Genomic DNA, 144179 nt, shown 5'->3' on the forward strand with positions numbered 1-144179 from the left:
CTTTCAACGGCTAGTTTTTTAAATCTCAACGGTCTCAAACGGCTAATTTCCTCTTCAATCTTTTTGGATGCCTATATATACAACTCAAGGATGATTAAAGAGAGGCTAATGGACGGGAACGAGTTGATATAAAGATTACAAATTTTTTTATTTGAGCTTATAGTGTTTGTGCTTTCATTGTTATATTTTTCTCTCCAAAGTTTCGTTCTATTATTGTTAATATATTCTTAAGTCTTGTTTTCATTGTAAGAGAACTTGTAACCAAGAGTGTTAACTCTTAGCTTCTCTCTTTCATTTGTATTGTTTTTAATTTCCTAACTTGTTGTGCTAGAGGACTTGCTCTTTGAAGCAAGGGGTTGTAATTCCTAACTAGATGCTAGAATGCTTGTTTGTATAAGTAAGAGATTTGTAATTTTTTAGTTTTGGACTAGAGGGCCTATTTGGTTAAGTAAGAGGTTTTAGTCGATTGTTTGCAAAATCTTTAGTGATGAGCTAAAGTAGTGAATTAGGCTTAGCTTAAGCCGAACTACTATAAATCCTTGTGTTTTCTTGTGCTTGTGTTCTTTGATCTATTTATCTTTCCAAGCATTTCATTATTCTTCACTTGGCTCACATTTATCTTTGTTCATTTGTTATTTTATATGTTTTACGTTTTAAATCACTAAAACCTTAATTTGCATAAAAAAAATTTCAAGTTCAATCAAGTTTTTAAATTACCCAATTCACCCCCTCTTGGTGTGTGTCATAGCACTTCAACTCTAACAATAAGATTTTCTCTTAAGAATATACAGCGCTCGGATGTAGATCTTCTATCAATCACTAACCCAACATAATCTACATCGGTATAGGCTTTAAGTGTCAATTCTTGCCTTTTTTTTAATAGGATTCCTTCAGCTGATGTGCTCTTTTAAGTATTGTAGAATTTTGTGTATTGCTCTAAGGTGTACTTTTTTAGGATTGTGCATAAATTGGCTTATAATACTAACAACATATGTTATGTCTAGCTTGATATGTGACAAATAAATAAGTCTTCCAACTAACATTTGATAGGAACTTTTATCTATTGTCCTATCTTCTAGAGCATAACCAAGTCAATGATTAAGTTCAATATGTGTGTTGGCAACCCTGCACCCTAGTTTGCCTGTATATGTCAACAGATTTAGAATGTATTTTTATTGAGATATAAAAATATCTTATTGAGAATGTGTAACCTCAATACCCATAAAGTACTTCAGTTTATTTAGTTCTTAGTTTCAAATTCTTTTACCAAGCACTTCTTCAAATTTTCCATTCCCTCCAAGTCATTCCTTGTTACTATGATGTCATTCACATAGACTAACAAACAATTATTTTTCTTAACATTAAGTGCTTTATAAATAGAGTATGGTTTTCTTGGCTTTGTTTGTATTCCATAAATAGCATTACTTTGACAAACCTTCCAAACCACGCTCTAAAAGATTACTTTAGGCCTTATAATGTTTTTTTTAGTCTGTACACTATATCTCCATTTGAACTTGGACTAAATCTAGGTGGCACCTCCATATAAATCTCCTTTTCAAGAACACCATGCAAGAAGACACTTTTCATATCAAACTACAGTAATTTCCCATCAAGGTTAGTAGCCAATGATAGTAGAACCTTTACAATATTTATTTTTGCAATTGGAGCAAATATCTCTATATCATATGTTTGAGTATAACTCTTAGTTATTAATCTTGCTTTATATCTTTCTAATGACCCATTTGATTTATACTTCACTGTGAATACCCATCTACAACCCATTGGTTTTTTTGCTTTAGGCAATCTCATCAAATCCCAGGTTTTATTTTTCTCAAGAGCCTTCATTTTTATTTTCATAGAATTTATTCAATTCTAATCACCTAATGCCTCAGATACAGTTTTAGGCATGGGAGTTGCATTTTTATTAGTAAGTAGGGCTTGGTGGTTATTGGACAAGTTTTTGTAGGAAAAGAATAAGTATAGAGGATTCTTAATACATGCTTTAGTTCCTTTTTTTAATAGCAATAGGAATATCATAGTCACTTCAGTTAGGAATTTCAGAGACATTTTCATTCTAAGGGAATGAAGAATTAGTTTCCCCAATAATTTTAGGATCAGATCTAGGATCAGGACTAGGGACAAAACTCGGTGGTTAAACTGACATAGATTGAGTGACTACATTTTTCCTTGAGTAGACTTGCAGGGATCAAGTAAAGGATTAATCTTGTTTTCCTTTCATTATTTTGACTAGTTGATTCGGGCTAAGAAGTTGAGATTGAACTATTTGTCTTAGGTTGAGGATTTGGATTTAAGGTGTAATATTCCAAAAATTTGGAAATAAGTAGTAATAATTAATTTTAGTATTTGAGGATATTTTGAGATATTTGAAAATTTTGAAGAAATGATTTATTGAGGATTCATGGTTTAAGGAATATATTTAAGGGTATTAAAGTAATCATATTTACGAATAAAAAGAAATTAAAAAATTTGGATTCAATATTATATTAAAAATAAATAAAAATAAAAAATTAGTAATATGGAAATGAAGAAGCTGCTCACACGTGAATGCATGGATATAGGCATATAATTAATATATATATATACATATAAGTTATGGTAGTAAAAAAATATATTATATAATAGGAAAAAAATAATTTTATTTAATATTATATCAATATGTTTTAAAAATTGGGAGCATCAACGTGGGACGCAAGGTGGACTTCAACTTTCATTTAATTTTCTTTAAATTTTATTTACTTTGCAATTAAGTCAATAGGTTATGATTAGCCTTGGGAATGAAATCAACAATCTGTGGATGAGATTAATTATGGGTTATAAGAATTAAATAAAAAAAAAATTTAAAAAGAATTTACCTATAAAAGGGTGGTGGCTTCGTTGGGCGTGAAATCTGGGAGCAGATGATGAAGAAGAAATGGGAGGGAGCAAGGGCCACGAGCAGTGAAGGAAGGAGAAGAGAAAAATGGGGGAAATGGAAGAAAAATGAGGTGATTTTAGGATTATTTGATGCTAAAGGTAGTCAGGTGACTGGGTAAAATTACATAGAGATATCGATTATATAAATTATGAATTTTTCATGGTTAAATTATATTGTTAGATTTAATTAATTTAGATTATGGTTTTATTAATCGCAGCAAATGTTTTACTTTGTAACGAGAGCACAAGAGAGGTCAAAAGCATCTAGTTTCAGGCAAGCTCCTAACCCTCTCTTCGCGTTATTTATTTCCCTTGAAAGTCCTTGAGGTTTCTTGTACTCTAAACCCTCGATCCCTCACCATGACTCGGTTCTACGCACAAATAATAATAATCTGCGTAGTAACCATTTTACGACTTTTATTTTATTAATGAGTTTATTGTTAATGGGATAAGTTTAGTAAGGATGTCATGGCGTCTTTTATTTCAACCGTCACGGAGCTTCGTATCGCTCCGCTTTCCTTAGGAATGATGCCGAACCCATTGGAGTTAAGTTCTTAGAGAAATTGGTTATGGTTAGAATTAGGAAAATGTGTTAAAGAAAATGTGTTAAAGAGTTTATTATGTATGTTGAGATGACTTTATGTGAATGAAAAGTAATAAGAATGGTATTACGATGTTATGTGGTTATGTACATGAAGAGTTATGAGTTATGGAGAAATGTTATGTAAAGTTAAGCTGGGAATATATAAAGTTAATAATGTCAGTAAGTGTGTTTAAGGGTATGGGTACAAAGCCACTGACTGTTGACCGTGGGTCGTGGCAGTTGATGGCTGGATGTATGGGCGCCAGTCATCGGTTGTTACGATAAGCGCTAGACGGCCAGAAAAGCTGGTACTCCAGATTCCCGCATTGGTTTGTGCATTTCATGATGTGTGTGCTACAAAGGGCTGAGTTGCATTCACGTGGGGACATATTTTGTGTGTGACGGGATGTGTGAACATTTGCATGACCCGGTTGGTCTAAGAGCCAATTTGGGTACCCTAGATGAGCATATGCATTTAGAGCATGTCGTATGTGTGAATTCTTATGTGTGGGCGTAGCAGGGCCTGATGCTTGGTTTATGGGGGCCTTGTCATCACGTTTATGCTACAGAAGCCCTTGCATTTCTTATGTGTTGCATTACATGGTTCTAATGTTACTGTTATTCTGGACGGGAGTACCGTGCCAGGTGTCGAGAGTACCGACTCATGTGAGCTTCGGCTCGGCTTAGATATTAGCTCGGGGTTGGCCTGAGGGAAGACCAAGATCGCGGAAGTATATGATTATGTGATGTATGACATGATGAACACATGAGAATATGATGGGAATCAGGAAAAGTATGTAACAAGTATCAGGAAAAGACAAAAGTTGAATGTCAGGAAAAGCCGACCATGTCAGGAAAATGCTGGTCTAAGAGAATGATGATATGGTAGCCTATGTTAGGCTACAACAGGTTTGTATGTGGGACCTGGGTGCCAATGTTTGACTTATGTGGGCCCCTGGTTCCTTATGTGCAGTTTATTTTATGTTATGCATGTAGAAGTAAGGTACGTATAGCTCATGACATGGCGTGATTTCATTGACATGAATTGCATGGGGTGTCATGGGAAGAGTTCTATCCTAAACCCGTAACCTTTCTTTCTAGAGCTTGCTGAGTCTCGCGACTCATGTTGTTTTACATCATTCCAGGTCAGCGTATCCTGAGATCGCAGGTGTGTTCATCGGGGTTTGGGTCCAGACCGTCAAGTCATGGTAGCCAGTGCAGAGCTCTCCCAAAACTAGATCCTGGGTGTCATCGTGTCTTAATAAGGTTAATGTTTATGTTTTCAGAGTTTGTCGCATGTTATGTAAGCCCAGGTGGGCCCAAGTGATGAATGGTTTGTAAAGATTATGATGAGATCTTATAATAAAGAAGAGATTATGATTTAAATAAGGGTTATGTTATTGTGGGTGTGTTGTAGTTGTGTCATTGTTCGATATCATTTTAATAATGACCCTCTCACGGATCCTCTATCTAAAGTAGGGGCTCCGGGAGGCGGGCCGTTACATAAGGAGATTGGAAAATCAAGAAAAAAAACATTCTTGTATCTTGATCCTTATCCTTTAAGAATGATGTCTCCCTTTAAAGATAAGGATGATTAAAGTATGGATTTTTTTTTTTCCAATAAATGTATCATTAGTCGACACAAAAAAAAAAAATTGTATTAGGAGGATATATAGTAACATTTATGACGCTTTTTGAGTTGATGAATGCCCACAAAGACACATTTACAATGTGTTTTAGTTGTTTATTAAATTAAATTTAGTGATATCATACATAGTGATTTATTAGTTGTTTATAGAATTAACTATAAAAATATAATTATTGATTACAAAAATTTTGGTAAAGAAAATCAATTTACAATGAAAATTAATATGATTAGCAATGATTTGATGTAATGAAAAATAAGGTTGCGTTCTATTTGCATTTTAATTTTTAATTTTGAGTTTTGAATTTATTTTCAATTTTCTATTTTGGGAGTTTGTTTTCAAAAAATTGAAAATGCGTTCTCTTTATTATTTTGAAAAACTGATTCTCAAAATAAAAAGTTAGAAAATGTATTCTCTTCGAAATTTTGAGAATAATTTTTTAATGATATTTTATTTAATAAATTTAATTATTTAATAAATTATAAATATTTAATATTAATATAATATTAAAAATATATACATTTTAAAGTTAGTGAATTTTGTAATATTTTTTTCATTACAATAATAAAATACGAATAAATATTGAAAATGAAACTTGTTTTATGTGTTTTGAGTTTGGAGTTTGTTTTAAATGAAAACACTCAAAACAACTTTTTATTGTTTTGAATTTTTTTTACAATTTTTTTTTATTTTTGAAAATGCGTTTTTAAAAATAGTAATTCATTATTTTAGAAAATTGAAAACTAAAAATAGCTTAAAAATCAAAGAGAATACAACCTAAGTGTTTTATCTACAATTTCGTAGAGAAAAAATCAAACTTTTTGCAGTGAATACAAATTTTGATTAATTATTTTTTTGTATTACAAGAATTGTTGTGACTAGATAAATAAAATTACTCAAAATATCCAGTTATTTGAATGAAAAAGTGACTAATTATCTAGAGTTAAAAAAATATGTAAATTTACAATTTAATTTGTCTTAAGACATTAGTATATCTATATTTTTTCTTAATTCAAAAACTACACTATCGCTATTTAAGTGGATTCATTTTATTAGTTTAAAATTACATAATTAAGTGTATTAAAACTAAATCATGTTAAATTTATATATTTTATTTTTTTTAACTTGCAACTCTTTTTCATGATTCTTTTTTAATCTTTAAAATTATACATTTAATGATAATTACCATATATCACATTAGTCGTCACTATTAACCTCTATTTGTGACTGACGTTGGCCAACCCTTAATGAAGGTGGCACATTTAGTGACGACCGCGTGTGGCCGTCACTATTGTTCCTCCATCTGTGACCGAGGTTACTCGACCCTAACTAAAGGTGGTACATTCAGTGACGACCATGTTTGGTCATCACTATTGTGTCTCTATTTGTGACCGACGTTTCCCGACCCTCGCTAAAGGTGGCACATTCAGTGACGACCGCGTGTGGCCGTCACTATTGTGCCTCCATTTGTGACCGACATTGCCTGACCCTCACTGAAGGTGACACATTTAGTGACGACCGCGTGTGGCCGTCACTATTATGTCTCCATCTATGACCAACGTTCCCCGATCCTCACTGAAGGTGGCACATTCAGTGACGATCGCGTGTGGCCGTCACTATTGTTCCTCCATCTGTAACCGAGGTTACCAGACGCTCACTAAAGGTGGTATATTCAGTGACGACCACATGTGGCCGTCTCTATTATGCCTCAATTTGTAATCGACATTGCCTGACCTTCACTGAAGGTGGCACATTTAGTGATTACCGCGTGTGGCCGTCACTATTATGCCTCCATCTATGATCGACGTTGCCCGATCCTCACTAAAGGTGGCACATTCAGTGACAACCGCGTGTGACTGTCACTATTGTTCCTCCATCTGTGACCGAGGTTACCGGACCCTCACTAAAGGTGACACATTCAGTGAAGACCGCGTGTGGCCGTCATTATTGGGCACCATCTGTGACGGATTCTATCTGACCATCACTAAAGATTGGAATTAGTGATAACTTTTAACTGGCCGTCACTAAAAGTGGTTACTAAAAATCAGATTTCTTGTAGTGATAGTAACATTTATGACGCTTTTTGAGTTGATGAATGCCCAACAAAGACACATTTAATAGCTCATGGATCAAGTTTCCCCCTAAGATGAGAGTGCATATGGACAAAGGCTACCTAGCTAAACACCCTTGGAATAAGACCATTAAAAATGTTAAAATAGGGAAAAAAACTTTTTGAAAAGTTGCATGGGACTTTGAGAATTAAGACTTTTAGAGAGTAACCTATATAGGAGATGAGTAGTAGTCAACACTACTTCTTCCTAATATTATTTTGGGACTTTAGCTTGAAATAAGAGTGATTTGGTGATGGCAAAAAGGTGACCATTCTTGCATTCAACTATACCATTTTGTTGAGGTGTGTAAACGCAAGATGATTCATGAATTATACCATTCTCTTGAAAATAGGAAGAAAGAAACTGATTAAAGTAGTTTCTTGCATTGTTAGAACAAAATCTCTTAATGGTAACTCCAAATTAAATCTTAACCATATTATAAAAACTAAAAAAATGACACTCACTTCAACTTTATTTTTCATGAGAAAAATTCAAATTACACCATTACAGTCATCGATAAAAGAAACAAAGGATCTAGCCTTAGTAATATTGGGAATATGTGAAAGACCCCATATGTCACTATGCATGAGAGTTAATAGGAAATAAGTTCTTTTATTGGTGACTGAAAAAGAAGCTCACTTATGTTTTATGAGTTCACAGACATCACAATGAAAAGTATCAATAACTAATCCTTTGAATAAAAAGGGAAATATTATTTTAAGAACATAAAATGATGGATGACCAAAATAGAAGTGGTAAAGCCAAATTTTTTTGTACTGGACTTGGAAGAGTCTGACAAAAATGATAATGGTGAGGGTTTTTAACTATCTTAACCTGCCCCTGAGATATCTCAAGATAGTAAAGACCAACTCTCTCTCTAGCATGCCCAATCATCTTCTTCTTACCCTGTTCCTAGAACTCACAGTGAGAAGAGTAAAAAATCGCACTACAGTTAGAATCTATGGTGAATTTTTGGATTAATATAAGGTTAGCAAACAATCTAGGTACATGAAGCACATTTTTTAGTATGAGAAAATCATTGATAAACATATCTCCTTGGCCGGCTACTGTTGTTACTATGCCCTCGGCCATGTTTATCTTTTTTATTACTTAGACAAGGTGTATGGGAGAGAAATTTTTCAAAGAAATAGGTCATATTGTCAGTAGCTCCTGAATCAATGATCTAAACATTGAGAAAGGATATATCTAAGGCATTCAGAGTATGAGAAGATGAAGAAATACCTAAAAAGCCAAGGTACATGTACCTGTTCCAGTTTGTTTTTCTAATGACTCTAGTAGGTTTTTTAACTTTGTTATTTCCTCATTGTTAAACTCAACTGGTGGTTGTGGTTCTTGGGAACTCTTTTCCCCAATTTGGTGTGCATTTACCAAGTATGCCTGACCCTATCCCTTTATTTGTCCATTTTTGCCTTATGGTCCTTTGCTTTTTGTCTAAAACTTTCTATGAAGCTTCCAGCATTATCTATGATATGTCGGGGTTTCTTACAATAAGTACACCACAATGAGTCTTTATTGTTTGATTTGGATCCATCCAATGACTTTCTTTCTTCATGCAATTGATGTTCCAAACTAGCATTCTTCTTAGTTCTAGTCATTAGGGCTGATCCATTAACTGCAGGAGTCTCAAGCATAATTTTTCTCATTCCGTCCTCAGCACAAACAATGGAAATTGTTTCACCTAGAGACGGGACATCTTCTTTTCCTAGTATTTGAATTCTAATTGCATTAAATGCAATATTTAGTCTACGAAGAAAGTCATAGATTTTGTCCATTTCAACAAACCTCTTAAGTAGGGTTGCATCCTCACTGTATTTCATTTAAATACATTGATAATGATCCATCTCTTGCCAGAATGTTTGCAAAAGATTGACATATTTAGTGATGGACCGATTCCCTTGCTTTGTGGCTGATTCCTTAGTTTTAATCTCATAAATCTAGGCAACATCCTGAACCTTAGAATATATTTGCTTGACAACATCCCAAATTTCTTTAGCTGTATTTGAAAACATTAATGTGTCACTTATTTCTAGCAGTATAACATTTCACAACCAAGACATCACCATTGAGTCTTTTGCATCCCACGCATCAAATGTAGGATTCCTTTCTTTAGGCCTAGTACCAAGTAAATGATTCAGTTTGCCTCTTCTCTTTAAGAATGTACGAATTAATTGGGATCATTTCAAATAATTCTTATTGTTCAACCTATAGGCCGTTGTACATTCTATAACTCTCCAGTAGGTGTAATGACTTTATCACTGCTAAAAGGCGCATTTGGGACATTGCTAAAAGGTGTCTTTGGAACATTACTTGTTTTGGTTGTTTCTAACATGGGATCCTTGGTAAAGGATTCAAGATCTTGTGAGTGTTTACAGGGAAGAAAAAACATCCTTACAAACTTTCAGGACATAGAAGTGAAGAGCAGAGTTGAAAAAAAATGTTTGATTCCCCCCCCCCCCCCCCAAAAAAAAAAAGGCCTAGAGCTCTGATATCATGACACAAATTAGGTAGAAAATGAAAAACTTGTGTCTTTTTATCCGAGAAATCAAGAGTATATATACATATCTTAGAGATGGTCGTAGAATGAAAAATATGTTTTCCTAAAAATAGGAAATTGACTTCTCCAATAACTACTTCTAAAATAAGAACTAACTTTTAACTCCCGAAAATAAGGGGATAAAAAAATAAGGGATGAAAAGGTATATAGAATTAATATAACTAAACCACTATATTAGGAACATAAATATCCAAAATTTGGAACACTAAGGCTTAAAATCTTTGGAATCGTCTCTCTTGACAAAACATCTATAAATGAAGCTTTTAGTGACATTGGTATAAATTTTGATCCAAAAAATAGAGGGCAAATGAGAGAAACCTTACAACTTGGGAGTCTATTATTTTTAGTTGAATTTTTGGCTTCGTCACATTTGATGCTTGCATTTATCCGTTTAAATTATTGATTTCATGTATTGGATAATAATAATACGTTTGTATTGTTTGTTTCTCTTACATAATTTATGGGAAATATACACCAATTAGTCAAGACTACGGTGAGCATAAATTGGATTGGACGTTTCATTTTGTTTTTACTCATTTGTAGTTTTTTTAATTTTTTTTTAAGTTAATTGTATACCTCGTTAGAATTAAGTTAGAACATGCAATACACGCATATTAAAATATTCAAATTATTTCTCCATCTTTAACCAAACCCATATTTTTGTGTCTATATTTTTATCTTTTTTTTACATGGCCAATCAAAATTTTCTTTGTTTCGAGTCAAATCTTAAACTATGTGTTTTTGAGTTAATTACACACTTAAAATAAAAATCTAAATGAAAGTTGCACTAACTTGTAATCAATTTAGTAGAAGATAAAATTTGTAAAAAAATATTTTATATTCAAATAAAAATTAACTAGAGGAAGAAATTGAGTTATTATTAAAATTGACCTTAATGCCATGCCAACCACTTACTTTAAAGCAATTCTCAATTTCTTTTAAGTTGTTTGTGGATGGATCAAATGATTCATCATTTAAGATTACGAATTATTTAAATTTAAATTCAAATTTTATTATGAATTTATATTTTCGAATGACTACACACACATTTAATTATCCATTAAATATAAAATAATTTATTCTTATTTTAAAAAAATATGTACGTAAATATATATATATATATACAAAAGCATATATATCCATTTTACATGTGTACTAGAATAGATTATGTATATTTTATAAATAGACTATATATATTTTGTAAAGTGTATACATCTATTTTAGAACACATATATAGAAAAGTGTATCTATTTTAATATATATATATAGAATAGACTGTATATATTTTATATATACTGTAAAGTATATATATCTATTCTTTCCATATTTTAGTTATATATATTTTTATTTAGGTTTTAAATTCTATCAAGTTAAAAGATTGACTCGAAAATGCATAGTTTATGAGTAATCGAAATAATAAAAAATTTGAGTGACTAAACAAAAAAAATATAAAAATATTGAGGCAAAAATATAAGTTTAACCGTATATTATAAAGATAATTTAGACATTTCAATACATATTTATTGCACATTCTAATTCAATTCTAATGAGATATCCAGTTGACTTAAAAATGTATAGTCTAATAGCATAATCAAAATAATAAAAAAATTAAATAAAAATAATTTTTGACAAGATTTGAAATATATTAAAATTTAGATATGCATAGCTTTTTAGTTAGACATTAAGGCTCTTTTTAATTGTTTGGCTATAAAAAATTTTTTCTCCTTTTTGGTATTTAATTGATAAAAAAAATGAAAAAATAATTTACCTCAAAAGAAAATTCTTAAGCTTATTTACATCAAAGTTGTAAATTATTTTATCTTCCATAAACATCTTTATATATGTACATTGTATATGTGTATAGATATACACATCCATACATAATATATGCATATAAAACAGACCAAATTTATATTTTTATTTATATACTATTATAATTTTTTCGTATAACTATTCAAATTTTTTATTATTTCAATTACATCTCTATACTTACACTTTCAAATTAATTTAATTCATAGTTTGACACTTTTTTCATGTGACAATCTAAATTTTTATTATTTTAATTACATTTATAAACTTACATTTTCGACTCAATTTAAGCATTATACTTTGACGTGAATAAAATATAATATGTGCTTTGTTATTTTTTTTATATAAAAATATATAAATTAAATTAATTTAAAAATATAAATTTAAGTAATCGAAATAATAAAAAATTTAAATTATTAGATACAAAAAATGTCAAAGTTTAAGCATTAAATTGGCTTAAAAATTAAATTAAAAATATAATCAAAATAAAGAAAAAATTAAATGATAAACACAAAAAAACCGTAAAAGTACATAAACCAACGTATGGATTTGGCCTACAAACACATAAGGCACACAAATGCACATAGATACATGGACACACGACACATACACATACATACACACGTATATGTTCGTGAGTCATACATAAATAAATATGTTTATAAATATATATATATATGCATCTAATTTTGAAAAATATTTTATTATGCAAACCAAAGAATAAAGAGGCTTAGGGACTATTCGAAACGCTGTTAAAAAAAATTATTTTATTTTAATATGTCATTTTCATTCAAGTTTCTTAATTTGAGAAAAATAAAAACTTAAAAACATTGTTTGATTCTGCTGCAAACTGTTAAGAAAACTAAAGTTACAATTAAAAATAATATTTAATTTTTCTAAATTTGTGTTCAACAATAAATTCAGGTTATAGTTGTAAAAGAAATTATTAGTAGGCTTACAATAATTTAAATATTATAAATATTAGTTACCTAAAACTTGCCGATAGATAGCTGAAATTGAGGGAAGGAGGGAGGGTTGTTAGATTTGGTCGACGTGTCGCCAGAAATGTCATCGCCTAAAAGGTCACGGACAGTTACGAAAATGGCCGAATTTGGGCGTGTATCACAAGTGATCTGGCCCTGGCCCCTCCCGTCATCGAAAATGTTGCGGGCTAGACGCAATTGTCGGACACTTAACGTTAACTGCAAGGTCACCGGATATGTCATCATCCCGAGCCCCAAACTTGTCGAATTTGGTAGTTTTGTTGCAAAAATGGATTGAATCTGATCGACGAGTCGCAAGAGCTGCTTAACTTTGGAACTGTCGCTGAGGGCCAAAATTGTTGTTAGGTGTCAACTCTAGTAGTCGTAGGTTGAGGAGGACGGTCAGGTTGGGTGAGGAAGATGAAGAGAGAGTTTGTACTAATGTAGGGACTTTAGGAGCAAAAAATTTTAAAATAAAAACACAATAAATTTTAAACTATTCCGTTCCATTTCTAAAATTGTCGAAACAAATATAAATACCACTTTCACTGTTTTCAGAATTGGAATAGAATGAGAAATCTGAAAATGACTGCTTTCTTAACAATGTAAGGGTTTATGGGATTCTCTTTTTTTTTTTTTTTGGTTCATGTCTTAAGATTTTTTTTTTCTTATGATTTGTATTTATTTTTATCGTTTTTATTGGGATTTTACCGCATGCACATCACATATGCGTATGCGGTCGCTGGCGTTTAAGTTGGTTGATAACCAAGTGCCAATATAGAACAACCATAACCATGGACTGTCTGTCCTCTCCTAGAATTTCAGCTCTCTTGACCACTTTCTAGCAGAATTTCTGCTTTCTCCCAGCATTTCCTCACTCTTAATCCCTTTCTTTTGGAGAGCCGAGAACACCCTGTGCTTTGAAATGAAGTAGAGAATCCCATTTATAAGGCAAGGGAAGCAGCCTACCTAACAGCTGAAGGCTGAAGCAGTTGGACAGACGGATATCATCGTCTTTTTTAAGTGTCTAGAACCTTTTACAAGCTTCTCCAAAGACTCTACACGGCTTCTTTATCTGGTCCGTGGATTCTAAAAGTAAAGCAAGATCACTACAGGACAAATAACGTATTTCAAAAATTTTGAACCTTACACTGATCCTGACGATTGGATCAACATTGAAATTAAATCATTCACATACAAATAAAATAAATTTAACCTTTAGATTTTCAAGTCGTTCGCGGATTCGAGCCGTCCAAGCGTCCGACCTCTAACTCGTGATACACGGCATACGTCCGTTGATAAGGAGAGCGAAATAACAGTGCTAGCTCCTTCTCCTTTTTGCGGCTTGTGTATGGATGGAAAAGAACGCACACGTTTCAAATAGATGCGAAAAAGAAATGGGGAAGAGTGAACGGCAATTATTTTTCAACTCTTAAAAAATCATACCAAAAATTAATCCATCAATTTGGACAACCCATCAAAGGGTATTTATAGAGAAGCCTTCTAGGGTTTCTTAGAGAAACCCTAATGGATTGGGCTAACCCATTAATCCTAGTCTAACTAAAATCTTAAAGTGGATTTATTCTAGTCCAACTAGAAATATAATTAAGTGGCCCAAATCCATTTATAAAATATTTAGTCCGAATCTAATTCAAGCTCAAATATTTATTATTTAATATTTGATCCAAATCTAATTTAGCCCCAATATAATATTTAATATTTGGCCCAAATCTAATTTAACCCAAATATAATATTTAATTTAATATTTGACCTAAATACTTTATTTAGTCCAAATATTAATTTAAACCCAAATATATTTAATTTCCTATTTGCCACTCTAACAAATAAAAAATTATTAAATTAAAAACTCATTCCTAATTTAGTCCATTGTTATTTTAAGAAACTCTTTCCATTATGATGGCTCCTCGTAATATCGACGTCATTACGTCTATTTGTTCTTTTTCTTTGAGAACCTACGACGGCACTACTTCTTGCTGAAGTGTCCCACTTAACCATACATCCGCTCTCATAGTTTAAACCAAGGACTGTGCCTATTGCGTATGACTCATTGGGCTTCCGAATATGTTAGCAATGTGTCGGTATGAACACATAAGACAATATTGGCCTCTAGCAAGACGTAATACCTACCCAATTATTCAGAAGAATTCATAATTCGCAAATAACCTTTCACAAGCATGATTCCCGTGTAATACGATCTTCTCGTCAATGTATCTTATGTGATCTCAAGTCTGGCAATGTGTTGCTTGATTATGATTACATAAATTTTTCTTCGGATATCTTCACTTAATAGAAAGTGAATCAATAACTCCTTATTGATCTCTTTCACCATGGTCATGGATTTAAAGTGAATATCCACCAAAGGCGCCTTAGATACATCATCCTCTATCAAGGGATAGACGAGTCTCATCTTGGTTATACACCCATCTCCATAAGCTTCACGATATGCCCAACGATCGCCCACATGCAGCCTTTATCTAGACCCATCGAAACGATGTCAAAGTATATCGGTCTTCTTATGAGATGACCATGACAACCTCAGGTCCAAGGATTAGTTACACCCATCTCGTATGAGAATTCCATTAACATATAACCAAAATGGATTCTCATGGCGAGTTATGTCCAGTGACACGTTCTCCAACATTGATCGCCTATGTACTTGTCTAGACATCCCCATGCCTATGGGTGTGAGACTACCATTGCTATCACATTGCAAAACATATCACATACAAGTCTTACCGCAATTGTCAATGTCCATTCTTAACATTACTACGACTTGGGATGTTTAATGATGTCTAGAAACTGTTATACATCATCTCACATCTTTATAGATTAATCACAGTATACATCATATGAGCTTCTATCTAGTTTCACTCGATTATTACAATAATAACAAGAAACTAATAGAACGACTTCTTTGTGAGATTAAATAACTCCTTATTCAATAATAAACATAATTACAATTGTAAGTGTACAACATACTCAATCTAATTGGATCTAGAACACCTACACTAACAGGTTTATCCTTGGGCGGCTTGAAATGTTAGCCAGTCAGATTTGAAATCTCAAGTAAGAAATAAGTAGCTGTGATAAAAGGCCCTAGCCCTGGCCCTCTCACCTCTCCAAAGCCCCAACACCTTTTCACATTCGAACACCTTTTCACATTCGAACTTGAGTAAAACAGCGGAGTAATTACCTTGTTATCTGTTGTCTTCCTTTTGCTGACAGGTTTCTATCTATCCATGATCCTGCAAGGTATATCAGTTAATTACCATAAATAAAATAGCAAGACACACTATTATGTTGTACAGGAATCTCAAGAATAAAGAAGAGAAATTTCAGCAGAGCTAGCTGGTCATATTGCTGCTGGCCCTGGTACATGCCATTATGGTTATTCACCCACCTCCAATTCGAGGGATGTTTACTAGCTGTCTATCAATCCATTCCACCCATCCATAAAAACGTAAAAAACGATATCAAACTATGTATTATCTCATGATGAAATATGATTTCAGCTTCATGACGGACAAGGCCCCAACTGCAGCAAATACCAAATAACTTCCAATAGATCACTAAGAAGAAGAAGATGAAAATGCAACCAGATAAAGACAGAGTTAGCAGAATTTGATTCCAATGCTCATCAAAAAGTTCAAAAAACAGATCACACTAGAGCCACAATAAAATTTCAAATTACTATGTGCAACAGTACAAATTGACGAAAGCCAACCGTCAACAAAGCTATGACGGTAATATATGTTGTTGCAGTTGTGTACAATGAATACTGTTGTCATGAATCCTTTCCAACACTCTTTGGCCAAACTCTTAACTCTATCCATAGTTACATTAACAACTCAAGAAAGCACCTTATGATTGGATAATGTTGAAGGTGAACTTCGAAAGCAATTGTGGAACTCCAGATATGATCGGCCCATATGTCTACAAATTACAACTTTCCTGAGTTAGACTAATTCTACAAAAAAAGGTACATAGACATATCTCGTAAAATGAATATCCTCTCTTTTTTAGTTGTCTTGAATGTGAAAGAAGGTTGGCAGCGCACATATAGGGATTCCATATAGAAACGAATGCATTTATGTTGTTCTGCCTATAGGCTGAAAAACGACTGACATAATACACCACTCAATCTCCAGGAATGGAAAACTTTTTTTCCTATTAACTTCACTCTTAAATGAACTTCACGTACCTTGTAGTTTTCATGAATCTGGCACAATGGAACAGCAAGCAGTTTAAAGTTTTTAGGTACAGTGAATTTCCGACTTTCTGGTAACTTGACGAGAAAGAGCTTTGTGCACTCCTTCAAAATGAACCAAACACAGAACTTAGGGAGTTGTGCCATCATATTGGGCTCAAAAGAAGCATTTGTTTTAACCAAATACCTTGGGCATTTTCACATTTGGTGGCAGGCAAGGGTACATCAAGGCCTCAAAATGGGGCCTCCACCACATTCCTAGGCACTCTCCCACCTAGATATTGAGATTTAGTACACTCAAAAAAATAGTAGTAGTAATCTAGGCTAGCATAGAAGCACACAAATTCACAGAAAAAAGCGCATTTCATGCATACCTCCCAGTCCGGCCCACTGCCTTCTTCAACAGATAACTTGCTTGAGAGCTTACGTTTCAAACATTCAACTTCTGTAGATAAGAAGTTATTATCAGACCATTAGTAGACTTAAATACTCTGTCCTAGTTACATATTTTATAAGACGAATAGTTTCTTACCTGATTCACCTGGTCTCATGCGGCCGCCAGGGAGCTTAAATACAGAATTTCGTACTTGCAAGAGTAACAGATTGGGATGTTTGAACAACTCAACCTGTTTTAACCATTTTTTGCAATCATTTCAGTAACATGTCATATGCTGTTAACCTTTTTACTGAAAGGAAAGAATCCCCTCACACGAGGAATACCCATCCTTCTTTTCCATTAAAAAATTGTGTTGCAAGCAGCAAATATTGTAAATTCACGTATTTGTTCTAATAACTAATAGACAATGTAATCATTTGACCAAGACTCGATGGCTGGCATAATCTGACTGATTCTTTGATACAAATAACATAATCCCATTCTATAGCTTCATCGCATACTGATGCAATGAACCCCAATTTTTTTCTTTTTGAATAGCTAAAGTCTCATGTGGGGCCAAGCCAAAGCAGATGTAATTCGGCCAAGACCTAATATGTGCGAGTATGTTTATGAGCTTTGTTTGCAACAGTATGCCAATATAGAAACCATGTGAAATGGCTCTGCATCAGAAAGGAACAGATTATTCCACACCAAAAGTGGTAAGACCACTAGCACGCCTTATATTAAATTATTGATTTCCCTGGATCAACCATCATGTTAAGCTGATTTTGGTTGTCTAGACTTCACTTTTTCCAGGTTCCTAGTCCTGATCCAGGGTTTATTAGGTATTTGGGAAGAGATTGAGAGAGAGGAAAGAGAGAACAGAAAGAACAGAGTGAAAAAGAGAAGAGAGAAAAATTTTGGAGGGGAAGAATTCTGTTATTTCACACAATAATCTCCCATCCTCCCAATAGTAGCCTATTTATAGGCCTTCTAGCTTTCAGTTGTAACGGTTAATTGAAAGATACAAGTTACTTTCAGTCAGTTGTAACTGTAACTGAAAGGTACAAATTGTATCAGCAGCAAACAAGGTACAATACAGTAATTGCAACAAGCTGTAATTACTGTTATAACCCTAGGACCATGCCAACTTTATATTGACCTGTATAATGCATATTACACTCTCCCCCTCCAGAATGCCATTAAAAATGGCACGAAGAAGTCAAGAGAACTACTACTATGATTTTGGAACACTAAACATTCCGAGTCGGGAATCCAATCCCCAGTTCACAAAACTTCAAGTGTGTACTGCATAAATTAATACTCGGCAACTCTACAATTTGAACTAGGGTCCACCACGTCTTCTATACATGTAGATTCCTCTAGATGCCCCCTTTCCTGTAGCATGATAAAACGTCACTCGGATAAATGACAACCAGTTCCCTCTTTGAATCCCTTTCATGCAGCTAACATATAGTCATCATTTCTCCTTTCCTTGCTTGCAAGGTCTCTAAGCATTCTCTTTACCGTAACTTCCTAAGGTGCATACCACCAAAAAAAAAATGAATTTCTGACAAATATATTCAGTATCCTCTCATTTCTAACCCAACCAAGAAAATAAGTACCTTCAATCCCTCCTCTTTTCCAAACTTGTTTCATTCATTTATTTTCCATCCACAAGACCACGCTTCAATCATAGCCTAAAAACAGATGGCATTTCATTTCTTAAATATATGCATGGCAAAATCAGGCAGGATTTGTCATTTTCTTGTTATTAGGATATCATCCTCAAACTGGAAAACGAATATAAACAAAGTGCAGTTATGCGTTTGAACCTCAATTATCTCAACTCTCAAAAGCATATTTACCTGCATCAAATCAAACAGGAAAGTATATCCCTCGATTTTAATCAATTTACACGATCAGATTAGATTGCCAATTGGCAGGCAACACATTAAAATATTCACAAAATGAACTCTTGACCAGATCATCTCCGGTTTTTCTTTTCTTTTTTGCGAGGGAGGAGTAATAAGTCGCACTTGTGTACAGAATGAGCAGGTCTACCCCCCTTCCCCCCAAAAAAAAGAAAAAAAAAACAAATTAGGTTAGGCTCAATAGGATTAATTCCATGCTAACCTTTTCCCACTATACCATTAAACACTGGATAGCCTCCTGCTAGACTCCAGTGACAGCATCATTAGTTTCATCACCCTTAAAACACTAAATAATCTCATGGCAAGTAACCAACCAAGCCTCAAAAGACTGATTTTTTTCTTACACGCTTCAACCCTCATATCACTTGGACACCGCCGCGGTTGGCTGCGGTTTCATTTCACATTAATTATTTCTATTTTTCTTTGTTATTCATTTATCTTTCTTTTTTCTTTTATTTGAGGAGCAACAAGTTCATCGAAAAGAAAGTTCCACAAGGGAAGGATATAACATTATTTCTCCCATGAATGAAATAAACTTAATTCCTAAGTCAACACATCTTCAACAAAGGAAAGAAACTTCATAATCATCTATTATTGCAGTGACAGACCACTTGAATCAAAGAAGAAGAGAGAGAGAGATAACCAGAATGACGGCCTCCACGCAAGTCCTCATCCCGCGAGCAGCATAACTGAAAACGCACCGCTAGTAAGCAACTCCGAATCAAAACAATCGCCACAACAGTAATAATCAATCGAACAAGAAAACAGAGAGAGATGAGAGAAACTTGGATTTGAGGCGGTGGAGGCGATCGGCCAAGGTCTCGTCCCTGACAGGAACGGCCGGCTTCGAGCCAAAGTAGTAACAGCTCAGCGGATAAATCTCCAGTGTGTCACCGCGATAATCCCCGCTGTTATCGTGACCGTTTTCGAGCGACGAAGCCATTTCATCCACTGAGATTCAGGTGAATTTCAATCTATATTGTAGCGTATATATAAACACACGCACATATATGCATCTTGAGAGAGAGGGGGAGGGGAAAGGGGTAGAAGGTTCCGTTCCTCTGCCGATACAGAAAGAAAGGAATTGTATACAACGACTGTAGAAGGTGTGACACGCGGCGGCTAGAGAGGGAACTGAGCTCTGGCAAGCTGCGCTTGAGGCCATGTGTCTAGAAATCGGTCGCCCGGAGTTACTTAATTTGGATAATTAGATAGACGAGAATGCTGAAAAAGTTACTTAATTTGGTATAATATTCATTTCTTATTAAATTTATTTTATCATATTATTATTATAAAAGCTTAGTATTTGTTATGTGTGCATGATGGTAGAGAATTTTAGGTTGGCTTTGAATAAAAGAGATGGGCTTAGTATTTAATATTAATTAATATATATTATATACTTAGATAAGTCTTTGTGATTATTTTATGTTTAATTATAAATTAGTATTTTTTCTGGTTAATGCATCGTAATAACTAATACATGAGTTAATATTATTTCTATAGATTCTTTTTTTTTTTTTTTCATTACTCATTACACAATTTATTTTATTCTCTTGATAATATGTTTTATATTTTTTTTTGTGAAAAATTAATCATTTTTATTCACTTAATTAAGGGCTAACAACACTTGGGAAGGCCTGGTAGAAGGGCATATTTTGGAACCTTTGTCAAAACTGTACTTGTACCGTACGCAATTACCAGCCGACCTAATCTTCTAAGTCAAATCAACACATGCAATGTAGATTTCATTCAAAAGGAAGTTAAACTTAAATCAAATTCGGACCGCACACGTTAACTTTTTTTTTTTTTCTTTTGTAAGACTGTGTTTGGTTGCAAGAATGAAATTTGAGTCGAAAAAAAATGAATTTTAAGAAATTGAATTATAGGAAAAATGAATTCTTGAAAATTGAAAGTTAAAATTATTTGATTAGTATAATTTTTTACTTAAAAAATGATGTTATTTTCATAGAATTTGATCATTTTTCTTGTATTTTGTATTTGATAGGCATTATTTTTTTATGAAAAATGACACATTTTCTATGAAATTTAATGATAAAAATATATTAAAAAACATTGAATCGTATTAAAAAAATCAAAATAATAACCTATTTAGATTAATTAAATCATTTTCCCAATCAAATCAAATCACAAACTTAAAAAATTTTTGTTTTCCAAATTTACTAATTTTTACATCTTTTTTTACACAATCACACATACACAAACACAGTCATACATACACACATACACAATCACACACACACACATTTACACAATCACACACATATAAACATACACAATCACACAGACACACATACAGATATGTACACATCCCCGCATACAGATATATATATACATAAATATATATATTTACACAAATACACACATATATATATATATGCACACATACATACATATTTTTGGAAAGCAACCTCCCCGCTCACACACCCGTCGTCGACCCACTCGCTCGCTCGTTCGCTCTCTGTCCCTTTCTCACTTTCAATTAAAGGAGATGAAGATGAGAGCATACTGGGCATTATTTTTCAATTACTTGGAAAATCAACTCCTGCCCTCAAGGAAAATGGTTTCCGTGATTTGAAGAAAAAAGCGATCACGTGATCATAAATTGAAAAATGAGTTGTCTGAAAAATTTTGCAAGTGAAAATTTAGATGAAAAAAAATGTCTTTTCCCAGTGAATAAATGGCTATCAAACGGATCCTAAGTTCAATTGCTTACACTTGAAAGGTGAAGCCGATTGCCAGATGCAGTCCAAAGTTGACCTTCTATTTCATCAGGCCCTAGGACTAGGAGGGCCTGCTTTAAAAAATAATTATACCCCTCGGAAGAAGTATAATAATAATAAAGGTAAAAAAAAAAAAAATTCAGTGTAAAACTAAGATCGAGTACTGGTAATGTAAAAGAAATCACTAATAAATTTGTAACGCGTGACTCAATGGCAGGGGTTTTTTTTTAGGTGAGTTAGTCAGACTCTCTTTATTAGAGATTATTAGATCGTTAAAATTATTGAAGTGATCTTAGAAAAGTTTGTGTGGAATATTTAGGTATATGAAGTCAAAAGAGAAAATATCGTCGATGGCGGCAAACGACAATATATCTCAACTAAAAGAAAAAGAATAAAATACTATAATTGTAAAGTTCCCCCCCCCCCCCCCCCCCCCAAGCGGAGGGCATCATATTTATAGATATTTGTGTTTTTAATAATTAACACATCATCTTATCATAAATTATATTATAGTCATAATATTATTTTATTTCTCAAATGAGACCGCAGAGGCTAAGAATCAAACATTTATGTATTTTTTTTTTATGACCCAAACATTCAGGTTTTGCTCGCCTAATTTTAGATCAGATCAGTCTTCCCTCCTAATTTGATCTTCGAGTAAATCAGATAAAATTACAAATTTATATACTTTCAAACAGACACATAATCAATTTTTATTAAATAAGACATTTTTACCTTCATCATAAGTCAAACCCCACCACTCCCAAAGAAACTTGAAAGTTTTACCATTTACACCATGCTCTAGAGACAACATTCATGTATTTTTATTTAGTCATTAGGTAATATTTGTTAAAATGAGTAAGATATGATTGTCTTAAGATAAAATTAAAATACTTTCTAAATCAAAATATAGAATGATCAAGTAAGGTTATGAAGTATTTTAAAATTATTTATTAAATTTTTTAAAATATAATAGAGGATATATGTTTTTTTTTTCTCATATATATATATATATATATAAAGTCAATATATGCTTATTTGGGAGAAGAAGAAATAAACATATCTAAAACATAATAGATAAGAAGTTGTGTGACTTATTTTTTAAAGATCGTGAGATAAATTTAACAAATACAATAAAAAAATATTTTTTTCTTAAATAAAATAACTTATTGAAATCATCATATATATAACTTAACAATAAATATAGTAAGTATTAAACCTAACAATAAACCTATGATCTTAAAACAACTTATTGAAATCATCACAAATAACTTAACAATAAATAATAAGCATTAATGAAGCTATAATAATCTCAAAATTCAAGTTTAGCGAATCTTAGATTTCTCCTCTTAAATCCCAAATGACCCCAACGCACGAATAGCCAATATTGAATTTATCCATTTTCAGTACTCTCACAAAACATATATCTGAGTCTGGATCTCAGATGACCCTCAAATGGGCCTTCAAATTGTTGTTAGAATTCCTTGATATTAAAGTATAAACCTTATCTACATTACATACATATATACATATAAAGAGATAAAGAAGAAGCGGACGACTAGGAAAAAATAAGTAAACGAAAAGGAAAACAGTCAAGGGGGGGCTCGCTCATCTTCTGTCCTGGAATTCCAAGGGAAGCGTTGGCTGTCACGTAATTTAGAGGGCTCTCTCTCTCTCTCTCTCTCTCTCTCAGACCCCCCGCCCTTGGCTCTTTCTCTCTCCGGAATTTCTCGCCTGAAGTTCACCTTATCAAGGCCATTTCCCCTTCTATCTCTCTCTCTCTCTCTCTCTCTTCCGGGATGATTTCCTCTGCCTGATGAGGTTCTGCTGTATACTCGTGCGGTATGTTTGTGCCCATCTGTAGTCTGCGTTCTATTTGAATTTCTTTGGGTTTTTGATTTGAGGTCGAAAGAGGTTCAATTGGGAATTTTCTGTCGCGATTTATGCAGGATTTTTGCCCTGAATTAGTTGATTTTACAAGAAATTGATGTCGAGTTGAATTATCCCTCTTTGATGTCTCTGTTGATTGTTTATTGGGTGAGTTTCAATACAAATCTTGCTATACTTTGTGCCTAGATAATAGGTTCTAGACTTCTAGTTTAATTTATCTTTCCTGCATTTCCACCTAATTCTGCGGTGAAATTTGACAAATCAAATTATGGCATTGACTGAAGAGACAACACAGTTAGGCAGCTCACGGCAAAAATATTGTATCTTTGTAGCAATCATGTCACTGATCTACTATCGATGAATTTATCTTGTTTTTAAAATTGTGTAGCCCACGGGTAAAGTTGCAATATTTTAGTTGATAGACAAAAGATTAGTACTATTTTATTTTAATTTTTTTCATGGTGAGGAAGTGTAGCATTCGAATTCTGATCTGAAAAATAGCCCGGGTGATAAAGCTAAAAACCACTCGCTTGATTGTGTGAAGCAGGTACTTTGGCAGGTGAATGCTTACTGAAGGCCTCAATCTACTGCACGTATTGGCAATGGTGCTCATGGAACCAAGTAATCAGCTTGATTTTCATTTGCTTAACTAGGTTCATGTTATGACTAGACTAGATGCAGAAAGTTAGAGTCTCGTGATGTTTTTATGTGACTGATATCTAATACAGGATGTGTTGAGTTTGTTTTGAATTTGTATACCGACCCCAATTATTAACCCAATCCAATTATTAGGTGATTTGGAATTTCTGTATAATCTCTGCTTATACATGTAATATATATATAGGTATACATATTATACTCTCTGGTTTGCACTGGGTGCATAATGGGATCATCAGGGTGTTGTGTGTGGTTGGGTATATCGGGCCTTTGGGGTTGAGAAATTTTTTCATTGTAAACCTTTTTTTCACGTGGTGAATTTTATCTTTGTTCGCCTGTGAAGAAGGCATCTTATGGAACCATGTTGAATCTTTTTGTCCCCGATTCTGTGGTCCTTCTTTATGTTTGTCCAGAATTTTCTATGATAATTGATACAAAATTTTATATCTGTTTAACGCTAACACAGTGGAAATGAATAAGCAAAAACTATAAAGAAGCTGGAGCATGTAAATTTTTAGTTGGAAATTGAGTTATCATATTTTTATCCCACTAGGTTCAATGGTCATTCCAATTTATAGATTGCAAGATGGATCAAATAGCCTTTTGCTGCAAATATAAAAGGAAAAGCATTCCATAAGCAAAAATGTGAAGGATCATATTGCTTGGTCGCCAAACTACATTTGACCATGCTTGCTTGTGTGAACAAGTTACCTTTTAAGTTGTAACTTTACTTCTGTATTTTGATTATGTCCTGTGTGTACTGTTACTTTAGGCAACTTTGCAGTCCATTTTCTGATAATAGTGTGTTGCACTTGGTAGTTTGATAGTGCAACAACATGGAACATCAGTTAAACAGCCAACTGAGAAAACTTAACAAGGTTGCTAAATGTTTTTGACTGCTTTTATCTTTTGAGCAAACAACAACATAGCAAACCATAATCCCATTAGTGGGGTTAGCTATATGAATTCTAGCTTGCCAATTGTTTCTTTTTATGGCCTCTTTTGTAAGGCCTCCATACCTCATACCATACCTAAGGGTCTCTCACTAAGGTTCCCTTGGTCTTTCTCTACCTCTTTTGTTAAAAACTAGTTTCATTTCATCCACTCTTCTCATAGGAGTCTATATTGGTCTTTCTCTTGCATAATCAAACCATCTTCATCATGTTTTACACATTTTATTTCCGTAGGAGCCACTCCAACCTTATTACAAATAGCGTACATCCATGTTAACATCCCCATCTCCATTATGCTAATATTTTGCACATGTTAACATTCTAGGTCATGTAACAAAGTTGGTCTTAGAGCCATTTTATAAAAAATTTCTTTTAACTTTAACAAAATCTTATAATCACATAAAACATCAGAATCACTTTTCCATTTTACCTAGCTTGCTTTAATTCTATGGGTAACATCCTCATTAATCTCTTCATCTAGATGATTGATCTAAATTTCTAAACTGATATTTTTTTTGGATAGCTTCATCTTCAATTTTCACCATAATATCATCCACACTTATATTTTTATTAAACTTATGTTTCATATATTTTCCTCCATATTTTGAGCTTAATGTTCACTCTGTTTCTCTCGTACACCAACACAATATTATCCGCAAATAGAATACACACTGCTTGGCTATGTTTAGTGAGTTCATCCATACTAGGGCAAAAAGATAAAAGGCTTAATGGTGATCCTTGATGTGATCCAATTGAAATTGGAAAAGCTTTAGTATGTCCTCCACATATTCTGATGCGTATTTCTGCTCTAAGATACTTGTCTTTGATAACCTGTACATTTGTTTTACACCACATGATGTTTTTTTCTCAACTGTATTATTAAACTCCTGTGATATATATGCTGAAATGAGGGATGTTGTTGATTTTATCAGAATGACCAAACTCCCAACTTTTGTTATGGTTGAGTCCTATGTCACCACCACATTTTGTCCCTCTACATCCACTAGTTACCTCCTGAGATTGGCAGGTTATATGGATCATGTTACTAGGTTGAATGATTTCTCATTAGTACTTGTGTGTACCTATGTAGTGCAGGTGGTTTATGCCTTACCCATAAGAGCCTATATTATAGAGACTAGGGTATAGGTGTGGGGTGCAGGCATGTATGCATGCATGACGGTTGTCTAATTCTCATGTTGAAGGAGCTGAGGATAAAATTCAGATTTCAAATGTTTAAATACTTTTATAGCACAAATCTTTTTATATATAGAACAGGTGTTTTGAGCATAACTTCATATAACTCTTTTTACTGTCATCATTTATACTGCGCCCTACCATCTCAGATATGCCATATCCTATTCCTAGTGTCAAGGGTCCAACACTGGTACTTACAATTTAGCATGTAATGTAGATAGGGGGACATAGTGACATTTCACTCCTTTGGAAGTTCTATTACCTAATGAATCTTTCTATTTGGTTCCTTTTGTAAGTTGAATAGTTCATTCAGAATTATGGAAGGATGAATCATTCCTAATGAGCATAAATTGGGATTTCTTGGTGCCACAAGGTGCTACTATTGAGGAGGGAGAGAGTTTAAGGAATACTGTTGAATTGGTGAGATCAGTTCCTGATAAGCAATTTGATCTTCTGAGGCCTTCAGCTCGATCCCACTCACTATTTAAAGGTAGTGATTCTTTTTGTGTGTAATAATACTTCATCAGTCATTTTCCATGCTAACACTGTAAATTAAATTTGTTTTGGTGTTATAAATACTTGATCAGTTATTTTCTATGCCTCTGCTGCAAATTCAGTGTACTTTTCTCTTGTTCAGTGGCAAAACTAACATACCTTATGCATCCTCCTTTCATTTTCTTATGTATTTCCTCATCTACTGCTTTAATGTTAATCCATCCATTTTCTGTTCCTGGGTCACTGATTGAGGAAAACCAGTTGCTCTCACCAATGGATGGCAGCACTTTGTCTGCTATATATATCATATGACAATATGTGATGCTGAAGCATCGTGGCATTGTTTAATTATTTTCAATGTTCACTGGATTTATTTTGAGAAAGCACTTGGTTTAAACACTTCACCGTACTTGTAAAACATTCCAACACTGATGAGTTATTCAAATTTCAAATGCTATTGCCTTGTAACTGCTATTTGGCTTTCACTTCCTGCCAAACCAGTGGCTTCCTCATACAAAATTATACTCACGTTTGTCAGTTTCTAGAAACAAAATCATTGTTGCTGTATCCTTATGCTAATCAAGCTTCACTTATGTCTACCCAAATTCTTATGGGCTTTGGTGTAGAGAGGTGTATGATTCATGTGATGTTATTCTCTGGTATACAAAAAAAATGTTATAAGAACTGATTATTTTGTCAAATAAAATGTCTGGCCACGCAGGGCAAGCAACAGACACTTCTGACCATGATAAAGGCAAGTATACCCTCATCAAAGATGTAGAGGACTTCCAATCGGGCACTTACGACAAGCCCCTACCTTGCTTTGGTTGTGGAATAGGATGGTTTTCGTGAGTATTCATCATTTTCTTGTACCATTTTCCTCGTTTCCTTTATCTGACAGATATTTGTTTCATTTTCAGATTTCTATCCGGCTTTGTTTTCCCGGTTATGTGGTATTACGCCACAATTCTCTACTTTGGGAATCACTACCGGAAGGATCCTAGAGAGCGAGCTGGTCTTGCTGCTTCCGCTATTGCTGTAAGAATTTCCTCACTCTCGTTCCTTCTTCCAATTGAGACGCCTTAAGAGCTAGCTACTACTAGATTCAAATAATATCTTCTTGGTTCTCGGTTTGTGTTTATTGCAGGCAATGGCATGTTCAGTTGTATTGTTGATCATAGTAGTTGTTATTCTTCTATTCTAGCTGGTCTGTGAAATTCCCTCCCCTCTTTACCCTGCTGCCCATCTGCAACTACTGATAGAAGACAATTGAATTGAAGAAAAGCTATAATTCATGTTCAGATGAAAATCTTCGGTACAAGAAAGTTAAAGCAAGAGGCCCTGCAATGGGTTTCAGATAGGAAAATTTTCATGCTACAGAAACTGCTTCCGATTTGAAGAGAAACAAAACAAGAGGGAAGACAACACCCTGAAATTGGCTCATCGCCCATGTATGCACTGCAGAGGGATGAACATTAAGAGTGTGTACTCTTTTATTTGACATTGGATTGTAGCATCGTCTACACAAAATTGAGGTTTCAATCATAAATAGATAAACATAATAAGTTCATATTATATAACAAAAAAGATTCATATTGAGTTATTGACCCTTTGTCTATTAACCATGGTTTCCAGAGAATTTCCTTTAACCAGAAATTTGCATTTTCTCAATGTTTCCAATAGGTTTCCAGAGAATTTCCTTTAACCAGAAATTTGCATTTTCTCAATGTTTCCAATAGGTTTTTGAACTCTGATCTCTAACAAAGATGGGTTCTCCTATGCACTTCATGAAATCTAAATGATTTTATCCCAAAATGAAGTTATTTTCTACATTTTGATGTAAAGTATTTTTACTAAAAAACTGCTTTTGAGCAATCTAAATATATATATATATATATATATAAGAGTAATATCATACATTATATATATAGACTAGACATGCATAGACCCTAAACCCAGCCTAGCCCGACGTGAATCTTGATTAGCCACACAAAAACATATATTAAAACCCACATTCAAATCATTCGGCCGAACACTAACTAAACCCTATGAAAGCTCATTTCAGTCTTTTTATTCCTAGACTTAGAAATGAATTTTATAACAAATTTATCAAAAACAACCACATATTACCTAAAATACATATGACTTTATTATTAAATTATAATATTATATCAGTACCACAAGTTAATATCACTATTTATTAAATATTTTCTCGTGTAATCAGCTCGAGATATACGGAGACTTCAACGGAGGATGAAATGAACCAGAGCTAATAAAAAAGATTGATGGTAAAGAATAGTAATATTGCCTTTTGGTTGCTTTGGTTTGTAGCCAATCGATGCACATTCGCTCCCCTAAACAACTAAAATTATTAACAATTCAAATATCCAAAGACAAAATAGCTTTTTCAACAAGAAATCTTGTTTGTCCTTTGAGATGATATTAATCTGCAATGATTCGAGGAATCTGAGAAATATCCTATGGGATATGTTTGCCAAGTGCAAGTAGAGCCACAAGTTTAACCCTTAATTGAGTTGATTATTAGTTATATTTATCTTATTTAACTTTATTTTTATCTTATTTAAGATTGTCTATAAATACTATTCTACTTTAACTAAATTATTATTCACATAATTTAATATAATATTTCTTTCCCATTTCTTTATGACAAAGACTTATGATTGGCAAAAACAAAATAAAGTAATAAGGTACTAAAAAGTTTAAATTTGAAGAATAAGTACTAAAATTTAATTCTCAAATTTTAATATGAGAGAACTTAATCTCTATTAGCACAACTTGAGAAAATAAGATATAAAAAACTTAAAGACAATTTTAATCTTATGAATTCAATGTCAGGCTCATGTAACTAAGTCCATCAAATACCAATTTAATATAAAGTATGAGAATATGGGATATAACTCTGAACATCTTAACTCACTTTGTTAGAATTTGAGCCCAATGCCATTTGTATCTATTCAACGGATTCGCCTCCAGCTAAAAGTATGTAACTAAGCTTGAAAATCTCAAAAATAACTCGAAATATCTCGACTCACTTTGTCTATACAGAGGCAAGGAACCTCCACATACACCCAAAGATTCTTTACTCCTCAATACATATTAATTGTTCATTTACTCTACTAACTTATCGTTAGAGATTATTCTGGGGGAATAAGCTCCTCCATTTTCTTACAACTCCTCGCAGTCGAAACAGAATTATAGTGATGAGTTCCAAATACCATCATTAAGATCCTAGAATTTGTGCCTAAGGCATGTGTCATGATGTTTCTTAAGTTGTTAGACCTCTGGCTGTGGTAGCTGATATGGTTTTTGTTTGGCTACTGATTGCACATTTCAGATTGAAAGAGAGATCGAAGCCCACCTCGCGAAGTCGGCTTGTTTTTTGTTTATGGTTTTAGCTGTTGCTTGTTGCTTAGCAATCAGGGAGTTGATTTTTCTTTCCCTCACTTTGTCATTTTGTAAATGAGTCCACCTCACCAAGATTTTGAATGGTACGGCAAACCGGGCAGATTTTGACATTGTCCAACCCAAAAATATAGAATTAATGCTCATTTTCTGGCACGAAAGTTACTTGTTTACGCTTCTAATCTTACCAGTGAATGAAGGGAAATAGAAAAGAAATCAAGCTATCGATCACGTTTTTCTTGATGAAGTCCGAAGCATCGTGCTTCGTCATTATCAGCTTCAATGACCATTTATCCATTAATTTTTCCAAACCAATCAAATGGTAATTACCATATAAGTTCGACAAATTAATTATGGCATCTTATAATTTATTGGTGGAATAAGAATCGGGCCTAAGACCCCCAGCTGGCTGTCATCAGTCAGCCAAGGAAAGGCCCCTAAGTCATGGTGAATGGCTCATTGCTGGTAATGGTAGGCCATATAGGTTTTTCTTTGCGGATACAGCGGCTCTTAGATAAAATGGACAGAACAAGCAATGGAAGACAAGTCTGCCTTTATTTCTTCATACTCATAATGGGATACCTAAAACTAACATGGCATTGGACATCGAGCAAGTTAGTGCTGTCACAGATTGATCTGTACTTTCCAAAAGAAAGCCCTTGAATTTTCAGACAGAGAAACAGATGGGCACCATGAAGCCAGAGCTGAAAAAGTCCTTAAAAGTTATTCTTCCCCTTCTTTTTTCTTGTTTTCTACCTGGTCCAAGTAAGAAGATGGTGTGAATAAAAAATAAGATTGATATGTGCTATATCTTTTGTTGAGTAAACATTAGTTCCTTCACTTTTAAATTAGACAAAAAGAGATTGAAGACTCAAACTTAAGACCTTTCTTCAAGTATTTCAACCCTCATACCCCTCAAACTATCACCCTAGCTAGATATATGATATATGTTTCTATTATTTAAGACTCGTAGAATGACAAGAAGAGAAGAGAATCCCTTAAAAGAGTTTTTTTTAACATGAAGGATAACTAATGTGAGGACTGTGGATTTCCACCTCCACCATTCAAATCCTAGGATATGCTTGCCATCCTGGTTTAATCTCTTTCTCTTTTTTTATTGAAGAAAGAAATATACAATACAGACATTCTTGATAATGCACATCTCCTAACAGCTCTGCCACAACAAAGATAATAATACTTTAATGCAATGAAGTAAAGAAGTAAATTAAGTAATGTGCATGATTGAACTGAGGAATTGAGTTCTTACCGGAGGCGGCTGGTGGTGGGCACTAGCAGTTGGAGAAACTTAGGGGACACTTCCCCACAATGAGGTTGTCATCTTCCCCTCTCTCTGTAAGACGAAGGAAGGGGACCCTACGTGAAATCATCCGTGCAAATAAAACCCAATAAGAACACCAACCGCTTCCACGGCGTGGCCAATCAAAGCTTGCCAAGCTGTTTCCTTCTCTAATTCTTTAAAGGTTAATGGTGAGTTGTATGGTGTGTTGAGAGGGTCATTGTTTTTCTTTGTCGTTTCTCAATATAGGCTAGCAGTAGCAGCTTTACAAAATTGGGGCCTTCAATAATAATTGAAGCGTAACGACAAGCATGCGTGGAACATGAAAAGAAAATTGAACACTAAGGGCGGACACTGATCGTATCATTTTACGGTCTACCAGAAAGAAAATGCTGGTGCTCTTGCCATGATTTTAAACGGCCAAACACTTTTTTGATCACAATAAAGATTTAATAAAGTTTGGTTTTCTTAGAATGCAGGAGAATTGTGTGGAGGAAAATATATGTTAATGTTTCTATTAAGGGTTGAAGAAATAATAAATGGGCCCTAATTATGGGCACTGACTCAAAAAGGGCAGCTTTCCCCCATTTTAGGGCATCAAGAGTCATAGATCACAAGAAGGAAAATCTCTGCTTTTTCAGCCCTCCAGCACTGTAAACTGAGCCAAACAAATGGTTCTAACTTCTAAGTAGGCTATGCATTCGCAACATCTCTAAAGATAAATGCAGTATTGTAAACTATTACTAGCTGAAAGTCTCAAACTTGTCTATATCGGGTGAGTCTGCATATGCAGAGAGAAGGTAGTTTTGTGCCATATTCACCTGTGGGGGGCAACTCATGAACAGTGAAAGGGGTGGTTGTCTTTTCCTTTCTTCTTTTGACAAAGTGATGATTTAAAGATGGGATCTGCGGGGTTTTGGTGTAAATGGTTGGCTTTTCAATCATTACTACCACGCTCCAATTATCCCGAGAGAGTAAAATTCCTCTCCTCGGTGCTTGACCTGAAAGACTTTTGCCAAGTTTGAGAGAAGAACCCTAGGTGGACCTTAATTATGAACAATTGTCCAAATAAAACTTTAAACAACTAATTGGTGTGCATTAATATGTCTACTTAAATTGCAAAAACAACTACTCTCAGTAAACAATATTTGTAGAATTGCAGGTATAAGTAATTAATTGGATCAGATGCCAAAAACATCAAAAGCCAGATGATCCAAAACTTAAGAACATAGACAGGTTAAAAAGCATGCAAAAAGAAGAGTTGGATGATTAAAAAATTCACTAAATTATTATGAGTAAAACAGTACCTCCGTACCATATTTTCCTTTGTCAAACCACTCTCAACTTTCCCAAAAGGCCTTTTATTTAAATCTCTCTGGCCGGCCTCAGAAAGAAATCTGCAGCCTAACCGGAGCTCATGGAAGGGGACGCCCCACCCATTTGGCCAGAGTCCACCTCCAACCTTCGCCGCCGATCGTCCCCGCCGATTCTCAATCCGGTGGTGCTAATCTTACTGTTGCCAATCCTTACATTGCTTGTCATTTTTTTCTTGATACCCCCATTAATTTCTCACACCTCTCATGTCCTCCGTCCCAACTCGGTGAAGAAGAGCTGGGACTCACTCAACATTCTACTTGTATTGTTTGCTATTCTCTGTGGAGTTATTGCCAGGAGAAACGACGACGTGCCGGCCAGCAATGAGGGCGACGGTAGCGTTGCTTCAAATGCTTCTTTCGCTACTAAATCTCAGGCTTCAAGTTCGAGTCAATGGTTCGAGGATTCTGATCGCAGAGCGTATGGTTCTCCGGTGATGGAGGCAGAGCCAACCGCTGGTGGCCGCTTGAGGAGGAGAAGCTCGTATCCGGATCTGAGGCAAGTCCAGTGGTGGGAGACCGGAGATAATCAGTTCCGGTTTTTTGATGATTCCGAACTGTACATGGACCGATCGTCGCCCGCTCCGCAGCCCCTTCGCCGCCGTGAGCGGCGGAGTGAGGTGGAGAGGGATGATTCTGATATTAAAGTCATTCCGGTGGACAGATTTGAAGTTCGTGATTCAACTAGCGCTCCTCCACCGCCGAAGTCGCCGCCGCCGCCGCCTCCTCCTCCCCGGCCTCGTCCGCCGCCGGAGAGCTTGAAACCTAGGCGATCACTTCGAAGTGCTCCACGAGAAAAACGAAGCGACAGTGAGTTTCATTTTGTCCAAAACCGATCTCCGCCTACTACGCCGCCGCCGGCACAGCCAGAGTTGCACCGAGCGGAAGAAAAGAAGATGAGCAGAAGTGACCGGAAAAAGAGTGGCTCCGCGAAGGAACTCGCAAGTGCTATAGCTAGTTCCATATACAGTCAGAGAAAGCGAAAGAGGAAGCAGAAGACTAGGAACATTTATGACAATTCACATCAGTCTCCACCATCTTCTCTGCATTCAGTGCCGCCACCGCCTCCTCCTCCTCCGCCTCCTCCACCGTCGGTCTTCCATAACCTGTTCAGAAAAGGAAACAAAAATAAGCGAGTTCATTCCGTTTCCCCTCATCATCCGCCGCCGCCGCCCCCGCCCCCTCCTCCACCGCCGCGTTCAATGTTCAATAATATCTTCAAAACTGGAAGCAAAAATAAGCGAGTCCAATCTCCCTTCTCGTCTACTCCGCCACCGCCTCCTCCTCCACCGCCTCCTTCATCGATCTTCAACAGCATATTCAAAACCGGTATCCGAAGTAAGCGCTTTCACTCAGTCTCCACTACTCCACCGCCACCGCCACCGCCAGAACCTCCAATATCAACACCCACATTCAGACGAACAACTCAAATGCCGCCACCTCCCCCGCCACGCACTCCTCCACCGGCGCCGGAGACACCACGGGGGGGAACCGCCGGCCGGCCGCCGTTGCCCACGAAAGTGAGTGGCTACTACGAAGTAGACGGGAATGTGAACGATGGCGGGCAGTCCCCGGCGATCCCAGTTCCTCCGGCACCGCCTCCGCCGCCGTTCGGAATGCCGGAGATGAAGTTTGTGGCGCGGGGTGATTTTGTTAGTGTACGGAGCTCCCATAGCTCTCGCTGCAGTTCTCCTGGTTTAGATGACGTCGACGCTTCATCAGAGGGGATGGACGGTAGAGATGCGACCTGTCCAAGCCCAGATGTTAACATAAAGGCCGATTCCTTTATTGCTATGCTGAAGGGTGAATGGAGATTGGAGAAGATGAACTCAATGCGAGAGAAGTGGAACATGGGCCAGGGCCCAGGCCCAAGAACCCACCAGGTTTGAATTTCGCACGTGCAAATTTCATGATTTTGAGAAAGAAATGAATAGTGCGCGTGTGTATATATATATATATATGATAACTAGTCACCGGACACACTAAGCGATGTGTGCAATTGATCAGTATGTGTATTGTATGTGTAAAGGTAGAGAGATATAAAGAGGGGGAAATCCATTGGGCTCTAATTGTGTGTTTTTTGATATCTATTAGAGCCCTTTTTCACCCTCTAAGAGGATTTGAGATTTGAGTTGTTTGGTCTTTGGTGCCAATGCATGTGTAGTAGTAGCACTAGGCACAAGGAAAGTGCTTAATGGGCTAAGAGTTCAGACTCCTATTAATTATTTTTAAAAAAGAATGGAGTCTTACTGACCGTTTGATCTTGGATAAGCTGTTTGATGGAAGATTGAATTTGAAGGTGAAGGAAAAACCCAAAAAAAAAAAAAAAAAAATCAGTTGTGTGATGATATGCTTTCTTAGTTGTCTCTGTTCTTTCTGAAACTCTTTGATAACTATTATTATCATCTTGTCATAATTTTAAATAAATAATCTCATAAATTATTGTCTACTTATTCTTGGAATTACCATTCTTACGCGATCTCTCGTACCCTTGATTTCAGCAAATGAGATAAATTGCAGGCGAGTCTTTGAGTTTTGCCCAAATCGAGTATCAAATTCGTAATTTATTGATATTAATCTCAACTTATCATTTGTTCATCACTTAACCTATACCCTAGAAATCGTATATTCTTTTCATGCTTACATTTGCAAGCATAAAATATAACATTAGAAACCCAAAAATAGTCGTTAATGTAGGCTAACTCATTACTTGCAAATTCAAAGTTATGGTTCCCACTCATGTTGGAACTCATTACTTGGATAATTTTTCATGTCAAGTAGCTAACATTTACTAGGGCCAACAAAGTATTAGAAAATAGTCAAAGTGTGAGCATTTTTTAAGTTTTATTTATTATTTATTTATATTTTAAAATATTAGTAAAAATTAAAAAATAATATGTTGATCTTAATTAGTGTCATTTTTTTGTGGAAAGCCATTAGCACAACCAAAACGTTGTTGTTTGAGTCAATTACTCACATTTTGTAACTAAATTTATGTCGTTATCACACAATTGTTAGCATTTGTTCTAATTTTTACCAACATATAAAAAAGTAGACAAGAACCGACCCTAAAAAGATAAACTACTTTTTGAGGTTTTGGAATTGGTCGGTATGATAAGCTCATTTTAAAAATTTTGGTCTTGATCGATGTCTAATCTCTTCTTATCATCAACACCAAAAATTTCCTAACATTCTTGTAGCATGGAAAGCTAAGCTTGAGTCACTTATGAGGCAACTTTATGTCTACTCTTGCTCTATAATTTTATGGATTTAATTCTTTTCTTTTAGAATAAAAATAAAATTATTATTTTTTTAATTTAAGTTGACTCCTTAAACTTAAAAATATTATAATATAATATAATATACGACCATGTAAGCAAATTAAGTGAAATACCAAATTGATTGGAGAGTGATTCCAAGACCAGGAAGAGCCTTGCAGTCAAAGTAATAATGATGGAAATAAGAAAAAAGAAAGCACAAGCAATTCAAATGTCTCACCTAATCCCCAAATAACAAATTAAAAAATGATATTAAATGTAGGAAAGCTTGACATTTTGCCACGACATATATAAAAGTCACTTATTTTTGTAGCTCCCCTCCGCTCCCCGCCCATGATCAAGATGGATGGACAGAGAAGCAACAGCTAACTCAAATCAGAAGAAAAGCAGGTGAGGAGGGCCGGGGGGACCAGAACAGGGCAACCACCACCCAAGCTTTAGACATGCTTTAATCCTCTCAACGAAAAGAAAACATGATATTAATACGTAACCCCCCCCCCCCCCCCCCCCCCCCCTTTGCTTTCATCAATGGGCTCCCACCAAAACATGCATGCCATCAATATGCTTCTTGTACTTTCCCATATATATCATTGTTTTAGCTCTGTATCTAAGGGTGTCTTCATGGTTGCCCAAATTTGATAAATGTTTCACACTTTAACCCTAATTGTCCTGAAATTTGGAGAACTAAATTGTAGCAACCTACTAATAAAATACTCCTTACACCTCAACGTCTCGCATCACATCACCGGCTTGAGTGAAGAGTATTTTAGTTATCTGCCTCACGTCACTTCACTGTCTTAGATAAGAGGTATTTTTATCATTTTAACTGTATTGTGTAGCTCAAAGTGTAGGTCAAAGAGCGTAAATAATATTTTCTAATAAAGTTTTAACTGAGCGGTAAAGTAGAGGTTATGTAATTGCATGGTAATATTTATTAAATTTTATTTATTTATTTATTTATTTGAGATCTGCATTATAATATTTATTAAATTATTTGTAAATGAATCCATCCATTGCTATATGTTAACCTGGATATTTCAAGGGGCAAGAAATTTTCTGTACAGGACCCCTATCCTTATATTTTGAATTTAAATGAATTGTTTCTAATTGGCGATTGATTCTGTGCAATGGGCCAAATGGATTTGGAATTCAAATGAATGTTCATACAAGTTTTTTATTATTTAAGCTTTGCCTCCACTTTTAAGCCAGTCTTAAAGTTTGGTTCATCCTTGATTATTTTGGGGTGTGACGTTGAAGCACTTGGTAAAAGTGTAATATTATTATAAAATTATTCACTAATTATATGATCGACCACCTTTTTATTTCAATATGTAACAACTTTTTGTTTGAATCATGGGTACTTCGCATTGCACCCAAAAAAAAAAAGTGTTTTTACACGAAATTATAAGAATACTCAAAGTTATGTATTTTCTAAAGGTTAAAAGCATATTTTTGTTTATGAACTTTTACATTTTTTTTGGTAGAATTCTAAATTTTTCATAATATTAGATGTATTTCTGAATCGTACAAAATCATTCATTTAAACATCTAATTAGAGCAAATTATAGGCATACACCCTGATGTGACAATTTTATGGCATCTCTTATATTTCATCATTCTTTCTCCATCATCTCTTTAGCTCTTTCTCTTTTAAAAGCCAGCATCTCCACAATTCTCTTTTGCTCTCCAACTTTTCTTCTTTTTTTGGCGTCTTACATATCCCCTTTGGCTGCGTCTTTTCTAGGATCTCATTTTTTTATCTTGCATCTTCTCTCTCTCTCTCCAACTACATTACCTCAAATCTAACAGCGTCTAAACTCCTTTCTCTTTGTTATTGCTTGATTCTGAGAATTTGACAAGGATGAAGATGATTCTTCGCAATTAACCATGTGTGAAGTTTGAGTAACTCTAGCTTTAGCCTTATCCTTTATTTTCTTTTTCAAATTCTCCCCATTTGCTCTTAGTTGTTCCAATTGCCTTATACTCAAAGTTATGTATTTTCTAGAGGCCAAAAACATATTTTTATCCATGAATTTTTATGTTTTTTCTTGTGAAACTCTAAATTTTTCATGATTCCAAATGTGTCTCTGAACCATGCAAAGTCACTTATTTAAACACCTAGTTAACAAGTGATAATGCATATGCACTAACATGACAGTTTTTCGACATCTCCTCAACTCCCTCTTTCTCTCTTTCTTGTGTCCCCTTGGGTTTTTATCTCCCTCAGGCCAACATCTCCTCAATAATCTCTCTTTCTTTCTCTCTCTCCAGCTATATCTTCTCCAACTTGTCTTCTATCTCTAATGTCTTTTGCATCTCCTTTGGTTGCATCTTTTCCAACATCTTCTTTCTCTCTCTGGCTCTATTACCTTGGATCTGAAAACTTTTCCTCAACTCATTTTCTCTCTTCATCGTTGCTTGATTCTAAGGGTGAGGAAAATGATGATTCTTCATAATCAGCAATGTGTGAAGTTCGAACAATTCTGACTTTGCCCTTCTCCTTATTCCTTTTATTTTTCAAATCCTTTGCCTATACTCTTAGTTGTTCTAGTTGCCTGGGTAAGAGCCTTGTAGCTTTGTCAAATAAAGAGAATGAGTTGAGAAGACGTCGTCGAAGAGAGAAAGGGAGTTTAGGAGATGCCAAAGAGAGAAAAGATAAGCCAAATGTGACACCACCTAAGATAGAGTTGGAGCTAAGGGGATGCTGGAGGGATAGAGGAGAAGTCGAAAAGAGAAAGAAGAAGTTAAGAAGACGTCGAAGAGAAAGAGAGTTGAGGAGATCTTGCCATATATATATATATACATATATATATATAGAAAGAGAGAGAAAGAGTTGAGAAGACGCCGAAAAATTCTCACCTTATAACGCGTGTGTGTCACTTGCTAATTAAATGTTTAAATAAATAATTTTATATAATTTATGAGCACATTTAGAATTATGAAAATTTTAATATTTCAAAAATAAACGTAAAAGTTTAAAAGCAAATATATGTTTTTGGCTATTTCCTAAATGAAGTTGTGTATTATTATTGATTTAGGCTATTTCCTAAATGAATGTTCATACAAGTTTTTTTTATTTAAGTTTTGCCTCGACTTTTAGGCCTATCTCAAAGTTCGATTCATCCTTAATTATTCTGGGTTGACATTGAATCACTTAGTAAAAGTGTAATGTTATTATAAATTATTCACTAATTACATGATTAATCACCTTTTTATTTCAATCTGTAACAACTTTTTGCTTGAATCATGGGTACTCACATTGCACCCCCAAAAAATGTGTTTTCACACGAAATTATAAGAATACTCAAAAGTTATATTTTTTCTGAAGGTCAAAAGCATATTTTTGCCAATAAACTTTTCCGTTTTTTTGTGTGTGTGGAATTATAATTTTTTCATAATTTTAAATATGTCAATGAACCATGTAAAATCATTCATTTAAACACTTAATTCAGCAAGTGAAACGCATATGCTCTGACGTGGAAGTTTTTCGACATCTTCTCAACTCCATATTTGTCTCTTTCCGACATCTTCTCAGCGCTCTCTCTCTCTCTCTCTCTCTCTCTCTCTCTCTCTCTCTCTCGCCATCATCTCTCTAATTCCCCCCTCTTTATCTCCAACTTCTTTTCTCTCTCTAGTGTCTTCTCAATCTCCCTCGACTGCGTCTTTTCTAGCATCTCATTTCTCTACTTGGTATTTCCTCTTTCTTTTTCTCCAGTTGCATTACCTCAAATCTGACGACGTCTCCTCAACTCCCTCTTTCTTTTCATTGTCACTTGATTTTAAGGATCCAATGAAGAAAAAGATGATTCTTCATAATCAGCCATGTGTGAAGTTTCAACAACTCTGTCTTCGGTCTTTTCCTCCTTCATTTTCTTTTTCAAATCATCCTCGTTTGCTTTTAGCTTTTCCAATTGCCTAAGTAAAAGCCTTGTAGCTTTGCCAAATAAAGAAAATAAGCTAATTAAGGAAACATCATTGGAGAAAAAAAAATAGTTGAGGAAACGTTACTGGAGAAAAAGAATGAGCTAAGGAGATGTCCAAAAGAGAAAGGAGAAGCTAGATATGACACCGTCTGAGAGAGAAATGGAGCTAAGGAGATGCTAAAGAGAGAGGAAAAGTCGAAGACGACGCAGCAAGAGAGAATAATAGGGAATTGAGAAAATGTCAAAGAGATAGAGAAGAAACTAAGAAGATGTTGCCATAGAGAAAAAGGGGAGACAAAGAATAAGTTGATTAGATGTCAAAAAATTGTCACATCAGAATGCGTGCGTATTATTGTTGTCTGGTGAGATGTGTTAAATGAGTGATTTTGTATTGTTTATGAGCATATTTAGAAACATCAATAATTTAAGATTTCACAAAAAAAAGAATTGTAAAAATTTAAAGATAAAAATGTGTTTCGAGTATTTTCTAAATGAAGTTATGTATTATCATTAACCATCATCTCGATGGCAACTACAGCCCTCCTTACTGTAGTTAGAGTTTCTTCCTTAGTGTAGGTTAAACAAACAAATAAGTTTAATATTAAAAAATTCATTAATAAAGATCATTTAAGAGATTTAGCAAATCCCTTTTAAACTTCAAAGTTCATTAGAGTAGATGCTTTCTTAAAGGAACATGGCTAGTGCTACTGAAAGGTTTAGCTACAAGCCTTGGGATCATTACTCCATTATTGTTTGTCACATTAGTGGGTCACGTCGATCCAGATATTTGAAAAGGAAATGGAAATTTTCTCAATTTGGGTTTCTGTGCTTATGTTTTAATTGAAATTAATTGTTTTTGGATTGGCCATTTTAATGTAGCAATGGCTTATCCCAGCTATAATGGGCCTTAATGATTTGAGATTCAAATTATTGTTGATTCAAGTTTATAATTTAATGCTCGCTCAACATATAAATTGTTATGTTGCCCACTTTGAACAATATAATATTTGTCTGACGTAGAGAAAAATAAAAGAAGAGTATGGATCGTGTTGATTTAAGTTTATAATTTAATATTTGTTTAACATCGAAATTGTTATATTATATGTATTAGACAACATAACAGTTGCCTGATGTGAATAAAATTAAAGAGAATGTGTGACCCCCTAGTATGTCCGACAAAGGAAAACATTTATGTGCTTAACACACGTAGGTCATATTCCAATCATGATTCCTATTTTGCATTATGACAACAAAGTAATGAGCAAAAGAAGTTAGCTTTATCATGCATTATTATTAAGGTTAATAGTAATAAAAAGTCAAATATTCTATCTTTTTAACAATAATGTCCTAAATCTGTGTATAGGCACAAGCCTCTCCAATCGAATTCGGGTCTAAGATAAAATTGTATCGATCAAATCGAAACATTATTGTCAAATTTAAAATATTTAAATTAGATTATAAAAATACGAAAATATTTAACTTTCTACTATTATTACCCATAATTATTATTATCATTATTATTATTATTATATGGCTCTTCCCTTTCACCCCGTAGCAACTTTTTGGTGGAATTAATTTCCTAGTTGACCATGCCGGAATTTTATTTTTTAATTTTAAAATCATTCATTATATATGCTTTAAAAATTAGGTCATGTGGTGGCATATTCTTCAAGCCCATAGAATCTTGCATGGCCCAATAGTCTTGTTATCCAACATTTAGCCTGGCCCAAGTTTAAGGCCCATTATTCTTTCCCAAGCTTGGTCATTTGATAATCCAAAAGCTCAGGCCTGTGCCCATTTAGCCCATTTCCTTTGTCAGGTCACAAATAAACAATTGATTTCACATTTAAAAATTCATAATATTTCTTAACAACTCAAGCCTTTAAAAGTTTATCAATCTATGCATAAACATATAGAAAATAAGCCTATTTAATGCTAATTGGGGATTTATGCAATGGCATGCCTTCTAAGTTGTAATTATGTTCTTTTTATTTATGACATTAAGGGTGCGTCTGATTGCAATGGTGGAATTTGGATGGAAAGAAAATAAATTTCAGATAATTGAATTACAGGGAAAATGAATTCCTGAAAATTATAAATTTAAGCTGTTTGATTGGTATAATTTTCTATCTAGAAAATGATATTATTTTCTATCTTTTGCTGTTTGATTGGTAATATTTTCTATATAGTTTGATAATTTTTATTTTTCATTTCTATACATTTATATTTATCACAAAAAAATAAAAATAATAATAAGCACTCTTTATTTATTAATTTGTGATGAAATATAGCAATAAAAAAAATCAAAAAATTACAAAACCCACTATCTCACCCCCAAACCCATTTTCTCACCCTCTCTGTCTCCCTCATGCGTCTTCCTCCCGCCACCGTCGTTGCTAGGCATTTCTGAAGATGCAGAAGATCGAGCCGACAACCCCATCGTCAATCTTCTGGGTCAGTGTTGATCTCCCGTGACCATGGCCAACAACTAGATCCTCGCTATTGTCGATCCTCGCCATCGACTCCTCCAACCCGATCGTCAATCTTCTGCACCATCGACTCCTCCAACCCCATTGTCGCCATTTGAGTTAGTCGTAATGTTATCGTCATCACTGTGAGTCTCTCTATCTCTCTTATGTGGAGTTGGCGAGAAGCCCAATACGAAGGTCGTCTTCGGCGATGGATGGCGACTCACGAGAAGTCGAAGATGGCGACAAAGTCTGAGTCGGGGCTCGACTTCAGTGATAGATGGTGATGAAGAGGAAGAGGATGAAGCCGACTTGAATAGAAGAGAAACTAGAGAAATCGAGGTGGATAGAAACGAATGTGTTGTCCGCGCGGTGATTGAATTGCCTGGAAATAGAAAACAAGGCCCCCTAGGAAAATCATTTCCCGCAAAAGTGATAAAATAGCATCACATGATCGAAAATGGAAACTTAATTTCCCTAAAAAATAAGTACAATCAAACACTGTAAAAGTTAGGACTTGGATGGAAAATATTCATTTTTCATAAAAAATAAGTGCAATCAAAGAGGCCCTAATTTAAAAAAATATGTTAAAATAGTTTTTCAATGGGAAGAATTTAAAAACTAAATTATATACAGTTTTATTATATTTAAAATCAAATTGAATAATCTTTAAAAGTCAAGAAGCCTGTTATATTACTCACACGAGCTTGCAGGGGTGGGTGTATGGGTCCCACCCCTTAGGATCTACACCCCCTCTTAATTTGTTTATGATAGACCAATTTTATATCGTCTAATGTAAATATCATAATTTTTTTTAAAAGTCAAATGATTTTAATTATAAATTTGGATATCATATAAGTTGAAAGTAACAATACAGATTTTACGTATTTGATAAGTTACATAATGACCAATACAATATAGCACTCTTTGACTAATCGATTATATATAAATTATTAAAGAGATTGGATAAATTTTATATTTTATCTATTTACAATGGAATTTTATTTTTTTTTAATGGGTTGCAAATTTAAATATTGCAGCCCATAAAAAAACAAACAGAAACTAAATGTGTGTTTGATTGCATTATCTAGAATTTAATTATAGGTAATATTACCTAAAAAATAAAAATCATCTCACCCCCTTGAAAAATGAATTTCGTGGAAAGAAGGTTTAAATGGTTGTACTATACATATTTTTTCATGAAAAAATTAAGAGTGTTTGATTATTTTTCATAAAAAATGTGTAATAATTACATATTTTTCATAAAAAATATGTGCAATCAAACACACTCTAAGATCAATCATCTAGGATTTGAAATTTTTTTATGTTGGACAAATTTTATATTGTCTAATGCTAATAATAGAAATTTTTTTAAAAAGTCAAATGATTTTAATTATAAGTTTGGATAACCTATAAATTGAAAGTAACAATACAAATTTACGTAATTGGAAAGTTACATAATGACCAATACAATATAACACTTTGACTAGTCCACTATTTATAAATCATTAAAGAGATTGGATAAATTTTATGTTTTATCTATCTACAATGGAATTTTATATTTTATCTATTGATATTTTTTGATGGGTTGCAAATTTAAATATTGTAACCCATAAAAAAAAAACAGAAACTAAGATCAATCATCTGTGCACACGTTGGATGACAATCAAATGATGACACATACGTGGGGCTCTCTCCGACCGGAGGCAAAATCGTCATTTTAGCTCCCCGTGCTTTCAGAAATTTGAAACTGCAGGAATTCATGGGGGGCTAGCCTCGCTGCGATTAATTCAGGAAAAATTATAGAAAGGCGACGAATTTACTAATCAGATTATTGAAAGGGGTAAAAAGACGATTTTGCCTCCACACACCTTGCTCTTTTCTTCCTCTCCCTGTCCTATGAATTTGTCTCGCCCCTGCTGCTCTCGTCTCCACTGCCATAGTCGTTATCATCGACAGTCGCGGAGATGGCAGAGAGGCGAGGAGACGGTAACGGCCATGGCAGGGGAGATGAGAGCTGTAAAGACGGGGGCAGTGGCCCACTTTGTAAATTTGCAAAGCAGACGGGGCAAAATCGTACTTTTGCCCTCTTTTTGTGAGTCACTTGATAGGCCCGAAGATCTCTTCTTTTCCTTCGGGATCGAACATCAATTGCAATGATTCGATAGACGGCTCATTGAGATAGATATAGATGATTAATACCCCTTAGAAACGTATAAGAAGTTTTCTCCTAGTATGGCTTGAGAAAAAATGATCCGAAATTCTATTTATGTATAGAATTACAACGGCAAATAGGTCTACAAAATGATGAAATCAATTAGATTATGATTTTAGTCCTTTTTTTTTTCATTTCTAAAAAAAAATCAAATCATTCGTACTCATAACTCAAGTCGGATAACTCTCAAATAGATAAAAGAAAAATAGTTAGGCATTTCATTTATTGAGTGGTATTTAAACCCCTTTCCTTTTTGTGTGCCTCGTCGGGCCTGTATAATGACTCTTAGTTCATACCAAATTTTTTGATGCCTCAATTGCTTTGCTTATGTGTCATCTTATGACTTGTTGCTAATGGACCCACGTTGGGCAGCCGTTGCTACTAGTTTGGTCCCATTTTTATTTTTTATTTATGCTATGGTTTTTATTTTTTTTTCAGTAAATTCCACCTCTAATTTTTAGGTTGAATTTAAACTATAAAAGATAAAGATAATTTATAAGGATTTAAAATACTAAAAATAAACTCATAAGAGACTCAATAATTGCTCTTGTTATAAAAAAATAATTTTTTATTAAAATTAAAGAAATACTATATCTTCAAGAGCATTGTTATGTTATCTACCGTCGGGCAACATAGCAGTTGACCAATTGAGAGAGGGGGCGTGGGCTGTCACGTCCCCTCTCTCAATTGGTCAACTGTTATGTTGCCTGACGGTGGACAACATAACAGCTACCATATCTTCAAATAAATGTGATAAATATTTTTTACAAACTCACCATAATATGCACAAATTCATAATAGTTATATTTAAATTTATAATAATTTTATTCAAATTTAACAATAATTTATTGTAACAAGTAAATTTATTGCTAATTTTTATCTACGATTATTATGAAATTAAGTAAAACTGTTACGAATTTGTGTAAAATTATTAACAATTTGTATGTGTTATGTTAATTTGCGATAATTGTTTATTAAATTTATTTATAGATATAACATTTTTTAAAACAAAAATGCGATTTGGACACTTAATGTGTTATATTTGATAATAATAAATTAATACAAATATATAATATATAAATATATATACAACTATCGTCATAAAATATATTGTTTATCAAAATTAAACGCAAAGAAATATAGAATTTGACAATGTGTATATGTTATTCATGGATTTAGAGCCTGTTTGGTTGTGCTGTGGTGGAAAGAAAAAAATTTATGATAAAATTGCTTCTGTCTATTTTTTATATTGTTTAACTAAAACTTAAAAGTGTTTTAATAATAACAAAAATAAATTTTCTACTATACAGTAAAAGTAAAAAAATTGAAGCTTTTGTTCTATAACAAAAGTAGAAGTAAAAAAATTAAATTATTAATAAACAAAAATTAACCTTAATGAATATATAAACCACAACTATTGTCCTTCTCATATATATAAATATAAGTATTTACATAGATAAAAAAAAAAAAAAAAAACCAACCAACACGTCGGTTCATTGTAATGGAACCAAAGCACCCAGTAATGGGGTTTCTTCAGCCGCATCGCTGGGGATTAATTGAATCGTTCCCATTAAACCACCGTCTTGTGGATTTTGTTTTGTCTTTTTATCTCTCTACCATTTGAATTAAAAAATAAATTAAAGGGTGTAAACAGCCAGCGAAATTTAGGCAGACGTCCGATTGTAATGACGCCAATTATTTGCCTGTTTCCGCTTCAACTTCATTTCAATTTTTAGAAATTTTATTTACAGCAACTCTTTTTGTTTACTGTAATAATTTTATTGTAAAATCAAATATGATCAAAATAAATTTAAAAAAAAAATTCAGTTTTACTTTCTATTATTCTAAATGTGCAACCACCTTATTTCATAAACTTAATTGTTTCCCTAACTTTAGGATTCAGGAAATCAGCTTTCTTCCTAAGTCTAGCGTATGGGTAATGTTTAACCGAACCTTAGAACGAGGAGGTTCTATATTTTTGCATATTTATGAATTTAGTTGTTTTATTTGTGTATTTTTATCTTTTGTGTTTCATTACCTATTTCTTTTGATAATTATTTTTATAATATGTGAATGATCAAAAAATTTAGAGAATATCTACATTTCTAAAACAACGTAGTAGCTTTAAGCTTGTGTTCTTGTTCTCAACTTTGAAGCACGTATTCGTCGTCCTCGTAAAGTACCAATGGAAGGACAAGATGAGTAGCTTAATAACAATGTTTGACAATTGGAATGGCGAGACTGAATAAAGAAGTTATAATCGTAAACAAATAGAGAGATGACAAAGATAAGATCATTTGTAATCAATGATTAATAAAAAAAAAAGAAGAGAATATGACTTATTTATCTAAAGAGACGACTAGCGAGTCCGACAACGACGATAAAATAGATTAGACGGGTGGACGATTTAATTGAGATAACTTAGTAATAGTAATATATTGGGAGATGACTATGTGCTATGGTAATATGCTAATAGAATATTTTGAAAAAATAATAACTACAGAAAATAATTGAATATTACTGTATAGAACAAGTGTAAAGTTACCGTAGAAAACAAAAATAGTTGCTTCAAATAGAATTTTCTTTCAATTTTGTACTGAACTAGCCCCTACCCCTCCTCGCTTGTATATTCAAATCTTTTGGCCTTATGCCCTTCAAGTTCATTACTTTTACTGAACTGCCACTCCCCCTCCCCCACTCTCTCCCTTCGTCAATTTTAAAAATTTTCAAGCCCGCAAATAGCTTAATACATTTGCATAAATAATTTTAAGATCTCAATTAATTATTATCAAAATTCACAAATTAAACATTCCAACCGTTTCTTTCCCTTCAAGTTCAAACTTTTAAGGCGTGTTTGGGAAAAAAAAAAAATACTACTATTATGTACCCATACAAAATATATAATATAGAATTAATTATTTATGTCATTTTTCGTCCCCAAACCCAAAAGAAAAAAAAAATAAAAGGTAATCTGAACGGCCGAAAATCTAAGTAGATTTGTAATTATAAGTAACCATAGGCCCGAATAAATAAATTAAAATCACCACTAAAAATGAAATAATTAATGACAGTAATCAGCTTGTTTAGCGTTGAGAGCTTTGTTCCAGCAGGGACAGCGTGGCATTTGTGGAACCCCATGACCGGTGTCCAATACGACCATCTGACCAAAATATATACATATAGAGAGAGAAAAAGTGAATATATATATATATACACACGCAAAATACAGTAGAGAGAGAGAGAGGCCTTAAGCTTGCTTCTGTACATAAACTCATTTCTAATGAAGAGAAACCAAAAAGGCACTCTTTATAAGACGGAAAAAAAACAAAAAATCTACCAAAAATTGCCTTTGGTTTTCCGTCGGCTTACCAATCGTCTTCTCTGAAGTTCCGACGCTGCGAATCCGTGTCCTCTCCGATCTGACTCGCCGAGTCCGAGTCCTTGTCTCGTCCTCTCGTTCTCTGTCTTCGATGAGTTGAGGACGAGGAGGAGGTGGAGATCGAAATCCGGAACCCGTCAAAATGGTAATTTCGAGTTGTGTTCTTATTGATTGTTTAGTTTCGTTGACTGGTCGGTTTGCTATGGTCAAATCTGTTCAACTCGGAGTCCGTATGCTCTTGCGGTAGCTGGATAGCGATTATTGTGCTTGGTTTTAATCAAGTATTGAAGTTATTTGGTATTTTTTTGAAATTTACTAGGTGGATGGGGCTTTGATTTGGATTCACTTTTTGGTGAGGTTTGTTTGTCCAATATATGGATATATGGTAAATAGAAATTAGTCTAAGATTTGTCTATTTGAATGATTACGGATTGCGGCCTGGAGGAAGTAGATTGCTTTCCTCAGAAGCTATGTAGCTGTTGATGTCGCGGTGCGTCTGTTGTTAGGGTTTTCGGCTTGGAGGAGTACTACTATTCTTTGTTCAGTCGTCAATTTAGCATATTTAATTTGTTTTTGCAATAGACTTATGCTTGAATAAAAATCCTGCTGAAACTAGTGGTTTTGTTCTTGAGTTTATACTGTGTTGTAGAGAAAGTTTTGGAGATGTTGAACATTTAGATAAATGAGGGTTTTGTTGGCTGGCTTGCAGTCAAAATTCATTTTGTTAGATCTTTTGAACATGAAGCTTGATAATTTTTTAATCATTTTAAATTACGAAGAACAAATGTTTGTTATTGCTGGTGCATTTCTCACCGCCACCATGTGCCTGTCTCACAGCGAGTACATGCCATGCTTGGGAAGGCCTTTCCCAAATGTGGCAGTGAATTATCCACGTAGGTCTTTTATTGTTTTACATAGGTATCTTGGGTGAGCCTGTAAGGTGATTCATGACATACTATCCTTTCCTCCTCAAATATCTCTCCAGGTAGGATTGTTTTGGCTAGGGACAGCAGTTACAGTGCCGTAATATGAGCTAAAACTGTTGTGTTCTCTGGAGCTTATCTCCTGTTTAGCTTTATGGAAGCAGTCTCTTTTGCATGTTGCCTTGGATACCTCCTCAGTACAGTTCTCCTCGATATCTCCTTAGTGGTTGTGGCACCCCCCCGTCTCCATGACGAGGTATGCCTCTTATTTGACTTACCTTCGAGTGTATCAGCATGGTTGTGACATACCATGTCACATAGATCAACCTGGGTCACAAAGCCAAGGCACATCCTTGGCTTGTGATGACATGAAAAGTCTTTACTTCATGAAGTAGGATTTGCTCAATCTCTTCCTTAGAAGTGACCCTTTTTATTCTATTGGTTTCTAATTTCAGTTTCTAGCCCAACTTACTCATATGAGATAGAGTAGTATAATTCCAAGCATGATTCCAAAACATGGCAATGCATATCACATATTCAACCAAGTACAATGGTGTTTAAGTTGTACAAATCATTCTACCAAAAGTACTTACATAATATCTTGCATATTTCCTCTCATCCTCCCCTAGTCGGTCGATCTCCCCATCCCTTGGATGGTTTGGAATGTTAAAATGCACTGCATGAGAATAGAATTCTTAGCATGGCATGTCATGGCAATTGCAATCACACAGTCATAATATCACCCACACATTTCATGAAGGGAGCCCCTTATCATAACATTCTGCCATTCACCGGCTGCTCCCTCTCCTAGGTTCAAGCCCTCCCATTATCCTTTGACACCATTCACACGACCTAAGGGTCTCCACCCTTGGCCAAACATTAGCAACAACCATTACAACACATTTATGGCTTGAACCTTCATTAACAACACATGTTTGACTCATACTTCCATGCAACATGCCCCCATTGTGCACACATATCATGAATACATGTCATTTTATGCATTAGGCTGCCATAAAATCATTTCATGCATAATACCAACATAGAATAACCGTGACCATGCTCTTACCTCAAGTTGAACCTTAGTTTCTTCAAACTTCTTTTAGCTTTCTAGCAGGACTTTCTTATTTCTCAGATCCCTTCTCACTTTCCAGAAGAAATTCCTTCAACTTTCTCACTCTAGCATTCCTTATGGAGATATTTTCACTTTGATGAAGGTATTTATAGGCCATGGAAGCAGCCTACTTTGCTGCTGATGTAGCTGAGTGCATGGCAGCTGCAGTGGCTACCAGATGGCTCTTGTTTGGTGGCATTTTCCTGCAGAGACAGCCAGCAACTGCCACCCTCTTGTCTTTCTTGTTTCGACCTAGCCCTAGATGCAAGCCTTTCTTGTAGGAAGACACCTCACCTGTATGCTTTAGCAATTCAGCCGCCTCATATGTTTCTAAAGCCTTCTACAGATTCCCTATAGCTGGAACTTCACTAATCCTTGCTTAATTAACCATAATCTCCTTAATTAAGTTCTTAATCCAACTTCCTCAATTCTTAACCAAAATTACTAATTTCCATATCGTTGGAATCCTCTTTTTATGCCTAATAACATATTAAAAATGCAGATACTTATCTCTTAATTTAGTCCCCCAAAACTGATTTTAAATTCAGCTGCTTACCTGACGTTTTTCACCTACTTGGCCGCTACCTTACAGACTTTGTTTCAGCAAATGTCTGTCAGGACCCTAGTCCTAACTACAGATTTTCTTGAAGATAGAATTGAAAGAGTAGGAGCAATAGAGAGATTTTTTATTTTTTTTTGGGGGGGGGGGGGGGGGGGGGATCAGACAGAATAAGAGGGAAAATTGAGAGGAATTAAGGAGAAATAGATAGAAAGTAAGGAGAAACAGAGAGAATCCGAGAGAAAGGGAGAATTGTTGAGAAAAGGAAGATCTTTAATTCATAACAACATAATGATACTTGGCCATGTGGTTATAGCTTTATATATAGCTATCCACAATTTCTACAAGGCAGTTACCACTCATCCGCTACAAGTAACTGCTCCTAAATCACTCCATAACCTCCTAAATCATTCCATAATCGAGAATTACAATAATAACCAACTCTTTCTGCAAAATAAGATAATATGCTGCAAAAATAAAAAAAATAAAATAACTAGCTGGTGGTGACATTCTCACCCCCTTATAAGATTTCTTGTCCTCAAGAAATCTCAACATCTGGCCTCCTTCTTCATTCAATTTCTGAAACATCTTTCCCTTCTCCTCCTATCCCTTCATCCAATCCTTCCATATACAGTAATTGTCTTTTGCAGTGGTGGCTTGGACTGAATTTTTCACCACATTTGTAGCACAACCCTAGCTATTGTCTCTGATCCATAAAAAGGGATTTGACTGAAGTATTAACTCTAGGATTCAATCCTGTTGTTGTAGTACTTGAATTTCCTTCCGATTGTTGGCCTGTTGAAGGTTGAATTTCCACTAGGATCTGCTGTCTTTTGAGAAGTGCTTCCAAAGCCATTTCTTGTAATCTTGCCTTCTCGGCAGCCTGCTTGACCGTTGTAAGCTGCATCATCTTAACAATTGGCCTTAATTCATCATTTAATCCGCTGATAACGCTAGAAACAAAATAATGCTCAGTCAAGGCAAGATGTGCATTCATCATTAAAGACCTTAATTCTTCAAAACGAACTTGGTATTCTATCATTGATCCTTCCTGCTTCAACTTATTAAACTTCTCAATTATATTTGTCATAGATTTCTTGCCAAATCTAATACAAAAGTCGTCCAGAAATTCTGCCCAATTAGTCTCAACCCTCACTTTATCCCAAACTTGAAACCATGCATTAGCCATGTCATTGAAGTAGATTGTGGCAAGGTTTATTTTCTGATTTTCCGCCATGATGTAATATTGTAAAAATCTTTCACACCTCCTAACCCACCACCTTGGTTTAACACCTTCAAACATAGGGATTTCCAGCCTAGGCATAGGTGTGTGTTGGTGATTTTGATAAAATTTTCTTACCTGGACTGCCTGATCTAGTTCAGGTCTTTCTTCAACTTCCTGCGATGTTGAAGCGAATGCCTGCTCTTGTCAAGATCGGCTTTGAAGTGGCTCTTGGAGGAAAGCCCTTTAGCAGGTTGGCCTGAGGCATCTTAGAAAACATCTTCAGAAGTCCATCCAACCTCTGGCTGACGTTAGCAACTTTTTTTTCCAATGATACACAACATCTCTTGTGGCAGTCTTATCTTCTTGGCGATGTCCCTTTTGTTCTTGTGTTTGCCACAAACCCAACTCCATGGCATCCAACCTAGCCTCCACCTGCTTCGTGCTCTGAACAACGACAGTAACTGCTTCTAGTAACTCAGTAACTGTTTCCAGTAACTCAGTAACTGCCTTTGAACTACTTCTAAAAATCGATAACCGCCTCTGATCTTCTTCCAGAAATCAGCTTGTCTTGCTTGCTTTCAAAAGTTTGGTCGGAAACATGTAAATCTAGCCAAGCATCGTACTGCTTTGATACCAATTTGTTAGGACCCTAGTCCTAACTACAGATTTTCTTGAAGATAGAATTGAAAGAGTAGGAGAAATAGAGAGAAATGGGGGAGGATCAGACAAAATAAGAGGGAAATCAAGAGAGATAAATGAGAAATAGATAGAAAGTAGGCAGAAACAGAGAGAATTCGAGAGAGAGAAAGGGAGAATTGCAGAGAAAAGGAAGATCTTTACTTCACAGTTTCTACAACGGAGTTACCACTCCTCCACTACAAGTAGCTGCTCCTAAATCACTCCATAACCTCCTAAATCATTTCACAATCGAGAATTATAGTAATAACCAACTTCTTCTGCAAAATAAGATAATATGCTGCAAAAATAAAAAAATAAAAATAACTAGCTAGTCGTGACAATGTCTAAGAATAATTCCTCACTTTTTAAAGTGTCATGTTGGTACCCTTTTCCTATGTTTATTAAACTTTGGGGTGCCATAGTAGTTTTGCACATATAGCAACTCTCCAACTTATCCATTCTTAAGGCTTTTCTTGTAGCAAATTTCTTTCCATTTTGTAGCTTGAGATCCTTGGGGGCTTGTGAATTGCAGGCTAAAATTGGGAGTTTTCACTTGCATTCACGTTGAGTGGGTATTTGTTGACGTGAGAAGATTCAAGAGAACGGAAAACATGCTTCTAGAATGCTAAAGCTTCTAGAAAGTTTCTCAATCTTGTTTGGATAGTTTCCTAATCTCAAATTAGGATACTTTCCGAATGTGTTTATTGTAATCTTTCCAAAAGCTGTAAATATCCAACCCTATAACGAGGGCTACATGTGAATAAACTTTTAACGCGTTCCGTTCAATTTCACATGTTATTAGAGCCCTGCTTCTGAGATCATTCTGGCCTTCATTGCTTTTCATCATTTTTTTGTTCGTCTCTTTCTGGCGACCATGGGTGCCCTCAGGTCCTTCCTATTGTTTTGCCTTAATTGCGCTATATTACTCCATCTACTTCTCCAATCATGTTTGAAATCTCTGAGATTACTCTAGCTATGACTTAAGGAGAGGCTAACACGGTTGATACTCCAATTGGGGGGGGGGGGGGGGGGGGGGTTGCCTACTGGTGATCTACCTGGGATGCATCAATCTTACCGATTAGATGGATGGAATTACCTACAATGGGCTTAAGGACTTTCCTAAAAGGGAGAGGAAAACTACATCACTTAATAGCTCCAGGCCCCAAGGCATTAGATCTCGAGTTCCCAACTTGGGATATAGAAGACTCCATGATCATGTCATGGTTGTGGAATGATATGCAGCCTGAGGTTAGTAAAAATTACATGTTTTTGTCTACTGTTAGAGCAATATAGGAGACAATTAGGTGTACGTACTCTAAAGTCTAGGATGCTTAAGTTATTTTTGAGATTAAGATGAAATTGAGTAGCACTAAACCCTTAACAGTCACTGAGTATTATATTAAGATGAATGGGTATTGGCTGGAAATTCACCACTACCAAGACATTAAAATGGTATGTGCTAGAGATGCAACCACCCTCAATTCTATTATTAAGAGAGATAGAATTGTGGAGTTCTTGGCTAGACTCAACATCAAATATGACCAAGTTAGAGTTCAAGTCCATGGAAGAGAGAAGCTTCCATCTCTCAATGAGGTTTTTTCTGTTGTCCAAACTGAGGAGAATAGGAGAATAGCAATGCTAGGGGAAACTAAGTCTGTAGGATCAATCATGTTGACTAATAGAGGAGAAGGATCAAGGTTCAATCCACAACAAGCAAGGACTGATGGGCAATTTAAGTCCCAAGGGAAGGAAGGTTTATGGTGCTCCTACTATAAAAAGCCTAAACATACTCGAGAAAACTGCTTTAAGTTGTATGGGAAGGAGGCTGTGTTACAGAAATTGAGGGGGATTGAGAAACACACCCTCTAAGAATCAGGCCTATCTTACCAACAAGCAAGAAGAGATTGTGGAAAGGATAGACTCAGTGACTAAACCAGAGCTTAACCAACTGAATGCTGATGAAATCAGCAAACTCAAGGTGTTCCTGAAAACCATTGAGGATGGATTATGCTCAATTGTCTAACAAGGTAACTAGCTAGGTAATAACTTTAATTCTAATTCTTTAACAGTCTCAAAAACCAATAAGGGTGACATATGGATTCTAGACTCAGGAGCTACATACCACATGTCCTATAATCCCACTATTTTTGACATCGATAAGCCTTTTGAAACCCCTAAACAGATTATCATTGCCAATGGGACATCTATTCCTATAAAAGGTCAGGGTAGGGTTACTCTTAGCCCTAATCGTCCCGTCAAACAAGTTTTACATGTCCTTAACTTGTCAACCAACTTGATTTTTGGCCATTAACTTACTAGGGATCTCAATTGTCGTAGTATTTTTCCCCCTCACACTTGTGAATTTTAGAAAATGGACCCAGGGAGGATGATTGGTGTTGTTGAGGAGAGGAATGGGGTGTATGTTCTAAAGAAGAAGACCTTGTTGCCTAATAGAACTCATCCCAAGCTTGCCTGCACATCTCAGTCTCATTCAACCCATATTGACATCTAGCTTCATCACTATCGTCTAAGGCATCCTAATACCTTGCATTGTAATGTATGTGAAATTTCAAAACGTCATCGAGTTTCCTATCCTATCAGTAATAAAAGGTCTTCTCACCCTTTTGCATTAATTCACTCTGATGTTTGGGGGCCATCTAGGATTCCTAATTGTTCTGGGGTTAGATGATTCATCTTTTTTTATAGATGATTGTACTAGAATGACTTGGGTATTCCTTCTAAAGAATAAGGTTGCTGTTAGTACTGTTTTGCCTCACTTTTATTCAATGATCTTAACTTAATTTAACACTCCCATTCAAAAATTTAGGACTAATAATGCAAATGATTATTTTAATTAGCACTTGCATCAATTTTTCCAGCAAAAGGGGGTTGTCCACGAGTCATCTTGCATCAACAGTCGACAACAAAATGGAGTAGCTGAGCAGAAGATGAGACACCTCCTAAATGTCACTAGAACTCTCCTTCATCATCATAATGTTCCTAAAAATTTCTAGGGAGAGGCAGCCCTCATTGCAGCCTGCCTAATCAATAGGGCGCCATCTAAAATTCTCGATTATCAAAGTCATTGTCATGACCCAAGGAACAATAGAAGGTCATCATTGTAATAGGGTTGCAATAGTTTGTTAGGATATTTTTCTCTTTTTGTCTTTTTCCTTTTGTCTTGTAGCTTAGGTGGTTGGAGAGTTTTGTGTGGTAGCTAAATGAGGCTATATATATATTGCCTAAGCTATAGGAAGTAGGCATGATGAAAATGAATTGAAAACTCTATTTCTCTCTCTTTCTCTTTTTCTCGATGATCTCCTCCCTTATCTCTTGCTTTTCTCTCCCTCCCAACTGATTTCTCCCCCAAGTTCTTCTCTTAATATTCTCGATCTTCCTCTCATACCCTAGCTCATCCCCAAGATTCATGACAAATTGGTATCAGAGCCGTACCATCCTCGGCTGTGATTTTGTTGCGGCTTCGATTTGAGGGCGAATCCGATTGGGGCTCAGCGGTGTGCTGCTTATCTAGATCGAAAGGTGATTCCGACCAGAGCCAACTGTTCCTCGGTTGTAAATTCAATCGTTCTTGTAAGTGAGTTGGCCAATTTTTGTCGGCCGTAATTTTCGTCGCCGATTCATAGCGGAGCTAGCGACCTCTGTTAATCGCAACAGAACTGACGGTCTGGGCAGCTGAACAGAGGTGGGTTGACCGGCGGGCACACCGGAGGCGACGCGAATGGACGGTCATTCATGAGAGGTGATAGTCTGTCGAAGGTGACGCGGGCCAACAGGCGCTCGTGACTGTAGCGGATGAAGAGTGCGGACGTCTTGAGGCGATTTCGAGTCCATCAGAGGTTGACGCAGACAACCAGGAGGTCGTGACTGGGAAGGGGTGAGGCGGTTTGGTTGGGCGACTGGAGGTTGATACGGACGGCCAAGAGATCGTGATTGTTTCAGGAGTTCCGAGCGATCGTGATTGTGCAGTGGGTTTCTGGTGAGTTTGGGCGAGGAAGTGGGTGTCGCGTCCATTGTCAAATTACAATCGGTGATTGGGCAGAGCCAGGGGAAGGAAGCTTTGATGCATCACGGGCTGGGCTGTCATTGGCAAGAAGTTTGTGATTGGTAGCAATCGTGACTTGAGCGAATAGACAGTGAAGCTTCCGACCGGTGCATTGCTGGTGCTGCGACTAACTTGCCATAAGCTAAAGCGGATTCAAGTCCAGGCGATTGTGAACTGGACTGCGTCACAGAGAGGGATGACTTGTAGGAGGCTGATTAAATCTTCGGCCATTGAATTGGATCTGGACAAATCTAGGTAGAATCGCTTAAATTTCGAAGCAACTTGAAGCAGTGCAGGAGACGGGTGATTTTTGGAAAATTGATTCTGATGCCTGGGATGATAGATGGCTGTCGTAGCACTGAGGTTTGGAGTTCGAGAGGTAGACTTCATCAGCAAGTTAACCAGGTGAATTCTGATCCGTTTAGACTATTATCGGCCGACATGGTTAATTTCCAAGCGATAGAACAACCCTCGGTTTGGACGTGTGAATTTGGGAGGCGAAGCAAGGTGGACAGAGTTCTAGTTTCTTGGCATGTGGCTAGTTTCACCTGTGAAAGTTCTGCCAAGATAGATTATATACACGTGAGGCTGTGGGAGACTCAATTGCAATAGAAGAATGTTGCATCTTCAGTGGGGTGTCCTGTTCGGGAAGCTAGGGGAGGCAGTTCACACATGAGGCAATTAGAGCCTCGATGGCAGCAGGAGAAGGCTGCATTTTGAGTTGGCAACAACAAGAATCATGATCATTTTATCCAGAAGAATCAAGCAAAGGAAAGGTAGAATAAGGAGCCTAGCCGAATTGACAAAAAACCCAATAGCGGGATACATGAAGCGTGCAAGGAATTCGGACGTATGTTATACGAACAATTCCAGGAGTTGAATTCTTCGAGGATTATCATGGGAGTCTTAACAAAGGGGACTTTCTTAAAATGGAGTAGTTGAAAATGAGTACATTGATGTAGGCTTAGGAATTGACAAGGAAGATGGCTGTAACAACAATGCTGGCAGCAACATCAGGGGCTTGGTCCTGGGTGTTTGGACAAAAGAAGCATTAAAGGAACACACCGATCCCCTTGGAAAAGAAGTTCTTAATAAGGATGTTCCAAATGATAATCATGGAAGTCCTAAACTAGAGCTGAATGGTGCAGCCAGTTGGATGATAGGGATAACAGGAGGCAACAAGGAGTTTTTGGAATTGGAGAGGAATTCTCCTGTTGATTATCAAAGGCAAGTCGGCAATTTGCCAGTGCTGCATTTCCAGGATGTTGTTGGAAGTTTTGCAGTAAAATATGGCAGTGGGTTGGATGGAAATGAAATCACGACAGCTAGGAATACGTGCTTACCTATGGAATTTCTAGGGCAACTTAGGCTTGGTATTGATCTTGGGCACTTAAGAACAAAGAAGAAGAAGAGGCCTAGAAGGAGAAAGAAAGGAAGGAAGATAAATCAGCCAGAAAAGGTGGGAATTGGATGAAGCAATGGCTACTTGCTGCAAGTTCTTGAGAACAAGAACTCTCTCAGGAAGGGGGGAATTGTCATGACCCAAGGAACAATAGAAGGGTATCATTGTAATAGGGTTGCAATAGTTTATTAGGATATTTTTCTCTTTTTGTCTTTTCCCTTTTGTCTTGTAGCTTAGGTGGCTGGAGAGCTTTGTTTGGTAGCTAAATGAGGCTATATATATATTGCCTTAGCTATAGGAAGTAGGCATGATGAAAATGAATTGAAAACTCTATTTCTCTCTCTTTTTCTCTCTTTCTCGATGATCTCCTCCCTTATCTCTTGCTGTTCTCTCCCTCCCAACTGATTTCTCCCCCAAGTTCTTCTCTTAATATTCTCGATCTTCCTCTCATACCCTAGCTCATCCCCAAGGTTCATGACAGTCCTTTCCATTGTCATTGTCTTTCTTCTCATTTTCCTAACATCAGCATGCATAATCCCCTTCGTCTTAGAGTTTTTGGCTGTGTAGCCTTTGTTCACATCCCAAAATGCGATCGAGACAAGCTGGACCCTAGGGCTTTTACATGCATCTTCCTTCACTGCTCTTCTACCCATAAAAGCTACAAATGCCATCATCCTTCTACTAGGGAATTTTTGGTTTCAATGGATGTGACCTTTGTTGAGTCTCAATCCTTTTTTGGTCCTCCTAACCTTGGTCTCTGGGGGAGAATCACTTGATTGGTGACCAAGGCTAAGCTCTTCCTAGCCTGGACTTAATCCCTCTCAAGACATTAGAACCAACTACATCTACAGACCCTGTTGCATCTACTGGTTAAAACCTTCTCTCTGATAATGATCATCACTTAGCTGTTCCAAGTGATCACCACAGCCCTAATCAAGTGGCTAAACAGAGGCTTCATCCTAGTAAGGTTCAAAGGCTCCCCTTTTGTGTACCACAAAAAACAACAGCCTATTTCTAACCCTCAGCAAGGATCAACATCTGATCCCCAGCCAGGCACTAAAATGGTTTGTTCCCCTAATCCTGTTCATTCTTTCTCTACTGATTTGGATGTCCCTATTACCATTAGAAGAGGAGTTAGAAGATGCATTCAGCATCCCCTAGCCAACTATCTTTCTTATCACAGGTTGTCCAAAAGGCATAAAAGCTTCCTGACTTCCCTAAACACCATTGTCATTCCTAAATTGGTGGATGAGGCCTTAAAGGATCAGAAATGGAAGCTAGCCATGCAGGAGGGAAAGAGAGCGTTAAAGAAGAATAACACATGGGATCTGATGCCTAAGCCAAAGGGAGTGGTTCCAGTGGGCTGCAGATAGATTTTCAACTTAAAATACAATGCAGATGGATCTTTGGAAAGGTACAAGGCCCGATTGGTGGCCAAGGGCTACACCCAAACATATGAGATTGACTACTTCGAGACTTCTGCTCCGGTAGCCAAGATGACTACTGTAAGGATTCTCTTATCCCTAGTAGCTCACTATGGATGACAATTATAACAACTAGATATGAAGAATGCATTTCTTCATGGTGATTTAGAAGAAGAGGTATTCATGGAGCAACCACTAGGATTCAAGGAAGGAAAAGCATATGAAATGTGTAGACTAAAAAAGGTCCTGTATGGTCTCAAGCAATCACTAAGAGCCTAGTTTGATAGGTTCTCCAAAGCCATGAAGCTTATGGAATACCAGCATAGTAGGGGGGATCACACTCTCTTTTTTAAGCACTCAATGAAGGGAAAGATACCTTCTTTGGAGTAAGCCACTTCAAAGAAGGTATCTTTCTATCCCAACACAAGTATATATTGGACCTCTTAAAGGAAATAGGTTTGTTGGGAGGAAAAGGAGTGTGCACTCTAGTGGAACCTAATGCTAAATTAGAGGAAGACACCAGTAGTCCACTAGTGGACAAAGGGAGGTATTAGAGGCTAGTAGGATGGTTGATTTACTTGTCGCATACTAGGCCGGATATTGCCTATACAGTGAGCTTAGTAAGTCAATTTATGCATTGTCCTATTGAGAATTATATGCAAGCTGTAAGAAGAATATTGTGTTACTTGGAAACATCCCCATGCAAAGGAATTATGTTCAAAGCAAGTGGTACTTGAGATATATAAGGCTATACAGATGCAGATTATGTCAGGTCACTAGTGGATAGGAGGTTTACTATTGTGTATTGCATGTTTTTAGGTGGGAATTTGGTCTCTTGGCGAAGTAAGAAGCAAAGTATAGTGGCAAGATCAATTGCTGAAGCCGAATTTAGGGCTATGGCACTCGGCCTATGTGAATTGCTATGGCTAAGGATTTTGCTAGTAGATTTGAAGATAACTGTTAATGAGCCAATTAGGTTATTCTGTGATAACCAATCAGCCTTAAGCATTGCCCATAATCTTGTACAACATGATAGGACTAAGCACATTGAGATTGACCAGAATTTTATAAAGGAAAAGCTTGAGAAAGGTATAATTCAAATACCCTATGTTCCATCCGAGAAACAGGTGGCTGACCTTCTAACAAAAGGATTGGCAACTAGAAGATTTGAGCAAGCTAAGAATGATGGATATTCATTCACTAGCTTGAGGGGGTGAGAAAATTCAGGAGAAAGGAAAGCAGCCAGCTGTGACTGCTTCTAGAATGCTAAAGCTTTTAGAAAGTTTCTAAATCTTGTTTGGATAGTTTCCTAATCTCAAATTAGGATACTTTCCTAATGTGTTTTAGGATATTTTCCAAATGTGTTTATTGTAATCTTTCCAAAAGCTGTAAATATCCACCCCTATAACTAGGGCTGCATGTGAATAAACTTTTAACACTTTCCGTTCAATTTCACAGTATCAATGCTTTAACTAGCCATTTAGAGAGAGCCACTAAAAGACAATAAGATTTTATTTTTTGTTTTTTTCACATAGGCATCTCCATGGGAGCCAACTCTCCTGCCTAGTGGCAGTTACATCTTCATAGAAAGCAAGCCTGCCAAAGGCTATGCCAACTTGGCAGGGATTGTGGCCAATTCACTTTCTTTTTTCTTGACTGTCAAGAAAGATGTGGTAATTGTCACTCGATACTGTCATGTTAGTCAAGCACATTGCTTGAAAACACCAAGGTTGGCATGCTAAACACCCTGCCTCTAAGCCTATAAAGAGAATCTTTCACCTTATTGAAAATAGATCTTATGCTTATGCAATAGATATATCAATTCCCATTCTTTTCATCTTGGCTCTCATCTTTGTGATGGTCAATCGCCCTTACCTCTAGCCTTTCATCATTCCTAAGACCTTCGAGCACAAAAATCCCCTGACACAGCAGTTTGAATATTCTACCCTCTCTTGTGTGGCTGTCTTGGTCTCTCCTGTCCCTCCCTGAGAGGATCATACTCTATGAACTGTTTTAACTTCCTACATTTGCTCACCAGCTCAAGTCTCTGACATAAGTGTCCTCGCAGTAGACACCTGCAGCTGTATTAGCACAATACAAGAAAATTAAAATTGGTGCTTAAGTTATTTTAAGCATATTTGAATGAAAATTATATAGGAGACTTAGTTTTAGGAAATAATAACTGGGGACAGGGGGAACGGAACTGAATTGACCTTTGAAAGAAGAAAATGAGCATATTGGGAGGGTGAATAGATGATGTGTGATAGGCCACCGGTGTACCGGACCTACCAAAGACCAGCATGCATGAAGGTTAGAATAGAGAATTAACATATGCAGGTTGTTACAACCAGCATGTGTATGGGGGGGTAGTTTTGTAATCCGTATGCGGAGGGAATAATCTTGCATGTGCAAGGGAATTCGGTTAGAGAGGGGCAGATGAGAGGTATAAATAGCTGAGAAGAAGAGGGAGAGGGGGGCTGGTTTTTGATAGAAGAATTGGGAGAGTTAAGGGCCTCTCGAATGCCCTGGATTGTGCTTGTTCTTGACCGAAAGCTTGGATAGCCATTGTTAATTGATTACAGTTTGGATTTTCTAGCTGGGTTCTTATCAATGTGCTCACAATAAGTTTGGATATAGGGAAACATGTTTGTATGAAGTAGTGTTTGAACTGCACTTCGTATGGATGAAGAAAATGAGTATAGTGAAAGGTTCAAGAGTAGATGGCTTGCCATTGAAGTTTGGATACAGGGAAAGATGCTTTCATAAATTAGTGTTTGCAACTGAACTTTGTATGGAAGAAAGAGCATACAGAGAGGTTTGATTAGATTATATACCTTTTTAAGTTTGGAACTAGGAGATACAGGTATGTTGTCGTTTAGACCTTAATAAAAATTAAACTAACGTTGCATTTAATAGAGGGATTTTAAATTTTGTCATTTCAAATCCTTCTATTTATTGAGTTTTGGACTCAAATTCAGGGTGGATTTGGACTTAAATCAAATGCTTCCAACAATTATGAAACTAAACATTGGATTTGGAATTTCAATTTCCAAATGACAAATGGCAGCGTCAAATGACCCTATCCAAATGCAATCTAAGAATATTTTACAGATGGAATAAAAGTTTCTTTGCTCTTAATATTGGAATTGCAGAGATATTAAAGCTTTTCAATCTTTTTTGGTCTTATTATAAATGTGAATTGTTTCACCTGAACCAAATTGAGTTGTCATGTTTGCTGAATTGAACCTGACAATCGGTTTAATCTGGTTTTGTTTAACTAGTAGCCAACTGATGGTTTTGTTCATCTCTCTCTCTCTCTCTCCCCCCCCCCCCCCCCCTCTCTCTCTCTCTCTCATGCACGTGTGCATGCGCACACACACACACCCCCCCCATTTATGAAACAAATTATTATCATTTATTGTTTTCTTCACATGTCTATTGCATTTATTGTTTTCAGGCAGCACCAGTTAATATAATTGTTGGTTCACATGTATGGGTGGAGGATTCAGTCTTGGCATGGATTGATGGTGAAGTTATTAAAATAAACAGTCAAGGGGTCCATGTTCATCTTACAAATGGTAAAACGGTGAGTGCAACTGGTTCGGTTTATGGCTTTTTGTTCATAGCCCACTATGGGCTTTACAATGTTTAGATTCTGCCTATTTATGCTTTTATTTCCACCAGTATTTTACTACTTGAAATGAAATTGTAACTATTTAAATACTTAAGCTGCTATGAGCATTTTATTAAAGCAGAAACAAGTGCATTTTATGTTGTTCTCAAGTAGTTATAGAATATCATAATGTTACCATTTTCTGCTAATTTCATACTTTGAAAGTTGTATTCATAGTTCGTCTTACTTCACAGCCAATCAGCTTATCCATTATAAAAGAAAATTCTAGAAATACACTCACAATAACTGCAATTGTAAGAAGTTGCTCCTTGTATGATGAAAATTTTTGTAACAATTTGGTAATATAAGTTTTTACTCAAGGTTGCTGTTATCTTCTGTGTGGACACAACTTTCTATCCATCTGTGTTATTTTGTTCTTTTTTTATACCAATGACTTGGCAATCTATAGGATTAGAGTTAAAATGATCATTTAGCTCCTCCTTAGATAGATAGTTAATTTTATCTTTTATATTATCATTTTTACTCTCAACACATTCTCTCACATGTGGTTAGACTTTACTGCATAACTGGTCTAAACACGTGTAACAATTTAATTATTGAGTCAACAGTTAGGACCTTTGCCTTTTGTTATACCATGTTAAATTGTTAATCACAATTTTATCTAAAAGTTTAAACTATTAAATAGAGGGTTAATCTTATCTTTTGTATTATCATTTTTTATTCTCAACAGAATCAAAGGTCTATAGCAGCTCAATAAGAGTCATCATATATCCACAACGGGGACTTGAAGAGGAATAAGGATTTTAAACTTTAATGTTTGACAGCATATTTAGTATTTTGATTTATAATATTTTGCTTAGGTTTTTGAGTTATATTTGGTTTACTTTTAGATTGTTACCTTTTAGTTAGGTTTATTGTTTATTATAGTTAAGTTAATAATGTTAGGATTGGATTTCAGCCTATAATTAGGCGTATGATGTATTCGGAAAATTAACGCCATACTGAATTCAAGTGATTATGTGCTTATCCCTGATTACTCTCTCCCTCCCTCTCTCTCTTTGCTTTCTTAAGTTTCTTCTTCTATTTCTTTGTTTTCTGTCTGTTCCTCACCAAATTTGGTATCAGACCAAACCTTGACCCTAAGCTGCAATTAGTTTCGACATTACGTTCATCAGTTTTCAGAGCACTGAGGATTTCCAGCAGAAGACACAAGCTATTTTGGAAGTCTTTGCTGCTCTGAACCCAACTTCAGTTAGTCAAAAACAATCACATTCAACCAGTGCAGCAGAAATCAACCATCTTCTTTGTCAACCCAATCGCAGCAATCGTCAACATATAGAAATAAAAAAGCACAACGAACATCATCATTAACCACCACCATCAACAGAGCATACAAAAATCAGTAGGACGATGACAAATGGTCCTCTTTGCCATCTCTGTGAAATCAACTGCTTGACTTTTCAAAGGTGTTTAAGGTAGAGTCTGATGCATCTAGTATAGGCACAAGAATAGAGGTACTCTGCCTTTAAGAAGGAATTTTATGCCATATTGCAAGTTTTGCACCATTGGTGGCACTATTTTTGTTACGCTAAGTATTTGTTCCCTTAATTCCCCAAAAAAGTTGACAATGAGGCTTTTTGTTACCTTGATTCCCCAAAAAAAGTTGACAATGAGGCTTTTTGTTACCTTACTTCCCAAAAAAAGTTGAACCATAGATATGCTTGTTTGATTGCCATATTCTTACAAGCCTATTCTTTTATCTTGAAACATAAGTTAACTGTTGAGAACAAATAATTGATGCCCTTTGTAGACACATATCTTATTGTCTACTTTGAGTGTTATGTTACATGTTTTGAGAGGCTCAATGAAGATCAAGTTCTGCCTTAATTTTGCAGAGATTTTTTAATCTTGTAGGGAGGGCAATTTAACACATTTAATGGTTTTAACCTTCTAGATGGATATCTTTTTAGGATTAATAGACTTTGCATGGAATAAATCTCGCTAAAAGATTTTAAGTTTAGGAGATTTATGGGAGTGGCTTGATGAAGATCATGGAAACAAATATTTTAGGAAATAATATTTTAGACATAAAAATAGAAATTAATATTGTTTTATTAGTTTATTTATTTTTTAATTTATTTCCTAGTTTCTTTTGATTTCTTTTATTTCCTAGAATCCTAATTAGATTGAGATTTTCTTTATAATCTTAATCAGATTGGATCAAGGAATCTTAGTTAGAATAGAATTTTATCTATTAGTTGTCTATAAATAATCCTTTAGTGAAGTATTGTTGGTGAGACTTTGATAAATAATATTGATTAATGATATTTGATTTGAGTAATCGAGATTACTCTTGTTTTTTTGAGTCAAGTTCTGCATCAATTGGTATGGTAGAACAGGTTAACATTGTGAAGTGTGTACTAATTGAGAGTGTCCATGATGATAAATGGGAACACATAAGTATTTTTTTAGACATGCATTAGGAGTAGTGAGAGAACTTGCATACTAGTTATTGATGGGGGTAGTATCATGAATGTGGTTTCTAAGTCTACAATTACTCGACTCATTCCGAAGGTAGAACCAAATCCTAAACCATTTAAAGTTGTATGGGTAAATGACACAACTTTGCCAGTCACCAAGAGATGCCTTATTCCTATTCAACTGGGTGATTACAAGATGAAATTTTCTGTGATGTTTTTCCTATGGATGTTGCCCATATCCTTTTAAGTTGCCCTTGGCTTTATGACATGAGTGTAGTTCATTATGGGTGAGAAAATATTTGTCTTTAACTATAAGGGTAAGAAAATCGCATTGATCCTCGTTAAACCTTTTTGTAGAGACACTAGGACCAAGCCCAAGCAAGCACAACCAGTTCCCTAGTGAAAAGCAAATCCATTTTATAGGTCCTAAGGCATTTGAAAAAGATTGTCAAGAAAGTGGATACGGGTTAGCCATCATAGCTAAAGAGTCCATTTTGAGTTCCTTTGAGAGTTTGGAGTTTCCATCTAGTATGATGAAATTGTTGGAAGAATTTTTTGATATCATGCCCAATGAGCTCCCTAGTGACCTACCACCTGAGGGATATCCAACATGCCATTGATCTAGTTCTTATGTCTCAATTACCTAAATTGCCCCATTATAGAATGAACCCAAATTAGTGAGCTGAATTGAATAGACAAGTGGAAGACCTTTAGATGAAAAGATTTGTTCAACATAGCCTTAACCCTTGTACCATACTTGCCCTTTTAACCCCAAAGAAAGATGAATCTTGGAGAGAGTATGGATAGTAGAACCATTAATAAAATCACCGATTCACCATCAAGTACAAAGTTTCCATCTCGAGATTGGAAGATATGTTGGATATGTTGGTTGGTTCTAGTTGGTTTTTCAAGATAGACTTGCATAGTGGGTATCATCAGATTCATATCTAGCCTGGAGATGAATGGAAAATTGCCTTGAAGACCCAGGATGGACTTTATGAATGATTTGTTTGTCACGTGCCTGCAGTTATAAGGGCAGGGGGAATAATGGTATGATGTTCAAAAAGTAGGGACCTTGTTGTAATAACCTAATAGTAGGCAGTTACATTACTTTTGAATTTGGGGCTGCCATTGGCGCCCTTTTTCAGCGATGTATCAGTATATAGCTCTAATCTCGCTCCAAGTGAGGCATCGATCAATATAAAACAAAATTCAATTTTTCTGCCTCATCTTCTTCTCTCCCAAATCCCTCTCTCTCTCTCCCCCCTCTCAATTCTCTAATTTCTCCACCCCAAGCTTCCTTAATTCTCCCAATCCCAGAGGAGAATTCCATTGTCAAAACCAAAGTTTAACAAACTGATATTAGAGCACGATTTAGGGCAACAATTACGAACACGATCTTATTCTCCATGGCTGATGGAATGAGAATGAAGCAGATGGAATCGTAGCTGCAATAAGTTACAGCAACGGTGGTGGATATGCAAATTCGGATGGGAACGCTGGAGTTATTGGTGGAATCAGTGGTGGAAAGGAGGATAGAGGAAGTGATGGAAAGATGGTGCGAGGAGAGTCACGATCAACACAATCGGTTGCAAGACCAAATGCGCGAGCAAAACCAACAGCTGCGAGATCAGATGCAATGGTTCATGGTGATGTTAACCAACCAGATCCTGGTAAGGCTTTCTCTCGAATTCCCTCCTAGAGAGTGATTTGAGCTAATCCTCCTCTGGCATGGGACGACCCATCGATCCAAGGGATTGTTGGAGTTTGAGATAGATCCACCACTGGTAGGAAAAAATAATGTGGAAAGAAGGCAGGGAGCTTTGGCTGTTCTTAATCAGCTCGGATTCCCAATGCCAAAAATGGAGATCTTGGTATTTGATGGCCAAAACCCAATGTGGTGGGTGAGGCGTTGTGGGCGTATGTTTAGCTTATATAATGTGGACGAATAGCAGAAGGTCACCTTGGCCGCTGCTTACCTGAATGATGCCAGGATGCCTAGTTTCAAGGGTGGAGTCGGGTGAAGGAGAGTTGCCTATGGGCCGAATTTGTAGAGGATTTATGTGAATGTTTCAGAGATTGGATGTTGTAGAGGAATTCAACAAGCTTAAGCAGGAGGGGACAGTGCAGTCTTATTAGTTAAAATTTGAAGAGCTCAAATTGCATAAGCAGGAGGGGATAGTGCATATGTTACTAATATACCATCTGACTTGGGTTTAGCCCAACATTTATATTGAGGACCTTATTTTATTCAAAGGCTAAGCTACTACCCGAAATGATCCTTTCGTTAACCCATATACAAACTCAATCCAGAGACCATTGCTCAATTGCCTTTGCCCTTTAGAGGGATAAAATTGATGTTATTGTAGATAAACATATTGTATTGCCCAGAATGAAGAGGTTCAATGGTTCCTTAATTATTTGGTGGATCACCCCCGAATTTGTATGGCATGTGGATTACTAGAGAGGAATTATAGTAGATTGATTGAAATTTATTTTCTACAAAGTTATCAGGATCTTTAGCTAGTAGACACCAGATTCAGGCCACCACTTACGTGGGTATACAGTAGGTGATTGATTGATTAAAAACTGATAGAATTTGATGATGAGTATTTTTCAATAAGGGGAGAATTGATATGAATAAAGGAAGGGGAGACTATTCATCGAGCAATGGACCCTCTTTCAGTTTCTCTTCTTCCGCATCTCTCTGTTATCATTGGACCCTCAGTACAGCATCACTTCCTCCCTCTGCAGGACTATTCTTCTAAGGTTTGAGGCCCTAGAAAGATGTGGTTTGCATTTTCTTATGAAATAATTCTGAGGACTTGTTTGCTCTTAGTATATGTATATTGCTGTATGAGGGCAGTTTGTTTCACCTTTGCCCATAAATTCGTTTGCCTGTGTGGATATGAAACGGGTTTGTGGTAGTCTCTCGTGTAAAAACTGGAAATGCAGATAGTGCAGATGCAAAATGGATAACGGACTGACTGGTAACTTCATCCTTTGCAGTTTTGGTTTACGTTGTTCCTTCCTCATGATTTCATTGTTTTTTTTTAATTATTTTGGGAAATGGTTGGTTGTGCGGGTGGTAGGCAGCATATGCAGCTCCATTTGGAAATTGCTGATGGCACTCTAGCCATGCCAAAAGCAGGATGCTGAGGAATGTAATGTCATGTTGAACAGAACGTGATTTGCCAGAGATAGATCCACTAGATTTCTCGCTTAGTCGTTGGGGAATTCCCTACTGCTCCTATCCCTTCTCCATATAGAAGTAATTGGCATTCCTGATAAATGATCTTGCCTTAATATATCTATCCATTTTTGGTTATAACTACTTCAGATGGAATGAAAAAAATTTGTAGTTAGTGAGGTAGAGGAAGACTTAGAAAAACATGGTGGAAAACTCTTAGGCATGACTTGAGTTGTAATAACTAATAGAAGGTATGATCATAGATAAGCCCCGAGCCATTTCTTTCCATGAATTTTATTTCATAGTTATTAAATGAATCTCACTGAATGGATAATTTATTGCAGGTTGTCACAGACATCACAAAGGTGTTTCCAAAGGATACAGAAGCTCCTCCTGGAGGTGTTGATGACATGACAAAGCTTTCATATTTGCATGAACCTGGAGTTCTGCAAAATTTAGCTACCAGATATGAACTTAATGAGATTTATGTGAGATTTTCACTTTAACTTTGATAATGTTTTGCAAGTAGATAGCAAGGATTAAACTAAAAGATCAGCTCATATTATTATTTCTCCTATCTTTCTCACAGACATATACTGGCAATATTTTGATTGCAATAAACCCATTTCAAAGATTGCCTCATCTGTATGATACTCACATGATGGAGCAATATAAAGGAGCAGCTTTTGGGGAACTTAGTCCGCATGTTTTTGCAGTTGCAGATGTTGCGTACAGGTAACCTTAATCCTTTTTATTACCAGTGCTTTGGGTAGTGACTAGAGAGCTAGATTTCATAGTGGAATTAAGGTTTGATAATTTGTTGACTGGGAGGTATAATGTTCCATTTGTTAAATAGGGCAATGATTAATGAGGCAAAGAGCAACTCTATTTTGGTGAGTGGAGAAAGTGGTGCTGGAAAAACAGAGACGACAAAGATGCTTATGAGATACCTTGCACATCTGGGTGGTAGGTCTGGAGTTGAAGGGCGGACAGTTGAACAACAAGTTCTGGAAGTAAGATTGAAGCTTCCTTCTTGTGACTTACACTTAAATATTGTAAATTTGTCTTTATATCTTCTCACAAGATCCAAATGGGTTGGAATTGGTGCCTGATTTGGTGTTGGTAATAAATGTTACAGTCCAACCCAGTTCTTGAAGCATTTGGCAATGCTAAGACAGTTAGGAACAACAACTCAAGGTGGGTACTTGTCATTGAACTTTTATAATATAATTCCAATATATGAATTAGTTAAATCGTGCTTGTGTTTATGATCTTCTTCGAAGGCACTTCTAATTTACATTGATCATGGCCGTGCAATGTAGTCGTTTTGGTAAATTTGTTGAGATACAATTTGACAAGAATGGGAGGATATCTGGGGCTGCTATTCGAACTTATCTGCTAGAGAGGTCCCGTGTTTGCCAGATTTCGGATCCTGAAAGGAACTACCATTGCTTTTATCTTCTTTGTGCAGCACCTTCTGAGGTATATTTGTTCTTTTTTGTTTTAGTTGTGCCTTATTGGTGTCAAAACTTTTGCCTCAAGATATTAAACACAGAAGATGCAGGCATATAAAAGGAAACATCTGATATTTGCCTTACAATTTCTCAGGTCCGAGAGAAGTACAAGTTGGGAAATCCTCTATCTTTTCATTACTTAAATCAGTCCAACTGTTATGAACTTGATGGAGTAAATGATGCCCATGAATATCTTGCAACCAGAAGGGCTATGGATATAGTTGGAATTAGTGAGGAAGAGCAGGTTAGTCTTTAAGTTATTGGGATATCTTGTTTTCTTATGTTTCTAACAACAAATAGAATCTTGCAGGAGGCAATTTTTAGAGTGGTGGCAGCAATTCTTCATCTTGGTAACATTGAATTTGCGAAGGGGAAGGAGATAGACTCTTCAGTCATTAAGGATGAGAAATCTAGGTTTCATCTTAATATGACTGCTGAACTGCTGAAGTAACTCTTCCTTCTCATTTGAATTTGAAATGCATTTTAACATCTAAAGGCTGTTTTTTAACTTGAGCATCAATTAACCAATGTCATGTTACAGGTGTGATGCCAAGAGTTTAGAAGATGCACTGATTAAGCGTGTCATGGTGACGCCTGAGGAAGTTATTACGAGAACTCTTGATCCTGTTGCTGCTCTGGGTAGCAGGGATGCTTTAGCCAAAACCATATATTCTCGCTTATTTGACTGGTAAGGAGATTCAATACTGAAGCCTGTGTGCTAACTACATGTCAAGAACACAAATGTATAATCTGTAACATTTCTGATTTGTTATTTAGGTTCTTACAAGTTATTCTCTTTCACTCATAGGATTGTGGAGAAAATAAATCGTTCAATTGGGCAGGACCCAAACTCGAAATCAATAATTGGTGTTCTTGACATATATGGGTTTGAAAGTTTTAAGCACAATAGGTAAGATTTTCTACACAGATTCTTTTCTGAAGCCATGTATACCTTGTATGCATGATACTGACATACTCCCATGCACGATAGCTTTGAACAGTTCTGCATCAATTTTACAAATGAAAAGCTGCAACAACACTTCAACCAGGTTAGCTTTTTGGTTGCATGAGTTTCTACCCAGTGTTTTGGCTACCTTATCTGGGCTTGCTTAAGTAAAATAATGGTATTGCATGTTGCAGCATGTGTTCAAGATGGAACAAGAAGAGTATACAAAAGAAGAAATTAATTGGAGCTATATTGAGTTTGTTGATAACCAAGATGTGCTTGATCTGATTGAGAAGGTTTTCCTAGATGCTTGTTGAGTTCTTTTTCATTTATATGAGGAATCTGTGTGACTAAAATTTTGCCTTGTCATACTTCTTGTACTAGCATGACAAATTTGATCATTTTGATGCATATCTTTTATTCACATGTATCTCATTTTGGATTATGGACCTGACAAATTTAATCTTGTGCAGAAACCTGGTGGAATAATAGCACTACTAGATGAAGCCTGGTATGCAGTTGATTTCTGACATTTCTTGACCCATAATTTATTCTAGATCTTATGAATTTCATGTTACTTTGTTTTTCTGGGATTTGTAACTCCTATATTTTTGTAGATATTTTATATTTCTGCTGTTTTGTATGGATGGATTAACTGCCTAGAACTATTCTATGCACTTGTTGTATTTTCACTCCCTATTGGGTGGACAATACTTATCTAAATGCTCTTGCAGCATGTTTCCCAAGGCGACTCATGAAACATTTGCTCAGAAACTGTACCAGACATTTGCAAAGAACAAGCGCTTTACTAAGCCTAAGCTTTCTCGAACTAGTTTCACCATCTCTCACTATGCAGGAGAGGTAAACACTTGTTAACCATGCATTAGGTTCATCTTTCTGGATGTTATTTGCTGTTATTTTGCTAAAATATGCCTCTATTTTCCAGGTCATTTATCAAGCTGATTTGTTTCTGGACAAAAACAAGGATTATGTTGTGGCAGAACATCAAGATCTGTTGACAGCATCCAAGTGCTCTTTTGTGGCTGGTCTATTCCCTGCACTTCCAGAGGAATCGTCAAAGTCATCCAAGTTCTCTTCGATTGGTTCTCGTTTTAAGGTATTATTAACCTGTTGTCATTTTGGTTTTCCTCTTCCAGATGAGGTGCACTGCTTCTAAATTTAGTAGTGTATTTGTTTGCTGAAGTTATAAACTCTATAATGACCGTGATAAAAGAAAGAACATATGCTCTTGCTCATATGTTTCCATGCTTGACAAAGAAAATAATCTTGAGTTCTTTAATTGTTATGTTCTACAATAGTTGCCTGATAAACCTAGATGTCAAGACTTCAGATTTAGAGCTCCAAGGCAATTGAAGTAGCACATTCTTTCCCTATTCAAACTGACAAGGCTAGATAAGTAGGATAAAGTTCAGGTCCTGTCTGGAAAAATATTAATGTTGGCTGTTGCAAATATGGTTTGTTGGTTTGTTAATCCTTTAAGCCACAGGACCTCTTCCAGTTGTTAGATATATGCTTGTACACAGAAAATCATGAATTCAACATATTATATGCTACTTATTGATATCTCAGTTAAATTGTAACTAAAACACTGTATAGAAAGAAAAAAATCCTGTTCCTTTTTATCATTACAAGTCCAAAGCCATTTTGACATAGTCATACCTTTATGATGTCTCTGTGAAATCTAAATTTATATAATCTGCATTTTTGTTCATAACTTTGCAGAGTTACCATATATGGAAGTGGTCTGTTTTCTCATCCAGATCTCAGTTGTTACTTTTTGATTTTTTTTCCCAAGTTGTAAATCAATTGTCACTGCATCTGTGACAAATTGTTTGATTTAAATACATGGTCAGACTGCTTGATTTATATTTCAATGAAATGCTAGTCATCTATGGCAGGTAATTTTGTCGCTTGAGATGAGACTTCTTGTCTTTCACTAAGATTTCTTGTAATGTTCCAGACTTGAGACCCTAAACTTCTTTGAGGTCTTATTGCAACATGAAGACCCTTTTCTTTCTTTCGAAGATCTTTTTATTTTTTATTGATATGCTTTTCTGAGAAGACCTTTATGAGTAGCTAGAGCCTTGGTTCCTGAGAAATCTCTGGTCAGGATTGCCTTTAATTTCAATTGACATAGATTCACAGAAGTGAACTGATTTAGTTTAGTGTTGTCAATTGACATAGATTCACAGAAGTGAACTGATTTAGTCTAGTGTTGTCAATTTCCTCTAATGGTAATTTGATATGTGCTGTTACATGCTTGCTAGTGCTTAGGCTATTATGAATGCAGGTATGTACCATTAAATTAATGGGTTCGAGTGTATTCTGATGGATAAGTGGTATTTCCAATTGCAGCTGCAACTTCAATCTTTAATGGAGACCTTGAGTTCAACGGAACCTCACTATATCAGATGTGTGAAACCTAACAACGTCCTCAGGCCTGCTATTTTTGAAAACATCAATGTGATCCAACAATTGCGTTGTGGTGTAAGTACATAGCGGGCAACCTTGATACCTCATGTTGTACCTCACGCAATTACCCAACCTATAAAAATGATACCTCATGGTTCATTTTGCTATGAATCACATGATTGTCCATTATTTCATGATATAGGGTGTTCTTGAGGCAATTAGGATTAGCTGTGCTGGATACCCCACTAGACGAACCTTTTATGAGTTTCTCCTCCGTTTTGGTGTTCTTGCTCCTGACGTTTTGGAGGGAAAGTAAGTTTCACTCATTTAGTCTTGTTTTCTTGAGTTTACCTCAAGGATATGTGTATGATTTCAGAATGTTGTAAAGCTAAATATTATTTTAATTGATAACATATTTTCTTTATTCCTTCATTTCTGCAGCTATGATGACAAAGTTGCATGCCAGATGATTCTTGATAAAATGGGGTTGAAAGGCTATCAGGTAACCCTGTCATTGTTTTGAATCTCTTGTCCTGTTAAGGCTATGCTCAAAGCTTCATCAATGTTCTGTAACCTCCAAGAAGTTGTAGAATTCTTGGTTCATATTTAAAATGCTTCTTTTTGTTTGTTTGTTTTAGTTTATACTTCTTTCTCCTGCCTACTAAATTGTCTATTTGAACCATTTATCCTGATGGAGTCTTAAGACCTTTTACCCTGTATAGCTCAATGAATTTGATTTGGCAGATAGGCAAGGCAAAGGTCTTCCTGCGGGCTGGTCAGATGGCCGAGTTGGATGCCAGAAGGGCAGAGGTTCTTGGCAATGCGGCTAAAAAGATCCAAAGGCAAATTCGTACTTACATTGCTCGCAAGGAGTTCATTTTGTTACGCGAGGCTGCTATTCAGTTGCAGTCATGTTGGCGAGGTAATTTATCATTCATTATATGTTATACCTTGTTGTGGTTTGTCTTTAGTTTTTCATTGAATGTGCATTGTAAATTTGAGATAATTGTATCATTGTTGGTCAGAGAGGTTTTTGTACAATTTTTCAGTGCTTTCTATGGGTTTTCAAATCGACGATGTAGAAATTCCTTGGAAAAAATATTTTAGATGTATAGTAATTTGGAAGTATGAATGGATAAGCACGGTTGGTTTGCATTGTTGGTCAGAGAGGTTTATGGTTTGCTTTCTATGGTTGGTTTGCATATATAACTTAAATTCATATGGACAGATCATTTCTTTCTATATTTATTGGCTGTGTAGTGGGTAAGGAATGGAGGATGGCTTGTCCTATGGCAAAGGGTAACATGACAGGAAATAGCTCTTCCTCTGCCCATAGAACCCCTCAACATGGATGAAATTGGGTTTTTATCCTAATTTTCTGTCACAACTGAGCTTTCTGGCAGTCTTGTGGATCAATTGTTATTTGGGGGGTTCAAGGTTTGGAGCTAGAGATGGTGAATGAGTTTGCCTAGACTCTATACTGGGTTCAGGTGAGGTATGAGGTTGATAGTGATTTGGGTAGGAAACTTTGGGATGCTTCTGTTAGTCTCTATACTAGTTGTTGCGAATAGACAACACGATCTTAGGGTATTCACAGAATACTTTCAATCTCAGATTAAAGACAGCGAAGACAGGAAGCTCGATATCTTAACATACACAAAATGAAACGAAAAACAGAAACGAATAATAACAAAGGGAGACAAGGATTTTTACCGTGGTTCACCCAAAATAGGGCTACGTCCACGTTGAGCTCTAGTGAGAAGAGCTCATTGTACTAAGTAAAGAATCGGAGATTACACCCTCATAAACCCTCACAATCTCTTTGTACAAACACTGGGTCGCTAACCAAAAATGCCCAATAATCACAAATACAGATTAAAGGCAGAACCTATCGAACCATAGAACAAAATAATCTATACATTGCATTTACAAAGAACGGTATGAAGGAACCTACTAGAGAAAACCCTAGCCCGAAGCCAAGCAGAAAAACCCTCTGGATGAATCTCTTTCTTTCCCCCCCCTTTCCTTTTCTTTCTTTTCGTCTCTTTTGTCTGACCGTTCACATCTCGAGGAGCGAGATTGAAAGCCACGATGGATGGCTGGGATTGCAGCTCATAAAGCATGGATGAGAGGCTGAGATCAAATCGTGCAAGTACGATGATTATTCCAACATAAATGGCAGTCGGGCAGGGAATGCGATCGGGTGAGAAAGGCAATCGGATGAAGGACAATCAGCAAGGACAATCAGGCGCCATCAAGGAGCAGCGGATGGTTGCCGCGTGTTTCCATCCAGCAGGTGCCACATGGCAATCTGTGGTTGCAGCACGCTGCCTTCCAATCTGCTAATTCCAACGACGTCGTTTGGTGCTTCACAACCATCACTAGTCTTCTCAGGGAGAGAACCAATAGATCTTTTCTTCAAAAAGTGTTGGAAAAAGTTGGAGCCTCACCTTGTTTGGTTTTTTGTATGGTCAGCGGCCTTTGAACTCCATTCTCACATGGGCAATCCGGGAAAAAGTATAAAATGCTTCCTTAGGTGCTGCATGTGTAGAAAGCTGCGGAATCTGTGGATCCTCTTTGTACCCATTATGAAGTTGTGGCCAATATGGAGCCTGTTCCTTCCTAGTTTTGGTATTCACTGAGCTTTTTTTGGTCCAGTTGTGTCTCTGTATGAAACTAGCCTGGCGGATGCAGAGTTTGTAATTTCAAGAAAAGTTGGATAATAGCCCCTTTGTCTGTGATATGCATATTTGGAATATAGATTTGGCATCTTTCTGTACGGCCTGTGTACAGAAGCAGCATTTCTCTTGGTTTCTTTTTTGTGATTAATTATTCTTTACTCATTGAGGGGGGGAGGGGGAGCTTCTATATGCATGATGTTACTTAATAGTTGCTGAAATATGGCATGTTAGTAGGCAACAATTTTTGACAGCGCACTTACAATAGCACTTGCTATTGTTGCCTGTGTCATAACTGTTTTTAATTTTGATACATATCATAACAAGTGTTTTCTTTTTTATTTCTTCCCTTTTTCTTCTTTTTTTTTTTTTTTGGGGGGGGGGGGGGGGGGGCAATAATTAATCAGCAATGCTGGCTTGCAAGATATATGTGCAATTGCGACAGCAAGCAGCGGCATTGAAGATCCAGAAGAATTTCCGAGGCTATATTGCTCGGAAATCCTACTTAACAGTTCGATCATCTGCTATCACACTGCAGACAGGCTTAAGGGCAATGACTGCTCGCAATGAGTTCAGATTCAGAAAGCAAACTAATGCTGCAATTATTATTCAGGTCCTATAGCCACGCTGTTATTATTTGTCAACTAGTTACTGTTATTATTCTGATTTTGAAAGTGGTACATGTTGACTAAATGAGCTTGTTACTGGCTTGTAGGCTCATTTCCGTGGTCACCAGGCATATTCTTATTACAAGAGTCTTCAGAAGGCTGCTATTGTTTCTCAATGTGGTTGGAGACAGAGGGTTGCTCGGAGAGAGCTCAGGAAGCTCAAAATGGTTCAATCTCAACCCTTAATATGCTTTTTCTCTGGGTGAAAATTTTGATGCATAGTGTATTTTGTGTGGAACAACTTTCTACTTTGTTGACTGTCATGCATATTTGTTCAGGCTGCAAGAGAAACAGGGGCCCTTAAAGAAGCAAAAGACAAGCTAGAAAAGCGTGTTGAAGAGCTGACGTGGCGATTACAGATTGAGAAGCGATTAAGAGTAACATTATTTCACTTTATGTCATGCCTATACATTATGGAAGGCATTGTGCCAGCCCTGAATTCCACCATATCTTTTTTTGTTGAGTACAGACTGATCTGGAAGAGGCGAAGGCCCAAGAGATTGCAAAGTTACAGGATGCTTTGCATGCAGTGCAAATACAAGTAGAAGAGGCAAATGCCAAAGTTATCAAAGAGCGAGAGCTGGCACGCAAAGCTATTGAGGAAGCACCTCCTGTAATTAAGGAGACTCCAGTCATAATTCAAGACACAGAAAAGATTGATTACTTAACAGCTGAAATAGAGAGTTTAAAGGTATGACTTGGATACTAATGATGGTAGAAGATTTCTTATGTAAACATAAACATAGAGACACTAATAACACGAAAGTAGTCATCTGATATTTTTGCAAAAAAAAAATAGAAATCTGTACATTTGTCAGAGGAAGACTGAAAATGTGAAACATTACCATCTATGTGTTATTCATAAACAACAACATATCTAGCCTTTATCCCACTATGTGGGGTCGACTACATGAATTCTAGACTTACATGTATTTCTGTTTTTTGTCATATCTTTATTTAGGTTCATACACTTCATATCAAACTTTAATCTCTCCCAACTCCCAAAGTCTTCTTGGGTCTGCCTCTACCTCTTTTTTTGACTAATTGTTCCATTTCATCAACTCTTCTCACAGGAACGTCTCTTGGTCTCCTTCTCACATGACCAAACCATCTTAGTTTAGTCTCTCTCATCTTCTCCTCGATTGGCACTACTCCTACTTTATTACGAATAACTTCATTTCTAATTTTATCTTTTCTTGTATGGCAGCACATCCATCTTAACCAATTAATTATCATTCAGGAGCTCTTGGAATTTTGTTTATGGTCATACTGAAAACAATTGAAGATAAATGACATAGAACTTTATTGATATAAATATATTTGATAATATATGATACGAGGTCTCAGATTTTGAGTTCATTGACTTGGAGGATGCTTTAAATTATCCAGGCCTCATTGTTATTAGAAAGACAAACAGCTGAAGAAGCTAGGAAGACCTTCAAAGATGCTGAGGCCAGAAACACAGATCTGGTGAAAAAACTTGAAGACACAGAACGTAGAGCAGAGAACCTTCAAGATTCTGTACAGAGGTCTGCAAAAACAAAACTCTCAAATTTATGCGTTATTTTAGATTTTGTAAGGCAGTGGGAATAAGCAAGAGTCACAGTCTGTTTGAGCCCTTTGCTTTGTGACCCAAAAAGACTTCAATTGCCTTAGCTTCCATAAAGAGAGTGAAAAGCCAGCATCTTTTTCTTTATAATTTATTTGTGTTCTATATTCACTTGCATCTTCAGTTCGACATTGGTCTATAAACTGTTAAATGTTTAATTGCAGGCATACATGTGCTTTTAGTTATTATTTGTAATTATTGTAATACTTTTTCCTGTTTCAGGCTTGAGGAGAAACTTTCTAATACAGAGTCAGAGAATCAAGTACTTCGTCAGCAAGCATTGGCCATTTCCCCCACTGGGAAAACTTTATCTGCACGGCAAAGGACAATGATTATTCAGGTGCTATTATAGTATTATATGCTTACTCATTACAGTGCTTCATGTATATGCATTTCTGGTATTATATGCTTACTCATTACAGTGCTTCATGTATATGCATTTCTGAGTACTTTCTTTACATAATTTCAGAGAACACCTGAGAATGGTAGTGTTCTGAATGGAGAAACAAAGATTGCAGCGGTAAGAAGAAATTATAACTTTATGAAATGCAGATTGGAAAAATTTGATGAAGTGGAAAATGTCCACAAACTTGTATGGCTTACCCTATGCTGTTTATTTCAGGACACTTCTCTTGCTTTATCAAATCCACGAGAGCCTGAATCCGAAGAAAGGCCACAAAAATCTCTTAATGAAAAGCAGCAAGTAAGTAGGATTGAACCAAAAACAATTGCATGACTTATATCACCATATTAAGATTGACTCTGAAAAGTTAGTGATTAATGTCTCTTTTGATTTGTGCAATCTGCTGTATTAATGCAGGAGAATCAGGACCTCCTAATCAAGTGTATTACACAAGACTTGGGATTTTCTGGGGGCAAACCTGTTGCTGCTTGTGTCATATATAAATGCCTCCTCCACTGGAGGTCATTTGAAGTTGAAAGAACTACTGTGTTTGACCGTATAATTCAAACAATTGCTTCAGCAATAGAGGTAGGTATCTAATTCTGATCTCTGTATGATCACTGCGTTCATTTTTATTATTCACTACTTCCTGAGTATGTTGGATTAAATTCTGGCTTGATAGTATTGTCTCCTAAGTTATGAGCTTTGCAACTACTCAATGCTAATGTCAAGTAACTTGCTTTTCTGAAGGTGCAAGATAATAATGATGTACTAGCTTACTGGTTATCTAATACATCCACTTTGTTGCTGCTGCTTCAACACACGCTCAAAGCAAGTGGAGCAGCTAGCTTGACTCCCCAACGAAGAAGATCAACTTCGGCTTCTCTTTTTGGGAGGATGTCTCAAGTATATATGATCAAAAACTCAGCTTCTTGCCATCTTCTATAGGACGTTATGATTTTCTGCTCTTCCTTATCTTTGTTTACATTTTTTAATCCCAGGGATTAAGAGGATCTCCCCAAAGTGCCGGGCTTTCATTTCTCAATGGTCGAATGCTCGGTAGACTGGATGACTTACGGCAAGTTGAAGCCAAGTATCCAGCTTTGCTGTTTAAACAACAGCTTACTGCATTCCTTGAGAAAATATATGGGATGATAAGAGACAATCTGAAGAAAGAGATTTCTCCATTGCTCGGATTATGTATCCAGGTATCTATCATTGTATTGGGATGGATTTCATTTGCCAGAAGAGGAAGAAAATTTGTTTTGAATTCACATTTTGTGATTTTACTTGCTTGAGTTCTGTGAATATTTTTATGTACAAAATTTCTTTTTTTGTGCGGTATCCTTTTGACCCTGGAGTACAATCAACCCTCCATCATTATCCTATAATGAGTTAACTACTTTGAGTTGGCTATGTTTGGATAGATAATCCTGTTTCACCACTCCTTTACGTTAAGGTTTATTGAAGCTAAACCACATGCTAAAATGTTGTCTTTATTATTTCGATATCAAGTTATTTTGGTGTATCTTATCCTCTACCAGTAACTTTGATGTATGCTGTCACTCCCAGCTGAAGCACTTATTACATGATGAACAGATCATCTCAAGTAGTCTCTTAATATCTCATCTATGAATTTGTTTGTTCTTCCCCAGTTTTGCTCCACATCTGCCATGCTTTATTGCTTATTGCTTTTTATATGCCAATCATGTTGGACGTAGCTAGCTTCAATTATTATTTAAAAGGACTAAATTTTAGCTGGCCTGGGAAATATTGCTCAACATAGCCTCCTGACTGCCTATAAGATCATTAAAGAAAAGAAAATGGTAATAAGCAATAATTTATCCTGTTATGAGGTACTAAAAAACACTTAAAATAAGTTTTCCAGCCTCCAAAGCATGCAGAATTTGCTTAGTTTCCATGGATATGGGTGATATCACTCAAAAGTGTTGAACTATGTTGGATTATCCATGCGAGTCAATCAAAATATTTCAAGGGCTAGAACCAAGTAGGCTACAAACAAGAACATGTGGACCTGAATTGTCTTTTGTCAACGCAGGCACCAAGGACATCCCGAGCGAGTTTAGTGAAGGGTCGCTCCCAGGCTCATGCTGTTGCTCAACAGGCTCTGATTGCTCATTGGCAAAGCATTGTGAAAAGTCTGAACGCCTACTTGAAGATAATGAAAGCAAACTATGTGAGTTTTGAAATTTACATAATACGGCAAGAGTGAACCTTTTAAGGAATAGCATCATTTCTTACATGTGGCTCTACAGGTTCCGCCGTTCTTAGTACGCAAAGTGTTCACTCAGATATTCTCATTCGTCAACGTCCAGTTATTCAACAGGCAAATGCTCCAAAATCTTTCCTTCTTTTTTTTTTTTTTTTTGCATTATTTATTAAATCTCCAACTTCTCACTTGCTGCAAGAAAGCACTGAAACTGTCTTATTAATTTTTTCAGTCTTCTCTTGAGGCGTGAGTGTTGCTCGTTCAGTAATGGGGAGTTTGTAAAGGCAGGCCTAGCTGAATTGGAACACTGGTGTGGCAATGCTACTGAGGAGGTAAGCACTTCTCAGTAGTGTAACCTTTGTTACCTGCACATTTCAGAGGCCTTATTGGTGGTTCTTTGGTGTTCAGTATGCAGGGTCAGCTTGGGATGAATTGAAGCATATAAGACAAGCAGTTGGGTTCCTGGTATGATATGGTTTTTTGCCTTGTATTCTAAATCAATCATGTCTACAGCCACATGTATTGCTGTTTACCTTCTATCTCATTTTGTCATGATTCAGGTTATACATCAAAAGCCCAAAAAGAATTTGAATGAAATAACGAATGAACTCTGTCCTGTGAGTGAAAACTATCTTCTAACTGTTCATGACCAGAAAAAATTATGTTTTAGCTTCCTTCTTTTTCTATTTATTTGGTTGTTTTTCATATTTTGTGCCTGATGCTTCTTCAGGTGCTCAGCATACAGCAATTATATAGGATCAGTACCATGTACTGGGATGACAAATATGGCACGCACACTGTCTCTTCAGATGTAAGTTAAGTTTACTCTTAAGTCTTTGAGTATTATCCTATTGTTTATTTTTTTCTTGGTTAGGTTTGAGTTGTCCCATTGTGATCAACTTCGCCAATTCCACTCTATCAATCTGTTAATGTTTGATTATTTTTTTACCCTCTCTTTCTAGCAAATTCATTAAAGAAATCCTGTCCATTGGCACAGGTAATTTCAAGTATGAGAGTTCTGATGACAGAAGATTCGAACAATGCTGTAAGCAGTTCGTTTTTGTTGGACGATGATTCAAGGTAGCATTTTAAATATCACCAACTAATAGAGATTCTGTTTTATCTTATGTTGATCAAAAGCTCATGTAGCTTTATCAGTCAATTCATTCTGAAATAAATATATATGCAGCATTCCTTTCTCCGTGGATGACATCTCCAAGTCAATGCAACAAGTGGAGATCACGGACATCGAACCTCCGCCATTGATTCGCGAGAACTCGGGGTTTGCATTTTTACACCAAAGATCAGATTAAAGATACCGTGGTGCAGTCAAATCTACACATCCATCAATGTGCAAAACTTGTGCATAAAATTTCACAGCCGCTCACCACATCGGTGGGTATCACATATGCTCCCTTCACCTGGGCAAGGGATCTCTTTATTTTTGGGTCCTAGCCATTCTTTTTCCTTCTTTGTTTTCATTTTGACTCGTGGCCCTGCGACACGAGGTGCATTCTTTAGAAAGCGGTGTTTTGAATTAGCGCGACCATGTGCATGTTGAGGAGCATGCCTTGGCCTCCGGTATCTTGTCACATCGACAAGGAGCTCCATTTTCTTCGACATTGTTTTGTTCATGTCATGTAGTGCTTTGGCGAGTGTAATTAATGTTAGCTCCTGCAAGTTTTAGGTCATTATTACTTTTGTTATAATGTGGAAGTAAAATGTATCAAAGGGTAATGTAATATCGTCACTTCACAGGAGGATCATCGAGGTTATGGTTCTCTCAATGTATCCCTCTGTCAATTTGCCATTGTAAATGACTTCACTGTATTTAGCTTCCTTTTATAAAGAGGACATGTTTTGTTGAATTGTGGTCATTGGTTTGAACTTCGAGAAAGGAGAATATGGGGGAGAAAAAAAAAAAATATAAGGGAAAGGAATCGCCTGTTTCTGCTTTGGTGTTTGTTGGGTTTGTGCAATGTGGTATCAGTGTGGCCAGTACCCCGTGGTAGCTATATATTCTGTGGTCTCCTAATCTGAGATCATCTCGGCAATTCTTGAGACTAAATACATTCCAAATACTCGAAAGAAAAAAAAAAGGAGTCTTGTTTCCCAATAAGTTTTTTGATATTTAAATCAGTCCCTGAAAATAATGTAACAGTGATGTCATAGGAGTATAATAAATAATTCACTTCACGTTTTTATGTAAGTGTTTTATGTTGAGAAAGTGGTTTAGATAAAGTCACGTGATCAATTAAAATAAAATTCGTTAAATGGAGCTAGAGGGCCATATATGGCCTTGATTGGCCCTTGGATTCGTGATGGTGTAGGCAATTTCAGGCCTGTGTCCTTGGTTTTGGGCCACGTTGGGCTTTGTTATCAGTATTCATCATCATTTGTCCCGTGTTTTCTATTTTAAGTGATATGAATTAGATTAAGGATAATATAGAGAGTATTTTATTTTTTCTTCTAACAAGTCTTTCATGATCTAGGTTGTGGTTAAAATTGTTTGACTCTTACCTTTTGCCTTTGAGGTTCCAGGGGATTGTTCAACTCTTGTAAATCCCTTTTTGGCATTTATTATTGATTGTCTATCAATATGTTTATTTTGATCAGATAAAATTTAACTATTTTTATCTTTTAAAAAAAAAAAAAGACAAACAAGGAGTGTCATTTAAGCAATAGAGGTCGGTTTAGCTTCTCGACGCTATTTAGTTGAGAAAATATTTTTTAGCTTTTCTATTTCAAATATTGTAAAAAAAAATTAGTTTTTCTTTCTCATAGAAAATTTAAAGTTGTGTACAAATGTTAAAAGTATTAAAATTAATTCAATGTAGAAAAATAACATATATTAAAAGGGAGATGGTTTTTTTGTTTTTTTTTTTTGTTTTCATAACTTATTAGAGGAGATGATTTGAAAAAAAATTGTGAAGGCCTATATTTTCTAAATTTTTAAATTAATAAAAAATTAAAAATGAGATTTTTGAGTTCAATTCAATTTTAAAAATTTGCGTCTTCTAAACCTCTAATTTTATTTTTAAAAATTTAGTATTTAAATAAGTTTTTTATTTTTCTATTTTTTTTTTGTAAAATAGTTTCTTTTGAAAAACTAAGATTATTTTTCAATTCTTCCTTCTTTTTTTTTTGCCATTTTCACTCAGCAAAACGTCTTTTACTCACTCTTCAATATTTTTACAATCATTTGAGTGATATATTATATATTAATATATTATATTTAAAGTAAAGATATATTATCAATATAATATAATTATATTTAAACTAAAAACTAAACAAAAGTTATTTTTGTTTATATATTTTTGACAACTAACAAGAAATATCAAATGATAAGTTTAGTTAGTTTAGTTTTTAATTTTCAACATGCATGGCCCAACAGTAAAGCACAAAAAGAATAATAGGAATATCAAAAGTTCGAATTCTTATGACGTTATGAAAGACAATTATTGTTGAAAGACAATAATAAGATTGAAAAGTAAGTCGTCTACGTTAAGATAGAGTTATAATACGTCTTATCATCTAGTCGAGAGTTTCGTCTATATGACGTAAAGATAAAGTCCATGAAGAGAGTAATCATTTTTCGAAAATTTATTCTGAGTGTGTATATCACATCTAAATTTACTCGTAGGACGAATTAAGAAAGAATGCCGCTCTCTCCAAGATTATTCAAGTAAAGCTCGGAGACGTAAGTTATAAATTAAAAAAAAAAAAAAAAAGGCAACGTGCAAGCAATGCTAGTCCTACAACCACCATCCAGTATTCAGCCATGTCTGTGAACTGAATATATTCAGATATGCCAAGTTTGAATTCAGAAAAAACATTGAATGGCAATGCAGTTCCACACTTCACTTTGCTTTGCTACAACTACAAATCAAAAAACATGTAAAGAGGCTGGATCATTCATCAATGACTTGGCCTCCCTCCTATGGGACACAAAATCGGAGTTGTACGACAGCCTATTTGCACACAACTGTTACGACTCTTGTTGCTTCGTAGAATCGATAGCATCTGTCGGCTGATGATGCCGGATTTCTCCAGGTTGCACCTCTGTTTTCTTCTTCTCCTTAAGGATAACCTGCCTCGGCATCACTTCAAGTAAAAAGCTTCCTCCATTCCATATCGTTGCAGAGACCTTGAGTATTTGGAAGATGACATGTAGTCTATAGGACAGAAATATAGGCACAGCGAGTGCCGTGGTTGCTACTGTGAATATCATTTGAAGCAGAATATACATGAAGAGGCGATTCTGTTCCCCCAGCAAGCCGCTTAGTCGCCACCATACGTTATTAGCCTTCTGCGCTTTCTTTGAGAGTTCCCTATTCCCCCAAGAAATTGCCAGTATGCAACGATAATGTAGAGAAAAGGCACAAGAAAACACCATCAATCAAACACAGAATCCTTACAAACTGCAAGTTCTATAGCAGTTCACGTGCTTTATCAAAAACAATAACAAGGAGAAAACAGGAACCTGTAAGAAGTCATGACTTCGGGGTCTCTTAACAGCCTTTGTCGACGCAGGACATTTACGATGAGAAAATAGAGAACCTGCCATAGGGTGTAAGCAGCCAAGGGTACAAGAAATAGCCATGTCCATAGGTAAGATCTATTTTCTGCATATGGCCACGATGCTCTCTGAGCAGTGCCCTCAGGATGCATGGCCGCAAAGAATGCAGGGTCCCACCAGCGGAGTGTAAAGAAAACTATCCCTGGAAAAGAAAATTATTTCTGTTAGGTGAATGACTAGACAGTGATATGGTTCAAAACTTCACCTCTTAACTCTCTAAGTATTATGAGCGTGCTGAACATGTATATAAAGATGCAGACAGGAAAGGAGGCCGAGACCCTCTTTGGTTTATAACCCTTCAAAATAGTTATACTATCAAGAATACATGCCAATGCATAAAATTTCAGGAAAGATGTATCCAATAAATTAGACCAATATATTAGAGAAACCAGTCGTGCTTCCATGTTGTATGGTTAGCATCACAATATCAACTATGTGATAGAACATGGCCATGCAACATGAAGATTGTGTAAACTTTATTTTATCATTCCATTGCTAGAGGGTTTGCCTTGTGAAGGCATCTAGCACAAAAAATTGTCACTTTTTTTTTTTACATGGATTTGTAAATTAACTATTAAAAATCAATTGATATTATGAATGTTACGCCAGTGACCCTAACTTAGTTGGGATAAGGTGCCCTTAATGATGAAAATGAAAAATATATTGGATGTTAGAAGATTAATAGAACAAATGCTCTTCCATCCTTTCATTGATCTGTGGGTTGCACTATATATATACACAATATCTGAAAGTTTCTTCTAAAATACAAGAATAGACTACAACAATTTAAACAACATATTTAGGATTAGAATGTATTTGAACTTGGACTTCTTTATCTGGTTTAAGGAACAACTTCATCCTTTCTTTCCTTTCTCTTCTTAGTTCAAACTTTTCCGATAATAATCTCATCTCCTTATCTCTTTATCTACCCGTTTACAGCTTGGACTTTTCCTTTATCTTCTCCAACACTCTCCCCCACAAGTTGGTGAATAGATATCCATCATTCTCAGCTTACCTCTAATGGATTCAAATCTTTGTTTCTGCATTGCCTTTGTAAGAATATTTGTCTCTTAAAACTCAGTAAGAATATAAGAAAGACTTATATCTTCTCTATCAATCTCTTGTTTGACAAAATGTCGATTAATTCTTATGTGTTTCATCTGGTCATGTTGTACCGGATTATTCACAATACTTATTGCTAGCTTACTATCACTATAGAGCCTTTTTGGAGAGGATATAGGTATGTTTAGATCCTTCATCAATTTTTCTAACTAAATAACTTCACATATGCCTTGAGCAATGGCTCTATACTCTACTTCTGCATTGTTACGAGCCACTACCAGTTGCTTCTTGCTTCTCCATGTAACCAAATTACTCCATAGTTTAGTACAATATCCTGATGCAGATTTGCTATCCTCAATGGAATTAGTCCAATTTGCATCTACATATCCACTAATCCCCCTGTCTTGGCTCTTCTTGAACAAAGGTCCTTTCCCTAGTGTTCCTTTGAGATATCTAAGGATGTGATATGTTGCCTCAAGATGTTTTCTTGTAGGTGAGTGCGTGAACTGACTAACTATGCTTACAACATATGCAATATCAAGACGAGTGAGAGATAAGTAGATTAGCTTACCTACTAGGTGCTGGTATCTTCCCTTATCCACTTGTTATTCCTCTCTACTGTCTTCTTTATTCTTCCAATTGGGTTATAGTGGAGTACTGGTAGGTTTACACCAAATTTTGCAGGTTTCCCTTAGCAAATCTAACCTGTACTTTCTCTGGGATATGAAAATGCCTTCTCTGCTTCTAGCCACTTCCATTCCAAGAAAATATCTTAATTCACCTAAGTCTTTTACTTCAAATACAGTTCATAGTTGCTTCTTGAGATTTTCAATTTCGTGAATGTTATCGCCTATGATGATAATATCATCCACATATACAATGAGGATTGTTTTTCTTCCATCTACTTTAAGTTTTATGAATAGGGTATGGTTTGCCTGCCCTTGCTTGTATCACAGCTTGGTTAGAGTATCATTAAACCGTTTGAACCATACTTCAGGGAACTGCTTAAGACCATATAGTGATTTTTTCAATTTACATACCTTCCCCTTGATCTTGTTAGTGAAGCAAGATCAAAAGCATATGAGAATCTATATAAACGACTTGATACAAAAGATGGAGAAAGAGATATATATAAATTAGCTAAAGCAAGAGAAAGAAAAACACGGGATTTAAATCAAGTGAAATGCATAAAAGATGACAATCAAAATGTTTTAGTAAATGAGGGAGCGATTAAGGAGAGATAGAATTAGTATTTCACAAAATTATTCAATGATGGTGGTGACACAAGAGTTAGGTTGGGACATCTTAGTAACTCCGAAGGGAATGTGAGCTACACATTCTATCGACGCATAAGTTCAAATGAAATAAGGCAAGCATTAAAAAAGATGAAAAATCATAAGGCAGTGGAACCAGATAATATACCAATAGAAGCATGGAAATGCATGGGAGAAGAGGGCATCTCCTGGCTAAGGCAACTATTTAACGCCATTCTTAAATCAAAAAAGATGTCAGATGAGTGGAGGAAGAGTACTTTGGTTCCTATATACAAGAACAAAGGAGATGTTCAAAACTGTGAAAATTATAGAGGAATTAAGTTAACGAGTCATACCATGAAACTCTGGAAGAGAGTAATAGAGCAGAGGCTCAAAAAGGAAACAAAGGTGTCAGAAAATCAGTTTGGTTTCATGCCTGGTAGGTCAACAATGGATGCTATATATTTACTGAGGCGTCTAATGGAAAGGTATCGAGATCATCAGAAGGACCTACATATGGTGTTTATAGATCTAGAAAAAGCCTATGATAGGGTCCCTAGAGAAGTATTATGGAGGGTTTTAGAGAAGAAAAGAGTCAAAATAGCCTATATACAAGCCCTTAAGGACATGTATCATGGTGTAGAGACAAGGGTCAGAACATGCGGAGGGGATACTGAACCATTTACAACTACAATAAGACTGCATCGAGGTTCTGCACTAAGTCCATATTTATTTGCCCTAGTAATGGATGAACTCACTAAAGATATTCAGACAGATGTGCCATGGTGTATGCTATTTGCAGACGACATAGTGTTGGTGGATGAAACAAAAGAAGGAGTGAACACTAAACTTGAGTTGTGGAGAAACAATTTAGAATCTAAGGGATTTAAATTAAGTAGAAAGAAAACAGAATATATGGAATGCAAATTTAGTAAAAATGCAAGAGTGGAAGATGTTATAATAAAATTAGAAGACCAAATCTTACAAATAAAAGACCATTTTCGATATTTGGGATCAATGATTCAAAAAGATGGAGAAATCCACGAGAATGTCGCACATAGAATTAAGGCAGGTTGGCTAAAATGGAGAAATGCATTGGGGGTGTTATGTGATGGTAAAATCCCATTAAAATTGAAAGGAAAATTTTATAGGACAGCTATAAGACCAGTCTTGCTGTATGGCTCAGAATGTTGGGCAGTTAAATACCAGCATGAGCAAAAAACGAGTGTAGCGGAGATGAGGATGTTAAGATGGATGTGCGGACATACAAGAAAGGATAAAATTAGAAATGAAGTTATTCGTAATAAGGTAGAAGTAGTGCCAATCGAGGAAAAGATGAGAGAGACTAGACTAAGATGGTTTGGTCATGTGAGAAGGAGACTAAGAGATGCTCCTGTGAGGAGAGTTGATGAAATGGAACAATTAGTCACAAAAAGAGGTAGAGGTAGACCCAAGAAGACTTTGGGAGAGACATTAAAATTTGATATGAAATATATGGATCTAAATGAGGATATGACAAAAGACAGAAATACATGAAAGTCTAGAATTCATGTAGCCGACCCCACATAGTGGGATAAAAGCTGGATATGTTGTTGTTGTTGTTTATACCTTCCCCTTGATTCTCTGTCTTAAAGCCAGGTGGTATCCTTGTATAAATCTCTTCTTCTAATTCCTCATACAAGAAAACATTCTTGATAGCTAGCTTGTGCAACTTCTAATCTAGATTAACAGCTAACGAGAGTAACACTTGAAAAGAATTAAGCTTGGCTACTGGGGCAAAAGTCTCCTCATAGTCAAGTCCTTGAATTTGTGTGAACCCTTGGGCTACTAGTCTAACCTTGTACCTGTCGATGCTTCCATTTGACTTGTACTTCACTGTAAATACCCACTTGCATCTTATCCATAGCATAACTGTTGCCTTCCACTTTTCATCCTGTAATGCATGATTTATATCTCTAGGAATCATAATAATATCAATGCTAACAGTAAAAGCCCTGAACTGAGGAGATAGATTTGAATAACTACCTCAACGACCATAGTTAGCCATTTGAACAGTTCCCCTCTCCGCCTAATAACTCCTTGATTTCCTCATTTAGACCCTATCATTTTACAATATTACACCCTACTCCATAGGGTCGTGACAAATCTCCACCTCTTCAAACAATTCTTGTCCTCAAGAATTCAAAGAAGGCCCATAGCCTGAGCAAACTGCTTCAGGAGATCTGGGAGATACTCCCATGTAGTGTCGTTTAGTGGTAAATGAGACCACTACACCCTTACTTGAACTAGAGGTAGTTGCCCTCGGTATTGTACTCGTTTCTCCAACACGACGCAAGGTTCAATCATCTTCTCTTCCTCTTCTGCATTAGGGGGTAAGTTTGGTCGAGCATGAACAACTCCTCCTTTCGCCATCTTGAGCAAGGAGACATGGAATACCAGATGATGATTCACTCATTCAGGTAGCTACAACCTGTATGCCACTAGACCTACCTTGGCCACAATTGGATAAGGTCCAAAATACTTTGGACTCAGCTTAGAGGCTGGTAGAAAAGTATAGGGCCGTTGTAAGAACCGTTGTACCTTGAGGTAGACCATATCCCCTACCTCAAAAGCCCTCTCACTACGTCTTCTATCTGCCACCTACTTCATTCGATTACGGGCAATAGCTAATTCTCTTTATAGGACCTTTAGCAGCTGATGTCTCTGATAGCCCAGGCAGTAAAATAGGTCTATACCCAAACATAGCTTCAAAAGGACTCCTTTTGATAACACTGTAATAGGTGGAATTATACCACCATTGGGCTAACGATAACCATTTGTTCCAACTCTTGGGGTGGATAAAGCACATACACCGCAAATATGCTTCCAAACACTGGTTGACCCATTCCGCTTGGCCATCTGTTTGAGGGTGGTAAGCCGTTAACATACATAACCCCACTCCCAACTTCCTAAATAACTCTTGCCAAAATGAATTTGTGAAAACCTTATCTTTATCCGGGATAATGGTTCTAGGGATATCCATAGTTCTGAAAGGCGTGAGGCGCAAAGGGTCCTGGAGCCTGAGGCGCAAGGTGCACGAGGCGAGACGCACTTTTGCGAAGTGAGGCGCACCTTTTAGAAAAAAAACTCAAAATCTTGTAAAATCATAAAAAAAACTATCAAATTATCAATAATAACACATGCATATCATTAATGATTCATTATCTTTAAATTCTAAACTAACAACATCAAAGTTGATTCATTTATCATGCAAATTCTAAACTAAAAACATCATCAAAGTTCAAACTTAAAGTCTCAAACTCAGACAAGTACCAATCATCATGCAAAGTTTTAAACAAACATATAAACACTATAAGTCCACAATCAAGAAAATGTTTTCATTTTGAAAAATGCTATTTTTTTAAGCCTGGAAGATTAGTGCATTATAAGAGACATATAAGAGAATGTTTTCATTTTGAAAAACTATTTCCCGGTATTTTAATAGCTAATATTAATTGTTGTTAAAATGATTTTTAATGAAATTTTCAAGAAATAGTAGGTATGTATTTTAGGGGTGGTAAAATCGCTAAATTCTGAGTTTATACTAAAATCAAAATTCTATTTTCTCATTGTTATGGATTTTTGATTTTTTAGATATTTTTATTGAATTCAAATGGGGGGTACTTTTTTATTTACATTTATGTATTAAAGTAAATGGAAGATAAAATATAAATAAAAGAAAATGTGTAAATATGTTGTAATGTATATATGTTGGAACCGAGAAAAGGGGAGGAATTGGGCTGCCTAGGTTTTAATTAAAACTAAGTTTCATGAGGCGCGCCTCTCACCTCAGCGTCTCACCGTGCAAGGCGATGGCTTCGCTGAAATCGCCTCGCCTTGGCCCAGGCGAGGTGCCGAACTAGAGCCTTAAGGCGCCTTACGCCTAGGTGCGCCTTTAACAACTATGGGGATACCATGGATGTTGGCCACTCTATCCAAAAATGTCTTGGCCACTTCTTGGGCCATAAATGGATGAGATAAGCTGAGGAAATGGCCAAACTTAGTCAATCGATCAACTATCACCATAACCACATCTTTACCTTCTGATCTGGGGAGGCCCTCTACATAGTCCATGGAAATGCCTTCCCATGCTTGATGTGTATTGCCAGGGGCTGTAGTAAACCAGGATAGGCCACCTACTCGTGTTTACATTGCTGGCATACTACATGTGACATCACGAACTCCAATACTTCAGTTTTCTGCCTCGGCTAAAAAAACAATTGATTTACCTTTTGATAAGTGGCACGAATTCCTGAATGACCACCCATTTGAGAGCAGTGGAGAGCTTTAAGGATTTTCTCTTTTAGGGTAGTGTCATCTCCCACCACCAACTGGCCTTTGTATCTCACCAACCCATTAGTCAATGTGTAATCAGGAACTACAATAGGATGAATCACCAACTGCGCCAAAAATCTCCTTGAGCCACTAAAATTTCTCATAGCTTTCTTCCAACCCCTTCATCCACTCCGACACTACAGCTGTAATAGACTGTGAGGCTGCATTCTCATCTCATCTTGAAAGGGCATCGGCCACCACGTTCTCCCTTTCATTGGAAATGTGTATGTAGCTTTTGTTGAGCTAAGAACTGCAAGCCCTCGTGGTTCGTTCTGATCACAAATGGACTCCCCTCTAGGTAATGACGTCACTTATCAATAGCCCTTAGCACCGCCAATAGTTCTTTGTCATAAACACTTAAGCCCAAGTGTTTTTGGGAAAGGGCTTGGCTTATAAAAGCCAAAGGCTGCCCTTCCTACACCAAAATAGCTCCAATACCTGAGTCACACACATCTGTCTCCACTATAAAAGACTTGGAAAAATCTGGTAGAGCAAGGATCGAGGCCATAGACATGGCTTTCTTGAGGGCGGTGAAAGAAGCTTCTGCCCTAGGATTCCACTGAAATCCCTCCTCCTTGAGTAGCTTAGTAAGTGGCTTGCTGATCATACCATAGTGTTCAACAAATTTCTAGTAATAACTAGTTAGGCCTAAAAACCCTCTCAACTCCTTCACTGCCTTTGGCCTAGGCCACTCCATCATAGCTTTCACTTTCTTCAGATCTGTCCTCACTCCTCTATCACAGCCCTAGGGTTTGGCTAGGAATTTGGATGGATTTAGGAAAGAGAAAGCAGAAAGGGAGGGAGATATAGAACTGAAACAGAGAGAAATGGGAAGGAAAGAGAAGAAGAACCGAGAGAGAGAATTAAGAGAGAATAGAGTTTGAAATTCATTCTTCAATTCAAGCATGCGAACAAACCCTTAACAATAGCCTTATATAGGCATCTTTGTCTTCTAACAGTCTAACCACTTGCTAAAAATATATCCTCATAGTTATTATAAACCTATTACAAGATTACCCCCTTTATTATATTCCTATTACAGCATTGACCCTTCTATACTCCTAGGTACATGACATCCTCCACCACAAATACTATAGCCCAAATACTCAACTTCCTTGGCAACAAAAGTACATTTGGAGAGCTTATTACAAACAATTGGTGAGACTTAAGGATCTCAAATGTGGTGCGAAGGCGTGATAGGTGTTGATCAAAAGTGGAACTATAAACAAGAATATCATCAAAGAAAACGAGGATGAATTTCCTTAAATGGGATAAGAAAATCTAGTTCATCAACGCTTGAAAAGTGGTAAGGGCATTGGTCAAGCCAAATGGCATAACAATGAATTCGTATAGGCCTTGATGGGTTCGAAAAGCTGTTTTAGGTATGTCAGATGGTGCCATCCGAATTTGGTGGTAACCAGACCTAAGGTATAGCTTAGAGAATACTTTTGCACCAAATAACTCATCAAATAGGTCATCAATCATGGGTATGGAAAACTTATTTTTTATGGTATTAGAATTGAACTGTCTATAATCTATGCAAAACCTCCAAGTTCCATCATTCTTTTTGACAAGGAGAACTGGAGAAACATAGGGGCTTTGGCTTGGCTAAATGATAGTGTCAGATCGTAGATCTAATAGAAGGAATTTTAGGTGAAGAATGAAAGGGACGGAGAAGAAGAGAAGAGAGAGAGTGAAAAAAGCGCGAGAGAGAGTGTAATACCCCAAGAGCCCAGAGAAGTTAGAATATATCGAGGATAGTGTAAGAAAGGAAACAACACCAGCTGGATACCTTTTGGGCTGAATGTTGGCAAAGAACTCCCAAGTTAAGCGTGCTTGACGTGGGGCAATCCAATGATGGGCGACCCCCCTGGGAAGTTCGCGTAGGCCCATCAGGGTAAGTTGTTCCGGTCCTTCCTATCGCTCGATGTGGGATGTTACAAATGGTATCAGAGACGACCCCCGAGCCTCTGAGCGTGGTGGTGGGGCAAACCTCAGCAAGGAGGCTGAGTCCCGAGGGGGGTGTGTGTAGGCCCCTATGGGGGGTGCGAGTAGGCACCTTAGGCGAATCCCACATCGGTCATGCAAGGGGGAGATCTGGGACCGGTTGTAAGGTCGCATGACGAGGACGTCATGTGCTCAAGGGGGGAGAATGTAATACCCCAAGAGCCCAGAGAAGTTAGAATATATCGAGGATAGTGTAAGAAAGGAAACAACACCAGCTGGATACCTTTTGGGCTGAATGTTGGCAAAGAACTCTCAAGTTAAGCGTGCTTGACGTGGGGCAATCCAATGATGGGTGACCCCCCTGGGAAGTTCGCGTAGGCCCATTAGGGTAAGTTGTTCCGGTCCTTCCTATCGCTCGATGTGGGATGTTACAGAGAGAGATTTAAGAGGGAAATCAGAGAAATTGATGATTCGAATTTCATTAGATGCCAACCAATGAACCAGAACTCAGTTTTTAAGGAGTTCTCAACTAAAAGTATTGGCGCCAAAAATCTGTTACAACAGCCGAGCACATGCCAGCGCCTAACACCCGCCATTACCCTATTTACCTTTACAACCGCTACTTTATTACAATCTGGTAACCTAGGTACATGACATTATTCCCCCCTTCGAGTGATTTCTTGTCCTCAAGAAATAGGTAACAAATTTGCTGAACTGGGAAACTGCCTGAGGAGGTCGGGAAGGTACTCCCAGGTATTGTTATTCGGGTGGAGAGACGACCACTGCACCAGCACTTGGGTCAAAGGCAGTCCATGAGGGTAGATGACTCTCTTATCCAAGATGGCTACTGATGCCACCGTAGGGGCGTCCTCTTCTGCAATAGTGGGTAACTCTGGACTGGTTGCATTATTCCCAGCTGATTTCTTCAGTAAGGAAACATGGAATACCGGATGGATGTGTGTTCCAGCCGGTAGTTGTAGCTTATAGGCAACTTTCCCAATTCTAGAGACGATGGGATAGGGCCCATAAAACTTCGGACTTAGCTTCGAGATTGGCTGTTTTGATAGTGACTTTAGGTTAGCTGAATTGAGTTTCAAATACATGTGATCCCCGAGTTCAAACTCCCCATCCGTTCTCCTCCGATCAGTAACTAGTTTCATGCGATTTTGAGCTTTAGCCAGCTCGGTTTTGAGAACTTGCAAGTTGTGTTGGCAGTTGTGCAAGTAATCATCCACGGCTGCGACCGTAATGGGGCCAGTGACTCCTGGAAGTAGATTAGGTTTGTACCCATACAAGGCTTCAAAAGGAGTCATATTAATAGAGCTATGGTGGCTGGAGTTATACCACCATTGGGCCAATGCCAGCCATTTGTGCCATTCCTTGGGGCGGAGGAAGCAGAAACATCTCAGATATGTTTCAAGGCATTGATTGACTCGTTTCGATTGACCATCCGTTTCACGATGGTAGGCTGTTGACATATGAAGCTTGGACCCTATAAACTTCATCAATGTTTGCCAAAAAAGACTGGTAAACACTTTGTCTTTGTCAGAAACAATAGACTGGGGAACTCCATGTAAATTAACCACTCTGTCCACAAAAACTCTGGCTACTTCTTGGGCAGAAAATGGATGGGAGAGGCCTAAGAAATGGCTGAACTTTGTGAGGCGATCCACCACCACCAAAATATAGTCCTTACCTTCCGATTTTGGCAAACCTCCCAATTCTGAAGGCTCGACCACTCTCTGTCCCATTCCAATACCAGGCAATATTGGATCCGAATGTTCCAGAGGAGGAAAATCGGGGGAAATTCGTACTTGAGCTTGATTCGAAAACATCAGCATGAATTGCTGCATTTGTTCGCGAACCATGTTACTTTGCTCTCGCATTTCAGTCCGAATCTGGTTGCGCATATCGCCTTGCAACCAATCCGCTACTACCTCCAATCTCTTATCTACAATGGTTCCAATGGTATCCTCCATGGATCCCATCCGTTGTTGTACTTCCATCACCGTCGCTGACACTTGTTGTAGCTGTAGTTCCATATGCTTCATGTGAGTTCCATCGGCCATCGTAATGGTAATGATCGACTGCCAGGAAAGTGCTTTGATACCACTTTGTTAGATCGTAGATCTGATAGAAGGAATTTTAGGTGAAGAATGAAAGGGAGGGAGAAGAAGAGAAGAGCGAGAGAGAGAGTGAAGAAAGCGCGAGAGAGAGAGATTTAAGAGGGAAATCAGAGAAATCAATGATTCGAATTTCATTAGATGCCAACCAATGAACCAGAACTCTGTTTTTAAGGAGTTATCAGCTAAAAGTATTGGCGCCAAAAATCTGTTACAACAGCTGAGCACATGCCAGCGCCTAACACTCGCCATTACCATATTTACCCTTACAACCGCTACTTTATATTACAATCTGGTAACCTAGGTACATGACAGATAGCTAGGTCTAACACGGCTTTAACTTGTTTCTTAATTTCTATTTTCTAGATAGGGGGGTACCTATATGCTCGAATGTTAACAAGGGCTGAGTTAGGTTTAAGATAAATTGCATGGTCCAAGGGTCTTTGGGGTGGCAAGGAGTTTGGTTCCGCAAATAGATCCTTAAACTCTATCAAAATTGAATGCAAGTCATCCGAAAATTGTACCTTATTTGCGATATGTGCATCAAGAGAATCTGTAGGTGGGGGCCCCTCTTTGGGCTGGCTGTCATCTTCCAATTCTATAGCTCTTATAGAATAGAGCTGTGCTATCTGCCCCCATTTCTTCATCAACATCTTCTGCAGCCTTTTCCCTTTAATGAGCTTGCATTCTCCCTGCTTTAGGCTGCCCAAAAAGGTCAACTTCCTCCCGTCAATCACCACCATGACTTCTAATTTATTGAATCCAAAAGTGAGGGGACTCGTTATCCTCATCCAATCCACACCAAGAACGATGTCACACCCTCCCAATTCCAAAATTCTTAGATTTGCCACAAATTCCTTCCCTTGCATAATCCATTTGAACCCTAAGCATTTGTAGTGACTGAACATTCGACTGCTATTAGCTACAGTGATAGACAAAGGAGTCATGGCTGCCAAAGGGCACTTCAGGTCTATAGTTATTGCTTCACTAAGGAAGCTGTGGGTGCTTCCATTGTTAATTAGCACCATTAACTTCCTTTTTCCCACTTGGCCCCTCACCTTAATTATTTGCCCCATTGGACTGCCTTTCAATGCATGGAAGGTGATTTCCCCTCCTTCCTTCCCTTGCACTTCTTCTTCCTCTTCCTGCAATCAATCTCCTTTTGCCACTTCTTGTTTTGCTTCTTCTCCTTCTTCATCTTCATTAATTCCCTCTATCTTCGATCAGTTGTCTTTTGCACTGATGACCAGGGCCATATTTGTCACTGCATTTGAAGCACAACCCCAATTGCCTTCTTTGTTCCATCAGACTCCCCCTCCCTCCATTTCTATTTGCTACTGCCTTGGTCACTGATTGGTTAGGCCATGTGAGCAAGGGTATAGAACTTCCTCCACCATACTGTCTAGCTAGAATACTTGGCTTGTAAGGGACCTTGTGTTTCATGAAAATGGCCTCCAAGGTCATTTCGTGAAGCCTCGCCTTTTCTGCCGCCTGACCTACTGTCGTTGGCGTCATCATCTTTTGTTATGATTAGGAGCTCTTAGAAACTAATTCAAGCCTTAGATTTGCCAATCTCTCTTCACTCCTCACCCGGAAATCAAGATAACAACAGAATATATACAACAGCAATTGAAAACAATAAGGAAATGAGAGATAAGAACAATTAAACCATCCAAGAAGCACAGAATTATCCTGGTTCGGACTGCTTTAAAGCAATCCTACATCCAGCCTTCTCTCCAAGAGATAAATCCACTAGAAACCGCTTTGAAACAAGATACAATAACCTCCTTTCTCTCCCTCACACAAGTTCACTACACTCTCAAGAGAATACAAGGACTAATTTTATCTCTAAGCCTTTCTATCTCTCTCTCGCTATCTTGGCAGCATCACTTGCATATAGAGAACAATCAGAATGATTGAGAATGTTATGACCGACTGCAAGCACTCGCCTCCTATTTATAAACTATAAGGAGGCGGCAATTACAAGGGCTTTAAAACTTAGCCTCTACAAAAGACCAACATACCCCTCATAATAAAATAACTAAGTTAACTTAATCTAACTTAGAACAAAAAACCAGTCGGACTTCATTCTTCATTCTAACAGATTCTTCTCTTCAACTTCTAGACAATAATCTTCCATGCAAAAAACCCAACATCTTTACCATGGGTCATAGCTCCTCCTTCAACCCACTCACAAAAATTGATACCACATAGTGTTCGATAAGTCCGGGTTGAATTGTACATACCAATGATCTCAATTCTTCGAAAAGGGCAAGGTATTCCATTATAGTACCTTCTTGCTTTAGCTTACTAAATTCTTCAATAACATCCGTCATCTTCTTCTCTCCGAAGCGTTCACAGAGGCTATTAGAGAAAGCTCTCCAACCCCCTTGCAGGCCTTCGTCTTGGACCCACCCCTAATACCAAGAATACTTTGTTTAAATAGGCTGCCATAAGAGTCACTTTTTGATCCTCGTGAGTCTAGTAGAGTTGAAAGAATCCTTCACACCCCAAGTAATTCAGTCTTATGGTTCTTCATTATCTGCATATGGTCTTTTTTTCTTAGGTGATCATTTTGTATGGGCTTTTAGTTTAATGTTTCTATTCAACGGGCGTGGTTATTGGCAAGAACTTATTGAATCCATCGTTTGGGCTCATAATAAATTAAAAGTTGCTCCTGCCACTTTTTGATCCTTGGGAGTCTAGTAGAGTTGAAAGAATCATTTACACTGCCTTAGCCACCACCTTGGGCTCTTTCCCTCGAACAGGGGTATCTCCAGCTTTGGCATGGGTGCATGGCCATGCGCCACCGGTTGCACATTCCTTCCTAGATTTTCTCGAACTAACTGCTGCTACTCCTCCTCTAGAACTCCTTCTGACCCCGATCAATTGCCCTGGTGCAGCAAGATTGGCTCCAACACTTACCTTGGCGAAAATTCCAATGGCAATCGAAACTGGGGCATAGAGACCAACATATTTAACATATTGCTGATCCTCTGCCCTTCTTGTTCCATAATTTCTTGACACCTCTGGACCGATTCTTAGCACCTTTGGACCGATTCTTGGCATCTTTCGACTGTTTCTTGTTGCTTTTTCAATGCCACTTGCATGACTTCCTTCCACTCAGCCAATTCTTCCCTCGTTTGGCACATGGCCTCTTAGGTATGATTCATGCCAAACTCCATGGTTTCCAACCTCACCTCCAGTTGCCTCAGGCGTGTTCCTTCAGCCATTGCTTCTTACTCCTCAATCACACTGGGCCCTGCAATTGTTCCTTCCGCTATTTTGCTACTTCCCACCACCGGACCAACTATCGCTGATACCACTTTGTCAAGCCCTTGAATTAGGGCTAGCAAATTAGTAGTGTATGAATGTAAGAAGGAGAGAGAGAAAAGAACAAAAAGAAAGAGGGAGAGAAAGAGAGAATCAAAGAGAGATGAATTGATCATTCATTTCAACAATACCTCTCAAAGTTTCACAAGTCCCTATTTATAGGACCTCTAGCTACATCAACAATCTCCTAACTACCTCAACAACCACAGTTAGTTGTTTGAACAATTCCCTTCACCGCTTAATAACTCCCTGATTTCCTCATTTAGATATTATCAGTTTAAAATATTACACACTACTCCCTAGGGTCGTGACAAGACACTATTGGATTAGAATTTTATGTGGCCACACGTTTGATCACCTTAGTTTGGCTTAACAATTGTTGTTATACCTTCAACTGATCTGTTGATAAAGTTAGGTTAGTTGATTTTCCAGTCTCAACTTCTACCCCATAAGCTGCTTGATTCGCCTTCCTCTAGTTCTTTGGCTTCCAAAATGCTGGTTTTCCATGGATTTTCCAGCAAATTTCCCTTGTATGGCATGGCTTATTGCAATGGTTACACCATTGTTTATCCTTCTGGGACTCTCCCCTTAGATGTGTTAGGTTTTTTCATTCTTGAAGAGACAAGGGCTGATGTTTGTGTGTATACATCAGGACTAGAGGCTCCTGATGAAGTTAGCATTACCTTCTTCCTACTCTCTTCTTAAAAGCTTCCCTTATCGATGGAAAAGAATTAGTGCCAAGTAATTGGCCTCTCACTTCATTAAGATCAGAATTAAGACCATGTAGAAAGTCAAACACTCTCATTTTCTATCATCTTGTCATACTTTCTTCCATCTTTAGAACACTCCCTAGTGATTTCATAAAATAGGTCCATCTCCTGCCACAACTTTGTTAGTGTGTTGTAATATTCAGTAACAGAATTAGTACCTTGCCTTATTGTTCGAATGGTAGATTGAATTTCAAAACATTGGGCAATGTTCTCCATGTCTGAATATATTTCTTGCACAACTTCCCAAATCTCCTTGGCTGTCTTATAGAATGAGTAAGTTCTTCTAATCCTTGGCTCCATGGAATTGACCAACTAGACCATGACAATAGAATTTCCCACCTCCCAAATGCCATAGGTTGCTAAGTTTGTGTTAGGCTTAGGAACTGCACCTATTAAATAACTAGCCTTTCCTTTTTCCCGAACTACCAACAAAACTGATTGGGATCATTCTCTAAAATTGGTTCCATTCAATTTATGCTGAGTAATTTGGAGGCAGTGGCTGTTAAGAGCCATTGAAGCAGCTGGAACTTGTGCATTCCTAGTTAGAGGAGGTATGGTGGTAGACATTTCACTAGCTGGTTGGGTTTCAACCATAACGTGTACCTAAAGGAGTCTACAAGTTGTAGGTAAGGAAGGAACATTTGCCACAAGGACGTGACTCTGATACCATGAAAAATATATTGGATGTTGGAAGATTAATAGAACGAATGCCCTTCCATCCTTTCATTGATTTGTGGGTTGCACTATATATACGCACAATATCCGAAAGTTTCTCCTAAAAAACAAGAATAGATTACAACAATTTAAACAACAACATATTTAGGATTAGAATGTATTTGAACTTGGACTTCCTTATCTGGTTGAAGAAACAACTTCATCCTTTCTTTCCTTTACCTTCTTAGTTCGAACTTTTCCAATAATAATCTCATCTCCTTATCTCCTTATCTACCCGTTTACAGATTGGACTTTTCCTTTATCTTCTCCAATAGAAAATATCATAGGAATTAGGTGATGATAACTAACTGTTATTTTGGCAAAGTCCAACAATTACCATTGCAACAAGAAGAATGATCAACCACCTAATGCATACAGATTTTTCTTATTTTCTTTGAGAGGGTGCGAAATAGGAATTCTAATGAGGCTCACCAAAATATGAACAGCTAATTTGGGTGAATTTAGAAGCTGAAGAACTGCCATATGAACACATACTAGATGTGTGAGACAACTTGAGATCATAACCTTAAATTGAAGAAGCACCAGCAATAGAAGGATCTCACATAATATATTCAAAATATTAGTGTTCCCCACATATAGATTCTTCATACTTCAAAGTTCTAAAGTATCACCATAATCATGCAAGGTTTCTTATTTGTGTTTTTCAGAAGACTTTTTCTGCCTTTAAGGGTGCACAGGGCAGTAGGCTATTTGAGGTAAGTATGCAGTACAAAACAGTATTTCCAACCTGCAAATAGCAGCCTATTATCACACAAAATGGGAAAACAAACTCACCGGGCAAAAGATGGATGAGGACGCTTACAAGTTTGTCAAGGGAACTAAAAACTAAGCTGCAACGCCACACAATCAATGCCCATGCTAATGGCCCCTGCAGCCACATTTACCAAATTGAAAATATACTAAAAACTACTTTGTACTGCCATTGAGTCAATGCAAATGGGTTTGGAATCATTTGCTCACCTCTGCAAATGAGAAACAAACCATGAAAAGCTTTTCATTTCTTGGATAGAACAAAAGCATCACCAAGAAGATAGTATTTGCGTAATAGCAGAAGTCCTGCAAAGCACCAGATTAACTTCACCATTTTTCCGTTTTTTCCTCTAAGCACAAGAAAAAATGTATAAAATAATAGTAATTGGTGAAACATTTGCATTTAGTGGATGGCATGGTATTAAGTAAAAGGCCACACACCTGTAATTATATATACTGGAGCAGTTAGTGAACAGATGTTCTATACTCTTATGTGCACAGTGAGAATAAAAAATGAAAATATCTTAGCAAAAAAACAGAGAATAATTGCTAATCGAATCCAACATAGTTTAGTATCAACATTTCCATTCTACTAGTTCAATTGTAACCTTACACAAGGGAAGGCACCAAACTTATATTGCATACCCTTGTAGAAAGAGAACAGAGAAGCCCAATTAAGCTGATAATGCAGCCAAATACTAGGAACTCGATTCTTTTAATGATCAACATGAAATAAATTTCATGAGTATGAGCTAACCTCGCATGACCTAAGTGGCCGTAAACCTAATTGAGATTAACAAGTACCAAAACCAACGCACATAAGAAGATGCAATAGAGCTTACCAAAAGGTAATAATGCCATTTCTTGAACCGGTAATAGATCCATCGAAGAGGAACGAAGGTGACATAGAAAAAACAATATACATAGGGAATATCTTGAGGCCCTGAGAGACAAAATTAACCATGCAAAGAACAAATCCGAGGAAATTAGAACGCATAATAAGTTATTACTTCCAATTGTTTGAGCCAGTCGATGAATTTTACTCACTTGCACCCAAAACAAAGCAAAATGCTCCAAAACTGAGAACACCACAGAGATGAGTCACCTATTACCAATGAAGAACGTTCACAAATAAGTTAAAACGCTGAATCGATAAAAAAAAAAAAAAAAAAGGAGGCATAATATCAAACACGAGGCATGCAACTCTCACAAACACATCAATACGCGGATACGAACATATAGAACATCTCTAATTACGCAAACACCTTGTTGATGAATCTTTCATGTTCTTCGGCCTGTTTAGCGATCTTAACCGCTTGCTTGGACAATATCTCCTTGGACTTAACCGCTTGCTTCGACAATATCTCTTTGGTTTGAGCCACTTTCTGGAAAAAGCAAAGACGACCCAGATCGAAAATTCTATCAAAACGATCAAAAGCTTCCGAACCCAACGCCGAATCAAATACGGCCTACCTTAGATCGGTCTTTGATCCTCTGATTCGGCTTCTCAAACGTTTCCCCATTCACGTCGTCCAGGGTCTCGTCGTTGCTCGACATTTTCTCGCCCTACGACACCCCCGCGGGCTCTAGAGACACAAATTCGAGAGCCCAAGAAGACGAAGGAAGCCTGATGCCGTTCGCTAACGTGTCGTGTGTGTATGTATGTATGTAGAAGGCTCTATCTTCTTCTTCTTACACGAATGCGACTGCTCGCTCATCTTTGATTAGAAACCCCTAATGATTGCTTATTGCGATTAATTTACAAGTTTCTCTGCGTAATTAATGGCTTGTCCTGGAACAGGTACGTATGCTTTTCGAAGAATTCCAAGTCTTTAGTGTTAGGCGCCCCCACATGATAGACCAGTCCGACGATTGAAATATTCTTTGATTTTTTTTATTTTTTTTTAATGTTGCATCACAAGCATCATCTCTTACTAATTTGAAGAAATTAAATCAAAAAACCTAATAATTCTTCATTTTGATCTGAGCACAACACTTTTACCATAACAAAATATACTCTAAACGAGATCATTAGAACCATCAAGCTATATCCTTGGAACAAATATTCTTTGATTTTGATTATAATTTAACGAGAGATGATCTAATTATATATTCAGGCACAAAATAAAAATAATATTTTTAAAGAAATATGATACAAAATAAAAAATATATAAATAATATTTAAAAAATGAAAACAAAAATGTGAAAAAATATGCAAATATAAAAATATGAATACCTTTTGTAAATATAAATTTTAATATAAAAAAATTAAAAAAAAAATAGTTATTCAATTAAATTACTCACAAACATACATACATTTATTAAAAAAATCCCCAAAACACAATAATAGAGAAATATTAATCAAACTACTCACAGATATACATACATTCATAAATATACTCACACATGGCTCTATATATATACATATATTCAAACTATAAATTTCACAATCACAACTATATACATACATTCATAAAATATATATACATTCAAAATCTACTTGGAAAAGAATTAGAAACGTGGAACAAGGAGAATTGAGACCCATTTAAATGGAGGAATCAATTGTATTTCGTCTTTTGCTCCCCATAGCAATGGGGATCAATTATGAATTATCTAAGTTTAAAATAAAATCCACATCATTTGATTTTGGGTTTCTTCATCAATTTTCAACCTAGAAATGATAGAGGTTTCTTTGTTGATCTTTATTGATTTCAAACTCAAATGATGAAAATGAACGAATTTAGTGTTAAAATATTATTTTTTTTTCTTTGTAAAGTTATTATTATTTTTTCTTTGTAAAGCTGTGCTGACAGCTTGTTTGTGTTACGATTAAGTGTAGTTGTTTGTATTACGATTAAGTATAGTGGTATAGCTAAGTGTGATATGTAAAGAGATCACACATCTCTATATATTAGTTGTACTCTCCATGATTTAGTATCAATCAAAACACTGAATTACGTTTGAGATGGTGTCAGAGTCTCTTTCATAGAGGACCTTTGTTTTTTTTTTTTTTTTTTTTGTTTAAAGCTGTTCTTCACTGGTTTTAAACCCATATATATATATATATACTTTAAGAGGACCTTTGGTTTCATAGAGGTTCTCTGTTGCGGTATTAACGCTGGCGGGTCACAGAAGCCGTGTAAGTACGGCTAAACGTCCAACCATCAACGTCGTCGAAAATCAACTGCCGGCCACCTCGATCGAAGGTTGCCGTCACCCAGATCTACCCCATCGGTGGCCGCCATCGCCATCGATCTGCTAATGGAACTGGCAGGAGAACTCATCGTCGGCCATCGCATGCTCAACCTGCGGCTGACCTTTAGTCGCTGCCCACAGCTTTCATTGCCATCTTTACCAACCGCCGTCACCGCCGGCCTCCTTGCTGCCTTCACCAGTCGCGACTACTTTTACCTCCAACGATGATCTTAAATATCTGGTAATCTCCAATGAACTCCATTTTCTGTAAGTGAAACTCCAATGAATTCCACTGCTATCTGTTTTCTTGGTAAATTCCAGCGATAGCCTCTGTTTGAGGTTTTAGACTTCTCTTATATTGTTAAAAACAAAATGAGAAAAAAATGTCAGAAAAAAATCCTGAATCATCTAAAACATCAGAATTTTTTTTTTTGAATTATCTGGGATGAAAACTGGTCCCATGATTGTTCAAACTGAAGGGGTTCCTTCAATGCTGGAATCATCCTTAATGAGTCCAATTATGATATTTGGTCTCAACTCATGGAAATGCATATTGTCGAAAGAGAGAAACTCTCTTATATCCGTGGTAAGATAAAACCACCCACAGAATCGGATGTTGGATATGAGAAATGGTATGCAGAAAATCAGAAAGTCAAGAGGTGGTTATTAATGTCCATGACCCCATAAATTATGAAGCGTTATCTTCGCTTACTCACTGTCCATGAAATTTGGAGTACCTTAGCAAAGGTTTTCTAGGATGGTAGCGACGAACTACAAGTTTTTTCATTAAACAAGAGGGCTTTCACTACTAAAAAAAATGGAAGAACACTCTTTGTGTATTATGGAGAATTGATAGAAATTTTTCGTGAATTAAACCATCATGATAAAGTGGTCATGAAAGATGCTGATGATATTGTAGAATACAAAAATTTCATTGAACGACAAAGGGTACATATATTTCTTGCTGGATTAGATAATATTTTTGAAACAATTTCTGGAGAAATTTCTCGTAGGGAACAACTTCCAGATCTGAATGAGTGTTTTGCTTTGATCCGTCGAGAAGATGTTCATCGTACCACTCTCAAGGGTAATATTGAAAGCATTGACGCTTCTGTCATGATGGCTCGTAATCAATCCAATTAACAGGGATCAAGGCTAAATAAAAACAACAATAACATCGAAAAGTCCACCCTCAAATGCACTCACTGCAACAAAATGGGCCACACAAAAAACAAATGTTTTAAGTTGGTAGGATATCTAGATTGGTGGGATAAGAATTGAAAGAACAACTCCAAAAATACTTCTACAACCGCAGTCACTGAAATTAAAGAAGACTTCGGGGGAATTGACAAAACTTCAGCCTTGATAGTAGCAACAGAACAAGGAGGTAAGGTTTTAAATATTTCTGCATCTATTTCTAATAATACATGGATAATTGATTCTGGTGCTACAGATCATATGACATTTGATTCTAAACAAATCACATCCATTAATCCATCCTCACAACAATATGTGTTTACTGGCGAAGGCTTTTTGTCTCTCACTAATACTTTACACTTAGATCACGTTTTAGTTGTTCCATCTTTAGATTATAATCTTTTATCTGTTTCCCAAATAACCTTAGCCCTATCATGCATTGTAATTTTTTAGCCGGATCATTGTGTGTTTAAGGATATCCAAACAGGGCAAACAATTAGTTGTGGTATTAAGAGAGGGAAATTGTATTATCTGGACTTGATGCCATCAACTTCAACAAAGTTGCAACAAGCTCTAAATGTGGACACTAGCCAAGAAAAAGGGAACTCAGAGATCTGGTTATGGCATTATCGTTTGGGACATGCCTCATTCAATTACTTAAAAAAATTACTTCCCAAGTTATTTTCAAAGACTGATATTTCTCATTTTCAGTGTGATGTTTGTGACATGGCAAAAAGCCACAGAACTTCATTTTCATTACTTTTGAATGTAAGTCCAGTTCCTTTCATGGTTATACATCCTGATGTTTGGGGACCATCCAAAGTTCCTACTTTGGGTGGAGCAACTTGGTTTGTGACTTTTATTGACAACTGTACTAGGATGACCTGGTTGTGTTTAATGAAATCCAAATGTGAGGTTAATTTACTTTTCCAAAAATTTCTCAAAATGGTGCGTACTCAATACAATACACAGATTCAAGTACTGCGCAGTGATAATGGAGGAGAATATCATAGTACTGAACTTCAACAGTACTTGGAAGCTCATGGAATTATTCATCAAACTACTTGCTCCAAAACACCCTAGCAAAATGGAGTAGCCGAGAGAAAAAAATCAACATTTATTGGAGGTTGTACGAGCTTCTTTGATTGGAGCTCATATGCCACTATGTTACTAGGGAGAAACTCTTACCTCAGTAGCATACTTGATCAATCGAGTGCCTTCCAGTACTATCAAATTTCAAACACTGCTTCAAGCTCTCTCAAAAATAATTATTTCACCTATTGTTTCCAACTTACCTTCTCATGTCTTTGGTTGTGTAGCATTTGTACATCTTCATAAAGATCAACGAAACAAGTTGACTCCTCGAGCTTTGCGATGTGTCTTTATCGGATATGCTCCTCACCAAAAAGGGTATCAGTGTTATCATCCTCCCACTCACTGAATGTTCATCTGTTACGAACTCAAGTCTCAACCCTTGAGGCTCAAGCCGCACCCAGCTCGGACAACAGCACGGGAGTTGGCGCAACTGGTGAGAGTTCTCAGCAACCCGATAGCAGTGACAAGCATGTTGTGCTAAGCGAGGCTCCGCCATACCAACCAGTGCACCAACAGGTGCCATTTGGGGCCCCAGCCCAGCACCAGCATGCACAGTCAGCCCACAGTGCAGCCACAAGGGGCCAGCCTAGCCCAGCATGAAGAAGCCCACCAGACCTGGCCCATCACAGGCCCAGTCCAGCAGGCCCATCAGCCCATTTCGTCCAGCCATCAGATGAAGACCAAGAGCCAAGTCAGTTCACTTGATCTGGCTCCTTTAATAGATACATAATTGCATACATTATGTATTTCCTTTAATTGCTCTTTTATTTTCAGCATTCATGTATCTCTTTATTTCCAGCATTGATGTATTGCATTATTGCTTGCATTCATGTAGATGCTTAAGTTACAATTCTGCATTCATGTACTTAGGCATCTAAGGGGTCATTGCCAGCCACTATATAAGGCTTTGATCTCTTTTCGTTTGAGGCTAATGAGTAATAAAAAACGTAACTAGTGAAGTGTTCTTCACAATCTCGATTTCTACCTTCTATCCTGTGATAGTTAGGCAAAAATCACCCTTTCGGGAACCAGGGCATCCATCATTGGTGCTCTCGTTGAGAGTCTGCCCACAGTCTCTTTTCGAAGCTCGGTGCTTGGAAGACGTTTCCAGAAAAGTTGTCTATCCAACGGTCATCCAACAATGGCGGGAGGACAGACGCACAAGGACCGTATTAAGAATTTGGAGAACATGGCCAACACCATGGACGAAAAATTCTCACGGTTAGAGCGGACGCTATAGAATCTGACCATCTTGGTGGAGCAGCAACAGTAACAGGCGCCAAGGCGCAGCAATAGCCGTTCATCTTCCCACAGGCGGTGATCTGTTGCATCAGCAAGCCACAGATCTGAATCGGGCTCTGATGGTGAATTCGAGACAGACGCGCGAGGCGGCAATTGGAATCCTACAGGCACCAACCGGCCAGCCTTCAAACCGCGCCTACAATTTCCCACATTTTCAGGTGAGGATCCTATCTCTTGGCTCAACCGTGCCAATTTATTTTTCAAGTCACAAGACATGAGCAGCAAGGAAAAGGTGGAGTATGCCGCCTATTACCTTGAGGGCGAGGCGAGCCATTGGTGGCAGTGGCTGTCACGCACCTATGACAACCAAGGCAGGGGCATCCGTTGGAAGGATTTTGAACTGGAGGTACGCACCCGTTTTGGCCCTACCGGCTTTGTGGACTACGATGAAGTCCTGTCAAAGATGCGACAGACAGGATCCTTGAGGGACTACCAGCGGGAATTCGAAAGGGTGGCCACACAAGTCGAAGATTGGCCAGAGAAGGCCTTGATCGGGGCATTCATTGGGGGCCTATTTTCGGATATTGCTGCAGAAGTCAAGCTTCACCGACCCACCACGATGCGCCAAGCAATTGATATTGCTCGGCTGAAAGATGATCAACTGCGCGTCACGCGCAAGGCAATGGCATACAAAGGGCCAGCCATGGTCGGATCTAGTTCTGGGGCGCCCAAACCCAAGCCACCGCTTGCACCACAACCTGCAGCCAGCAAACGCATACCACCAGGCGTCAAGCGCCTATCATGGGACGAGATGCAGAAGAGGCGTGAGCAAAGCCTCTGTTTCAACTGTAACAAAAAATTCACCCCGGGCCACAAGTGCAAGGTGGCCCAATCATTTCTGATCGAAGTTGAAGAGCCACTAGAGGAGGAGGAATATAAAGAGTCAGACCCACAAATGCCTTATGACATGCCTGCAGCCAATAGCGGGATGGAGGCTGAGGATCTACCAGAGGTGTCCCTTCATGCGCTGGCAGGATCCGCTGGGCCACAAACCATGCGGGTGACAAGGATGCTCAAGGGAAAAGTTGCCAGCCTACTGATCGACAACGGCTCAACCCACAACTTCATCAGCACCAAAGTAGCCCACAAGTTACAGATTCCGACTACCATCATTGAGCCATTCGAGGTGCGAGTCGCTAGTGGGGAGCGCCTGGCATGCACACAGCAATGTAAGGCAGTAAGTCTTAAAATCCAGCACATCTATGTTTCTGTTGATTTATATGTCATACCCTTGGCCGGAGTAGACATAGTGCTGGGTGTACAGTGGTTGGCCCAACTGGGCAAAGTTATCTTTGATTACAAGCAGATGGCCATGGAGTTCACTTTAGGGGGCCGACAGGTTCGCTTATCCATGCAGCAGGGCACTCCTAGGGCAGTAGAGGTGAACGTGGTGCAGAAACTGATTAGGGCTAGCAGTGAGTGCTATGCCATATAGATAGCATCACAGCCACGCGCATCCGACAGTTTCCAATCCACCGATGTACCGCAACTACCCACAGATGTTCAGGTGGTCTTGGCTAAATTCCCCACAGTGGTGCAGGAGCCCACAAACTTGCCACCCAGCCGGCCTTTTGACCACCGCATCCCACTATTCGATGAGCAACCCATCAACGTTGCTCCCTACCGTTATGCCCACCATCAGAAAGAAGAAATTGAGAAGCAAGTCAAGGAGATGCTTCAGAAAAATCTAATACGGCCTAATACTAGTCCTTTCTCATCACCAGTTTTGCTAGTCAAGAAGAAGGATGGGACATGGCGCTTCTGTACAGATTACTGAGCCCTCAACAAAGCCACAGTTAAGGACAGATTTCCGATTCCAGCCATTGATGACATGCTAGATGAGCTAGCAGGATCCACCATTTTCACCAAGTTAGACTTGCGGGCAGGCTATCATCAAATCAGGATGCACCCGGGAGACATACACAAGACAGCATTTCGCACGCATCATGGGCACTACGAGTACATGGTCATGCCCTTTGGCCTGTGCAATGCACCATCCACATTTCAGGCGGCCATGAATCATATTTTCCAGCACATGCTACGTAAGTTTGTGCTAGTATTTTTCGATGATATCCTGGTTTATTCGAAAACTAGGGACCAGCATTTGTAGCACTTGGAGCAAGTCTTGAGCATACTAGCCTGAGAAAGTTTCTGCATCAAGCTGTCCAAGTGTGCTTTTGGGCAGACCAAGTTGGAGTACTTGGGGCACAGGATCTGCCCTGAAGGCGTCAAGGTAGAGCCACACAAGATTACAGCCATTCAGTCTTGGCCGAAGCCGAAGAATGTTTCCCAACTGCGAGGATTTTTGGGACTTACAGGCTACTACAGGAAGTTTGTGCAGCACTATGGGGCCATTGCTAGGCCATTGACGCAGCTATTGAAGAAGGATAAGTTCCAGTGGACAGACGATGCTGACCATGCCTTTGTCGCATTGAAGCAAGCCATGACATGCACTCCCATCTTGGCTATGCCAGACTTTACACAGCAGTTCGAGGTTCACACTGATGCCAACAACATTGGCATTGGTGCAGTATTGGTGCAGCAAGGTCGACCAATGGCCTTCCTCAGCAAAGCACTTGGCCCAGCCAAAGCCGCATGGTCTGCATACGCCAAGGAGATGTTGGCAATTATTGAGGCAGTGAGGGTATGGAGACCCTACTTGTTGGGGCAACGATTCAAAATTGTGACTGACCAGCAGCCTTTGAGGCATTTATTGGAGCAGCGCATAGTGACCCCAGACCAGCAGAAGTGGGTGGCAAAGCTGATGGGGTACGACTATGAAATTGTTTACCGACCAGGGGCGCAAAACAAGGTTGCTGATGCCTTATCTCGACGAGATGACAGCCCTCAGCTACTACCTATCACGGGGCCAAATTGGGCAATTTGGCAGCAGATCAGAGATGCCTTAGCCACTGACCAGCGCAGTCAGGATTTGATTGTGGCCAGCAAGGACATTGAGACTGCCAGCGACTATGAGTACCGCAACGGGCTACTGTTATACCGAGGCAAAGCTTATGTGCCAGATGCTGATGACTTGCGCACTACCCTTGTGTGACACTTCCATAACTCAAGGGAAGGAGGACATTCCAGAGTTTACCGCACATGGTAGCGACTCAATCGACTATTCCATTGGGAAGGCATGAAGCAACAGGTTGCTAGGCACGTGGCAGAGTGTGACACTTGCCAGCGCGCCAAAAGTGACTCGACCCAGCCTAGTGGTCTATTGCAGCCATTGCCCGTGCCGGAGCAGATTTGGGAAGACTTGAGCATGGACTTTGTGGAAGGCCTACTAAAGTCACAGGGGGTACTTTTCTATACTTGTTGTAGTTGACAGACTTAGCAAGTATGCCCACTTTATACCCCTCATGCACCCCTTCACTGCACAGTCTATTGCAAAAGTATTTATGCAAACAGTGGTCCGCTTGCACGACCTACCTCGAACCATCGTGACAGATAGGGACAGAATTTTCACCAGCCATTTCTGGAAGGAGCTTTTTAAGACTATGGGGACCGAACTATCAGCCAGCTCTTCCTATCACCCACAAACCGACGGTCAAACTGAGGCAACTAACAGAACTTTGGAGTAGTACTTGCGGTGCTTTTCACAAAGCAACCCGCACACATAGGCCGATCGTATCGCATGGGCAGAATACTGGTATAACACCTCTTACCATCAGTCTTTGGGGCGCAGCCCGTTTGAGGCAGTATATGGGCGAGCACCGCCAACATTGGTGTCTTACACGCCGCAGTCTGCCAAGATGGACACTGTGGACCGAGAGCTTATTGATCGAGATGAGCTGCTGGAGGAGCTCAAGACCCACTTGTCCAAGGCACAGACCCGAATGAAGAATTACTATGATCAGGGGCGACAAGACCGACAGTTCCAAGAAGGAGACCTTGTCTATGTGAGGCTGCGACCACGAAGGCAGAAGAACGTCACACTTGCAGCCAAGATGAAGCTTGGCTATCGTTATTATGGGCCTTACAAGATTTTGCAAAAGATTGGGCAGGTTGCATACAAGCTAGACTTGCCAGCAGATACTCGAGTCCATCCGGTATTCCACGTTTCCCAACTGAAGCATAAAGTAGGCAACTTGACTGATGTGGTGCATGACTTGCCAGAGCTCAACGAAGACACTACACTACTAGTCCAGCCCTTGCGGGTCCTAGACTATCGTGTGGTCAAGAAGAACCGGAAGAAGACACCCGAAGCATTGGTTCAGTGGGAGAACATGTCACCAGAGGAAGCAACTTGGGAGTCAACCGAGTACTTGGCCTACCAATTTCCGCATCTACATCTTGAGGACAAGATGCTTCCAAAGGGGCGGGGAATGTTAGGAACTCAAGTCTCAACCCTTGAGGCTCAAGCCGCACCCAACTCGGACAACAGCACAGAAGTTGGCGCAACTGGTGAGAGTTCTCAGCAACCCGATAGCAGTGATAAGCATGCTACGCCAAGCGAGGCTCCGCCATACCAACCAGTGCACCAACAAGTGCCATCTGGGGCCCCAGCCCAGCACCAGCATGCACAGTCAACCCACAGTGCAGCCACAAGGGGCCAGCCTAGCCCAGCATGAAGAAGCCCACCAGACCTGGCCCATCACAGGCCCAGTCCAGCAGGCCCATCAGCCCATTTCGTCCAGCCATCAGATGAAGACCAAGAGCCAAGTCAGTTCACTTGATCTGGCTCCTTTAATAGATACATAATTGCATACATTATGTATTTCCTTTAATTGCTCTTTTATTTTCAGCATTCATGTATCTCTTTATTTCCAGCATTGATGTATTGCATTATTGCTTGCATTCATGTAGATGCTTAAGTTACAATTCTGCATTCATGTACTTAGGCATCTAAGGGGTCATTGCTAGCCACTATATAAGGCTTTGATCTCTTTTCGTTTGAGGCTAATGAGTAATCAAAAACGTAACTAGTGAAGTGTTCTTCACAATCTCGATTTCTACCTTCTATCCTATGATAGTTAGGCAAAAATCACCCTTCCGGGAACCAGAGCATCCATCTCACAATGGATGTTGTTTTTCATGAAAATTCAATATATTTTTCCTCTGAGCCTGAAATTTAGGGGGAGAATATTATGGAGGAACTTCAGTCTCTGGCTTATAATTATGAGGAAGATGAAAATCTTGAAATTGATGTGGGTAACTTGGATATAAGTGGTCTAAACTTAGATTCAAGTGGTGATGACTCACAAACTATTCAGGAAAATAACAAATTGGATTTAAGTGATCTAAGTGTGAATCTAAATGGTAATGAAAAATCAGGAATTGAAGCTACCGTTTCATCTCAGTTTGAATCTCTCATACCACAAACCTCTGATATACCATACCAATAGTCTGCTGAAGATAGTCTTGATCAAGTGACTGAGCCATCCAGGAAACAATTACCACAGCGTCTTACCAGAGGTATTCCTAAACCCACATATGAACCTAAGTTGTCTAGCAAAGTCAAATATCCCATGAGTCATTATGTGTCTTACCATGGTTTGTTAGAATCAAATCAGTTGAATTAATTTGAATAAAATTTTAAACTATTATATGTGCAAAGATGCTTAATTTGCCTTTCAGTTTGTTTTTCAATCATAGTCTTCTGTTGTTTGGAGGTAGCAAAAATATTATTATTTTATTACAAAAAGAATATCCAAACTTTTCTAGAAAAGTTGTCAATAAAAGTTAACATATATTTGGCACATCCTTTAAAGGGTACTCTAGTAGGGCCCCAAAGATCAAAATAGACATAGCCCAATGTCCTTTTTGTGTTATAAATGCCTTTATTGAATCATATTCGTTTTTATTTGCCAAAGATGCAATGCTCATAGAACTTCAAATTTTCAGTACTTTGTCTTTTTAGAAGTCATCTTTTGCTTAATTCAACCATACCCATTTCTTTCGTATGTTCAATACACATTCCACAATTTAGTGATATCAATATCTAACAAAGAATAAGTAGTAATACCAACATCACCTATAACAGTAGAACTTTGTAGAACATACAGTTATTTATATTGTTTTTACCTTTCATCACAACAAGAACACTTTTACTGACCTTTAAGGACTCAATTTTCACCATTGTACTTGTGCCTATTTAAATTAATAGTACTCAATGAGATAATATTTCTCTTAAAATTGGAAATATTTCTGACATCAGTTAAAGTTCTAACAATATCATCAAATATCTTAATTTTAACTATTAAAATGCTAGCAATTTTACAAGAAGAATTGTTTTCCATCAACATATCACCAATAGACAAAGTTTTATATGTAGAAAATTGATCCCTATTAGGAGACATAAAATTTGTATGATGTATCAAGGTCCAATCTTCACAACATTTGGTAATTTCAGTGGTTACCACAAAAAGTTCCCCATCACTACCATTATTTTCTACAACACTGACTTTGTTTAAAGTATCTGGTTGTTTTCTTTTTTGGTCAAATTCTTGTTAAGTTTGTTCTATAACTTAAAACACTTCTTTTTTATGTGTTATTTATTCTTACAATAGTTACATGTTTTATCTTTATTTTTAAATTTGGATCTATCTTTTCCTTTGCACCAAATTGTCTATCATGTGTTCTCCCTCTAATAAAAAAAAAAAAAACCCTCTCCTTGAGATTCTAAATTTCTCAATAATTACTTATCAATTTTTTCTTTCAAGAATAAAGAATCATAAACTTCTTCTAAGGTGAGAATGTCATGACTATAGAGTATCTCTAAAAGTTGAATATGAGGTCAGCAAAGAACATACAAAAACTAAACCCAAATCTTCATCATCATACTAAACCTCCATGATTTCCCAATTGGAAACAATTTCTTTAAAAACTATTAAATGTATTTCAATAGACGTACCTTTTATCATTCGATGAGAATATAACGTTTGCTTTAGATGCAACTTTTTTGTCAATCTTTTAGTCATACACATCTGTTCTAGTTTTAATCATAGAGTAACATCAGTTTTTTCTTTCAAAACATCCTACAAAATATGATTCGATAAATGCAGATGTATCTAAGATAAGCCTTTACAATCCTTACGTTATTTCCTCTATATACTCCATGATTGTGGCATTTTATCAAATCCCAAAAGTGCATCATCTAAATCCATCTATACCAAAATTGCTCTCATCTTAACTTGCCATAGTAAGAATCTAATATTCTGATCCAATAATGGAATATCATATTTCAAGGTTGCCATTACTAAGATCAAATGCCCCCAAATAAGGTTAAATTATTAACAAAGAAAAGTCCAATATAAAATAAACCGGGATAACGGATCTGGGCAGCAAATCTGGGCGAGACTGATTTGGATTTGTCGAATCTAGGCTAGGCAGATCTAACGAGTTGGATCCAATCTTGAATGGATTAAATCTAGGCAAGGGTAAAGCTTGAAGTATAGTAGTGATGGCGGAAGTTGAAAAGACAGTCGACGTCAGAAGCATAGGGGGGCGTCGTTAATGGCAGTGGGGGATGGTCATTAGCTATAACAGAGAGTAGTCGACGAAGGCAAAGGTGAATGGATGACAAAGACAAATGGCACAAGCTCAAGGGGCTAACGTCGACGGCAATGGCGAAGCTCAAGGGCCACCGATCAATGTTAACAAAAGTAGAGGTCAACAACGATGATGGCGGAAGAAGCATGAGCCGTCATAGACTGTTGGTGGCGAGGGGTAAGTCGATGACCAAGGAAAAAAGTGAGAGTCAAGTCGACTGGTTGACAATGAAGGTGATATGATGGCTACGATAGGGATAACGTCGATAGAGAAGGCACGGGAAGAGGTGATCAAAGGTCAAGGACAACTGCTAAAAGGTCTGACAATAGTTGGCAGTGACAGGGCACATGTGGCTATCGACGATGGCGCAAAAAAACCTAGGTGATGAAGAAAATGAAGGGTTTTAAATCTGATGGCTGAGATCTACCAAGATATTGATAGTTTGATCCAACAACTCTGATACTAGTTTGTACGAATTTAGGATTGGAAACAAATCACAATCAAACCATCAAAGACACAAATGAACACAAAAGTTTTACGTGAAAAACTCAAATTAGGAAAAACTATATACAGAAAGAACAAAATATCACTATGATGATGTTGCTACAATAATTCTAGGGTATTGGATACTTATTTATAGATCTACCACTCATCTATAGATGTATACAAAAAATGATTTATATAAATCTATATTCTAATCAAAAGATGAGTCACGAATAAGATAAATCTTCTAATATAAATGTATCACAATCACAGTTAAATTTGATTTTTAGGTTATAATTATCACACTAGATTTGTTCAAAGATGAAAAATGAAAGATAGAGAAAGAGTAAGAGGAAACCTGATGTAGAAATACCATTGTTGCCTTATTATTCTTTCTCCTCTTTCCAATCAACATCATTGAGTCCCCATTGGCTTGCTAGCTATTGCTAGGTCGCTGAGAGAGAGATAGAGAAAAAGAGTAAAGGCATGGCCACTAACAACCTGGCTAAGTTCGATATTGTTAGTGAAATAATAGATAATAGATGAGATAAGGAAATATAAATATGAGGGTATTTATAAAAAAAATAATATAAACTATTATGCATTCTTAATTATCACAATTTTTTTTTTGACAAAAAAATGTTAACATGTTTTGATGACGATTTTTCGCAAGTGTACGGATCGCACAACTAATAGAGTAATGAATAAAATATCGTTCCCACGAGAATTGGGTGATAATTATCAAAATTATATTAACCCAAATGTTATTTAAACAATTGATTAAGATGAATTAATTTAAGAAAACAAAATAATAACACATAAAGTAAATATGGAGAGTTTCAAGATTTGGAGAGCACTAGGGTATTTTGATTTCACCTAATTAATTCAATTTAATTTAAATAGTTGACAATCCAAATTTAATTATTCATACAATAATAATTAACCATACAAGTCAAATTTTTACTTATGTTCTAATTATATTTTTGTGATGTTTATTATCTAGATCAAGTTATAGATTTTTTCTTCTAGTCTAAATCTATATCAACACATCAATCAAATATTGGCTAAATATTTGATAACATTAAACACAATAATAAACACTTGCATGAATAAATAAAATCAATCTATGAAAATCAAATTATCATAGTTAAGTTACATCAAAACACCCTAATTATAGAGTTTAGTTCATATTACAAATGATAGAATCCATAACAAAACAAATGAACATAAATATAGAATTTAAAGAAAATGGAAGAAAATAATAAAACTCTTTTGATGTGTAAGATTTCCTTTTTCCAAAAATGTTGTCACCAATTCTTGAATAAATTTTCCACCAAGAGTGCTTCAATTTTCCAATTCTTCAAGCTCTGTCACCTCCAACTCTTCTAATTTTCCAACCTTCCTTCTCTATTTATACTAATTTATTTTTTCTTTTCCTTAATTTTCTCCTTAAAACATGGGATACCTTATCTCCATGTTTTCCTCTTCCATGTTTTATGCCACCCATGTCCACTCAAAAGTTTAAGTCCCATACTCAATACAAAATATCAAGAATTATAATTTAGGGATTTTTGTAAAATATGAGCTTAATTTAACTAGACTTTTGGGTTAGGCTTCTTAGATCCAATTGGACCTAACTTTTTATGAAATAGGTAGGCCAAATAACCCTTAAAAGACTTCTTAATCCATCTACAAATCAACCTAACTTGGAGAAAATAGAATGCAAAATTCGTAGGTAATGCTAAATTTTTTACAGCTTTAACCTTCTATCACTCCAACAACCATAATTTTATGTAAAAAAATCGGATTTATGCACCGTTTGAAGCGTAGAAAAGTAGACATATAGAGCTCTCACATATATTTTTCTCAAAATTTTTTAACATTTCAATTAATACAAATATTATTTTTAATCGGACCCTTGAGTAGTGAAAATCCATAACTTCTGCTCTTTTTTCTCACTTTTCCTTCAAATCCTATCAACATGATAAATTACCTAAAATTAATATAGCAAACATATATAAGCATAAGAATTAAGCATAAAATCAAGTATGAATAGTATAGAAAATATTAGCACATCATGTTTCAATTTTGGATAAGTTATGGAAGTAAAAGAAAATTAATTTTTTTTATGAAAATGGGGAAAGGAAAATCAGCCTTAAACTAAAATGGGCTCTTCGGGTGATAACAATCTCTCCGAAGGAAACCAAAATGGGCTTAAGGAGCTCGGCTAAAGAGGCCTAAATGGGCTTATATGCGGACTGAATTGGGGCAACACAAATTTCGGCCTAACAAGGCCTGCAAAAACCCAAATAAACCTTAGTGGGTTGGATATTGGGGGGGCCAACATGCGACCCAAATCGGTCATTTAAGCAAACCCATCAAAACGAGTAAAACATGGGACCGAATAACAAGCTCAATAGTCAGCGGGAAATCGTTATTTAATCCAAGACCCAATATGGCCGGGACCACCACTTGTGTTAATAATAGCCTTTAACACCCTTAAAAAGGAAAAACGGAACCAGTCTCTTTGTGGCCAAGAAATATCAAATGGGCCAGAGGTCAGATCGGGCTGCCAATATATATATATGAAGTGTCGCTTTAACAAGTAAGTTGGACATTTATAATGATATTTTATATTAATAAATTATATTATTTATCACATGGGCAGATCTAAGAGAGGGTTAGACTGAACTCCAGTGCGTGCTAATTTTAGCGCCTGCCTAAGGCTTCATAAGGTCACAGACCAGTCCCTGTGTTTTAAATTTTTAGACCCGTCATTGATTTATTATATTAATATAAATATACAAAATATCAAATTTGAACTATTAAATAATATTTTTACAACAAAAACTATTAAGAAATTAAAAAAAAATTATGATTTGATAGGTCAACTCAACACTTAATAATTTAAGAAAAATGCTACTTATACATAATGGATGACTAAAAGATGTTAAAATAATAAAAATACATTCACCTGCCATTTCTTCTCCTTCTTTTTTTTTTCCATGGCCGTCTCCTCTCTCTTCCCTTCCCATAAACGTCTCAAGCAATCATTGATAGTCGTTGCCTCGTGGCAATCGTCGTCACCCCTGCCACCAAGTTGTCGATTCTCTTTTTTGCCAAATTCGCAGATATACTCTACCTTGATGAAGTCCGATCTCGAGCTTCGTCCATGTATGACTGTGAAAATTGTCCGATTCATGATCGAGAAGCATTTCGAAAATGTTAGAGGCGGTGGCGAGATAAAACGACGGTAGGTGCGATTGGCAACTATGGCCAGTGAAAGGTGACGACAACAATGCGAACTGGGATGTGAGGGTGCCGATTATGATAGGTTTCTCAAGATTGGAGAGTTCCGTAAAAGTGATTTAGGGAAGGGATATTTTCGTTATTTTATCATACAAGTGTGTGTAAATTTTTATATACAAGTAGCATTGTCATAATTTAATTGACTTTTTAACACAACCCATCGGCCATTTCACGTCCCCATTCTACGAAATAAAACCCAATGAATTAAAGGAAAACGTGGGCATGCATGCCTGCATCCATGGCTTATTAATGCATGCAGAAGGTGTATATGTGCAGTCAGACTGTCAGCATTATTAAGGCATTTAAAGACATTATTTGAAACTTCACGTGAATCCCCGCCTTCTCTCTCTCTCTCTCTCTCTCTACCGAAATTTTATATTACTCGGTATTTGATTTGCTCCGCTACCCAAAATTGTAATAATGATATGAAGACGAAGGTTTAGTATTTTAAAAACATTAAAAAATATATTAAAAAAATCACTACAAAATAGCAAAGAAGAATGGATACATTATAAGGTCTAAAAAAAAATTAAAATATGTGAAATCCGTGTGCTATTATATATACTTATTAGGCTTAATTATACTAATAATCACTTAATTTTGTATTTTATTATTATTTGATCACTAAACTTTAAAATGTTATATGTTAGTCACTATTATTTTAAAATTGTTACTGCTTAGTCACTGAATTTTAAAATATTACCTATTAGTCATTAATATTTCAAAACTATTTCTCATCCATCACTCATGAGAGTTTAAAGTTCGATAACTAATGAGTAACGAATAAGAATCGATTTTGAAATATTAATGATTAGCAAATTCAGTGACTATTCAGTAACAATTTTGAAATATTAATGATTAACAGGTAATATTTTAAAGTTTAATGACTAAGTAGTAATAAAATATAAAAGTAAGTGATTATTAATGTAATTAACTCATACTTATTAATACATGAGATAATTAAGTGAAGTTTCATAATCCAAACTCAGTCATTCATATAAAAAGGGAAGTGAATGATTTAATGACTAAATCAATCCTTATTTGTGAGCTGAGAACATGATTTCTAAGTTATATAAACTTTTAATTAAACTCCAATGCACACAGGGGTCAGAGATTTTGGTCATTTTTGAGTATTTACAGAACTTCTAATCAATTAATTAAGTTTAAGTTGGTCAATCGGGTTTGAGCCCAAGTGGAAGTGGATAGTCCATTGCTGTCCACCCTGCTCCGTAGTCTGCAGTACAGTAACCTAATAATTGTTGGGTTCATTCATGCCACCACCCATCACCATCTCTCCCTCCTTTTCTCTCTTTTTATCGCTTTAACAATTGTAATCATATGTTTTATATTACTATATTAATGTAAAGGTACAAAATATAATATAAAGTATTAATTAAAATATTAAACTTAAATATTCAGATAATATTTCAGAAAAGTGAGAGAAAATTTCAGTAAACTGATGCTTAACAACAGAGAAAGTTGTAACAATTTTGAAAATCGAATGATAATTCCTTAAATCTCACGTAACCTAAATGGGGCAACTATAATTTATCTTATTGTACGAGATATTATACATCGTACGGTGTTAGAGGGCGTGTTTGGGTCAAAACATAAATAATATCATTACAAGGCATGGTCATCTGGAAAAAAAGAAAATAAATATATATATATATATACAATAATTTAAGGCATCATAGGAGTACGTTGTTGATGAAAGACATTCCGAATCCTACGTCACGCGTCATGCAAATCTAGGATGCTCTTGTCGGAGCCCTTGCCTTCCCCCCAACTCAAACCTACAGAACCGAATGCCCTATCCGACCCAGACCCAAACCCAAACCCAAACCCAAATGGAGAGAGTGCCAATAATTCTCTGTCCTACACAGCAGGCACGTGCGGTCTGAGCCCCGTGTCCGCCCGCCCCTTCTCTGCAAATCTGACTGCAAATTCTGAGACCACCACGACCGCTCGAGTGAGTGAGTGTGAGAGAGAGAAACGAAAGCTCTTACTTTAACGTCTGAAAAATTTAGTACCCGAAAACAAAAAACACAGAGAAAAAGAAAAAAAGAAAAATCTGAGTAAGTTGTAGAAACCAATGAGAGGAAGTCGTCCTTACTTGCTTCCACCACCCCCTCCAATGTCTGCCCCCAATTGTCTACTCTCTCTCCCTCCCCCTCCCCTTCTCTTCTCTTCTCTTCTCTTGCAGCCTTTGCTCTCACTCTCTCTCCCCCCCCCCCCCCCCCCCCGGCATTATCATCAGCTTCATCATTGTTCTTCTTTACAGCTGCTGCTTCTTCATCAAACGTAATTATGACTGGCTTTCTAGCTACCCTTTTCAACACTATTAATGTTATTAACAAAGCTTCTTCATTGGGTCTCCCATTTGATTTGATTTGATTTCTTTCCTCCTCTTCCTCTCCTCGTTTAGACAAATTGGTTTGATTTTAATTTGATTTCTCTCTCTTCTGTGTAGTTGTTGTCGTCGTCGTCGTAGCTGTTCTGGGTTTTGGCTCCCTCATTATTACTTCCCCGTCTTCTTCTATCCCCCACTCTTTTCTTTTCATTTCATTTCCCTACCTAACCCAAACAATCCCCCCCCCCCCTCTCTCTCTCTCTCTCTACTGTTCCAGCCTATTAACACAAAGTCTACTGCTACTATTACTTCGAGTGGTATTATGATGATGCGTACATGCTCGGGGGGGCGAAATTGGTGAGGAGCGATCCGTGATGGCTGGCGGTTCGGGATGTTCTTCTACGGTGCCGTCGACGTTGCCGCCGCCGCGGCCAAAGTCGCCGCCGCAGTACCCTGATTTGTACGGCAAGCGCCGGGAGACGGCCAAGGTTCAGATGTTGGAGCGAGAGATTAGCTTTCTTGAGGTCACCAACTTTCGTTTCAAATTTCCCCCCTTTTCATATATTTGCCTGATTACGATAATCGTCTATTACTCTTGCTTTATGTTTTCGTCTTCTATTTTCGAGTTTGAACTTGGTTGTTGAATTGGAAATACGGAGACCCAATGCTGGGTATTCATATGAACTTTTTTCACTTTGAAAAGAACTAGGACGAAGATGGAGCTGAGTCAGCTGACTGTAAGACAAATTGGAAAATAATGAATAAATGGACACTGAGATTATTAAACTTAACGAAAAATTTCATGTGGGTTTCCGATTTCCACCCTGTAATAGTATTCTGTTAAGATGATGATATTGCATGTGACTGTTTGATGTGCATCAAATTGGGGGATATTCTAGCTTTCATATAGTAAGTTAAACATGGAGGGATTGAATAATTATTTTTAAGTTAATCGTACTTTCTCAGTAGGGCTGCTCTGGCTTTGGAAGTATACAGTGAGGCAACTCCAAATCATTGGCACCACAAGTATTCCAATGTTGCTTCAAGTCCAGGGGTTTATTTCTTGTGTGGTTACACAATTGACCGATGTTTGATCATTTTCTCAAATTTCATAGGATAACTTTGAGGTTTAAGTTAAAGAGAAACAGCAAAAACAGGCCTACAACTTATAAAGGTGATTAAATATGTTAGATGGTCCTTTTGAGGTGCTGGTCTTTGGCATCTGATAACCAGTTGGCATAATTTTCATAGGATAGACAATTGTTCCTGACTCTGTATGTTACTCAGAAGTTCATTCTGGACAGGATATTCTTATAGGAACCCTTCATTCCTTTTTTGTTTTAGCCACTAGAATTTTTCAATGCTCGGAGTTTTACAGAGACCCATGACTGTGGATAGAATTGTTCTATCACTTCCACCATCACTCTTCATTCTTTACATGAACTGTTCGATGCACAGAATTTATGGCTTGATCTCTTTTCTGTTTCTATGGATGAATAAATAAATTACAACACGTTCTTCCTAGTACATCAAATACAAATACATATTGGAAAATAATCACTGAGTTAATCTCAAATGCCGCATGAAGTGCTCATTTCTGTTACATCCACATTGATAAGAGAATGCTTATGCTTCTGTATCTGGTTCCTGGTAATCTTCTCATTGCATAGACCAGTCTACGATTGTGAAATGACTGCCATTAGCAGATGGCACTAAGACAAGTTCGGTATCAATTCTAATTGAAATGATGAAACAAGACTAAGAAAATGCTCGAGATCAACATGTGCATCACTCACTGCAGTAATAACAATAACACCAATAGCTATCTTACACACCACAAACTAACAGGATGAAGTTCCCCCCCCATGTCCTCTCATGTCATCTTCCGTTTTGGCTTAATTTTTCCAATTTTTATGTCCAAAATGTAATCTAAAAATGTACTGTATGCAGGGGGAACTAAAATTCGTGGACAGGCTCCAACCTGCCTCCCAGTGCTGTAAAGAGTAAGTGATTGGCCTTGCAATTGTGTTATACAGAATGCATCTTGTCTTTCATCTTTTGATTTAAGAACATGTCGTGATAATTCATCTTCTAAAGTTGATTGGACTTGACAAATTGGTAGGGTTGCTGACTTTGTGGTGGGAAATGCAGATCCATTCATACCGACGTAAGGAAGTTGTGAATAAATTTCTGTTGGAGTTTTGTAGAAGATTGCTGTAATTTAATGTTTTGCTTTTTTTGTTTTTTCTTTTTTTTCTTGCAGAAGTCAGAAGACTAGAAGGTCTTGTCATTTCTGGAAGTGGCTCTGGTACCTCCTTGTCCTTTACTTATCTTCTCTCTGTGTATGCAGTGTTATTATTTTGATTAATGATTGATAATTGGTTCCGGAATGTGGACTGACTTATCATTCTGAATTGTGATTGTTCATGCAAGGGCAAAATGGTCAAAAAGACCATTCTGACTGATAATTCGGCACAAATGTTTGGACCAAATATCAGTGTTCTATTATTTTTCCTGAGAGTTTCCTTTGTCAACATTTTTTGTTTTGAGTAGAATAAAATTTCGCTAAAATGCCATGCAAATAGGCAAAAAATAATTTTAAAAAATGGGGTTTACTTCTAGTCTATGCTTGGTGCAGGGAGTTTTTGATAGAAAGGAAAAGAAAAAGAAAATTATATAATTATTTATGTGATAGTCAAGGGAGAGCCGTTTTTTTTTTTTTTTTAATCTTTTCCCTTCCATAAATCCTAGTTCCAAAGGTAGCATTAATTTGAACTACTAACGATATGCTTTAGCAATGGATTTTCAAAGTGAACAATTATTTCTGCTACAGCCAGTTTTGGTGCTCAAAATACTTAAGTTAATGTCGTAAGACATAAAAGGCCTATGGAAGTTATCCTAAAAAAAAGAAGAAGAAGAAGACATACAATGTTTGTTGTGTTGTAGCCAACTAGTTGGATCAAAACATCATGAATTGTACACAAATGAGAAAACTGTTCGAGCAGAAATTGGATGGTTACAGGATCATTTTCATTGTATGGCTTAGAATGTTGGGTAGTTAAACACTAAAACATGTTAAATACGAGTGTACTTGAGAAGAGAATGTTATGGTGGATGTGTCCCATACAAGAAGACTTAGGCTGGAGTAGCACCAATTGAAGATAAGATGAGGGAGTTGCAGTCAAGGTAGTTTGGACATGTGAGAAATAGACTGATAGAAGCACCTATGTCACGAATGGACAAAAGGGAGAGAGAGGAAAACTCGGTGGGAAACCTTTAGACATGACATGCAGAATATAATGGACTTATAGATGATTATAGATCTAGAATTCAATGTAGCCGACCCCATCCAGTGGGATTAAGGCATGATTGTTGTTGTAGATATAGTTTCCCTATCTTCTCTGTGGAGATACTAATTATCCTGCTGATAAAGATATTATAATTTGGATATTTTCTGCTCATATTCAGTCTGTATATGGTCTAGTTGTTAATAGTTGTGGTCTGTTTTGTTCTTTATCTTTTTCCTCATCCAAAAAAGTTAGCAAATGTTTCAAGGAATATTTTGTTTTAGGAATACATAGTTCTATAAGATTCTAGGGTGTTGTTAGAAGGTCATCAACAACCAAATTTATAAATCAGACAAGCCTAAAAGTGATCTTTAATTGGTCTGCTTAGTGAACAATTTGCATATCTTTTTACTTATAGTGATTATATTGTCTGTTATATCTATTATTCTTCATACTGATTAATGTCATGGAATGGCTATAACATGTAAAAACCTCTCTATGCCATCATGTTAATGCATTTGTTGGACATGCTTATATCATGACAGAGAGTGTGGCTTGTTTATAAAGATGAAAAATGATCTAACATAATAAGCTACAAACTTTGGCTCCCAACTTTTATTGAAAACGAAAATAATGTTAAGATCCTAACTAGGTTTCAGTTTGTTTCTGATCTCAAACTCTTTCGTTAGCATGTTCTTTCAACAAATGATTCCTTGCTGAAATAGCGTGTTTTTGGAGTTGAGGGCACTTCACACATGATATTTTATTTATAGGAAACTTAGTTCGACTAAACTTGCACATGTGAGGAGTAAAACAAATAACAATAGACAGCTTGTGAGATGAGATTTATTGCAAAAGAGGGAAAAGGATTTAAGAAAACTTGATAGTAAACATGACATGGGATAAAGATGATTGGAGTTAGAATTCATGTAGCCAAACAATCTAATAGGATCTTAAACTTCAGTTTTCTTTTCATCTGCCCATCTCTATGACGAATTTCTTCTAACAGTCAACAAATTCAAATACTCAGATGTATAAAACTGAACTCCCTTCTCGTGCAGTGGAGCACCCTGTTTTAGCTTTTCATGGATTTGCTGTTGTCTCGGGTGCACACCACATCTAGAAATGCCGGAATGCTGCAACTGCAGCTTCCGCGACTGCTGTTCATGCATCAGTTGTGCGATGCCGAAATGCCAGTGCTGCACCTGCTCCTGCTCCTGGCCACGCTCACAATGCTTCCAGAATATCTCATGCATCCCATGCTGCTGCAAGTGTTCCTTGCCGCGATGTCCGTCCTGCCCAGATTGCTGCTCTTGCAGGTGTAGGTGTAAGTGCAAGTGCTCTTGTCCCAAGTGCCCAAAGGTAAACCTTCGCTGCTGCTGTTGCTGTTGTACAAAAAACTGTTGCTACAATTGCTGTTTCTGTTACTAGTATTATTTATCAAATAATCCAATGGAAGCTTTCTTCTTTGAGATGCCAAGCTATATTTATTGGAGCTATAAAATTTTCCGGTTAAGCATTGCTTGTGAGTGCATTATTGAACTAATTCTCCAGGAATCTAGCAATTATTTGCAGCCTTCTGGCATAGGCTTAGTGGATGAGGACTGCTTAACAGCTTGGCTTCCATCTAATAATTCTATAATAATTAAACATGGCTGTCTACTTCTTGTCTTCACGTTTAACGAGCAACCTTATGTATTATTATCTACTTTTTTGGGTTGTCCTTTTGGTTATGTCAATTGAAAGATGTGATTTGGGTTATTTTAGCAAAGGAGCGTGATGTTCAGTCCGAATAACCGGACCGATTGCAACCACAGCCCGCGGCCCCCTTGTTTGGTCTGTTTAATCAAACGGAGCGTACTTCATCTTTTAGTATTTTGGATTTCTTTTCTTTTTTTTTTCAAATGGTCCACCAAATAATTAAGAGGTCAAATTGATTGTCTTCAAACTTACATTAAAATTAATCAAAAAGAAAGTAGGGAATAGTGATCTGAAATGCTGAGCAAAAGAATAAAAGTTGCGAATATTAGAGAAATTAAGACCCTATTCTCTTTATTATTTTTAAGTTGTGCTTAATTTTTAATTTTTTAAAATAATAAAAATGTGATTACTTTTATATTTTTAAAAACAACACAAAATGAACTGTCCTAAGCATTTGTAAAAATGACCCAGAACACTTGAAACAATTCTTCGGATTTTGTTAATTTCTCCTCACAGAATCAGCTCACTGTAATTGGCATTGTCAGTCATTTTATTTAATTATGAGTTCAAAATCATCCCTCAAACGATTGTCATCAAAGTGTTTATGAGGGTCACTGGGTTCCTTCCCAAAATTAGCTTGAACTTCCATTGCAAACAGGCAACAAACTGCAAAGCTATACTAAATACAACTTATGATATCTCAATCTCTATTACATTAGTTTCTTACTAAAACAACACCAAATACATGTTCCAGGAGATACTTTTCTCTCCCCCATTCCTGGATGGATGCCCTTTATGTCTCTGTAAAATGCCCAACTTTTGGGCCTCCTTTGATCACTTCACCAGGCTGATAGCAGCTGCTTCATAGGTTCTCATCTATCTTACAACCATGGAACCCTTGCCATCATCTCACGGCAGAGTCCAAGCATAAGCTATGGGGCTCCTAACTTGGTTCTGTTCATTTTTCCATAAAAGTGAACCAAATGCACTCCTCCCATTAGGATCTGCCCCCTTCTTAGACACAAATGTCACTGTGTATCTCAGCTTGTCGCCCACATTTTTGAAAACAAGCCTAGTAGGCTTTACTGTCACCGCAACTGACGGCGGCCCGTCCACGGCCACCTCATAGACAGATCCTGCGGCTCCAACGTTCGTCAGCACGCGAGTGTATCTTACAACCCTCGACTTCCCGAACAGGACGGAGAATGACGGGTAGTTGAGCTGGCCCGGGTTGGCATACTTCCTTGAGCATGTGACATTGGGGTGGTTGACAATCATTTTGACATGCTCTTCAGTGTAGTCTAGGGAGCACAGGAATGCGATGTAGTCTTTGGTTGAGATGTCGTATACGAGGCCGGGGGATAGGGCCTTGTGCGGGTCGACATGGCCAGACCCGTGCGCCAACGGGGTGGAGAAGTCGCCCTCGACAGCATCGCGGAGAGGGGAACCCGTATTGTCCTGGGTGTAGGCCGTGGTCATGAGCGCGGATTTGATGGCGCTTGGGCTCCAATCTGGATGGGCTGCCTTGAGCAACGCTGCTAGGCCGCTTATGTGAGGGCAAGACATCGACGTTCCTATTCATTTCATCACACAAAGTCAACAACATATGGCATAATAATATATCCAAGACTATGAATTTTAATTGTCTGAATATTTCTATCATCTATCCCCTCTATATAACAGAGGAGGTGAATGCCCCACGATATAGGTCGATTAGACAAGTGATATGCTGGTGTCATCATCTATCCCCTCTATATAACAGAGGAGGTGAATGCTCCAAAATATAAGTCGATTAGGCAAGTGATATGCTGGTGTCAATTCGGTGGGTCATGAGTTCCATTCTCAACCTGCACAATTAGACAAAACCTCACACCTTCGAGGCCCTGAGAGAGCGATCATCCTAACAAGAGGAGGTGAATAATGGCTGGCTGCATAGTCAGCAGACAAGGGGGTCTGGTGTCACTTTCACTAAAAAGTTCTATAAAAGAATTCATTACCAAACTTATACACGGTCATCATCTATATCAAAAGTTTAGGACCACGGTTGTGGGTCATTCCCTCCAATTGGAAGAAGCACATGCCCAAAGCCCAAGGCTATATTCCACAACCATATTGCTGGCTCTAAAGGCCCATTCTAGAGACATGGTGACTTGTCCATTATCACCTGACCATGTGAATTGTGAAACAATTGGGGGACCATTTCCAAGAAAACTAATAACCCACATCTACAACTTCAATTAGGTCAGGTTTAGGGTCAATTCTACCACTAAACTACTGGAAGAGAAAACTGAAAAAATCTGAGGATCATTCATTGATTTCCCACTTACAGGTTTATTAGTTTAATGCCAACCCAACCCAACCCATTTCACTTTCAGCATCATTTGCTTAATAGCTTATCAAGACAGCTCCATCACTGTCACCACAAAAACTAACGCTAAGCTTAGCAAGCCTTGTTAATGGCGTTTTGGAAATGACACATAATAATGATTGGAAGTTTTTGCTTACCTGACATGATGTTGAACTGAGTCTTTCTGGCATCATTGGCCATACCAGTGGGTCCAATTGCCTCCGACCACGCCGCCAAGATGTTAACCCCCGGGCCAATCACGTCCGGCTTCAAGATCTGCGGCGTCACCATGTTCGGCCCCCTCGAACTGAACGCCGCCACCACCGGCGATGGCCGCACGTTCAGCACCGTCCCGCCAAAGCTCAACACCGCCGTCGGATTCGACTCTGACTTCACGTACTCCCGGATCATGTCCCCCACCTTTCTCCCCACCGCCACCGCTGGCAACAAGTGGCTGTCAGCCACCAGCTCCTCGCCGCTCGCCGCCGTGTTTGCCAGAATCATCCCCACCCCGCCGGCGTTTCTCACCACCGCGCCCTTCTCCACACGCGCGCTGATCCCCCTGTCACACAAAACAACCTTCCCACGAACCAACTCCGGTTCAAGAGAACCGGCCAAGCACACATTGCTCGAACCGTTATTACCTTTGCCGTAAACCAAACCAACCGGTTCGTCCCCCATCCCCTTTCCACTGTAGAGGGACACCCCGGTGAACCGGTGGCCATTTCCCAATACGGCGTAAGCCGGGAAATCCCGGTCCAGCGTTCCGGCTCCGACAGTCATGATCCATGGGGCCAGGTTGGCGAGAGTGGATTTGCTGGGCCCACTGTTTCCAGCCGAGCAAGATACGAAAATGCCCTTCTCCATCGCAGCGAACGCGCCGATCGCGATGGTGTCGCGGTAGTACGGAGCCGACCCTCCGCCGAGCGACATGGATAGCACGTCGACGCCGTCGGCTATAGCGCGGTCTATGCCGGCAAGGATGTCGGTGCCGAAGCAGCCAGATTTCCAGCAGACCTTGTAGGCAGCTACGCGGGCGCGCGTTGCCATCCCACGCGCCGTCCCGCTGGCGTATCCGAGCAGGCTGGCGTTAGCCACGTGGGCGCCGGCGGCGGTGCTCGCTGTGTGACTCCCGTGCCCGTCGTCGTCCCTCGGCGAAACAACTTCCTTCGAATTCTTCGGATCGGTTCCGATCGCCATACGGTAGCCTCTCGAGAAGCTCCTCGCGCCAATAAGCTTTTTGTTGCAGAGGGACGCGCTGAAATTGGGGCCCGACTCGCACTGGCCTTTCCACCTGGACGGCACGTCGGACATGCCGGAATCGTCGAAGCTCTTGGATTCCGGCCAAACGCCTGTATCCAGAACGCCGATTATTACATCTTCGGAACCTTTGGTGAGTTGAGGGCTGTTCCAATAACCCAACTGAGTATCGAGTCCGAGAAACTCCGGCGTGCGAGTCGTATGGAGTGAATAAACGGTATCTTCATAGACGCCCAGGACGGCATCGGACTGGCGGAGGGCCTCGGCCTGATCAGGGTCGAGCGAGGCGGCGAAGCCGTGGTAGGCGGCGGTGTAGGTATAGAGAAGCGAATCGGATGCGGCGACCGACTGGAGGTGCGCGGAGTAGTAGTCGCTGTGGGTGGCGTAAGAGAGAGGCACGTGGCCGTGCTTCATGCGGACAATGTAGGTTCGCTTTGTGGGTATGGCGGTGCTCGGGGATGCAAGAAGAAGGGCCAAGAAGCAGAGCCAGATCGGCGACCCCATGGCTACAGGAACCACGATTTGGGATTGGATTTGAAGCGGTGGCGATATATATTTATATCTATATAAGACGGAATGGCAGAGAAAGACAGTCGCTGCAGAGCGAACTGTCAGAGAAGCGGAATACGATTGTCGAGAACTCGTGCCCGGTTTATAGGCGCAACGGTTCGTAAAGGGCTCCTTTTCCGTTTTATTTACGGAATTGCCACTGGGGGCTTTGCCCATCCCATGCCTTTTCTTTTTTCTTTTTTTAATTCGCATCCACTACCACAAGCATCAATGCTATGGAATTTGCATAAAACATTTATTATTTTTTATTTAGATTTTTTTTTAATTTAAAATTTATTTAATAAATTATTAATTTTTTTAATATTAATCACTAACAACCAGTTCCCTTTATTATTTTTTTCAAAATAATGAAAATTTGTTTATTTTTATATTTTTAAAAATAAAAAAAATTATAAAAAACTCAAAATAACAAAAAATCATTTTAACTATTTTTATTACAAATACGTTCAAAATTTTTGAAAATACTATAAATAAAAAAACTCATTTTTAATAATCTCAAAATATAAAATTAAAATAAATTTAAAAGTCAAAATTAAAAATTAAAACATAAAGAGAATAATCCTAAATTTTGTGCGAGTGAGAAGGTGTTAGTGAGTCAATTTTAGAATAATTTTTTTTTCTTTTTCTTTCAATAAAGTAAAAAAAAAAAACTTGACTAAAATGATGGAATAAATACTATATTTGGATAATTATAAAGGGTGAGATAGAATTGAAGGGATGTGCAGTGCAGTGCAGTGCAGCGGACGCGGGAAGAAATACTTTTGGAGGTATTATTTTTCTTTCTGTACCCCCGCAAACGCAAACGCATACGCATCCGCGGCATGAGACGCTTCTTGAAGAAGCAAGCTTAAATCTTAATATTAATATGTCATCTTCCACCGTCTTGGGTGCCATTCTCATGAGACCATCATCATCACTTCACAGCCTCAAAACTTGTGTATTTATGTGTTTCCATGAAGTTTTTATATTTACCATCGCATAGTTTGTGTCGGGTCGTTGAGTATGCGAGGGAGGGAGGTGCAGTGATTGATTCCCATCAAATGTTTTCCAAGAGTGTTAGGTGGTGGAAACAACTTTCATCATAATAATACATAAATATATGTCTATATTTTAATAAATGAAGGGCAAGCTAACCAGTAACCGCGCCAACTGTCTTCTTGTTAGTTACATGCCATGCCATCTACTCAACTTTACTATTCTCGCGGGGGTCTCAGCCGGACATTAGTGCACCCCCCCCCCCGCCCTCTCCCAACCTTATCTGCATATATATGCTACCACCCTTTCTTCTTAATTTTATATCATATTCACGTTGGGGTTGAGTTTAATCATGAACACGATAATCAGAGTGCTCTCCAACCTTATTTGCATATATGCTACTGCCCTTTCTTCTTAATTTTATATTATATTCACGTTGGGTTGGGTTGAGTTTAATCATGAACATGATAAATAGAGTATCTCAACAGGACATTAATTAATTAGTGCACCACTCCTTATTTGCATATGCTGCCACCCTTTCTTCTTAATTTTATATTATATTCACGTTGAGTTGAGTTAAGTTTTAATCATGAACACGATAAATATGGTGCCCACCTAATCATGATTTGTCACAAATCAAGTCCCATCAACAAAAGTTTTAAGTAAAAAAAAAAAGAAACCTCGAAAGACGAAAGAAAGTTTCTAAGGCCGAAGAGAGCCCCAGAAACCCTCTTAAAAGGGAGAAAATAGAGAAAAGAAGTCTTGGAAAACCTTTACGTCCCCCCGTAAGCTCTTCTGTGGAGTATTCTCCAGAAAAACACAAATAAATAACTCTAAAAAGATCTCCTATTATTATTTTATTTTATAAAAAGTAAAGTTTATCCAAGTTTAAATTTTAATTAATTTTAAAATATTAAAAAAATTTATCACAAAATCTCAACTTTTGATATAAGAGATGACCGTTCTTGTGGAGTCTTGTCGTTCATGTCCTTGATTTTAATAAAGAAAATAAATTACATGTGTGAGAGTTTATCTCATTACACGGGACGATAATTGAATTCACAATACACCGGTACGAACTTAATATATCATTTGTCTGACCGCTTAATCTATATTTTAGGAACAAATAAGATCGCTTTTATTTCATGAAAATGAATCACTTTTATCCATAAAAAATTCTATTAACTCTTCTTAATATGCAGGATTTGATTTAATAATTAAAATATTTAAATAAAATATATATTGTGTTCTTTAATTATTTTTTTTTTTATAAAATTCTGATGACTTGAAGATAATTCCTTCATATTTATATTCTGTATTTTGATTGAGATGTGATTGTATTTTCCTTTAAAATAATTATTTTTTCATTCGTTCGGATTTAGGTGGGTGGCAGAAGCGTAAATTAGGAACAAGGTAAGGGAAGTTTGGAGAGTAAAGAGCAGCGTGGGGATCGTGCCATCAAAGTAAGGCTGGCCTTTTTACTCTCACTGGCGTGGGGGAAAGGGTGGGTTCAAAGAGGGGGGGGGGGGGGGGGGGGGGGGGGGGGGGGGGGGGGAATAAGACGCCAACGCAGCATTTATGGCTGTAACGGCTAGATTTTTCCAGTCTCTAACCCAACGCCTCAGTGGCGGAGCCACGCTTTGGCCAGCTGTGGCGTTGGCCCAGCTGATTTTTTTATTTATTTTTATTTTTTATATATTTTATTATAAATAATTATAATTTTTATAATTTAATTAACATTAAAATTATAATTTAATTCGAACTAAAATTCTTTCTTTAACTCCGTCGTTGCAATGCCTCCTTTTGACCAACCCCTGCCCCAAGCACCCCTCTATCGTCATCGCTGCAGCAGCTGCGCATGTTCTTATCACCATGACGCAACCGTCTATTCTTGGACATACCGACGGTGCCAGTCATAGGCCCTCAAGATTAAGGGTGAGTTTGAAATCTTTCGTCCAATGGCAATGAATGGGTCACCTGCCTAGTCTAAGATGACTAAAATGTTTTCCTGTTAGCAATGATAATCATTATTAATACAAAAAAATATCTTTTAATCATTTTTAAAATCTCTTTTAATTTATAATAATAAAAATAAAAATAAAATACTATTATTATTTATTTCAAACTAAAGTCAAAAGTATTAGGAAGTTGAAAGTTCTATAAACTTAAAATTCGTGGCAGAAATGGGGAATTGCGGCGGCGCGTGAATAAGGATGGCGGAGGAGTGAGTGGGAGATAGAGAGGGAGCGGTTACAGAGGCGTGGCAAGCGAGAGAGGGATCGTGCGTGTTGATGGTGGTGGCGGCCAACACCTTTCGCTTCGCAACCGCAGATGGTGGCGCGAATTAAGCTTCTGCCCCACACTCCCAACCAAAAACTATCTGTTTTCTAATATGAATATCAGGTGAGTGAGTGTATATCTTCTGGGGAAACCCACACACACACACACACACACACGCACACGCATGCTCACACTCACTGATTGTTGTTTTTCGCTTTTTCCACGCGTTTTCTGCACTTTGGGATTAACGTCGTATATATATATATATAATTCATAATAAGGTTATTGTTTGAGAAATTTATTATATTCTTAAATGTAGCGGAGCATTATGTGATATAATATTTAATGATTGATTTAAATAAGTATTAACTATTAAAATATCTTTTTCATTTTAACAAAAACTTTTTAAATGCTTAAAATTAAAATTAAGAAGAAACAAAAATTTAGAGTTCGTGGTATGATCCAAAATCAAAAGTAGAAAATATAATTATACTTAGAAAAATTATTCCAAAAATGACCAACATTATTAAGCTTGTCAAATAATGTTGTCTATATACACTTTTGTCAAACAATGTCAAGAGTAATACAAAATAGGTCATCTATTTGTAAATCATTTATGTATACCTTTAGTTATATAAAGGACATAAATAATATAAATACTCTTCATTTTATTGCGCCTAGTAAAGATATTTTAGATATTAATATAGTCTAAAATATACACAATGATATACCACTAACATTTTTTCGTGCAAAATGAGTTTGTTGGAAATGATGCTAAGCCAATTCATTGCATTCATTCGTGGCCTACACTAGTAGTAGTAGTAGTAGTAGTAGTAGTAGTAGTAGTAGTTGTTGAAGTATGAGGGGGGTGAGTGCCTGAATGCAGCAGCAGCAAATGGGTGTGGGGTCGATGCATGCACTTCTTTTGATGGCTCCAACTCCAAGCCCACTTCTCTTCTCTACTCATATTAAGCAACCAAACAAAAACAAAAACAAATAGGTAGCTACGGAGGATGATGTCACCTTGACACTATCCATTTTCGTTTCCTCCGTCTGTGATATTAATGTATTTAAAAATAAATTTTGATCAAAATGTGAGGCGTTGAATTAATTATTTATATGTTGGTGGGATTAAGGGATGGATTTGTTTTTTTAATAGTAATGATGGGTTTAAATTAAATATTTTTTAATAATAAAAAATAAAAATAGCCATCTTCCTATTCCTCCAAATTCATTTTTTATCTTTCAAAAGAAGAATATTTTTATTTTTATTTTTATTTTTCTTAAATATTTTAAATTGTTTTAACACTGTTTTCTGAAGTGTATTAATATCTAACACACTACTCTCTGAAAATGCTACAAACAGAAGGGAAAAAATCCATTGTTTGTTAGGTATCCCGCAACAAGTGATTGTCTCCCAAAGGGCGAATAGCGATTCACATATCCATTATCCCACCACCATACGTGATCGTCTTGAATTGATGCTTCTTCTTCTTTTTTTTTTCCTAATGCCAGGACACATTTGTTACGACGTCTAGTACGTGGCTGTGACATAGCCATTTGTGGGTTTCTTGGACTTGGAGGGCGTTTTTTGAACTTGGAATTGGACTTCTTTAATAGTTAACTTTTATAATTTACACTACTTAATCTAATTTAAAATAATGTGAGAGTTACACTTGAGATGAGATAAAAAAAAATAAAAAAAAATAAAAAATAAAAGAAGAACCGACCAAATCGATCCTTCATTTTGCCTTCCCCTTTATCTTCGATTATCATCTTTGCTTCTATCTCTTATTTTTCATCAACTTGAACGAGAGAATTGAATCTCTTATCGGTCGTTGCTACTTGCTATCTTAAGTGATCTTGACCCTTCATTTTTGCTTCGATCAGTGACCCATGAGTTACAACCAACCCACCTTTCCTCTTCTCCAATTGACAAACCCACGAACGACCTATAAGTTCTCATCCTTTTTGCTCCGATTGACGAGTCATAGCCTATATTTGATGAGTTTGTAATTCAATGATCGCTGAGCAATGGACATGATGTTTTGCTGTTTTATTTTTACGTATTTAATAACACATCTATTTCATACTCAATACTAACTAGATAATAGTATATAATAGGATTTTGGATATTTTTGACTATAAACAATAAATAGTTAGTAGGATACATACAAGTTTCTAAAAATAGAATAAATGACAGTGCACATACACATATATATAGATAATTTTAATCTTCTAAGTAATATTATTTGGTTTATACTAAATAATGTTGATATGATAAATCAAATATAATGATTATGTGAAGGTCACTCATTTAATTCTTTCAACCCAATAACTTGATAGAGTGTAACTTATATAATTATTATATTTTGAATTATCACATTATTATTATTTAATATAAATTAAATAATATTATTTAAAAAATCAAAACTATATATATGTGCGCGCACGTGGTGGATGCACCACAAAGTATGAAACTAACTCTAATGTTGGAAGGAATTGTTGTGATATTTTAAATGAGTGTATATAAAAATAAAAAAAATTATTGTGTGTTTACTTCACCGTGTAGTTTAATTTTTATTTTTTGGTAAAATTTTAAATAAATTAAGTCTTGATGCAGAAATAAAATTGTTCATAAATTATTTATTATAATTTAAAAAAAATCATAAGTTCAAATCCTATTAACGTAATTAATTTTTATTCTTTAAGACATTAGAGAGTATATTTAAGAATAACAAAAACACTAAATCTATTTTTTGCATATTTAATAAAATATATTTGAATTTTCTTTATGAATATTTTTAAGTTTGGTAACTAATTAACAAACACCCTAATTTAAATATAAAATTATACATTTAAAGTTTTTTGATGATCAACACTTAATAAAAAAGATTTACGTTGTTTTCAAATATTAACTAACCCTTCGTTAGTTTGAGGGATAAAAAAGTCATTTGGGGGGTCTTTCCCCAAGAAACCCATCCCATTTTTCTCTCTCCCTTTTGCCTTTCCCTTTCTCTCGCCAATGTTGTTGCATCTCACCTTCTCGTTGTTGTTGCCTCACCATTGCATCATCACCTCGTTGCTGCATCCTCGTTGAGTTAGACGGTGAGGCAAGGTGACAACAACAACGATGGGAGGGTTGCTAGAAAAAAAAATAAAGATAAGAAATGAAAGAAGAGAAGAGAGAGACGGGAGCTCTACAAAATTGATGAAAATTACATGCATCTTTGTTAAAGTGGGTGCACAAAAGTGCATCATGCGCACGTGTATATGGACAGGTGTTTGCATTTGACATATAATATAAAACGATATGATAGGGTGAGATTAATTAATACAAAAATATTAGAAAATTGCAATAGTAATTATTGAAAACTTATTTTCAAATTTAGAAAAAAAAATTATAAATTTTATGTTGAATAAAAAACTATTTCAACGCTGATGATGGAAAGTAAAGATTGATCATTGCTTGCTATATTAATATTAGGATCTCGAGATATTTACCTTGAGATTGACTCCTTAGAAACTGCACCAGTAAGAAAGTAAGAAGAGGTTAAGTCTCTTAATATAGCCTTAAACACTCAAATCAGTAATCGAAGTCAAAAAGAAAATTTAAAAACTTGTAGTCAAATAATTTTACTTGTGAATATTCTTACTTTATATAAATCAAAAAGGCCAAAATATTTGAAATTGGTATCAAAGTGGTTGGGGTTTGAAATCTCCTATAGAATTCTTGAACTTAACCTTTTATCATATAACAAATTCTCTAGTTTGAATTTGAATGAGGATAGACTAATTAGATATAATCCAAGTCCTTGTATATTGGAATTTCAAAATTGAATCTAAGTTATTATTTTGGATCTAAATTTTGGGTCGAGGTAAATGTCACGCGTCATCATATTATTAGCTTAATTTTAAAATCGGTGATAATATTATATATTGCATTCTCTAGATGGATATTTTGATAATTTGGTTATGTCATATCAAATGTTGATCCCAATAAAATGGTTTTGGTGAAGTAATTTATGTAATTAATCATTAATTACTTTACAATTATTCATAATTGCTAAAAAAAATTGAAAATTATCCAAAAATGCTAGAAAATTGATGAAATAACTAGTAAAAAATTATAGTTATTGAAATAATTTTAGGAAAACATTGATGATGTTTAAGGGAAATTATGTGTAAATTATTTAGAACCCCCTTTTATAAATATTTGTATATATGTATATATCAAATAATATTTTTGTCCTGGGATGGGTATATGTTATATTATGGTGAGAACCCAGACAGCTGAGTTGAGAGTTGGGACATGGTTGGTTGGTGAGTGAGTTGACATAAAAAGAGAGAAACAAATGAATCTCAATTCTCACACTTAGAGAGAGATCAGATTCACCCTTTGTCTCCCTTTTTGGCAGATAAGGTATACTTGTGCTTTTAGATAAAAGCTATTTTGATAATTCTCTTAAAATAATGATATTTTTTATTTTTTTATTACGTTACTAATTTATATTTCACTATTTATTACTTAACATTAAAAAATAATATATAAAATTAGAGAATTGATAAGCTTTTTATTTAAATAAAATAACAAAATAAATAAAATATGAACTCAAATAAAAAAATTATCACAAAATAGAATTTGAGGCTAAAAGGGTCATTTTTGTGAGGCCCTAGTAGAGTTGGTAAATGGGTCGAGTGGCCCATGGGCCTATCCGACTAGTCTGCCTCCTGGCCCGGTCGACTAGTCCGATATTGTAGCAAACGAGTCGTGTCAGGTCAGTGCTTTGTGGTTTGTAGCCTAGCCTGACTTACCAAAAATGGGGGTGGTGACCAAAATAGAGATGACCCACCAAAATGACCCTACCTGACCCGCTTCTCTTGAGGACCAAATTTAACCCGACCCACAAAATAAGCAGGCTAAGCTGGAGGCGGGTCAGGCCGGCCCAACCCACCTATTTTCCAACTCTAGGCCCTAGGCAAGGCCTTGAGCTGGCCCTGTCCACCCATACTCCAGTCCCCACTCCATAGGACTGGGAATAATATACAGTTATAATTACTTAATAACTATATATATATATATATTTTAATTTATACTAATATACATTAAGCTAAGAGTGCATAAAGGGTTATTAACATAATTTTACTAGAGGACTTGTTAGATCTACATTGTGTCATGGTTCATGAGACAAAACAATTAGGTTGTGTTTTATTTGTTTTTTAATTTTTAGTTTTGAATTTTGAATTCATTTTTAGTTTTATGTTTTACTAGTTTATTTTTAAAAAATTGAAAACGTGTTTTTTTTGTCATTTTAAAAAATTATTTCTCAAAACAAAAAATTAAAAAACACGTTCTCTTTGGAATTTTGAAAATAATTTTTTAATAATATTTTATTCAATAAGTTTAATTATTTTATGTTAATATATTATTAAAAATATATAAATTTTAAAGTTGATGAATTTTGTAATATTTTTTTCTATTACAATAATAAAATATAAATAAATAAATATGTTTTCAGTTTAGAGTTTGTTTTGAATAAAAACACTTAAAATAACTTTTTGTTGTTTTAAGTTTTCTTTACAATTTTTTTTTTTTATTTTCAAAAATTTGTTTTTAAAAACAACAAAGAAAACGCGTTTTCATTATTTTAGAAAATCGAAAACTAAAAATGACTTGAAAACAATAAAAAGAATACAATCTTATTTTTCCATGTTTTACAATTATGTAAACTAAACACAAAAAAAAAAAAAATACAAATATTAACCTTTATGGTGCAACTGTCCAATATTTCTAGGATTCTATCGTCTTCATCTGCTACTGCCTCTTTGCTAAAGTTGGGATGCACGGGCACGGCTAGGGCTAGGGCTAGGATTCCTCCATTTCTTTTTTTTTTTTTTCTTCTTTTTCTTCTTCCTGCATTCATTTGTGATCAAAATGTCAAGAGAATTGAGTTGTTTGATCACCTTCTTTGCATTCCGAAGATAGAATGACATTTGTTTGGCATTGACATAAACTACATTTTTTTTTTACAGAAAATTGATATACTTCTATTCAAAATTCACAAATTCAAAGAGCATTAGGTATGTATGAAATATTGATAGTTGCATTTTCAACTTTTTCTTTTCTAAAGTGCCTATCTATCTCATGTTTAGTTTGATCATGATAAATTGAATTTTTAGCTTTGATTATAACTACTTGATTATCACACAATATATTAATTTGATCACTTGATATAATTTTAAGCTCAATAAGCAATCGCTTCAACCACATTCTTTCACATATTCCACGAGCCATTGCTTTAAATTCAACTTTTGCACTATTTTGGACCACAATTGTTTGTTTTTTACTGCACCAAGTTACCAAATTTCTCCATTCATAAATACAATATCTAGAAGTTGACGCCCTCACGGGCATGGTGCAACAATAAAGCACTAGGAGATTAAAGTGAGGATTGAAGGTTCGAATCCTTGTGGAGACAGGGTTTTGGTGTGCCATGTCGCCCCTCCGAGGGTTCTATTCGCATGACATAAAGGGAGGTCCACATGGAGGATAACCACTTCTCAAATGTCTATTTCGAGTGTGTATAGGCTATGATTGCATTTGAATTTACTTGAAGGGCAGATCAGAGGGGAAGGCCGCTCTTTCCTAGGACTAGTCGGGCAAAACTCGAAACCTGGGTCATAAAAAAAAAAAAAAAAACAAAAGTTATTAGTAATAGAATCATCCCAATCTGCTCAATAAATACCTCAATATCCCTTTTTTTTAGTCTTCTTAAAGCATAGCCCTTCCCGCCCCCAGGGTTTAGCCTGGTGGTTCTTGGACGATACTCAAGGTGTTGCCTATGTTAGCATTGATCATGAGATTGAACCAAGGGACTGTTAGGTCCTGATTTACCTACCCCCTTAGAGTGGGGCCTCATGGGGGGGGGGGGGGAAGCCAGTGATAAGGCGTTATCTAAAAAAGAAAAAAAAAAAAGCATAGCCCTTCCTTAGGAGTTTTCTTTAGATATCTCAAAATATGATACAATCAGTTCATATGTTTTTCAGTGGGATTGTTCATAAATTCTACACTTATCGCAAAACTAATATCAAGTCTTGTGTGTGATAGATAAATAAGTCTACCAACCAATCTCTGATATCTTCCTTTGTCAACAAGAGCATTTTTCATTTCCACCCTATCTTTAGTTACAATCTCCATTGGAGTATCTAAAAGTTTACATCCAACCATTATAGTTTCCTTAAGTAAATCAAGAACATACTTACATTGAGAAACAATATGTGTTGGATCTTGCAATTTCTATCTCAAGAAAATATTTCAGATTCCCCAAGTCTTTAACTTCAAATTCATTTGCAAGAAAACTCTTGAGTTTGTTAATCTCCTCTTCACGATCTCCTGTTAGGACTATATCATCTACATATACAATAATAATGGATATTTTTCCACTAGGAGAACTGTTTATAAACAAAGTATGATCAGACTGACATCGTCAATAACCAAACTTTTTTACTACTTTAGTAAATTTGTTAAACCAAACTTTAGGAGACTATTTGAGATCATAAAGAGATTCTTTTGTTTGAATTTGTTTGATACTCAAGACCTGCAGGTATCTCCATGTACACCTCCTCTTCTAAATCTCTATTGAGAAAAGCATTCTTAATATCTAATTAATGTAATTCCTAATCATGGTTCACTATAAGAGATAAAAGTACTCGAATTGTATTTAATTTAGCAATAGGAGCAAAAGTCTTTTGATAAACTTTACCATAAGCCTGTGTAAAATCTTTAGCAACTAATTGGGCATTGAAACTTTCCATACTTCCATCTATTTTGTGTTTAATGGTAAAAATTCATTTGCATCCAACTGGATTCTTTCCAGGTGGCAAATTGGCTACCTCCCAAGTTCTATTCTTTTCGAGTGCTCTGATTACTTCATTTATAGGTTGCTTCCATTTAGGTATTTGGAAAGCTTTTTGTATATTATTAGGAACTTGAATATTTGTGAGTTTAGTAGTAAAAGTACAATATTCTAGGGATAATCTGTTGTAAGATAGAAAATTGTAAATGGGATACTCTGTGTGTGACCTTACAAATTAGAAACAATGTTAAGATCATCTAAATTCGCTATTTTAAAATTAGAAACAGTGTTACCTTTTTGTATCTCGTTTGAAATTGAATTTTCTTCACTTCATAGTTAATAGTGAGTTACATTTGTTATTCTATATGTCCTTGATCTTTCTTCCTTTTAAAATAGACAATTAATTTTTTGTTGTTAACAATTGAAGGAGACTATAACTATTGTATCGAAACAGTTGACTGATTGTCAGTGACATGAAACTTTGAACTAGGAGTAGAAGGAATGATAGTTGAAAGAGATGATTCAAACTCCCAAAAGCAAAATTCTTATGAATTCTCACTCTCCCCCTGAATGTTGGTTTTGGAATAATAGGGCTATTTTTCTAAAAAAGTAACATGCATAGAAAGATAGACTTTCTTTGTGAGAGGAGGAGAATAATACTTATATCCCTTTTGATTTAAAGTATAATCGAGAAATATATATTTAATAACTCTAGAATCAAATTTATCTAGATTTTGGTGAGGAATATGGACAAAAGAAGTACAACCAAACACTTTAAAATATATAAATGAGATGAGATAACTAGTAGGATATGCTTTGAGAAAAATTTGATATGGAGTTTGAAATTTGAGAACTCGAGAAGACATTCGATTAATAAGATATATAACAATAAAAACAGCATCACCCAA

At 36.9% G+C, this 144179-nt stretch overlaps 7 protein-coding genes across 18 annotated transcripts; 4 read left to right on the plus strand and 3 right to left on the minus strand.

Moving 5' to 3' along the window:
- Window positions 1-15403: 15403 nt before the first annotated feature.
- Window positions 15404-20281, minus strand: LOC127806987 (pre-mRNA cleavage factor Im 25 kDa subunit 1). 5 transcript variants are annotated; one of them, XR_008024554.1, is made up of 9 exons: window positions 19965-20280; window positions 19823-19868; window positions 17402-17495; window positions 17244-17314; window positions 17057-17143; window positions 16864-16974; window positions 16523-16595; window positions 16063-16231; window positions 15404-15907 (listed from the first exon to the last, which is right to left on the minus strand). XR_008024554.1 is itself a non-coding variant. In XM_052344640.1 (8 exons), exons 1-7 carry the CDS (start codon window positions 20120-20122, stop codon window positions 16524-16526), a joined length of 639 nt encoding a protein of 212 aa, XP_052200600.1. In that variant the 5' UTR covers window positions 20123-20279; the 3' UTR covers window positions 15404-15907; window position 16523. The 5 variants fall into 5 exon arrangements, 4 of the variants coding, with proteins under 4 accessions (XP_052200600.1, XP_052200602.1, XP_052200601.1 ...); XM_052344640.1 differs by lacking the exon at window positions 16063-16231 and having other exon boundaries at window positions 19965-20279; XM_052344641.1 differs by lacking the exon at window positions 15404-15907 and having other exon boundaries at window positions 15914-16231.
- A 3203-nt stretch (window positions 20282-23484) lies between these two features.
- Window positions 23485-28712, plus strand: LOC127806928 (uncharacterized). 8 transcript variants are annotated; one of them, XM_052344541.1, is made up of 7 exons: window positions 23485-23762; window positions 23870-23957; window positions 24355-24431; window positions 26911-27104; window positions 27831-27957; window positions 28030-28147; window positions 28257-28712. In XM_052344541.1, exons 4-7 carry the CDS (start codon window positions 26954-26956, stop codon window positions 28311-28313), a joined length of 453 nt encoding a protein of 150 aa, XP_052200501.1. In that variant the 5' UTR covers window positions 23485-23762; window positions 23870-23957; window positions 24355-24431; window positions 26911-26953; the 3' UTR covers window positions 28314-28712. The 8 variants fall into 8 exon arrangements, with proteins under 8 accessions (XP_052200501.1, XP_052200500.1, XP_052200503.1 ...); XM_052344540.1 differs by having other exon boundaries at window positions 24358-24431; XM_052344537.1 differs by having other exon boundaries at window positions 23487-23762; window positions 26988-27104.
- Window positions 28713-33246: 4534 nt separating this feature from the next.
- Window positions 33247-35091, plus strand: LOC127805641 (pollen-specific leucine-rich repeat extensin-like protein 1). The gene has a single exon (XM_052342391.1). It carries the CDS (start codon window positions 33247-33249, stop codon window positions 35089-35091), a length of 1845 nt encoding a protein of 614 aa, XP_052198351.1.
- A 13231-nt stretch (window positions 35092-48322) lies between these two features.
- Window positions 48323-83506, plus strand: LOC127805989 (myosin-17-like). The gene is made up of 39 exons (XM_052342908.1): window positions 48323-48610; window positions 63311-63439; window positions 69502-69645; window positions 69747-69892; window positions 70014-70170; window positions 70296-70354; window positions 70480-70639; window positions 70766-70915; window positions 70982-71118; window positions 71213-71359; window positions 71480-71581; window positions 71663-71720; window positions 71812-71913; window positions 72091-72128; window positions 72352-72478; window positions 72564-72734; window positions 73994-74125; window positions 74253-74362; window positions 74492-74552; window positions 74795-74972; window positions 77136-77341; window positions 77444-77563; window positions 77675-77773; window positions 77866-78087; window positions 78786-78925; window positions 79228-79345; window positions 79475-79525; window positions 79628-79708; window positions 79826-79996; window positions 80159-80314; window positions 80410-80616; window positions 81468-81605; window positions 81685-81755; window positions 81871-81970; window positions 82047-82103; window positions 82199-82255; window positions 82369-82449; window positions 82636-82718; window positions 82828-83506. The coding sequence occupies exons 1-39, from the start codon at window positions 48608-48610 to the stop codon at window positions 82949-82951; spliced, it is 4593 nt and encodes a 1530-aa protein (XP_052198868.1). The 5' UTR covers window positions 48323-48607; the 3' UTR covers window positions 82952-83506.
- A 1906-nt stretch (window positions 83507-85412) lies between these two features.
- On the minus strand, window positions 85413-104252 carry LOC127806727 (glycerophosphocholine acyltransferase 1). The gene is made up of 8 exons (XM_052344199.1): window positions 104038-104252; window positions 103830-103949; window positions 103612-103669; window positions 103407-103507; window positions 102775-102870; window positions 102589-102682; window positions 86122-86359; window positions 85413-85969 (listed from the first exon to the last, which is right to left on the minus strand). Exons 1-8 carry the CDS (start codon window positions 104119-104121, stop codon window positions 85627-85629), a joined length of 1134 nt encoding a protein of 377 aa, XP_052200159.1. The 5' UTR covers window positions 104122-104252; the 3' UTR covers window positions 85413-85626.
- An 18401-nt stretch (window positions 104253-122653) lies between these two features.
- On the plus strand, window positions 122654-127754 carry LOC127805773 (guanine nucleotide-binding protein subunit gamma 3). Its single transcript, XM_052342540.1, has 5 exons — window positions 122654-123519; window positions 124946-124998; window positions 125118-125162; window positions 125259-125303; window positions 127344-127754. The coding sequence occupies exons 1-5, from the start codon at window positions 123370-123372 to the stop codon at window positions 127711-127713; spliced, it is 663 nt and encodes a 220-aa protein (XP_052198500.1). The 5' UTR covers window positions 122654-123369; the 3' UTR covers window positions 127714-127754.
- An 848-nt stretch (window positions 127755-128602) lies between these two features.
- LOC127806632 (subtilisin-like protease SBT1.8) lies at window positions 128603-132230 on the minus strand. Its single transcript, XM_052344040.1, has 2 exons — window positions 130489-132230; window positions 128603-129557 (listed from the first exon to the last, which is right to left on the minus strand). The coding sequence occupies exons 1-2, from the start codon at window positions 132092-132094 to the stop codon at window positions 128893-128895; spliced, it is 2271 nt and encodes a 756-aa protein (XP_052200000.1). The 5' UTR covers window positions 132095-132230; the 3' UTR covers window positions 128603-128892.
- Between the last annotated feature and the right edge of the window lie 11949 nt (window positions 132231-144179).

This window comes from Diospyros lotus, chromosome 7 (assembly GCF_014633365.1).
Source record: "Diospyros lotus cultivar Yz01 chromosome 7, ASM1463336v1, whole genome shotgun sequence".
Lineage (NCBI taxonomy): Eukaryota > Viridiplantae > Streptophyta > Magnoliopsida > Ericales > Ebenaceae > Diospyros > Diospyros lotus.

Excerpts from the sequence above, each read along its gene's own strand:
- LOC127806987 (XM_052344640.1), bottom strand. The coding sequence starts at position 20,122 with ATGGCTTCGTCGCTCGAAAACGGTCACGATAACAGCGGGGATTATCGC. Across the intron at positions 17,315-17,401 it reads CATGAGACCAGGTGAATCAG|AAGTTGAATGTTTGAAACGT; the intron begins GTAAGAAACTAT and ends TCTTATCTACAG. Across the intron at positions 16,975-17,056 it reads CAAATGTGAAAATGCCCAAG|GAGTGCACAAAGCTCTTTCT; the intron begins GTATTTGGTTAA and ends TTCATTTTGAAG.
- LOC127806928 (XM_052344537.1), top strand. The coding sequence starts at position 24,374 with ATGCTTACTGAAGGCCTCAATCTACTGCACGTATTGGCAATGGTGCTC. Across the intron at positions 24,432-26,987 it reads AATGGTGCTCATGGAACCAA|GTGCTACTATTGAGGAGGGA; the intron begins GTAATCAGCTTG and ends TGGTGCCACAAG. Across the intron at positions 27,105-27,830 it reads ATCCCACTCACTATTTAAAG|GGCAAGCAACAGACACTTCT; the intron begins GTAGTGATTCTT and ends CTGGCCACGCAG.
- LOC127805641 (XM_052342391.1), top strand. The coding sequence starts at position 33,247 with ATGGAAGGGGACGCCCCACCCATTTGGCCAGAGTCCACCTCCAACCTT.
- LOC127805989 (XM_052342908.1), top strand. Across the intron at positions 77,774-77,865 it reads AGATTGAGAAGCGATTAAGA|ACTGATCTGGAAGAGGCGAA; the intron begins GTAACATTATTT and ends TGTTGAGTACAG. Across the intron at positions 78,926-79,227 it reads CTTCAAGATTCTGTACAGAG|GCTTGAGGAGAAACTTTCTA; the intron begins GTCTGCAAAAAC and ends TTCCTGTTTCAG.
- LOC127806727 (XM_052344199.1), bottom strand. The coding sequence starts at position 104,121 with ATGTCGAGCAACGACGAGACCCTGGACGACGTGAATGGGGAAACGTTT. Across the intron at positions 103,508-103,611 it reads TTGCTTTGTTTTGGGTGCAA|GGCCTCAAGATATTCCCTAT; the intron begins GTGAGTAAAATT and ends TTTGTCTCTCAG. Across the intron at positions 102,871-103,406 it reads AATGGCATTATTACCTTTTG|GACTTCTGCTATTACGCAAA; the intron begins GTAAGCTCTATT and ends GGTGCTTTGCAG.
- LOC127805773 (XM_052342540.1), top strand. The coding sequence starts at position 123,370 with ATGGCTGGCGGTTCGGGATGTTCTTCTACGGTGCCGTCGACGTTGCCG. Across the intron at positions 123,520-124,945 it reads GAGAGATTAGCTTTCTTGAG|GGGGAACTAAAATTCGTGGA; the intron begins GTCACCAACTTT and ends TACTGTATGCAG. Across the intron at positions 125,304-127,343 it reads CATTTCTGGAAGTGGCTCTG|TGGAGCACCCTGTTTTAGCT; the intron begins GTACCTCCTTGT and ends CTTCTCGTGCAG.
- LOC127806632 (XM_052344040.1), bottom strand. The coding sequence starts at position 132,094 with ATGGGGTCGCCGATCTGGCTCTGCTTCTTGGCCCTTCTTCTTGCATCC. Across the intron at positions 129,558-130,488 it reads TCAGTTCAACATCATGTCAG|GAACGTCGATGTCTTGCCCT; the intron begins GTAAGCAAAAAC and ends TGAAATGAATAG.